Source organism: Poeciliopsis prolifica, unplaced genomic scaffold (genome assembly GCF_027474105.1).
Source record: "Poeciliopsis prolifica strain line A6 unplaced genomic scaffold, Auburn_PproV2 SCAFFOLD036, whole genome shotgun sequence".
Classification (NCBI taxonomy): Eukaryota; Metazoa; Chordata; class Actinopteri; order Cyprinodontiformes; family Poeciliidae; genus Poeciliopsis; species Poeciliopsis prolifica.
This window is the reverse complement of record NW_026562411.1, coordinates 5,733,772-5,871,030: the sequence shown is the minus strand read 5'-3', so window position 1 is coordinate 5,871,030 and position 137,259 is coordinate 5,733,772. Positions and strand designations below refer to the sequence as shown.

General features: G+C 37.0%; 1 protein-coding gene across 5 annotated transcripts; it reads left to right on the top strand.

Moving 5' to 3' along the window:
• Positions 1-16,209: 16,209 nt before the first annotated feature.
• LOC129374383 (neuropilin-2-like) lies at positions 16,210-130,884 on the top strand. Of its 5 annotated transcripts, XM_055052770.1 has the most exons (18): positions 16,210-17,164; positions 32,847-33,027; positions 49,943-50,124; positions 59,789-60,016; positions 64,538-64,693; positions 64,786-64,955; positions 68,267-68,422; positions 79,524-79,668; positions 85,685-85,860; positions 86,624-86,797; positions 87,784-87,928; positions 101,839-101,907; positions 103,290-103,454; positions 108,073-108,341; positions 108,479-108,575; positions 109,969-110,001; positions 123,772-123,834; positions 125,722-130,884. In XM_055052770.1, exons 1-18 carry the CDS (start codon positions 17,089-17,091, stop codon positions 126,045-126,047), a joined length of 2,811 nt encoding a protein of 936 aa, XP_054908745.1. In that variant the 5' UTR covers positions 16,210-17,088; the 3' UTR covers positions 126,048-130,884. The 5 variants fall into 5 exon arrangements, with proteins under 5 accessions (XP_054908745.1, XP_054908747.1, XP_054908744.1 ...); XM_055052772.1 differs by lacking the exon at positions 109,969-110,001; XM_055052769.1 differs by lacking the exons at positions 123,772-123,834; positions 125,722-130,884 and adding an exon at positions 115,722-121,302.
• Positions 130,885-137,259: the final 6,375 nt, after the last annotated feature.

Genomic DNA, 137,259 nt, shown 5'->3' with positions numbered 1-137,259 from the left:
GAACAGAAGGTGTATATAGTTTTCACAGAAGTCACAACAACTTTTACAGAGCTCAACAGAGAACATGTTTGGCACAAATGAAATATAATATTTCAGGAAAAAAGCCTTGTATTAATGGAGAAGCTTGGAGCGTGAAGTGTTTGGGGATACTTTGCTGCAGGCAGCTAATCATTACATAATCCACCATGAATGCCTCCATGTATCGGCAGTGCTTGAGGAAAACGTGAATTTCTGTAAAAGAAATTAAAGCTAAAGCAGAACTGGACCCTGCATCACAATAACAACCCAAAATGTACCAGTAAATCCGCTAAAGGCTTCAGAAATGGAAACTCAAAGCCCAAATGTTGGTCTTATTGAGATGTTGAGGATATTGTTGTATCCTGTTGTACTTGGAAATAAAAGCAACCCTTCAAATTACAGCTGGAAGAAGAGACTTTTTTGATTTTTATAATATGAAATTTTGTTAACTCTTATTTAATAAGATAGCATAAAATAATATTAATGAGTAATACAATTTGGTAATATGTAATTATGCATTAAATTTGGTCTAAAAGTTATTCTTCCGCAGAGATAAATAAAATATTCCATCATTTCCTTTTAAACAATGTGATTCTCCATTTCTATTTTACAACTGTTTTTTCTTTGTCATTGTTCTAGTTATATACCTAAAATTTATCTACAAAGTTTAGCATCTATGTGCATCAACATATAAATGTTTCAGATATATTAATTTTTTTAGTTTGAACAAGTGTCTGCTAAAGTATGTATAAATAAAAGTTTTTCTCACTGTTTTTCTGCTGTAAATACAAACATTAAATAAATATCTGAAATATTTGCTGTGCTTGCTTCATTTCTTGCAGACTCATGTCTGTAAACCTTGAACTGTACATCTAAGTTTAAAGTAGAAATACATTGAAGTATTAAACAAGATATAAATGTTTTTTTTTTTCTTAATTTTGAGTTTTTGTTCTGTCAAAAGATTTGTATGCTAAAATAAAACTACTGGTCCTTGGGTTTGTGACCCAGAAGTGGCTCATGCTTCCTGTAAACAATGTAAAGGTGACCTGACAAGGCCACATGTTACACTCCCATGGTCATACATGTGTGTGTGTTTGTCCATTTTGAGTGTGTGTTCAATCAAGCCTGCGTAACAGCATTATAAATCCAATCGTCAGTCTGTGTGTCAATTTGGTTCTGATATCCGTTAACAGATTTTAGTGGGTCTGGGAAATGAAACAGCTGGTGACCCCCCCTGATGTTTCTTAGACCCATCGCAGACGCTGTCCATCAGCCAACACTCCTCCATCAATTAGAGTCCACTAACATCTCAGTGTGTGTGTGCGCGTGCGGGTGTGTGCGTGTGTGTGTGCGTGTGTGTTTATAGTGGGAGGAAGGGGGTGGTGAACGATGCAGTGAACCAGCTCAATGAAGCAGCACTGCTAAATTACAAATTACATTTGTGGGTCAGGATAGCAAACCCATTATTTGCACCTTCTCTTCTTTTTTTGTTGAGGAAACAACGGGACAGTTTACAACTGTACGTTTCCCAAGAAAATTATTTGCACTGGATTTTATTTACAAGCATTAATGTTAAGGTGCTTTAATATAAATACGCACCATTTTTTTCCTGTTTCATTTTGTAAAACCGTTGAAAAAAATTTGTTGTTGGTTTTTTTAAACACACTTTTCAGATTTTCACTCAATGCGCTTCTGCATTTGACTGCAACACAAACCCCTCATTAAATGTATAAAAGCTTATGGTTTTAAAGTCACTATTTTGTTTCCTGTTAGGAAATTGCACACAAACTTGACTATTACAAACCAAAAGGTCATAATTTTCAGAAAATGTCCTTCATTTTGTTGTTGAGATGTCAGGTTTACACACATTTTCACAAAAGCAAGGGCTCATTCTTAAATCTGGTTATGTCCTCATGGTGGATTATTGTGGTAATCTGCTGGGTAAATGTGCCAACTTTGGGAATTTGGGAAGCATTTCAGTTCTGTCCGTCCGTCCGTCCATCCATCCATCCTCCATCCATCCTACACCAAACTGTGAAAAAAAATCTTCAGCAAGTGTTTATGTTTTCCTCCATTTCCCCCAATCTTCCTTCCACTCACATATTCCTCTATCTCTGCTAGACTGCGAAAATAGGATTTTCCTTGGAAGTAACTCCAATTATTATATCAATTCTTTCCTTCTGGTCCCTTCTCCTTCTCCCGCCCCCCTTTCCACCTCTATAAATAGAAATCCAACCCCATCTATACATTTGTTTACTGGTAACTCCCTCCATGATTCACACCATCAAAGCAGAAATCCCCCAAGTTAGTTATTTTTCACATTTTGGTGAAAGTAGATGGAGATGCTGTTCAGAATCTGCAGCTGTAGCTCAGCATCTGCTGGAGCTCATGTTAAAGTAACACATCCCATCTGCAACCGGGTCACAGATTGGGGTTTTTTTTCTTGTTCCCTGCAGAAAACAATGTTTTCATTCATTGTTGCAGTTTGGTTTATATTGGAAGACTTGAAATGTCCACATGTAACATTAGTTTTTTCTCCCTGTAGTATTCCTTTTGAAGCATCTTGAATCATTTTTTTCAGGCCAGAAATGTTGCCAGTTTAAAAGAATAACTTATGTAAGTATATTTATATCCCATATAGTTCAGTGATATGGACAGACAAAATTTCATGCTCCCAATGAAAAACTATTTCAGTTATTGAGTTATTAGTCTTGTGAACATTAAGTTATCACAATTGAAAATATTCTTGATTGAATAAGACACGTGATGGGATACAAACAGCACAATGCTCTTTGCTGAAACAACATGCAGACCAACATAAAGGACAGCAAATTAAAACGATTCACACTCATTTTCATGGATGAGCTGGGTAATTACTCAATTGACCTGGATTTGGTGAAAGGTAGCTGGGAAAGTGCAGCAATGTGTACAGCTTGAGGGATTTTAATATTTTTCTATCTCCTGGGGCATTATTATTTTATTGTTATTCCATATGACGTTTGTTTTGACAGCCGATAAATCTTCTTACTAAATGCAGTCCAAAAGTGGACTTTTAAGTTTGTATTTTATCATACTTAGTCAAATACAGACACCACAAAAATCATATTGATTAGGAATATGTTTTTTTCTTTTCGCCAGTATGATAAATACTTTTCCTGATATCCATCTTATTTATCCAGCACTGTCAACACCTTGCCTTGTAGAGTTTTAGTGCCTCTCTACATTTCCTGATTTTGCCTCCCTGCCCCTTTCTTACTCTCCCTACTCCTTTGGCTATAACTCTCTTCCCCGAAACCTACATTTGTGGCTGCATAAAGGTCAAAATATTTTTCATTCCAGTCATCTGTAGGAGATGGAAATGTCATCTGTGTTGTATATGAGCTTCAGTAAACCCTGGATCTGAACTCCAAGAGTCATGCAAGCACAAGTTTGATAAGACCTGCAGGTTACGGTCTGGCCTGCTCAAAAGTATGTCCTTTGGAGCTCATCGATGGGTCTTTTTGTGTTTCATTGGGATTTTACACAAATTAAAATCTGAACGGTGTAGCAGTAGATCTTATATAATTGCAGCAGTTCTGTGAAAGCCTCGGAAATTTATTAAGCTAAAAACATTAGGAAGACAGAGGAACCCATCGGGGGTCAGGAATAAAGTCACTTAGAAGCTTAAAGCAGACATGCAGTGGAGACCAAACAGTTATATACACACTTTCTACACAAATAAAAAGAAACACACATTATTTTCTCTGTTTGAAGTTATATCAGATCAAGCTTCTCTTTGTTTTTAAATTAGTTAGAATTATCATAAAACTTAGTTAAATTAAATTAAAGTCAAATGCCACAAAAGCGAGAGACAGAATCAGTTAGAGATGTCTATTAAAACAAATATACATTCCATTTCTGATATTTTGACTTGCACAAACATTTCAAAAAACATTTAAATTTTACATTTTTGCTCGGCATTGTGTTGGCCTGTTTCCAAAAAATATGTGGTTTTTGTTTGAAACAAAATCTGCAAACATCCAAGGAGGTAATAAGACCTACAGATGCTGTAGGTGAAATCATTAAACAAAACCATGAAGATGTGTACTTTTTAAATGTGTTGAACCAAATTCCTGACATCTATCATCTTGGCTTGCATGTTTTCACCTGATTACAAGATTACACAACAGTCAGCTCCATTCAGTGTGATTACAGTCGGGATTAGCATACAGAGGGCATTGATAAAGGGGGTGGCGCACCAACTACTCCTCTTGCTTTTCCTGTAAAAAGATAGAGCAAATCAAATGTGTAGAAGTTGAAGAAACTGAATGGGAGAATCTGAAAAATCACTTTTGTATCAATGACATTTTAGACAAAAGACCCGTATAGAAAATGAAAAGCAGGAAATAAAAAAGATTTTTAAAAAGTGACAGATGCTGTAACATGACACACAAGCCCACTTGCCCTGGTACAGTCTGTGTAATGAGTTCTCTGTGAGGTTAGAGGCCATTTAATCAGTGTTGGGTTTCCCAACCCCTCATTTTATCATGATCAGATACCGCCTTGTCTCTGCAGGTTTTTGTGTTGAGTCATTTAGTGATAACGCTATCAGCTTGTGTCGCCTAAGGCAAACGTTGCCCCCACTCACAAATAAAATAAAAGGCCGCTTTCCAAAGGGATCCACTCCTTAAAGACAGTGTGACACAGTCAAATATCTTCCATCAGATTGTTGGTGGAGATAAGTTCATTAGGCAGTGAAGGGTAAGATGTTTTGCATCCTGTTTTTCAAAGTGCATCTTTCTGGGTGCTGTTCTGTAACTCCAGTGTTACAGTTGGGTGACTTCCACATAAATAGGTCTGTCTTTGTTTCTTGTTAACAATGGCTGTATAGATGTGGGTGTACTGTCTCCAATTTGAGGGTAGTGGATTGTAAAGTCTTTTTTTGTGTGTGTTGTGTGTGTGTGCGTGTGTGTGTGTGTGTGTGTTTCTAGGACACTTAAGTACAGTTTGCTCCAAATACTAAAATTCAGCATGTTAGCTCACTAATAGAAAAATGGTTGAACCATTGAACCAATCTGAGCCTTAAAAATCTCAAATGGTGAAGAAAACAATTGGAGACAATGGGATGAGGGAGCAGTCTAAATTGCCTCAAAGGGAAAAGTGGACTGTAAAAGGTTTCCCCCCACTCTTACCCCGTCAGCCTTCACAATCCATCTTGTCAGACAGTGACTGACGGTGGTAAACATGATACTTCAGCTGCCAGAAAGCGTGTACTGTAGCTGTAAAACGTTGAACCGAAGAGAAATGTGAAAGTCTCCACTCATCGCTTGTTTTTCTCACTTTACTTCCGAGCAGCCAGACTTTCAAATAATCTCTTAAAATTATTTCTATCAATAGTTCTAAGAGGCTTGGATGCTTTCTCAGTCATTCTAGCCTGTTTTTATTTTATTTTATTTTATTTTTTTGCTCAAGCAATTTAAGTAAGTAACAGCACTTTATTTATATTGTACCTTTAAGGAGATAAAGAGGACAAAGTGCTTCACAAATAACTCTAAAGTGGATTTAATAGTGGATTTAAAAAGGTTTTTAGCTGGCTTTTAAAGGGAACCGGAAAGTCCTCTGATCCTCAAGGAAAACAGGACAGAGTCCTGTAGCCACCAAAAAAATAAATAAAAAAATACATATCCTTTTGTTTTTAGGGTCAGCAGACCCTGATCATAGGACCTCAGTGGACCTGATGGGGACTTTTTAATCCTTTAGTCTTCTGACATAAATTGCTGCCTCTAAAAGTCAGAACAAGAATCTTGAAATGCTCTTAAAATTACAGCAGGAGCGAGTTTAGTTTCATTACCTGTGGAGTTACATGTGAGAATTTAGATGATTTTGGCTGCAGCATTCTGAATGAAGTGCAGCTAGTCTAGAGAGGTTTGAGTTAAACACGTGGAAAGTTACATTTAGCCATCATCTGTGATCTAAAATTCCTGTGAATTACTCTATAAAACTCCTAAACGAAAGGGATGAATCAATACTCTGTTTGCATAAACCTTAAATGAGTTATTAATGAATAGGAGTGATACTTATGTCATTATTTGAAATGTAATTCTCGGAAGCATAGCCATGAGCAATATACAGATTTAAATAATTATTCACAGACAGCCGGGGTTGATTTTTGCCTTCACTGAATGCTCTTGGACAGTATAAATAATTATAAAGTTGTTGACACATAAGAAAACTTTAAATATTACAAGCAATGTTAAAATAATGCAATAAAATATTAGTGCTAAACTAAATGCTAGCATCCATGAAAAATTCCATTCATGCTAATCATAATCAATACAGCCCCATAGCACATATAGGACTGTATTCTTACCATTTCAAAGCATTAAGATGGTTTCCAATGTATGTATTAATGCATATGATGGTATAGTTGGTGTTTGAACTTTTATAATAGGCAGCTCTGAGCCGTTTTCTTAGAGGGGATTTCTAGAAAAGCCCTACTCAGAGGGCTTGGAGTAGCTCTGTACTTTCATTGAGATTTTTTCTTTTTAAAAACTTTCATTCTTGCCTTTCTGGTGGGAAAATACCTTTTTTGTCATCGAAAAACAGACTGTCTTCTTCAAATTAGCATTTTTGCCAAACAATTAATTATCAATTTTATTTATGTAACACCCAAACACACTAAAAGCAGCTCAAAGTTCAACGATAAGTGTATGTAAACTTCTGACTGGAATTGCCTGACAACTTTGACTGTTTAATCTCAATCTACAGAAATATAAATTAAGTTTTGAGTCTAAAGTTTGAAATGTTTATGCAGCTCTTTGGAGGGTATTAATATTTTATTAACCATTTCCCACCCACCGTAAAATTTCAATTACAAGACTCATGAGTAGTTAGAAAGTCAGCCTGCCATCGCTGCAGAACCCGTCATTTCCCCACTGTGAAACACTAAGCTCCTAACTGCTGCTGCTGTGCTACCAGCTGAGTAAAACATCAAGCGGGAACATCCTTATCTATCAGCACACACAGAGAAAAACAGGCAAGACATGGATGAAGGGACAAGATGAAAAAAGAAATTACAATAACAGAGTGTAAATGACACGTTCTGAAAGGAGGGAGGCAGGGAAGTGGTATGGGATGAAAGAGGCTTGCAGATCGAGGTAGCTGTGGACAGGAAAGCTCAGAGTGGGAGACAGCACCAAAACCTCAAAGTAAATAATGAAGTTGGCTCAGGTGTTATCTGTTGATACAAGGTTTTGGATGTCACTTTTTCATCCTTTCTATACCTGAAATGTGGAAACAGCTGGCAAATTTTACAATGGGAAACAAAAAACTCAAAATAAACACGCAGTAGATTTTAATCAGGATTTTATTGTCTCATTGTGCGCCACCTGACCACAGCACTGGGAAAGATAAGGAAAAAAATAAAAGTCCAGCTTAATCTGGAGTACTATACAAGACTTCTGAAATAAATGCATTAAATACTAGCTCAGTCCATATAAGAGGTTATTGATTCTAATGGCTAAATTACTTCGTCACGTTTTCCAGAGGCCTGGTAATTGACCAGTCATTTGACTGAGGTGTGCTGATCCAGGGTGACATCTGAAACATGAAAGACATTGGCCCTTGAGGGCCTAACTTTGGACACTACTGGTACTGTATACCCTGGACAGGCGTGCAGTCTATCACTGGGCCAACAGTGAGAAACACAAGTCAAACAATCATCCACATGACTGTCAGGAGGTGATTAAATTCTCCAGTCTAACTTTTGAACATAAAATCTCCTCTCAAAAAGTTGCCAGCTGAGATTTGAACTCAAAATCATCTTGCTGTCAGTTAAAGTTAATGAAAAGGTGGAAAAATTACTACAGACAATAGGACTTTGATATAAAGATTAAAAAAATAAATCTTGTTTAAAGACCTCTAACTACCATAAGTCATAAAGGTATCAATGTTATCTGTCTGAATTGGTATTTCAATATTCTTTATGGGTCTTATATCTTTTTTTGGAAAGGTGTGCATAGTGTGATAATATTCCACTTTCTCTTGTTGACCCAAACAGCATATTCCTCTTAATTTTATTAACTTTATTATCACAGTTTCATCTCCACATGTACAACATGTACATCAAAACAAGGGCGACTCTGCCTACGTTCAATCAGTGCATTATGAAGCAAAGCTTTCGATCATGTAATTTTCAATTAAATACCCTTAAACACAAAATCTGAAATTTATTACTATTTTAGATATTTATTTCATTCAAAACTGAAATTGCATAATGCAATGTGAAGCTACTGAAATGTTCTCTCACTTGAAGATCAAGAAGGACTTTGAAGTGACGTAGTTTTTAGAAACCACAACAGCACTGTATAATTTAGCAATTTTGGAGTCTCCTCTTCTTTTTCTTGTAGATTTCTCTCTTTATATAAACTGATAATCAAAGAAAATATCTTTGAATTTTTTAATACAGAAAAATTTTACCCTCATCATAAATCTGAAGAACTCAAAAACAACATAAGTTAGATTTGTAAGTAATTTAAGGCATAAGTTCTCAAAAGTTTCAAAAAGGGATTTTTAACATTCTCCCTTTCGAATAACTTGCCTTTCATAGCACTTGAATATTTGAGTATCAATTAAAATGCAAAAGACTTCGAGCAATGAGTCTCATCTGAAACACACCATGCAGTGTTCAAAACTACTGGATTTTTGCAGATGTTGTCTACAAGGTTTTCTCTGCTTTAACACACCTGATTTAAATAAATGTGCTATTAACTGACTTCTACAGGGCCCGATCAGCCTCTACGGGGATAATTAAATCATTAGAATCAGGTGTGTTGGGGCAGGGAAACATTTAAAAACATTCAGGGCAGATCATGACAAGCAGCACTGTGTTAATCCATAATTCATATCTGCGTAACTCTGTTCAGGATTGTGTCATACTGGTTTCAAACACCAGTATAACACAAAGGTGTTTGAAAGACATTGGTCTTTCAAATAAATTTTAACCATTGCTGGTATATGAATGCAAATCATTTTGCAGAGAAAGTGAAGTATATGCATCCACTGACCAAAAAAGTCCTTGATTTGGTGTGAATGATTTGATTTGTGTGATTATAAGAAGAACAATGGAGTTTTACCCATTATACGAGGCGTGCGGACGGCCCGGCGGTGATATTGGTAAATAATAGTACCCACACATCTCATAAACATTTCCACTGACCCAAGACAAATGACACCAATGTATAATTATCATATTGTATATCAGGCTTTATAGGACATTATGACATCTGTGCCTTTTGCCCTGACACAAGTCTTGAACTCGGTCCAAAACCCCATGTCATCCCACACCACATGTGGACGGCTGGCATCAGCTGCACCGAGGGTTAATTGTCCTCTGTGCGCTGCCATTAAAAACCGAGCAACGAGAACTCTGTTTAGTGGTGCCACAATTGGGACCCCTAGACTATAAAAAAAGAGTATTTTATTCATGTTCATGCTCGGAAATAAATCAAGAGTTCTTCTTGGATTGTGTCTCCTGAGACTGTGGTGCTGTCTTTCAGTAAAGTAAAGCCCATCCACACAAGGTACTGGTATGTCATGGCGGTAACACAGATAAGTCCTTCAGTCACCAATCACAAACCCTAATCTTGCTCCAGCTGAACAGATTTAACTCTAGTTTCCACTCTTTTTGCAAGATCAACTCCGAAAAGAGTGGAAATGTTAAAGTTTCATACTAAATACTTTTATTTGGGTCCAAAAAGATGCAACACTAATGCACAGTGTCCCTGGACTGCAGGCTTCTTTATCCATTTGAATGGATGTTGTAACCCTGAAGGGTTTATTAATGCATCCAGTTCACAAGATAACACCTGATATTAAATTCAATTGAGTGAGGCAAAAATATATCAAAATCCAACTGTCTTTTTACTGAAACCCACTTATCCTCAGTAATCAGGGGTGAGCTGATTACTTACTCTAGTCTCTGAGCGAGAAACAGAATTAATCTTGAACAGGTAATTTCATTTAAAAAGATTGTTTGATTGTTTTCATAACTAAAGGTTTCACAATTTGTTTTAAAGAATCTGAAATCAGAGAACTTGTGTATCCTAAAATATGTACAAAAAAATATAGGAAATTTCATTTATTTAAATTACTGCGATCTGCAAAACCCTTTTCAAAAACCTCTAAATTGTTGAGTCACAGTTTGCTACATAGCAATCGTAAGCCAACTCCAGCTCCTCACCTGTCACCACTCCAATGGCTCCTGGAGAATCAAGCAAAACAGGAGACCTTTAATTAGGATTTTTTTTCCCGCTTATAGCTTAGGAAAACACAACATGGCATCAGATTATTACATACAAAATCTAAAATTTTTAATACTGAAATTTGGGTTTGATAAAGGTGTATTTAAAACTTGCTTAAATGTTGTTATTTTGAAAGATATATATGTTTAATATGACAAATGAGCATCATCAGAAAGCATATTTCAAATTACTAAAGGTACCTGTAGAATTATCCAGTCCAAATTGAACCAGTCTACATATTTTGTTAAATTTTAAAGTGTTCCTTATTTCAAGATACATTTTTTTTAAGAGAATAAAAGATAAACAAAACTCAAACTATGGCACCTTTCTTTCTTTGCAGTCTCTGTGTTTTGTGAAAGAACTAAGGCGTCAAGGGGGTTGAAGTCAACCTCCCTGTTACTTTCCACTTCATCGCCAAATGAATTAATCCCAGCCTCAATTCAGCTGCTGTGTGAGTGTAAGCTGTAATGGCTAAAATGCGAGATGTAGCAACTACAGATGGTATGTTTTGTCTTTTATGAAAAGGCGAACAGCAAATACCAGTTAAGGATGAGCATATCTTAGGTCTTAAAAGCAGAGAGACTTTCCTCACACATTGATAGCCTTTTGGGATCCCATAACACTGTGTCCAAACAACTTGTGTTTGTGTGCGTGTGCTGTCGTGTATTTATTTGTCCTTTCCTGGCACTTCTGCGTCCTTGCTAATAGCTGAATTGACATCCTGCAGTCTCCACAGGCTGGACTGCTATTATCACTACTGAGCTCTATACCCACGCAGGCACAGAGACGATTATCTCTGAGTATGTCAGTGTAGCCCGTGTTAACCATTGACACTCATTTCCTCCGGTTTCCCGTGGAATGTGCTTTAGAAATAATGCTTATCGACGAGGCTACACAAAGTGTGATTGTGTGTTGTGCATATTTGCATTCAGATTAGTTTACTTCCTCTATCGAAGACAAGTTTATGTGGGAGAGATTCAGAAAGTATTCACTTTGAATGGCAGCAAGACCCCAAAAAACACCATCTGCAGAATCCCTGGAGCCTCACAAAGTCAACAGGTTACTGTGCACGCTGGCCCCCAAATAAAAAAGCATATCCAACATGCTGATGGCTTCCAACTATGCCCTGAAATTTTGTTTGACTTTGTGACACTCAACCACCTGCACAAACATTTATTCAAAGGCAGAAGCACAAATGAGGAGAGGATGATAGATGCAGAGCTGCTGGTTTCCCCTGAGATCGTAAACTTCTCCATGTGGTTTTCTTTCCTTTTCTGATTCCTAAAGCTTAATGTTGTGCTGCAGTGTGAAAGACTTAGAGAAGTCATTCTGTTTTACCTAAGATTTTTGTCAATGTTTATTTAACTTCTGAATACTTATACATTTAGATTTCATAATAATGTGCATAAGATTTGTTGGAATAAGAAGCTTCGGTGGAGCTTTTATTTTTCTACTTTATGCAATTAGTGCAGAGTTTCATTCAAAGGGACTAATGTTGCTGGAGTTTATTTTGGTCCCTCTGAAAAAACAGAAAATGGGAATTTTAAAAATGTGGAATTGTTCACACATTGATGTCCGAGTAAAACTACTTCCCACAGTTAAACTCCCAAGTGAAATGTTCATTCAAGTCTTCACCTCTGGAGAAAAATAAATAAAATGTATATCAAATGTGAAAATGTGACAACCAAAACAGACAATAGACAGACTGAAGAGTTGAAAAGAGAAATTATGGAAACGGAGATTTTAAATCAAGGGATCCTTCATCGTGTGAGTCAAACCAGAGGGAACCAAATAGCTTCAGAGTCTCCCTGAGGTGTGGACAGAATCGGTCTTACTTGATGAAAAGCCAACCAAGAAGTTCTTCCCTTGACGCAAAGCAGGGATCAACTTTCTCTCGCCTGGTTTCACAGCTCTGCTAAAAACACACCCTCACATGTTTTCATTAAGATGCCATTGGGCTTCATTTCTCTCCCTACCCGTTGCTGAAAGTTGAAGTTCAGCTAAATTAGTTTAACTTCAACAGATTAATAATGAATCAGAATCTTGATCACAATCTGAACTGATGTAAACCTTTTGTGAAGATAACCAGGCAAGATGAATTTTAAACACAGGGGCTTGCAGAGCTATTAATACCTCCTGGACTTATAGTTGACTTGTACTATCTGTCTTTTCATTGTTAGCTGATGGATTAATCAGTTTTCTGTAAAATGTTCTCTGTCTCAAAAGTTGTATTTTACATAGATACATAGAGCTGATGTATAATTGCTATAATTTTTGTCCAGGTCTGCTTTGTTAATTTGTTTTTCAAATTATTCTCTTGAACCTCAATTCAAAAGCAAAGTCTGATTTTCATTGGTTGTCAGAACATTTTTATGCATTGTTAGTTGTGTCAATTTCAATTTTTTCAGTTGTTTGTGTTAATGGCTTTAACACAGTTTTATATGTCTGTATACATTGAAGTTTGTGGTTGTAATATAACAAAATGTTTTTTTTTTTTTTTTAATTAAGGTATTGTAATATTTTTATAGTACACTGTACTTGTCTGCCAATGGGACTCAAATGTTTTTCTTTTTTCTATAAAAGTTCTGCTGTCAGATTTTCTAAAGAAAAGCTTTTCCACATCATGATGCTGCCACAATGGGGATGGTAGAGATTTATGGACTGATGCTTAATAAAAGTTAAAAGTTTTGAATATTTTATGACCAAATCTCTCCACAACTTTATGCCTGACCTTTTTGGTGTTTTTCTTGTTCACTAAAATTCTTAAACGATCTTCTTAGGACTTTCACAAGTCATCCAGGTTTGTATTACACCACAATTTAACTATTTACCAAATTAAATAGTCATACATTTGGGGAGGTAAGGTATAGAAAAGCATTTATGATTTTCCTTCTGAACTTTCTTCCACTGCTACATCATGCAAAATCCCATCCAGAAAAACCCAAAAAACAAGAGCTGCTTTAGATCCATAGAAAGAGTCAGGATGAAAAGAGCAGTTAAAGAAATCTAGACTTGTAAAGCTAAATGAACTGTATTAAAATTTAAATATTTCATAAAACAATCAGAAATTAGTTCTGATATTAGCAGCTGTCAGCAGTCTTCACTAAAATACAGAGCTGACAGCAAAGAGCAGCAGCAGCTCTGTGTGACACTCTTAATTGGGATGCTGATGATTTCACTAGTTAATTCTGGGAAAGCCTGCCCACTACTGCATGGAAAGCAGAAAAGATGTCAATGACTGGAAAGTCCTGTTTTGCAGCAGTTTTATAAGGTCAGCACTGAGTAAAGGAGTGGAAAGTAGAACTGCTCAGTGTTGGCCTATACCTAAATCACAATTTTAGGCAATTTTGATTATTTCATTTCATCGCCACTGAAAATATTGCGTATTTTCAAAATCTGAACTCTCCATCAAAGATAGAAACTAAAAAAGCAATAAACTTATCTTGTTTTAAACATTTTATCAAAGTGAGATTAAGGCATCAGACATTACATCGATCATGTGACTTCTGTGTGCTCTCATCACCTGACAGAGTCCAGCAGATCTGGTGGATTTAGTTTCAGTGCAAAGAGGCAGGAAGGAAGGCAGCAAGAAGGGTGAGAGTAAGAGAGATCCTGGTTCCAGAGGTCACAGGAGCAGAGAGACCCAAGGAACGAGTTAACAGCTACTCCAGTAATGTGTCACAGAAAAATAGCTTCAGGGCCTCAAGATACTGGAAAATACCCGACTGGTACGTCACACATAGCTGCACCTTTTTAATACTGTAATGTATTAATGGTAAAATCAGCTGTCTTTCTGTGAGGACCATATCACATATCACGGTCCAGTCTGAAAATCTTGTGACACAAAGTTCAAGAGACTATAAATAATCTTCACTCGATGTAAAAACAGTATCAGCTATCTTGTGATTATCTTCTCTGTCATAAAGGAGTTTGTAAGGGCTTTTCTTCCCACGAAATCCGGGTGCAGGTCTTGATTTTGTTTTACTGAGTGGTCAGTGGTGAGTTCAGCCGTGTCATTATGGCCTCTATGTGTGTACATCTGCTCATAGATGTGAGCAGGGTGTGCCCTGGGAAGGCAGAGCTAGGGCCGAGGCGGGTTGGGTTTGTCAGACCGCAGAGCTCTGGTGCTGCTAAAACACACCTCCCACTGACGGACTCCCTCCATTACACCGCTGAGGAAACGGGAGCAGGCAGTGGGAAGGAAACCAAGTGTGTGAGCAGCTATAATGACAGAGCCAAAATCTGGATCTCTTCTGGGTGAAAGAAAGAAATCTCATCACCTTATTCTGTAAACCAAGTTTATTTTAATTCGTTGTGTATTACTCCACCTCTTGTTCAGATCCTGTTTCCCACCGATCCATGTGCCCTTGGCAGAAAACTTTTCTTTCCTTTTTTTGCCTGGCTGGCATGTGCTGTGTTTCCATTATAAATGTTGGATTTATATATATATATATATATATATATATATATATATATATATATATATATATATATATATATATATATATATATATATATATATATATATTGAAAACTTTTTGAAAAATTATTTTGTTTTGAATAATTGAAAAATTTGTTGTTGTTTTTTTTTTTATTGCCATGTTTCCAATGAGTGAATTTAGTTTTGTGATTTCAGTTTATTTTATGGTTCCTAAACATTAACGTTATCATTATAAGTACTGTTCTGCTTGACTGGTTAATTTGTCACTTCTAAGGAGAAATGACAAATTTGTCCTCTTTGTAAGATAGATAATTGGCTACAATAACTGTCTTTCTTTTACAAATGTCTGAAAAATGTTGTCGATATTTTGTTATGTTCATTCATAATTTTTAAAACTGCAATTAAAATCACATGTGAGTACGTTCATGAGATAGTTATTAAAAAATATGTTGCACCATCATCCTCCTTTCACTTCCTGCTGTCTTCTTCTTTGTGTTTTGCCTGTAGTAACATTCGGTTTTTGCTCATGTGACTTGTGTAATGCGAATAAAGTGTTTCCCTTGCATTTTTACATATTATGTTGGAATTTTGTGTGATGGGAAAAAGTAGTGCTTTAGAAAAGAAAAGTGGGGAAACTGAAGATATTTGGCTGGAGTTCAATGTTGTTTTTAAGGCCTGAAATCTCCCTTACCTCCCCAAATGTATAAACTATAAAATAAGACACTTAAGTTGAGGCAATAGATTCTTCCAAAATGTAATTTTTTCACAATTCCACACCTTTACTTTGAAATCTCTAAACAAAACATAGCGTTAAGCACACTTAGGATTTTGAACAATATCCCAAGCTTCTTTTGGAGTGGTGTTCCTGCACACTCTATATGAATAAAGTGAGTTTGAGTTAATTGCTAAGAAGAAAGGGCAAAATGCGGGTCTCTGTATGTAACATAGACATCCCCAGTACAAAGCATTGACCAATGTGGACTGATTGCTAATACACAACCCATAAAAATGTTTTGAAATATTTTTTTTACATTATAGCCCAACTTCTTGATGGAATCTGAATGAGATACAATAAAGTTTGTGGCTATGAAGTAACAAAAAATAATATAGTTCAAGGGGTATGAGTATGTTTGAAATGCAGCGTACAGAATGAAAATGAACAATATGTTACATGAATATAGAATCCAGATCAAAACAGAAGAAAAAGTAAAGAGCAATTTAAAAAAAAAAATAGGGGAAAAAAATTCGGATGAAGGTATAACGACTTGTAGGATGTTGAGAGGTGATCAGGCGCAAAAGAGACAAGAGGGAGATGAAGCTGCTCTTTAATCAGTGAGGGGCCACGTGGAGGCGGGCGGAGATGCCCACTGTAATCCGATACACGCTCACGAGCGCACGGCGTGCACGCGCGCCGGAACAGGGTGAACTGAGTGAGCAGTCCCATTTGCTGCCACAAACCTGGAGGAGACCGGAGGGGAAGGAGCGCGCAGCCGGAGCCTGCCTGCCGGGAGACAGACACACAGAGGCACACGGGCTGCTGCTGCTACTGCGCGTAAAGAGGAGGAGCGGAGGGAGTGGACTGAAGAGCAGAGGGCTGCAGCGGAGAGACGCACAGCTTTCAAGGAGGAGAAGAAGTCGAGACGAACCACGTTTATTTTCTCCGGAGCAGTTTTACGCACGGCAACTGGATCTGCGCCTTATGAGAAATACATTTTTTATTGGTCTGACAAATAACTGCTGTTGGGGCTGAACATAAAAAGGGAACATTAAAAATGAGAACCTGCCCTTTTTCAGTAGAGTTGTAAACGAAGCCTTAAAGATATGTTTGAAGACCATTTTTTGTTTTAAATTGTCGTTATTTTTTTACACTCTTTTTGGTGCGACTTGATCACCAAGTTAGATTTTTGTTTCTTTTTCATTTTAATTTGAGTGTCCCTTCTGTCCAAGATCTGCTCCAATACACGTTTTGACACTGTGTGGGACATCCTCACCCGGACTGTGCGCACCAACATGGATTTCGCTGGGATAAAACCGTGTTTGCAGTTCAAATCCTACAGACTTGATGCTTTTGTGCTGCATTAACTGCTGGTTTCTGGCGAAAAGAAGCAGTGACAATAACTCACATGAACTGTGTCAAAGAGCCAAAACCGTATTTCTTGGAGAGCCGCAACCCGGCGTTTGGATTGTGATTGTTACCCCTGAAGGAACTGTGGGAAAAGGACGGGGAAGTTTATTACCGGAACACTTTATTTTTAATACAAACCAAAAAAACTAAACAAAAAAACTAAACAAAAACAAGGAGAGTGTTTTTCATTTTTCCTCTGGTTTCTCGACACCTTGAGGGAAAAGATGGATTCATGTTTATGGTTGTGTGGATGTATTCTGCCGCTTCTTTTGCCTTCAGCTGTAAAAGCTGACGACGGAGGTAAGTTTGACACCTTTGTCTCCCGCGTAAATCCATGTGCCTCCCTCGGGTTTACAAGATGATCTAACCGCTCTTTTGAAAGGGAGTCATGAGTGAAAAGACACAAAACAAAACAAAAAAAAAACTCCACTTCGATCTGTGAGGCATCAGAAACAGTCAGTAGTGATTAAAATTCATTTTCTACAACACAACAGCCTCCACCTCATTTAAAATGTTTTGTCTATTTAGTATTGACTGCAATTAAGAGGAAAGTCGTCTATATATATATTTTTTTTTGTCTCTTTGTGTTCCAGTGCAAACAGTTTGCACCTCTACATCATGGAGTCATAGAAGTAAAATCTCGACAACATTCATCTGTGATCAGTTATCTGAATAACCTGTAAGCTTTGATGCAGGGTTAGTGAGGCTGGTTGTTTCAGTCCGCTCCTGCTCTCAGCGCGACCAGAAATGGATTGTGCGCTGATCTTGAATGGCATCGTCTTCCATCTAATTGTTAACTTAAGTCCCTCTTTTTAGTCGGGTTCTCCGGTGTCACCGATAATATAAACCAAATCCACGATAATACAGCCTAAGGAGCGAGTGACGCTGTCAGCGTCGACATCCTGATCAGAGTTTTACGTCCTCATTTGTGCGGACGCGACCTTATTCCTCGAAAGTTATCCCATAAGTCTGAAAACTGAGCACAACTTTCTAAACTTAGTTTTCAAATCTGGTGCCTCTACATTAATTTTCACAGCCAGGTCTGCCGAGAGGTTCTGGTGAAGCTGGCTTGTTTTACTGTCTCCTTCTGGCGGGGTCAGCTGAGCTCCGACACTGTTTGTCTGGTTTTCAAAGCCAGTTCGACTCCTGAATTTCACTTTTTAATGCACTGTCGTTTCTGAGAGGCACAACCCAACCTCTGCTTATCAGACACCGAAAGTACGTGCGTGCATTTACAGTGCATCTTCACGTAAAACAAGCCATCGTTTTACGCACAATGAATTTTACGCACCAGATTTCCAGCTCCGAGCAGCTTTGCTGTGCACATGATACCAGATCCCAGATCAGGAGCTGCTCGTATTAGTCGCTCTGCTTCTACAGGTGTGAACTTTTTAAGCGCTTTCAGGTAATGGGAAAAAATATGTCAATGCTGCGGGGAATTAAAAAAAATACTGCTTCATTTGAGATTACATATGAGTAGATTTTTATCTATTTGGTGATACATTTGAGTCTTTCCAAAGGGACTCTTTATGTCGACGCTTTCAGGTTCGTGTTCGTAACTATGGAGAATCAAGTCTGTTACTGTAGAGAAGAACCTTTTAGCGTTTCTGAAGGTTTCATTGGTTTAATAAAACCTCTGTCAGAAGAACTTTTAAGCAGCCGAAAACTGAAAACCCTGTCTGTCAAATGTTTATTATTATTATTTTTATTTATTTATTTATTTGAGTTAGTCAGAATTTACATAATCCTTTAATATGTTTAAGGTATTAAAACTCATCTGTTTTGATATAAATGTCTTATTTTCTCACCATGCTTAGAAATAAAACATTCTTACAACTTATTATTAACCGACAAGAAAAAAATATATCAATATATTCTGTTTTTCTGTAAAGGACCTGTTGTTTAGAACCTTTTTTACTGAATTAGATAATTAGAGATGCACAAATCCTGCTTTTACTCACCGGTTCCGATTTTGGGGTTTGTCTCATTTGCCGAACCCCGATTTGGCGCGATTTAGATCTTGTTTTTTAAGTACTGTAACACAAAAAGATCACAAATACAATTACTGCACAAAAGGGCTTTGAATCCAACTAGGGGGAAAAGGACTTTCTCGGTAGTTTGTGACGCTTATTACTCAGCATGCTTTTGACTGACTTGTGTTAGGCTGAGCTCGTGCTTGTTGTGGATACATTTAAAGAACAGTGTGGGGGGAAAAACAACTGATTTCTCATCAGATCATAAAGGTAACAACGGCCGATTGCTGGCACACTGACTGCAACTGGAAACAGAATATCTGCTGACATCAGATGAAACTTTTCCCTGTAGCTTCCCTCCAGCTCTCCCCCCGTGGCACTCAGTTGAGCATCCAGACCTTCTGCAGGATGAAGCTTCCTCAGCACTAAACTTTTAAAGTTGCCTTTCCTTTGCTGTTTCCCGAGAGATGAGCGAGGGAGGCACAGAGAGACGTAGAAGTGTGTATATGTTTCTATAAATGTATGTATTGCTATGTAAATGTAAAGCAGGAGGCAGGGGGAGATGGAAGTACAGAAAAGAGGAAGTATAAGAGACGGAAACAGACACGGGGAAGCAGCAGTAAAGATGCGATCCTAACGGAAGAGAGATTTTTAGCCTCGCTGTTTGATCCTGTTTCTTCATTCCGTTTGATCGCAGCTGCGCCTGGAAGGGAGATAAACGGACATAATTGGCCACTCAAGACCAGCTGTCTGCCTCTATAGTGTCTCCACTGAAATATGCTGGATGATGAAACAGGATCACCGCCATACACAGTGTTAGAAGTGCTCCAGCAAATTGCCCACAGGTAGAACTCAGGCTTGAATTATGTTATTAATATAATTGACATGATTGCTCCCACCCAACTTAGAGGCATTTTATAAGTCTAAAGTGGACGGGGAGCAAGTAACTCCACATACATACATGGATCTTATATTGCAAATCAGATGTTTTATCTGTTTTGAGTTGTTTTCTTCTTGCATTGCATCTGTAAAACACCCAAAGCAACTTTTTGCTGCTGCTTGAGGCTTAAGAAAAACCTGTATGATCAGTGTTTAATATAACCTCAAGGTTTAAACCTACTTGTGGGTTCAGTTTGTTATAATTAATTATTACATCAGGCTGAGTCAGAGGGCTCTGTAAGCCATCAATAAAACAAATTATCCATTTCACTTGTTTGCCTAAAGAGCTTTTGCCCATTTTAGCGCCCTGCCACAAACATACAATGCTTTTCCAAAGACACCGGTTATATATTTGCCAGGTTACCAACTGAAGTGAAATTTTGTGGGATTTTTAAGGCTTTCAGTGCCAAACTGGTGTTATTGCTCAGTTTGGGTTTGAATTTGTCTTTGTTCTTTGCTTTGGTTATTCTGCCTTGGGGTTATTTTTGTGTTTTGTTCTGATTATTATGATAGTTAGCCGATGTTGTTGTCTTTTTAACTCACGTTCTCTCACACCTTCTGTAAATTCAGTGTAACACACCTGACCATGGTCCCACTAATGGCCTTCCGAGCATTTAAAAATCCCTTTTTTTCAGTCAGTTCTTTGCCAGTTCTCTGTTCTGTTGCAATGCATCCTGTTCCTCTTGTGTTTCTCACTGGTTTTGATCTCTTCTTTGTGTTTTGCACGTGCTAGCAAATTTGCTTCATTTTGTTATTCCCCAAAAATTCTCCAACTGGAATGATTTATGACAAGTAGCGTATAATTGTGAAGTGGAATGAAAAGGATGGTTTTTAAAACTATGCAAAACAATCTCTTTTTTTTCGATACCAGTTTTGCACATCTAAAGACTGAGATTTCAAAATTATCTTTGGAAATAAAAACAAACTCAATTAGTGTGCATAAACAGCAGTGGGCCTTTTGAATGCATGAATAGTTTCAGATGTTTTGCACCCTGACAAGATTGCTTTAACCTCATTTAGCTCTGTCGAACTTCCAGTAAACTCTAACCAACTTCTGTGCACCTACTGTGTCATGCTGCCACTACTATATGCCACAGCGTACTTGTACAATGTCAGTTTAGATGAGTGGATAGCTCTGTGAGGTATGTTCATAGCCTTAGGTATTACTTTATAATCTGAACCTGCTTTAAAATTCAGCTCCACATTATCTCTGACCTGTTTTGTATATCTATCAGTTTTCATAATGCTGTATTTCCAAAAATGTTTTTTTTTTTTACTAAATGACAAAAGCAACAGATTGCATTGAATTTTATTTAGAAGTATGAGAATAAAACTAGCTATTCTACTGCCACTTATTAAAGTTTTATTTATAAATCACATTGAAGACCTTGACTAATTTTCCACATTTTTTTACAAATCTTCTCCACTTTAAGCAAATTTTCACTCAAAAGTCCAGTAAAAACATCGACATTTAGAGACGTAATGAATAAAATGTGGAATAGTTCAAGGACATGTTTGCTTTCTCACATCATTTCTTCCCCTCAGAGTTTAGCTGAAAATATTGAAAACATTCCAGCTTTTTGAATTGAATTTGGATAAATAATTTTAATAACTTTTGATTTAAAGAGGGCATTTAACACAGTAAAATAAAATATGTTCCACATAAACAATTAACAGGTGAAATTAGAAGGCGTTTCTGTATGCATTGCATATTTCCCTGGATATCTCGCAATTTTCTCTTGAGATGTTTTTCATTACAGCTGCATTGTCAGACGTGTTGATTCACAGGTGCAGAGGGTAGAAAGGCATAAAATACAATCTATTTACAATGACTCACCTGGAGGAATTGTAAACTTCGCTCCCAGCAGAGCGCACTGAAACAATGGAGCAATAAAACCGGAGCATGAGGGAGGGAGGAGAAAATATAAGTAGCGTGAAGAATCTTGAGTGTTTCAGGGCATAAAAGAGGGAGGTAAAGGGAAGAAATAGAGGCAGGGAGAGAGGAAGAGAGAGTGGGAGTATTATAGGGCGTTAGAGTAACAAGAGGAGAGCAGCTGGGTGTGAAGCAGTAGTTGAGTGGAGCCACCTGCAGTAAACCAATCCAGATTTATTCCTCTCCTCTGCTGAGCTCAGGAGGGTTTCTGGCCAAGGTAGGGCATTAAATACACTCTGATTATGATGTATGGAAGGTGGAAGACTCAGATTTATGCCTAAACATACAATTTAATCCAATGGATCCTATTATTTACAGGACTATATATTGTATTGTTTACAGGCAACATTTTCTTTATATATAGTTTTGTCATAAAGTATATTTTTGCAGAATTGAGAGAAAAAAATATATATTTCTACATTTCAGTGAAAATTGGGTTCAGGTCATTCTTTCCTATAACTGAGTGAGCAGGTGACTCTTTGCTGGAGACTTTCCTTGGATTGTGGTTTGATTATCCCGAAGGAAGCAGGTGCTTTCCATCAGGTTTCAGGATTAGCAGCTATTGCTTTTCTTATGTTTTCCTCAAATAACGATTTTACAAAGATTTATTTTCTCCTATTTTCCTGAAGTCACATTCAAGCAGTCTAAAACATTGAGAAAAGACACAGCTTTTTGCCCAAACCATGTATCCATGGTATTTAGCTTTTGTATATGGCTACATTCACATAGTAGAGAAATGCGACCAAATTCCAATAATTTTTTTCACCCATGTGAACCATATCCAACTCTTTCATTCTGAGCGGCACAATCTTGATTTTCTTACCCCCAAAAATCTGATGCGTCACTTTCAAATGTGGTACTAAATTAGATGCACATTCAGCCGTTTTAAAAACATCTGCAGTCTGAATGGTCATTGCACTTTTTATCCAACTTGTACGTCATTGATGTGCCGTGTCATGATTCTTCACCAGAGGAAACCAGATCCACACGTAAACAAAGGCTGAAACGTCATTACTAGTTTTGCTTTTGTTTTCTTCTCTCCTGTTCTTTTGTTTTGATCTTGTGAGAACAATGACAGCTTTCGTTGTGAAACAACTTTATCCTCAGATGATGACGATTATTACTTCTAAACAGTGCACTGATGTGTGACGTCTGCATTCTTCTGCCCATTCGGGTTGCTTTAGGGTCATAAATGGCTTTTGGATTCCGTTAAAAAAAACGAATTGACCACCTTTACTGATTGCCTTTGATGGAAAGACCCATCATGGACAGAGTTCTTCATCTTTATTTCTGAGCCCTCCCTCCTATAAACGGAGCTAATTTCAGTGACTTGTATCTGAAATGCTGTTTACTCTTTTATGACCCAAGTTGAGGGCTAGAATGTAGTCCAGCCTGTCAAATGGAGGGCATCACTTGGTAGCTCAGTGCTTTCTTCACCACTCACATTACTGCAGAGAAGGCATCGATCGTCTATCCATCTCCAACTATCACCCGTGAACAAAACGCCCAGATCCTGAAACGCTTCAGTGCGATGCAGTGACTGACCCTGGCCGGGGCATTGCTGCTCATTTCACACCACTCTGCTGCTTGTTGAAGGTCATGGCCTGATGACACCAGCGGATGAGGTGAGACCCTGAGGTTCCCAACGGTGACCAGAGTCCATGCATGAACGGCATAAACAAAATTGGTGATAAAAGGGACTCATGATGGGGTCCAATTCACAAGACGCAGGTCTTGGTTAATAAGAGAAGAGGGCTCTTTCAATCATCTTAAATAATATTGACTAATAATGTAGGGGGTCTGGAATTAGAGGGGGTGTTTTAGTAGCATCAACAACGTAGTTCACAAAGAGTGAATACAATTTAAGCCAATTATCCTTTGGCACATTTCTCTCAGTGTTTCTCTCATGTAAAAAAGAGAAAGGACAATTAGGGTGTCCAGCAGGATGTTCTAATTACAGTTATCATGTCATTAGTAAACTGTTAGCTTTCTCGTCTGTTTATTGGCCATGTGTAATCACTATAGTAATTATAGAAAATGGGGAGAGCAGCACGTCGAGTTGTGTTTGTCCACTTGTAAAGAAAAAATATCCTCAGATGGCAGCCGAGATCACGCAAATCCTTCAAATTGGGATATTTGCCTTTTCCTCGCTTCTTCAAAACCTCCGCACACAAAGAAGAATGTTTGTGTAATCGAGTCTGTGCACAAGCCAAGTCCCTGGAGAGTCGGCAGGGTGGTGCGAGGCCACAGGTTGTTTTCCTTTTTCTCTCTCTCTTCACGCTGAATCATCTTGTTGTTTTCCCCTCCTTTCACGCCACTTCACTTCGTCTCTAATAGCACTCTCTGCCTCTTTTTCCACACATCCCTCTGTCAGTGTTTTCTCCCTCACCCCGGCTTAAGAAAGCTCCCTCACCTCCTGTTCTTCTCGTTCCGACACGGTGGGAAATCTCTTTACTGTTTCAGCCGCTCTTTGTGTTTTTCTCTTTCTGCCTATTCTCTCTGACTCTGTCAATCTATGTTTTCTCACACTTGTTGGAAATCCATTCATGCGATTTGTTAGACACTCTCATTCATACACTTCTGAGAAGCCTGATGTGGAGCATTTAGCACGCTGCCTTCAATCTGATTCCAATCACTTAAAGGAGTACACCAGATAAACCATCCGTTGATGTTTGCATATTCTTTCCATAATCAGGATCCAAGAAGAATAAGAAGGTGATGGCAGGCTGTATGCTAATGATTGGAAATCAGAACTTGAATTTTCAAATAATATGACATCTCACTGAACCATGTTCATGACATCTAAAAACTTCTGTAATCACTGACATTTTTCACATGCAGACTATTTTTCCCTCCAACTTTTCCAAGAAAGTTTTCTTAAAAGAAATGGCTCAAAACATTATCTATGAGTTTTTGTTTAATCATGAAGTCTATTAGAGTAATACATCCCATCTTTGGTAAAATGTATATTACACAGGCAGCTTGAACATAAATGTTAGTGAGTAGAGTTGTTTTGTAGATTTTTATTAAGAGTCTGTTACCATTTAAGCAGACATGAACAAATTACCCATTACAAATCTGTGAGTTTGACTGTTCTAACAAGCGCTGTCACTTGTTTTCAAAGCAATTTTGGCACTGAACTTGTATTTATCGCTGTTTTTTTTTCTCATTAGTGTCATTTTGGATTAGAAACCCCTATAACTTGAAAGGCTTAGTCCTCTGTCAGTATTTTTTTCTCCATTACACACTCAGTTTTATTTTTTATGACTCATTTTGTCTCCCTTTCCCCCCTCGCTGTGTTTAGTCTTAGATCCTTTGTAGTTTTCTCCCTGTCATCATTCTCTGTCTTTAATCCACACTCACTCGGTAGGTTTCCACTGTGTGTTAAAGCAGAACACCTGGAGAACACAGCCCCACCTGTTAGTGTGTGTTTGTGTCTGTGCCAGTATATGTGTTTGTGTGCAGGTTATTTTTTTTGTCCAGTGGGCTTTTTTGAGTTGCTGACTTTCTCCTTTTTGTTGATGAGAGACAGATGTTCTTGGATTACTCTCCCTTTCTAACATTCATCCTCCTCCGACTTCTTTTACTTCTTTTTTAGCCTCTGTCTTTTTTCTTCAAATTTTATATCAAACTTTTGTTTTAAGAAATAATCTTTTGAAAAAGAATTTAACTCTTTCAAATTTTCTAATATTAAAGCTTCATATTTCAGTTTATGTCATTCAGTGTTTATGCAGCATATCAACACAAAGTAGCACATGATCAGGAAGTTTTATTTTTTTATATTAGAACTTTAAAAAGTCTTTTGTGCATTTCTGCAACAGCAATTGTCTTGCAACTTTTGAACGTGTCTCAACTCCAGCAAACATAAATACAATGGCTAAATTCTGTTAATGGGTCATTGCTTTGATGCTATCCTGCATCTTAAAGCTGCAGGGTAGAATTAGAATTATATAACCATTGCTTTTATAGCCAATAGCAGTTTTGTTTAAGTCCAGCCATTTTTCATCTTCCTTTGTGAGAGAATTGTATTTCCAAATAAAAGTTTGCCACTCGACAAAAGAGTTAAGTTTTGCTCTGATCTGCCCAACAGTGACCAACTGTTTCTTGGTATTTATGCATTTCTATTGTACTAATTCTATTTTCAGAAGCTGGAGTTAGAGTTCAAGTTTAAAGTTTATTTGTACAGAACATTTCAGCAACAAGAGTGCTTTAGATCATGAAAACATCATGCAGTCACCAATTGCGAAACAATCAATAAACATTATATTTTGTCAAAAGCCATCAATACACATCAACTATGTTGATCAGTGGTCCATTTACTACTAATCAGATGCAAATAAAAGCTGAATGTATGGCACACTGTAGCTTTTATTTACAAAATATAAGCTAAAGTACATCAACATGTACTTTCCAGTTCATAGTTATGAGGTAACTTGTAATAGGCCTATGATATTAAATCACTTTGAAGTTTGTGGTTGTAATATGTCAAACTGAAAACTTTTAATGGTTATTCATAGTTTTAAGGCTTGTTATTCATGTAGCAAAAGTTGTAGACCTCAACTGGTCTCCTGGGCACCGTTTAAGGTCAGAATAATGAGAATTTATGACTCGTTCTCCTGTTTGGATTATCGAGGCCAGAACTGGTGGACAGTAGGTTTACAACCTTCTTCTCAACTAGCTTGCTGATGTGGTGGGGAAAAAAAAAACACATTTTCTTTTGTACATTCATGAATTAAACACCCACTGTTGTTGATGCTTTCATTATGGGATCAGGCTGATGGAAATAAGTGTGATTTTAGGTACATTTACTAAGTTCATGCAGGCTAGCAAATCGATTTCTGTGCTCTGAAAGTGTCTGTTTTGACTCAAATCGGGCAAAGCTGGAAGTGAGCTCAGAAACAAGGTCAGAGCATTTGCATTTGGTGCCAAAAAAACAAGGATCTACCTCATTTGAAAGAAGGAACATCATGAGTTTATTTTCATATGACTGAGAATATGCGACTCATTTCTGCACTGAGACATCTGTGTGCGTGTGTGTGTGTGTGTGTGTGTGTGTGCGTGCGTGGGGGTGTGTGTGCGTGTGTGTGTGTGTGTGTGTTGAGGTTTGCACTTGTGGGGAAAAGTTGCTGAATAGGTGTTATCAGGATGCAATACCAAACACGGCAGAGAGCCATAAATAATGCAGTGACCTGTCTTATATCCCTGCTTGACTGCTTAGCACCATTTACCGCCACTTATCTTGCTTGTGTGTTTGCGTGTGTGTGTGGTCTGAATCCAGTGATGTCTAAGCCAGACGAGGATAAGCGATGTTCAGCGGTTTTTGTTTGCACATTTGTTGTGAATATGTGGTCTAAATACAAACCTCTCCCTGATGATCTCCACATGCTCCTGTGGTTTGGGAGGAAAAAAAAGCTGTGTTGTGTGAAAATGAGGGTCAACGGGAGGGAAGTGTTTATGGAAGGGACGGAAGCTGAAACAAAAAAGAATTTAGGGTTTTCATGTGGTTTCCTTGGCCTTATAAAAGTCGGAGAAGGATGCTGCACAAGTCTAAAAGCACAGTTAAAGTGAATACTTTTTTGCTGTTTGATCATTCTTGGCATGATCTGAGTGTTTTTTTTTTCTTTTGCCAGATCAGCATCTCCTCCTTACAGCATGCAGATCACAGATCTTTAGTGTAGAATACAAATTAGAATTCCAATTGATTTTGTGTTGGAAGCTGTGCTTATATGCTTGATTATCCTCATTTACTCTCACAAAACATGTCTCACTCTCCCTGTTAGCTTTGTATAGGATGCATAACAAAACTATTTACACCCCTGAACTTGTATTTTTTTTTTATGTGATAGACTGAGACAAAACAGCACATAGCAAAATGTAATTCCTTGATTTTATTATAAATCTGAAAAGTGTGGCGTGCGTTTACTGTACACCTGCAGTAAACCCATTTCTCTGATACCTTTTAATTTAATCTAGTGGAACTAGTAGAAAACGTTTTAGGGAGAGCCTCAGAGGATAGAAACTAAATACTTCCTCTTCTGGTCCTGGGAGGACAGAATACATGTCTCACATGACTCCTTATATCACTACAGAGCTTTCTGTATGTCAAAAAATGTACTTTTAAAATTTCTTGAAAGTACATAAGAGGTACGTCACAGTATTAGGGTAATACTAAGAAAATTTTTTATTATGAGAACAAAATTACATTACGAGAATAAAGTTCTAGTATTATGACTTGATTCTCAAAGTACTGACTTTATTCGCATATTATGACTTATTCTTGAATTATTTCAACTTTGTTCTCAATATGATTTCTCATAATACAACTTTATTGTATTATATTGACTTCATTCTCATACGACTTTATTCTCATAAATTAATTATTTTATTTTTATTATTATGGCCCAAATATTCTGTCATACTTTATGGACTTTACAGGCTTTAAGTTTTAAATTCTCTTCTTGGATAACCAGAGAGTCGGTCCATTTTCTCTCAGCATTTTGGCAGAAGTCTTTTAGACAACCAACAGCTGCTTGCTTGATTTGTTTTTTCTTTTCTCCAGAGACCTGTACAGGCAACGTTACAATAATCTAATCTATTGAAAATAAAAACTGCATGTTTCTGTTTCATATTTTGATACAAAATTCTTTTTTCTGGCAATATTTACAAGGATATGGTTTATATGTAATATGTACTGAATACTGTTAAAATTTAGACAAAAATCCTTACAGACACCTAGTTTTTTAAATTAATTTTTGCCTCCTCAAGTCTGGTAAGTTTTAGTATCAAACAACTTTGGACTGGCAGAGCCACTAATTTTTGGTCTAATTACATTTACATTTGTATGCCGATGACATACAAATGCAAATTTGTATGTCATCAGCATAGGTGTTGTAAAATTTTGTACTTCTCAATGATCTTGGGGATTCACGTAGATGCTGAATAAAAGTGACTTGAGGATGGATCCTTAAGAAGCTCCACATGTAACCTTTGTTCACTTGGATTTCTGATCCACACATACAATAACGTAGTGGCGGTTTGCCACAATAAGATATGAAGTTAGCTCAGTAACAGACAACTTTGACTAAGCTAGTCAAAATTGTTCTTCAAAGTATAGATTTAGAGGAACTGAATGCAAATATATATATATATATATATATATATATATATATATATATATATATATATATATATATATATATATATATATATATATATATATATATATATATATATATATATATATATATATATATATATAACACTGTACTTAGATCTGTACTTGTAAAAAAAAAATGCATCTGTTAAAAAGGTCATTTTTCTACAAATGTATGATACCTGGGTTTTCTCAATCACATAAATTCCCACTAAAATTTACTGGATATTTTAGTGTAACTAACAAATAAAACAAAATTGTTCTCCAAGCCAAGCTACATGCCTTCTTCTGTTTTAAAGAATGTCTAGCTCTCCCTCGTTGTGTATATCATTGCCTTCCCACTGCAAGGACCTGACATTTAATTTCAATGTGCATATATCTAAATGATTGTGTGTGCAGATGAGTGAACATAATCAAATCTACTTTAAATGGCACCTAATGCGAGACGATGTCAGCTGTGAACTCTTGAGCTCAATTTATGTCACTTGCTGCCCTGTTTGGATTCAGTAATTGTTTGATGACTTTGCGTGGATCTCTTGGAATTGATAGTTTCTAAAAGAGAAGCAGACACAATATTTCATACAAACCAATCAGTCTGATTCCTCAAATGCTTAGAGGTATTATCCTTATTAGCTATTGGTCAAAGGTGATTGATGGGAGATGGGAGAGATCCATAATGTTGAAAACTGAATTAACAGAGAAAAGCTCTATGCTGGTCAGTTGGGTTTTGTGCAGGTGGTTGAATTGTTTTCTTCTCTAATTCTTCATCAAGAAGACAGTTGGTTGAGGATGACAGTCGGCGGTAAGAAAAAGATAATCTGGGTAAATTTTAAAGGCCTGTCTGTATCTGCAGCCTTTTTCTCTTATGATACATATAAGATTTATGGTTTGATCAGTCTGTTCTACTAACAGCTTCCCATCTCTCAGATTTGCAAGTTGCAACTTTGCAAGTTGTTGTTCTTTGCAGAACAATTACAAGAACCACTGTTTATGTGCAGTACATACATTTATATAATATGAGATGAATGGTTAGATATCTTTTTTTCAGTTTGCTTTTCCCTCAATTGTTATGATTTTGAACAAAAGAAAAGCATTGAGTGTGTTTTATTGTTTACTATGTACTATGTCTATTGCCAGTGACACTGTTCATTTCACTGACACTGTAATATTTTTAACCATGTTCAACATAAACAGCATTTCAGGTTGTGACAAAAAAGCAATCAAATCTAAATGGATACAATTTTTCAATCAAATCTATTTGTAATCTATTAAAGTTTATGACTATGTCTCACACATCACCCCTTCTAAATGTTTGATTTGACAGAACTATCTAATCAAAGCTTCTGTAACTGGTTTTTGGCTGGTGCTGCCTTCAGATTCTGGAGTGGTTAAACACTAATCCAGGTGGTGCTGACACAAAATGCGCATGGCTGGGTTACACGGCTCTTGTAACTCTACTCCTACATTTCTGTGTGTCACCAGGGAGATTGGAAACAGATAGGAGATGGACGGGATTAGTTGGTTCTTAGAGTGAGGGAGAGGGAATTAGAGAGATCCAGACTGCTGATCATTAATTGTTAGCAGACAGAGTGAGGCAGACACCAGGTACGAAAGCCAAAATGTCAGTCATGTTGTTTGCTGACTGCTGAAATCTGATCTTCGCTGTAAACTTCTCTTTCTTGAGATTTAAATGGTTTATATGTATCAGAGTTGGAATGTTTTTTTTATTGCTATACATTAATTAAAATGAATGTAATCACTATTTCTTATGAATTTTAAACTGTAATAATTGCATGTAATGGTGATATCTGGTTATGTGTTCATGCTCTGCCTTATGTGTGCATGTCTTACTCCTCTCAGAGATGGTTTACAGTAGCCAGTCTATTAATAGCTTTAAACCATGTTGTATTCTGCTGAGCAGTTTGGCTTGGCTATGCTAGCCCTCGCAGCACAGTGGTAATAAATAAAACGTCATAGCACAGAAGGCCTGATGGTGGCTCACACAGCCTCCTCAGACAGACTCTACTCTCTTCAACATTTCTCCTGGAGGCATGTCTCGTGATGCGTATTTAGCCGTGGCTCAGTAAATAATGAACTCTGTCAGGAGTCCAATTGTGAGTTTGTTCTCCCGTTCTCTGGAAAACAGGAAATTATTTTAGAGTGTTGCATACCAGCCAAGTATTTTCCCATCAATCAGCCAGCACTGGCAGATGCTGTTTTCATTTAAATGACCTAGTCTGTTGTGGCCATCGTTTTCCCCAAATATTTACAGAAAATCCATCTGCTTTTTTGCAGATAGTGTTTTTTTTTTTTTCATTATTATTATTTGTTGCTGTTGAAATAAGGCCATCTTTATGGTTGCTTTTTCAAACCTGCAATCAAAAGACATGTTCCTTTTACTTCCTTGAGCAAGCACTGGTCACACTTTAAATCCTTAAATGACATTGTGATTATTTGCTCTTCTGCTTTGTGAGAAGAGAGTCTGTTACTACTCCACCTTGTTGTTAATGTCATGTGATGTGATAGAACAACACAAAGTAGTGTACAATTGTGAAATAGTGGAAATAGGCAGAAATACTTTATTGTAATTCAACTGCACATTTAAAGTGTACGCTGCAAGAAATACTGTTCCAGATTGCAGCAATCCGCAATACACATGTGGAAGAAGTTTTTTCCACTCCAATGAGACCAAAATTGAACTGGTTTTAATCAACAGCAAAAGTGAGGAAAGCAAAACTTTGTGAACAGTTAGATATCCAGAGCTGAGTGTTTGTGCAGTCAATCAAAAAGAGCAGCCACCGTTTTAGTACAACAGAGCCCATACATTTCACACAGTAGAGTTGTGTGTGTTATGCTGCTGGGTGAAAGAGATCTGAATGTGTTGCCCATCTGTGTCAGATTGAATCTGCATCTGTGAATAAGTGGCATTGTTTATGACATGAGACAGACATATGACTGCTGACAAGTGGATCCGCTCTGTGACAGTAACTGTGGCTTCTGGAGGGCGGAGTGTGTATGATGGCAGGTTTGTGTGTCATCATGAACCACAACAATGTCTCTGTTCATCAGGTTGAGATTCCCAGTTTCTCATATCCTGTCTTTATGAACAGATCTCTTATTTTGATTGTTCTCCTTGCTTTTTACCCCAATTACAGATAAAATCAAAATAAAAAAAATCTATTTTTGATGATAATTGTGTTGATTCGCAACAAATGCACAACACTGACCTTGATGTCACTCTTATCTGCTGATGTCAACTTCGAAGTATTATTGAGAGCTTTATCTATTTTTTTTCCATTTACTTTCAATTTCTTTCTTCATGATTTCTTCTAAAATCGGAAGCACATCTGTGATAAACATTGAGATGATAAATTATTTAAATCTATTCCCATATTAGCACATTTTAGGAAAGGTTAGATCATTTAATTAGAAACACAAACAATCAATAGATGTATGATTAATTATCATTTAATGCGTCATTTGATTAAAATAATTCCAATCGATTAACTAGCAACATCAGTCTTGTAGTTTGGCCACCATCCAGCAGATGACACCATCAGTCATCCATAAACCAGCTAGAGACAGAAATAAAGATGGCAGAGCCATGCCAAGATGGGAAACTGAAATAAAGTCAATTGTGGGATGCAGAATGCACTTCATGCGTTTCTGTTTTTAACATGAACACTCGACAAACTCCTTTAATTTCACCTTAACAGCGCTCATTCAAGAAATTATTAAAATATGTTTTGTTTCTTGTTTTGAATTCAGTATATTATGAACAGTTTAGCCTTTTATGTTGATATATCTTACATCTTGATGCAACACAACATTAAAGTTTTTTAAGAAAATGGCCGCTTGTCAATTACGGTAATTGTTGTCACCACTCTTTAAAGTAAGATCTTCCTATAAATGTCAATAAATTGAAAGGCAAATCTCACATTTTTCCTTATGTCACTCATGCCTCGTCTGTTTCCATTCACCCAGCCTCCGAGCCATGTGGTGGCAACTTAGATGCCACGTATGCCGGCTACATCACCACCCCTGGCTACCCACAGGAGTATCCGCCCCACCAGAACTGTCACTGGGTCATCACGGCCCCGGAGCCATCGCAGCGCATCGTCCTCAACTTCAACCCACACTTTGAAATGGAGAAGCTGGACTGCAGGTGAGCGAAAAACACACAGATGACCCTGATGGCTGGCAGACAAAAGGGCTTTAGAGATAAATATTGAGAATGAATTGGTTTAAACAGTGGGGACATTTAAAGTTAGATGAGAAGCTACAGTGAGTCTGAGTTTCTTCTTTCTGTCTGCAGCTTTGGGTCTCGCCTGTTTCTCAGTGAGAGTTGCTGGTGAACTTCAGCCCACTCTCCTTCTGTTTCTTTGGCTTTCACTTTGCCATAATAATCACTTTGGGACCTCCCTTGGTCCCCTGTCTCTAATTATCAAAGTCTAATTACGACACATTTACTGTTCCAGCAGGCTTTTTCACACTTTGGCTGCATTAAAACAGATTAGAGGATTTGGTGTTCGTCACGTTTTTGGGCTGTTTGGCTTTGGTTGCACAGCGAGACCGACAGGAAGACGCCATTAAATCAAAATCAAACAACCAGCAATAAAGGCTGAAAAATAAATTGTGGAAAATTGCATTTTTGGATTAGAGTTTTAGGAGGCAATCAGGAATCAGGTTAACTCAAAAGTCTATTTCTCAACTAAATAACTAATTTACTCATCTTCACTAAATAAAAAGAACAATAACTGAATTTGGAGTATTCATTTGATTTTACTTTTGTTACACTTTGTGCTTTTATTTATCTCGTGCTGCACTATTCATCAATGAAAAAAAAAATCTTTTTACTTAGGAGATTTTCTTTTTTGCACCTTATAAAATAGTCTAAAAGACAAGGACATTAACGTTGGCAAGCCAATGTTGAATTCTTTCTTGAAAAGGAAGTTATTTAATTGCACTTAAACAATAGCCGTACCATTTTTTAAATCTCAGCCAATTCTTGTGGATCTTACTCATATGTTTGATCATTTTCATGTGGCAGAGGTCAGTGTTGCTTCATTACAGTTGTCATTGCAGATAATCTTTTTCAAGCAGTCATTAATAAATTGATTGAATGTCTATTCCAAAGTTTGTTTTTTTCCAGTAATTCTCATCCTTGTCTACGTTCTCTCTGTTTTCTAGCCTTTGTTTTTTCCACGTCTCTTTTTAGCTGCACAGCCATGAACTTTCATATCAGCAGTAGCAAAAATTGGCTGCAGGTTCTGTAACATTTTGTGGTTTTGTGAGATTTCTTTTAGCAACTTGTGGTTTTCTCTCAGGGCAAAGCTGCTGGTGCTGCAAGGTCATGTTGGCATTTGATTATTGCAAGACTTTTTTTTCCATCAGTGTGATGGATGATTTCTAGTTATTTTAAGATAAATAGAAATCTATTAGTCAGACTCATTACTTGCTACAATCAGAGATTTCTAATTCACACAGATTTTTGATCTGGTATTCAAGAGTCAAAAGCACACAATTTTAAATGTCTGAGATTTTATAATGGAAAGCAAAATACAAAGAAATGATCGAATCATGTGTACCTGAAAAATACAAAGAAATGATCGAATCATGTGTACCTGAAGTGATACGCCTTTGTTTGATTTTAGCCATTTTAAATAGAATAAAAATTAATATATTCCTCAACAAAAAATGCATTTTCATTATATTTTACAAAGTATTTTATTTTAAAATGTATTCAGTTTTTATTATTTGGCTATGTTAGTTTTGTTATCATTTATTTTGCATGTTAAATTACCACGTTTAGATCTCTTAATATCACATGCACACTTTCATGCGGTGTCCTGACGTTTTCATGTAACTGTACACTGTTGCTGTTGTTCATTCACAAAAAAAAAGTTTGCTGAGTAATTATTCTCTAATTTCTAGTGCAATTGAGACAAAACTTACTTACTTACTAGTTTTCAGCAAGATATAGGAGATTGTTTTGTAAATTTTTTAATATTAATGAAAAAGTAACATCAGCAGATTATTTAACTTGTCAGAAGACATTTTTTCCATATTATGAGATAACTATAAGATAAAGAAAGTACTGTGGTAGGAAACTTACAGTAATTAGCTGAGTAAGTTAGCATTCACATTCAGGGTGGTTTATTTTGAGCAATATTTTGTACAACCTCTTCAAACTTCTTCACTGCATCAGATGGCAAAACTCCAAGTCAACACTGAAAGTAGAAGTTACTGCAGACATTTTAAACAATACAAAATTGCTGACTCACTATATAATGGACCAAGAGAGGACAAACTGAGCACAGCTGGTGACATTTACAAGATATCTGTGCACCTAAAACACTGAACAGGCTTGTGAAGTCTTAAGTGCCACAAGATCTACTGTCTGCAAGTTCTTATCTCTGTGGCTGCCTCAAAATGGGGGAATGCTTCGCATACACAGTAGAGAGAGAGACCTTTGGGAGGTAGTGTGTGTAAAAAAACTGGAGATTTAAACTTTCTGGCACAGATAGCAACAGAGAAAAATAGAGAAAGACACACATAGTAGCACACACTTACTTTTCCAACCTCAGTCTGCTTTTCAGTGCTTTCTCATCCACTTATTAACATTTCAGCCGTATTAATTATAGATAGGTGAATTCTCCCCACTCAGATGTACCAAAATCATTCAGACATTTCTTTCCTGGGATTGAAGCATCAATATTTTACCGGCTGTCTGTTTGTTAACAGCCAGGGAAGTAGAAAATGCCCACTGTGCTTTGTTCCGGTTTGCTTTCCCACAGAGCTGTGAAAATGAAAAGCATACTTCTCCCTTTGTCCCCGGGCTCTTGGTATTTCTTCAGCTATACTCACTGTCCAGTTTATACAGGGGATTTCTCCATTTTCCTGTCTGGATTTTTCTCCATATCTCCCCTCACCACCTCCTCTCTCACCCTCTTGACTTATCTTGTGCCTCACTCGTCTCAGATCCATTTAAGGTTCAGCCGTTTCCCACGAGAATGAAATGTAGCAGGAATAAGAAATAACATGCTCTGATTTTTTAGTTTTTTTAAGACCTGATTTAGCCTGCAGAGTGAGATATTTGCAGTGTTGCTGATGCCCTTTGGTGAGGAGCTATTTAGGTTTACAAGCTCCTGGCCCCCAGTGCATCTTCATGAGTGTGTGTGTGCCTGAAACTGAGCTGTTGGGTTCAGAGGGCAAAAAGAAGTAGGAGCTGTTGGTGTTTGCTTCTATGTCAGATATACATACATGGTCATTCACTGATTGTGAGCAACAAACAACACATGTAACACACACGCAGATCAGTGCGTTTATTTCTTTTTATGTCTCTGGATGTCTCTTGCATTTGATATGGCTATAAAAACAGTGCATATGTTTCTCAGCTTTGGTGAAAACAGATAAACTGTTGTTAATCTCTTAAGAGAGTAAAAAAACAAACTCGTCTAGGGACAAAAAAGCAGACTGTGTCTGCAAACAAAGGCTGCTTTATGAACAGCCAGATGATTCATCCTGTCTCTTTCTGTCATTAAAAAAAAAACAAAAAAATAAAACAACCTCAAGATTTACTACCATCCATCAACAAACATGCAGTCATGCATCAACAACTGATGTACTATTTACTGTGATGAATATTATAATCTACTATGGTTCTGAGTTTTCTTTAGAGTTGTAATTTACTATGCAGTTTCTGCAAAATAAATAAATTAATAGATGGAACTCCGTTTTCAAAAAATGTGTATATTCTTAGGTGAAAAATGTGCTTATCCCTGCTTACCCCCTTCGATAAACTCACAAAAACAGCACAACATAATGAAAACACTAAAAAATTTCAACTACATTCCTTGTAAAGCATGTGAAAAACAAGCAAACACTTTTTTTTGCCTTTCTAGGTTTTATTAAATTCTTGTTGAAAAGAAATGGAAAAAATACAGCTGAATTTATGTTTTGTTAAAAATATTGACATCAGGGCTGCTGCTCATGTGCTCCTGTGTTTAGATCAATGTGAATTAGTGCTTGGGTGCTGTAGTTGTTCAGGAACAGATATAAATTGAGGTTAAGGCCTTAGCACTAACTCTCTTCGAAATACCATGTTGTAGTGCTTCAGTGTCAGCAGAACTAAAGTTTATAAATAGTGCTTCTGGGTTAGCACTGCCCACCACTGACTACTTATAATGGATCAAAAGAGAGACTGTATAGGTACCTGCATCTTCTGGTTCATCTGTAGCATGTACCAACTCTGCACTGGGTCCAGATGTCTCCAGCTAGCAAAAAGATCATGACTGAAAATATTTACATTTAAGAAGCAGGAGAATAACTTTAAAATAACATCATATGAAATATTAGTCAATACAATAAACTGATGCTGAAGAATACAAATTTTGGATTGGTGAATTACATTTTGCTATCAGAAAAATTGTATAAACCCAGTGATGGAGAGCAAATTTCATAATGTCATTCAAGCATAGTGTATTACTGTATTACATCTGGACCCAGTGCAGAGTTGGTACATGCTACAGATAAACCAGAAGATGCAGGTACCAATACAGTCTCTCTTTTGATCCATTATAAGTAGTCAGTGGTGGGCAGTGCTAACCCAGAAGCACTATTTATAAACTTTAGTTCTGCTGACACTGAAGCACTACAACATGGTATTTCGAAGAGAGTTAGTGCTAAGGCCTTAACCTCAATTTATATCTGTTCCTGAACAACTACAACTTACTTCACTCAATTTTAAAACTTCTGAATTTCCAAGCATATTTTGCATTTGACACTTATTTTCATGAAAGATTTTTTAAAAATTGTCTCTAAATGTCAGATACTAAATGACTCCTGATCAGGACATCTTTAAAAATTATCATTAAGAGAAGAATACACACTAAAGCATAGAATCAGTCAAAGCAAACCTGCTTGTAATGAGTCATACTTTCTTCTTGTCTGAGTTTTAGTTCCTCAGTAAATCCCACAGGCTCCTGCACCGTTCGATTAAAGTGATCCTTATACTGAGAGACCTGCTCACAAATTGCTTTGATTGAGCTTGTTCATTTTAAATATGCACCGTCTGCACAGCATCTGCCAAGTTACAAAAACCAATAGGTGGTGCACCTGCCAGAAGAACACCACTTAGTAATTATAACTTCTGGTGTATGCTGCTATATGATGTTACAAAAGTATGAATTCCTGCAGTTTCTGTACACTGTTTCCACTTACCTTTCAAGACAGGTCAATGCTTAAATCTTAGCCATGTACACTACCGTAATATGAGCTTTTCATGCTATAACCTTTAGTAAATATAGAAAAACTAAAAGTGTATAAAACTAAAAGTGTAGTAAAAATTATTCATACAGTTACATTAATTATCTTAACATATTGGTTATTTATTCCATTTATGTTAATATTTGTAGAATATACTCATTGTTAGCATGGATGAACCCATAGATTACAATTTTTTGACAATATTATAAACAAAAACACCTAATCTATTAGTATGGTTGTACTGTTTAAGTAATAGTCGTTGTTGTGCAGATTATTATCACATTTTGATATTTTGTTCACATATTGTGCAAAGTCATAACAAGGTGATAATAGTTAGTAGGGCAATCTGCTCATGTATCCAGTCTGTTGTAAGTAACTGCAGTTTTTAAACTGTGTTTTTGTAATAGGAGCAACAGGACCACTCCTTTTTTTTCAAACCATGACTGTCTGTGTAAATGTAATAAGCAATACTTCAAAGAGCAAAATCTTTACTTCTTGTAACATAGAAAAAAAGTGTTATAACAATCAGCCATCTACCTGGCAGTGTGCAGCAAAGAGGAGGACCATTGTTGTGATACTCTGTACAATATGCCGTTTATCCAGCATTTCCTTTAGCTGAAAGTTGGGACTTTCAGCTAAAGTTGGAGCAGCATGATTAAGGTTTTCAAAAGAGACATTTTCTACAGTTAATTTAACATTGCTGATTTAGTGAGTGATGACTTCATATTTTACATTTATTTGGCTCATAAACTTTCTTAAGCTGGGTTAATTCATGTTTACCAAAAGCCAAGTATCCATCTCCAAGTAAGCAAACTGCTGTTGTTGATTATCACTTTGGCCACTGCACCTTTGAGTATTTTTCCAAGTAAAAACGTCAGTGACGGGTTCTTTCAGTTTCATTGCTTACCATTTGTTTTGAAAAACAGTTTCTTGCTGAGGTGAAACATTTCTATAAATGATGGGAGAACTTTTGGGACTTCTGAGGTAGACATAGGCAATCTTCCTTTGGGTTTACAGAATGAGATTTACTGCTTTGACTCATTGGTTCGGTTGTTTATCTCACATGTTCCCCCATACCTCGCTGCACTGCTCTGTCTCTGAAAACAAGATCTCAATTTGGAGTATTTGGAAATCGCTTGCACACAAACACAGTCGCACACACAGCCGCTGGGAGGAAAGTGCAGCGTCAGGGTCCGCTGAGGGCAGGCACAAATTATCCTGACAGATACCTCCTGTCGCTCTGTCTCCTCTCCTCTTTCCTGCTGGCTCTTTCCCCCGTTCTCGCCCCTAGATTCATGTCCCTGCTCCCACCCTCGTCACCGTTGCCCAATGGATTCCATCTATCATCTTTCATCTGCTCTTGCAACTTTGCCCATCTCACCTCCGTCAATCTTTCTCCCCTGCGAACCTCCTTCCTTCTCTGTCTCCTCTGCTCTCCTGTTTTTGACCTATTTTTGTTCAGTTTACTATGTGTGATTGAGTCTAATTTATCTCCCTCTTTCCATCCCTCTCCAAGCTGTCAGTCTCTATCAGATGATCTTTGAAGAATCAAAATCACCATTCAGCATTCAGTTTCAGAAATCAAGGACTACTAAATACCTTTTCTAAGTCACATCTCTCTTTTTTTTCTTTCTAGTATTTCTATTTGCATTTCTTTTCATTACATCTGGCGTTTTTTACCTCTGTCTTCCTCTTCAAAAACAGGAAATGATACATAATGTCATGATGGCTAACCATAAAATCATCACATGCAATCAAGTCCAAGGATATTTTTGGTACTAAAGTCAAGTTATGCTTCCTACAAGCAACATATGCAGCCTTTTGTGAAGTGTGGGGAGTAAAAACAATGAGTAGTAGTATGACAACAATTTTCCACATTAGTTATGGTTACAACCGCAAACATGTTTTCCAATAAACACAGAATAGTTGAGAATTTGAAAAGTGAAGGAAAGACACCACACGAAAGTGTGGGACCATTTTTACATTTTAGTTTCATTTTTTGCCAATTTTCCGTTTTTCTTTGCGAATCAGCTAAAGCTCAGTCATGTTGGATGAAGAGCCTTTGTGAACATCTGTTTTAAGTTTTATCAAAGATTTTTTTTCTAACGTGACTTAATCTAAATAATTTCATTGCATCTTGTCTGTATTTTTGGAGCCGTTGTCTTACTAGAAAGTAAACCTTCAACCTGATCTTAAATCATTTTCAGTCTCTAAAGAAGTTCTGAAAGAGTTTTCTGTGTTTAGCTCCATCCAACTTGCCAAGATATTATTGAAAATAGGGATATAATCCCTATTTTTGCTGAAGAAATATTTGCTATGTCTCCTTCATGGACTTCTTACAGCAACCTTCTTGACATTCCTCCATCATGACCAGATTTCTGAGCTGCATGTTTCACTGTTGCTCCTTCAGTGTTACCATAAACCTTTTGAATACTCCAGAATTAAATGCTTTCCTTCCCTGGCCAGCAGTTTAAGTACTTTTACCTCATCTTGGTAGGTTTGCAATCCTGCTGTATTTTTTTCATTGTCAGATAGATTAAACAGTGCTAAGGTAGGATTTCAAAGCTTTGGAGGTAGCTTTAAAACCTTAACTCAACTTTTCCACTCTTCCCTTAATCATTTAACTGTTTCTTGAGCATCATGATGCTGTTTTTTCACTAGCAGTCTTAGAAAACCTCTCAGACCTTTAGAGAACAGATGTATTTATAGCTGGATCTGCTTATCAACTTTTTATTACTTTAAGAGTTAATAGTTGCAGATTTTATTCCAGAGTATCTGAGTAAAGGGGTCTAAATATATATGCACAACACACTTTTCAACTTTGTAAACAAAAACAAAACACACACACAAACAGATTTGTGTAGTTTTCTTACCACCAGACCACTTTGTGTTAGTCTCTTACATAAAATCCAATAGATTTTATGTAAGAGACTAACACAAAATAAAATTGGAATGAGACAAAATAAAAGAAATGATCCCAAAATAACAAAGGGTGTTCAAGGGTGTTCATTGGTGACGATCGCCCTTGAACAGGAAAAGTCACTGTAAAAAGAGGTTCATATACAGTCAGTAAAAAAAAAAAAAAAAGCAGAAAAGCCTCAGAGCTTGTTTTTTCCTCTGCCTCAATCAGTCATTTAACTTTATGTCAGATTTATTCTCTTTTCTGTGTCTCTTCGTGTAATGTGAGTCACATATCAAATGTGAACACTGCTGTCTGCAAATGTAGAAATATTTTATCACACATGCAGACACATCTGGCTGGCAGGCAGAAGCCGTGCAGACTTGACCAAGAGAAGAGTGAGAAGATGGAGCGATGTGATGTGACACTGGCCTCCGGGCAGCGCGGCAGAGAGGAGAAAGGTGGAGGGAAGAGAATGCATAACCGAGGGAGGAGGAGAGAGGAACAGCATGTGGAGTGACAGTTCGATTACCAGCTGTGGGCATTTAGCAGCTGCCTGCATGTTTGGATTAACATCACTGTGACTCTACCAGCAGGAGAGTCAAACATCCAGACAAAAGTTCAAACAAAGAGGCAAAGACGGTGTCATCACACTGTGTTGGCATGGAAAAAGTAGGAGATCGCTCCAGAAAATGAACAGTTTCAGTCTGTTTACCTGGTTTTGAGGTGAAAGCGCTGTTATTGGTAAACTATGCAGTGACTGCAACAAGTGCTCACAGAGAAATGTCAGCTGTTTATTTCGTACAGCTGGGGTCAAAGTCTAATCGGTGTGGTATTTGTATTCATACAAAAAGTAATGGGTTCAACAAAAAAACATTAGTCACATGTTCAACACATTCAGTGAAACAGCTAAAAAAAACAAGGCTTAAAACATGGAAAAATAAATCTACATCAAGAATTACAAAACACTGCAACAAAAAATGAATAAAGAAATGTCTACATTAAAATACAACAATATAGGTGTGAAATCTGAATTTTAAAGTCAGGAACAACATTTCTGGAATACAAATAAAGCATACTGGATGGTAAAAACAACCCATGTTTAAGCCATAAAACTGCAAAAATGTGCTCCTCCAAAGGTTTCCACTAGGGTTCTTGTAAATCGGTGCAGTTACAATTGTAGGAGTAACCAGCTTACTTTAACTACTATTATGTCATATGAGAAAATATGTTTGGTCATTGTTGCCAAGAATGTGGTGAAATCTAAGCCTTTTGAACATAATTCAATTTAAGTCAATGGATAATGTAGTCCATCTTTGATATTCATCCATCTGTCTGACCAAAAACAAACAAAAAAACCCAACCACTTCACACTTGTTGATTCAAGTGATGTCATGTTACAAAATAGATTTGATGATTTATTAACCAGTAATGAAGTGACTTTAAATTATGCATGCATACATAACCTCCTTCAGGTATTGTTGGCAATAATGATAATACCTCTGTGGTGATTTATGGATGCTGCCTGGAGCCCTGAAGGTCTACCTGATCAATGTCTACTACTGTAATAACCATATGCGTGTGTGTGTGTGTGTGTGTGTGTGGGGGGGCGGGGGTGTCGGTGAAGGACTGATCCTGGTCAATGTGTGTTAAAACCATAATGAGGAATCGATTAGTTGTCCTGGAGACTATGGCTGGAAACATGCGTACATACATCCCCCCTTACACTCATGCACATCGTCCAGCACTAGACAATAATAGACCTATTACCTGATATCAGTGAAGTCGGTCACCCTGCTTGCTCTCTATTACCTGCTTCACTGACACACTTACAGCTGCTGCTTTAAGTCAACGGAGGTGTATGAATATATTGTCTAAACTGAAAGCATGTGTGAGTCTCATTAAACAGAACACTTCTCAGTGACTGATTTATTGTTATTTATAGGCATAAGCAAGAGTAAAATTTCATGTGAGGCTGTGACTTTCAGAAATATTAGATATTGTGACTATGGACTCAAGCTACCTAAATAAAAATCCACTCTGGTAGATTCAATTGGTGTTTTGGACCTAATCTTCACAATCTGCTACTGAAAACTACTTGAACACTATCAGATGTGATTTGCAACACATCGTTAAATTCCTCATGGGTTGTTTTTGCTCACAGAAGCGTCTGGAAATGCTAAGAGCTTTTCCTTTCCAGCTTGTCCTGTGCAGTCCCCTCCCTCAGAAGTACCAGCGGAGAGTTTTCAGGATCAGTCCATGAGTCCTTTTAGCAGCCTTGTCCAAGTTGAAATCTGTGTTTGAAAACAAGGTTTGGATCTCATTAACAAAGAAACAAACTTTTTTCCCCCATCTTTTTGAAATGAATCTGGAAATAGTGGGCCTGTAGTCTGAACAAAGCCTTCAAATCTCCTGATTTTTTTCCCTCTTGGATTGCATCCATGGTAAAATAACAAGCATGCATAAGTGAAGTGAAGAAAAAAAGAGGGAGATCTGCAGAATTACAGTTTGTTGTGGCTTACAGGCATCGTCGCTTTTGCAAGAAGCATCTGCTAGCGGTCAGAGGGCTTGGCGGAAACTAGCAGATCTATAATTTCTTTCCTTTTTCTGACAGAGAGCCAAGAGTGCAGTTTTGCTTCTCTAAGAACAATCTTAGAATATCCCTTATGGCTAAATTTGCACTCTGACACTCACATGACAAAAGCAGAAGCAGTACATTCACTGATTTACCCCAGATGTTCTGATGTAAGTACTCTGAAGTTCCATATTTAAACTTATAACCGGTATCGTCAGGATGTGTATCAGCTGATTTCTTCAACTTATGTTTTTATTTTATTTTATTTTATGAAATTGATCTTAAACTGTTAAGCCCTTACTGCAAAACAATGTCCTTAGTTGAAGGACATTTTTGTATTCACACACAGAGTAATTACATAGTAAATTACTCTTAAAATAAGGGGTTTATTTTGGCAGCAGCATAATTTCACACTGAAAAATTTAGAAAGCAACCTATAATTTGAGCAAAGAACAGCCATTGGAAATTTTGCTTTCAAGAAAATCATAAGTGGCATAATGTAATTATTTTTAATATACTATTATTTAAAACAAATGTAACTGAAGCATTTGTATCTTCATTTATCTAGATGATTTTAGTGTCTTTGAACATATAATTAATAGTCCATGACTGCAACATGCAGTTGCCCATTTCTTTCAGCCAAGTGACTGATGTGTAGGACGAAAACCCTCAACTTATTTAGTTGCCACACAGTACCCGGTCAGCGAGGTAAAAGCATTTCCAAAAGTCACTACAGGACAACAGCATCACGTCTTCATAGCAGCCATTAGGTGTTTAGGAAGATTTACCTGGGAAAAGCTTTTCTTTTCTTCCAAGCCTGATTGTGTCAAGTTTGCTACTGGGATTTAACTAGGACAGTTTTCTTTGGTCAAATGAGACTAAGAGTTTTCATTCATTTAATCCTCATCTTTACAAGTATATTAGTAAGGTCATCGTTTCTGCACATTAGCTTTTTTTTGTCTCTATCATCATACTAATATGGTAGAGGACAAAAAAACTGATTTAAGTCTTAGAATTTAGAACTTTTTAAAAAGAAAAATCTGACTTTTTTTCTCAGAATTCTGACTTTTTTTAATGTAAAAATCCAAAACAATAACCAAAAATGATCAAGTGAATGCCAATTATGTTGTTTGTACATGAAAATAATAACTAATCTTCCTTGTCAAAGGATTTGTAAACTTGCCTGTCCCATATTTATTTGGCAGATTCAAATTTTAAGACTAAATTTGCCTGATGGTACATTAACAATTTAAACAATTCTGAATCTAAGAAAAGGATTCCGAATTCTAGGATTCAAATTATTTATTTATTTATTTATTTATTTATTTATTTATTTATTTATTTATTTATTCAGCAGCCCTGATATTTCTGACCTTTAAAAATACAGGAAGTGTGAAAGTTCATTTGACAGACTTTTATAAGCTTTCATGATCTAAAGAACTCAACTCAATTCCACAAACACAGATGAATAGATCTCCAAAAATCCAAACTGTCATGCTGGCTCTGACCTGCTCTTACAATTTGTTTTGGATCCAACATGTTTTTTTTCTCCATTTAACGTAAGAATCACTAAAAACCTTGCTACTTGTTTTCAGTAGATTCATTTTAGGGGAAACAGGGTGGGAGAATCAAATTTGAAGGTCTTTGGTGCCCTTTGGCAAGTCTCGGTACATCAGGGATTGGCTACAGTGGAGTATATTTGGGGAAAGAAGAGCAAAAAACCGGAGCGATGATGGGATTTAACAGTTTGTTAGAAACGGTGTACCTCCCACGCATGCATGGAGTGGAAACCTCAAACCCCTCAGAAGAACCTCGTATAAAACCACAAGCTTTGTTTGCATCAGCATGAACAGGCTGTGTGAATGTAGGTCTTAGAAGTTTTTGGGTTTGTTTATTCTTAAAGGCATAAATCTAAAGGTGAGGATGACGCCCAACCTTTTCTGAGATGTGGAGAAGGCAGTATGGATATAGTTGTGTGTCTTCTCTCTGATTCAATGTGTAAAGTAAAAGACAAATTGTAAAGGGGACACATTAGACAAAATTCTCCTTTGTCACATTTTTGTACTTTCATGTTGATCTCTACTGCTTCTATAAACAACCCAACGGCTTAAAAAGTTTTTTAAAAATTGGTCTCTAGAAAATGAACCATTTTCAAAAACCTTTGGGATGTAATGTCTCAAGTCAGCAGAAACTGATTACCTTTCTTTGAGCTTCTTTTCTAACTGACGAAAAAAGCGTGCAATTGAAAGGTGGGAAGGGCGTGGGAAGTAACAGAAACGTGTAAGTGTAATTGGTAAGTCACGATTTTGCTTGGATTTTAATTGATGCATTTTGCATCCAGTGAAAACAAACATGTTAACAAATAAACTGGAGAGTATGCTGTAAGTTTAGTGATATTTTCATGGTTGCGGTCTTGAATGGTCTTGAAATAAAAATCCCGAGACAAGACAAGACAAGACCGAGACCAAATGTGGTCGAGTCCGAGACAAGACCGAGACCATCAAAAAATAAGACCGGTCTCGAGTACTACAACACTGCCACTAACCAGCAACCCCATTGAAGTCCAGCTTGTCACTTCGCTCCTCAAGTTGAGCTCTGGCATGTTTGCTAAGCTGGTTTTTACCTCTGTATGTGATGTACAATGTCTGCTGGAAAAGACAAGTGTTTTGTTGTTGTCTTACCATTTAGAAACCTCTTGCTGCATTCTTGTTGGTTGTGCAGGAGGCTCCACGTCTGCTTTTCAAAGATGTACGATTGTGCATCTGTTTGCAGCTATTTTTATGTGTGAGTGTGAACATTGAGTTGAGCAGCAGACTGTTTGGATTTAAGGTGACATGAGGATCTAAAAAAATTTATTCTGGAATGAGTCACAAACAGGCAGAATTGATCAGATTAAAATCAAATTTTCTGAGAATGATTTTGTCCAAAAATGTCATAAACATGTTTTATCTAGCCCATAGATCCATCCTAACCTGTTCAAGGAAGCACAATTGGCTCGTTGGCTATGAGTTTTGCCTTTTCATCTTTAGACGGAGCTAATTCTGTGTTAAACAGCTCAAGATTAATTTAACGAAAAACTAGAAAAACCGGCACACTGAAGAATAATTAGAGAAAAAGTTGTCATTGCACAAAAGAGGTGTGGGTAGCTGTCACGACAATGAGATGTTGTTTTAGGAAATATATGACAAGAGCTGACACACTTACTCACTCACGCACCCACACTTGGCTGCAGAAGCACACACATGCTTGCACAGTGACAGTCTGCACCATAAATTTGGTGAAGGAGGGGAGGTTCTGCCTGAAACATGGTGGGAGGGAAAGAGGTGTGTGACCCTCATCATGTTGGGAGGCTGCTCACCTGTCAGATCAGACACAAACAGGAGGATGATAACAAACAGAGACTCACGCACAGGTAGAGGCACAGCTAAAACATCTATTCTTGGCTACATTTTAGAAAGCAATCAGTGATCTGGTGGGTTTTTAGTTCACGCCGGATATCTGTACTCTTTTTTTGATATGACAGGAATGATCACTTTATCCATGTGAAAATGTGAATTTATCTGTCATCCATAAAAGAAATATTGCTTGATCAGTAAAAAACACAATGTGCAGATGTATTGCTTTTAATGTTTTCTTTCCCATGCATATTAATGTCAATAAAGGTAAAGCTGCATATAATACCTCAGTTTCAGTCATACTTCAAGAATTACCTAATGTTCTTGTTCCAGAAAATATATTGTTTACTAAAATTATTAAAATTCAAACTCAAAAGTGAACAAATACAGAAAAGTTTCTGCTATGTAGTTATGTAATTGAATAAAATAGTGTTGAAATTGAAAAGCTGGGTTAATGCACCTTTGCTGATTCCATAAGATTTAAGAAAGTATGTATGTCTGTGTCTATGAATGTCTATAAAAGGATCACTTTGAGAAGTGCGCTTATCTCGAGCAAACAGGTCAGTGAGACCCAGTTAGTATGTGAAATATTATAATTCAGGAGAAGACAGTTGGAAAAAGACATTCCTGCACTTGAGCTTAGTTTGGAGATGAGTCCTGTGTTGCATTCTTTCATGTTGGTTTCTTATTTTTTCTGCAAATTATTAGTCTTTTTTTCCCTTTTCCTAGTTTATGTGTTCTTGCAACAAAATTGTACTCAATATTTACATTTTAAAAGTGCAGTTGAATGACATTAAATGGTGTGTATGTTTAGTTTATCCAGTTTCTGAATTCACTGAGCAGTATTTTTGCTCAGTGCTTCAGATTGCTGTTTTCTCTCTCTGCAGTTCCACATATAGCCTTCATTATTAAATCAACTTCTCAAATTGTATTCAGTCAGATTATTGTCCTAATATTGACTTCTCCACATGCCAAAACAGAACAAGCTGTTTTTAAGAAGTTCTGTCATTTGAAAAACTCTTTTCTCTAGGAAGCTTGGGATCGTGACGTCAGCATGCAATGTTGTATTTGAAAGAACTACTCAACTTTTTTGGCTCTATGAAACCAAAATACTGATCTTTGGTGATGATCCATGGAAAATTAAGATCTGTGGAATAAAAGTTTAAAATATGCAAATTTAAAAATACTGGAAATGTTTATGTACCAGTGAGTCAAGTCAAACTGTGAAATCATTTCAATACTGAACTTAGACAATGTTCAAACATGAAACTGTTCACATCATTCTATGTGATTATTGTTGGATATGGCATTAATATTAAATTATTATAGGAGTTTTCTTGCTGATTCTAGTTTTGTGTTTTGGTTCAATTGAAATAAATACATTGATTATCCATTTAAAAATTAAATAGATACTGTTAATTCTGGGCTTGTAGGTGGTTAAGAAGTTGAAATATTGATAAGTTTATGCTTTCATCCACTCCTTCGAAAATGTAAAACAAAGGTTTTGACATTGTGCTTCGTGCTGAAAGTATGTTTTGTACTTTTTCAAAAATAAAGAATGCAAACCTCAGCACCCAGCAGCCATTAAGTGCACTGTCATCATCTATAGAAGTACTTCAGAGTCAAATTTGAGGCTTGACCACAACTAGAACATAAATCAGAAGATGATTCCAAACATGACAGCAAGTCTACAACAGAATGGCTAAAAAAACTAACACAAGACTTTTCAATGGCCCAGTCAATCTCCAGACCTCTGCATCATTAAATTGAATGTTTTTGAAAAGTAACTAAAAACAAGTCAAGTTTTTTTGCTGATAAACTATAAGATGGTTGTTAAGGATACTATGTTTTTGTTACTGTGCAGACTGTGACATTTTGCATCAATCTTTTTAATTCTGCAAAGATTTGCAATGTGGACAGAGACTGAAATGGGTCTCCTCTTTTTTCTGACTGTAGTTTCTTTTCAACCTGGTTTGAATGGCATAAACATTCGAGAACTAAGGTTTAACTCTCTACTCGCATGTAAAACTCCAACATGAACATGTTTGCTTCTAAAAAAGGGGAGGTGTCACAAAAGCCCATTAACAAATAGTGAAAAGATTAACACCCTTTTCATATTTGTGTATTTTTAATATGTGTGCAATGTGGCAGCAGCTTACCATGAGCTTAACTTTTATTATCCAGAGACACATGATACCTTCATATGGTGAGTCACTTTAATGACCAGAGTTGCTGGTGGATGATATTTTTAACAGCAATAAAGTCATAAGAAGCTCTTTAACTGTGCAGGAATTCAAGGGTGCACAAGCTTCAGTAAAATGCATGAAGATCAGAGCGGGAAAAATTATTCAGTACAGATGTGGTCTGGAGTGATTAATATGCTGTAAAAAAGCGTGCAGGTAAAGTTCACCCTAAACTTTTTGCTTCAGTTTAAGAAAAACCCTTAATTGTGAAGGAACATGTTTTGGTTAAAATCTAACGTTAAAGCCTTTCTTTATAACTCCATCCAGGAATTTATTCCCAGGAAGCTATTTTAGAGGCAGGCAGGTGTGCCTTTGGTATCCAGACACAGAGGCAGCTCCTGCTGTGAGTCCACAGATAGACCTTAACATTTGTTGTCAAAAAACATGAAAGAAACAGGAATAGAAATAGATTTCTTGTCAGTAAAGTCCTTTTATAGTAGAAAACAATTCCCAGCATCCTGTCTGTTTGCTTGCATTTATTGAGAGTTCATCTTTTATGGTTTTTTAGAATGTACTTTTAAATGATAAGAATTTTTTTTCCAACAAAAGAGCACCTAATGTTTTAGGCATGAGCAGTGATATTTTGGAGTCTGAACTGAACTTTTATCCATCCATCTCCTCTTCATAGTAACAGTCCAGTTATTCCATCTTAATAGTAATAGTAATAATCTGATTTATCAGGACATGTTTGTCTTTGGCAGGTATGACTATGTAGAGATCCATGATGGGAACTCGGAGTCAGCTGACCTTCTGGGAAAGCACTGCAGCAACATTGCCCCTGCACCAATCATATCGTCTGGTCCATCTCTTCACATCAAGTTTGTGTCGGACTATGCCCAGCAGGGGGCGGGTTTCTCACTGCGCTATGAAATACACAAAACAGGTAAGTCAAAGCTGCCTAAGGTTTTTTTTGAAGTAGTAGTCCACTGCCCCAATTGTTGATTTTTTTGTAATTTTTATTTTACAGCACATTTTTACAGTACATTTTTACAAATGTACTGTAATCTGCATTAGTAAAAATATTATTTTCTTAGTGGATAGGGCACGAAAACTGGGTTCAGCCCAGGGCCCTACATCCTTGCATATCCGGCCCTGCAAACCTCTCCCAAAACATGTTAGGCATTAATCATGAGAATGGTAGTGAGTAAACACAGAAGTTTTACTTTTGTGGAAAATAATAAATTTTGTTATAAATTGTGGCAAAATCATTTTCTTTTTTAAAGGAATTTCAATTTTTCAGTCAAAAGAAATGAAGAATTTTTACAGTAAATTAATGAATACAATGCAACTTACAAGAGGCTATCATAACAACAAGCTACAAGAGGACTAAACATGCTTCATTAGGTGATCAGGCCTTGTTTATCTCCCTGGTGTAAATGGAGTCAGAGGGAAGGCATCAGGAGACACAGCGGAGGACCCCTGAGGGCCCTCCAGCATGTCCAGGCAGGTTATTTCTTCACATCATGACACTTAGTGTGTGTATATAAGTGTTCATGTCTGACATGGCTCCCCTTCACGCCACCATGGGTCAGCTGAAGCGAGACCAATTGCGATCAAGGGCAAGTGAGACACAGAGCCGAGCAGTGGCGGCCTCACAGCCATCTTGTCCCGTTCCTTCTGAAAGCATTCCTCACATACCGGCCTAATTGAGTCCTGAGCTCCTGTTCCCTTGAGACCCACCCCCACCCCCACACGCACACACACACACACGCACGCATACACACAGAGGGCTGAGGTTACTAACACAACACGTGTGGTTGTTGGTGTTTCTCACTTGCTGGAACCAACGTTTTGGGATTTCTTGAGGACATTTGTATAAGTGTGAGTGTTGTTTATTTGTAAATTAAGACCTGATGGACTTTAAAACAAGCTTGGTGTCAATATTCACAAGCCAGCACCCCAAGAAAAACAAAGAAACTGAAAGAAGAAAGAAAGGGCCATTTGTAAATCATCTCATTTAATTTGATAACCCAAGATCACTACAGAAATAAAATAAAAATTTTATTGTAAAGATTTGCTGCTTGTTTCTATGCTGTTTGCTTGAAATTGCTTGTCTAAGCATATTTAGTTTGTCTATTTATTGCTTAGATCATTAGCTGTATTGTTGAAGATTACAATCATATGCAGGGAAGAATGTCATTCTCTTTTCACAAATAGGTTTAATTAGATTTGGAACAAGTTTGTCTGCCGCTTTCTAGCGTCTTGCTTGAAAGTACATTCATTTAAATAATATTCCATATTTTTAGCTCGCCATCAGCAGAGGAAACATGGTGCTTACAGGATCACTGTTTATTCATTTCTAACTGTAGAGCTTTGTTTTGGTGTCTGACCCTCTCTGGCACCGATGATGGAGCCATTTGGAACATTCAAGCTGTTGCCGCACTGCTAACAGGATCTTGTTTTCCTGGAAGGTGCAGCCGAACGTCTGGTTGTGTGGGTGAATTTTGTTGGAAATATATGCCAGTCGCAAATATTGTCCAGCCTCACCGTGAACCATTTAAATATAAAATATGTTGTTGTGTCTTGGTCCACTGTGGATTGCTTTGAATATTTTTCTTCCGAGAAGCCAGCTCTTAAAATAAAGGTGTATTTGTCAATAGTTATTGTCTTTCAGAAGGTTTTTGTGAGCTTCTAATGAGATTTCAGCACAAACCGTGCATAATTGTGTAGTAGAAAACCTGCAAAGTATGACTTGCATTATTTATTCATCCTAGGCATGAGCGATTTGAAATTAAAATTTTAGCATAATATTTTGTGACAACAATAAAGGTGATATGATCTATTTATTGCTACATTAGTTTCATAAAGAAGTTTGATTCATGCAACTCTTTGAGCACACTTTCAAATCTAATATAGAATGATTCTCTCATTGAAAAAAAAACTGGAAAAGTAGTAAAAGTAACAACTCCAACAATAACTGCTCAGGTGGGAGAATGTTTTGATAGGACAACTTTTAGTCACGCACTCAACAAACATGATCTTTGTGGAAGCATAGGAACAAGAAACGCATTGTTTAGAGAAATCCAAAAGAAGTCCTGTTTCCAGTTTGCCACAAGCCATCTAGGGAACAAAGCAAACATGTGAAAGAAGGTGCTCTGGATGGATGAGACCGTAAACTGAAATACTGGCCTACATTCAAACCGGCCATGACAAAACCATGAACAAGTCTCACCAGGGCATTTTGAGATGTTTACAGATCTCGAAAGCGTGGATTTCCAATGAAGAAAATGCGGCCCTTTCAATTTTAGCATTCCCAATTTTTTGGGAGCGGAGTGTTCAGTGACAACCAAATAAGTGTTGGTAATGTTTATGAGCCATGTGTTTACACCAATTTGGAAAATTATTGACCAAACCCAAAACAAAAGCGCATGAATAGCCAATAAAGCCTGGTATGTTAATCAGCTTCAAGTTTCCTACCACACCCACCGAAACGGCTCAGATTTATTCTGTTAACACAACTCTAAATGCAAAGAGTTACAATTTTAAAACCTTTGAAACTGTTATTTAAAGTGTGGGGTGGTTTCTTCATGACTTCAACTAACTTATTTTACAAGAACCCCAAAATCACTGTTTTCTCAGAAATTGGTGAGTTCTATCTTTTTTTTCCATTTCTTCTCCGCCAACTTGTTCTTGTATTGCTGTGGTGCGTCACAAATGCTTGTTGTGAGGGGAAACTAACATCCCCACCTTGAAACATGGTGGTTCTTCAGCAGGGACAGGGAAGATGGTCAGAGTTGATAGGAATATGTTTGGAGCTAAATACAGGGTAAGCCTAGAAAAAAAACTGTTAGAGGCTGCAAAAATTCTTGAGGCTAGGGCAGAGATTCACCTTCAACAGGGCAATAACTGTAAACATACAACCAGAACTAAATTTATATAATTATGATCATGGAACATTAATGTTTAAGAATGGTCCATTCAAAGTCCAGACAAAACTAACATCCCTACCTTGGGCAAAAGTCTTTACATGTGCAAAGAGTAGAGACAGACTCCCCCAAAAATGAAGTTATATTTGAAACAAAAGGAGCTTTAACAAAATATTGAATCAAAGGCTCTAAATGCAAATAAATATCCAACAGCTTGGAGATTTAATTAAGCTTTTATTATTATCTTTTTGTTTTTCTTTTAGACATTTTCTATTTCATGAAACACTGGTGAGACGTGTCTTTCCCAGAAAAATCTTCTCTGTGGCTTAAAACAGGAACTCTTGAAAACATAAATCAGCGTGAAAACCATTAAACTTATCTGTCCGATTTCCACAGCACTTGAGCTGGAAACAATGAGTCGTTACTGTAACAAAGTCACTCTGTTTCAGCATCATGTGTTGCGATGTTGGTATTTTAGTTAATGGCTTTGTTTTTTTTGTTCCCTTCATCCCCTCCAGTGAATTTTCTTCTTCGTCTTTGTCACAACTGCTGTCTGTTACTGGGAGGACTGGGAAGATTTGCCAGATTGGGTTAAGGCTTGCAAATATACAATGTAGTAATTACGGTAGCAGACTTATAGATACAAGCACAAAAAATGGTGTATAGCAAAATCACAAACATATAAACAATACTAAATCAAATAGGCATGCTTTCTTGTTGTTGTTTACAACCCTGTTACTATAGAAACAGTAGTAAATTTCCAGCCAATATGAAGGCAGGCATGAGAATGTGATAGCCAATCAAATTTCACTGTCTGGGCAGTGCTCCCCCAGCTGTTTTTGTGACCCAGAACTCGGCACACGCACACACGCGTGCAAACACGCATGCACACTTGAATGCACTGATGCAGGCTGGATGGTTACTGACAAATGCGGGGCAACTCTCCTGTCTGCACGCAAATGTTAGTTCACACATGCAAACATGCAGGTTTTTTTTATTATTATTTTTGGCTGACAAGGGGACATTGCAGGGACAAATTCTAATTTTACTTCTATTACTGCAAATTAAACTTGAACTCAAAGTGACCCAGAACTCTTCGACACTTAAATATTTAAACTAAAATTAATACTGCCCCCTGTGGGCAGCTGCTGTTGACCCGAATGAGATATGAATCAGTTCAGTTGAGTGAAGTTATTATTTTGTATTTCCCACCTACACCAAATCTCACTTCCACACAGAATCTCAGTGGGGTGTGTAGTGGACCAGTTATCATGACAACCCCTTCCAATAACTGGTTTTGTTTACATTCTACCCTGTGCCTTTAGGCGCTTCCTAGCCGCTTCTGTACCACTACTCATCAGCTCACTTTATTAGTAAGTCTGACCAATCCAATCGCTGCCTCCTCCCACCTCCAGCTCCCATTGAGGAAAGTGGTTCCAGATCTGACCCAGCAACCAGCCAAAGGTCCTCTGCAGGAACAACGATGAGATGCTTGAAGAAACAAAACAAGCATTTATAGCGGAATTACTTCCTCTGCATCACAGCGTGTTGTAGCCTTTTAAAACTTAGACATTTGAATCACGGTACAATGGCGTGTGAGAGAAGCTGTCATCTTTTCCTGTTAGAAAAATGAAACGTTTTCATCTGTTTAATATGTGCCACTGTTTAATAACCTGACTGTTCGAGTCAGAAGAAAAGTTGTCATCATCAGGAACAGAAAACTGTCTGATTGAAACTAAATAATCTGTAGTTCTCTGTTTGAATTGCAGCTTTACTTTTAGCAACTTAATAAAACTTGCTGTGTGGGTAAAACCGTTTCCACGAGTAGCTAATCAAACTGCGCATAATTAACCCGATACCATGCTTGGTAGATTTTATAGTGTTTATAGGTTTCCAAACATCAGTCGTTTTTCTTCCGGACAATTTAATCAGGCTGATGTCAGGACTGATTGGCTTTCACAAAACCCACTAAAACATTCTTTGTACAAATATAGATCCATTTGACAGGAAATAAACAGACGGGGTACCAAGAAGCTTAACTGAAATGATGGAAAAACATAAACCCAGCAAGTCTACTTTTTTGCTAGACTTGCTGGGTAGATTAGATACAATTCATAATTAATTTACATCAGAGCACCTGATGTTTATGTTTAGTATTATTCAAGTTATTTGTTGTACAGTCAAAAAGTAAAACGAAACATCCACGTAAATCCTTCAAAACCCCAAATTGTTATGAGATTCCTGCTCATAGGAAGTGGAAGTATACGTCTGACTGGAACTGTGTGTATTCTCTTTGCTTTGTGCTGCTGATTCAAGCTATTCACAAACACCTCTTAACTTCTTTAAACCGGTTGTTCTGTTCAGAACACGGTCCTGTAGAGGAAATTAGCGCCTTGAATTTTCATCTATCTGAAGCTGAGATGTCGGGCAGTTCAGAGAAGACAGAGGGAAGAGAGTCAGAGAAATCCTCAATTGTATCTAAATTTGTGTATTTCAAAACAGCTTCATGAATTACATCAGTGAGATATTGATGGATTTAAACTTTCAGTAAATGGAAGTGAGATCATTTTGCTGTTAATTGTCTTAGGGTAGCTTGGTTGGAGTTTAGCTGCAACGGCAGTTTTTTTTTAAAGAGAAAATAAATCTGGTGCCATAATAAATGATGAAAGGTATTTTCTGGCAAGTTTAAAAGCCCATGCTTCAAACTTAAATAACAACCAGGTGGAATCCCAACCTCTAAAATGTTGTGGATTTTCACGCTGGTTTCAGTGAACTGTGTGTGGTCGCCTGTAGTGCATTTCTTTCAGTGGGTGTCCTACAGTAAATAACCTCTACATGTGCTCTTGTGTGTGTTTGTGTGTGTGTGTGAAGATGGGCTGTACATTTGAATTTTATCTCGCAAAGAATCTATAAGTGGATGTGTGCATGTCAGCTCACAGTATACACACAAACCTGCAAACTAACACATGGAGCAGACACAAAAACTCAAGTTTCAATGTCAGGATTTTCATGATGCAAAATAATGAGAGTATTACAAATAGCTTTAAAATGTATTATACGTGTAACGTAACTTTTGCACTTTTTTCCAGCATGGTTTAACAGAAAAACAGCCAAACCTGTTTGAAGGAAAATATAATTAAACATTTTAAGGAAACCCAATACACACAACCCTTCCTTGTGTTATGTGGTGATGAGAAAAGCCAAAATATCAGGAGGAAAATTGTGGATATCCACAAATCTGGTTCATTGCTGACGCTTCAAAATCCCTCATTCATCTGTTCTGTGACTTTAACAAATTAAACAAATATATGCAAGCATAAACAACTGAGCAATCAAAGCCATATTTGGAACATAACCTCTTCTGTGTCCCAAACGAAAAGGTATTTTGGCGTAAGATGTTGAATAAAAGTAAAAGCGTTTTAATTTGTGGAGACATGTTTTGTGATCTGATTAAATCTAGAATTTAGTTATCTGGCCTTCATGAACATAAACCCATTTGAAGAGAGAAGAGGGAGCCTGGAAACTGTGAGGACAGAACACTATGAAGTGCGGGGGTTGCAGCAGGTTGTGTGGGTGTTTTTCTGCATGGGAAATTGATGCACTATACAATATAGATAATATCATGATGAATGTACAACATGTAGAAATACTTAAGCAGCATCTCAAAATATCAGCCAGGTAGATAATTATTTGGGCACAAATAGGACTTCCAAATGGAAAATGGCCCCAACCACACCACCAAACTAGTTACAAAGTGGCTTAAGAAGAACACAATTTATATTTTAGAGTAGATGTCAGAAAGCCCTGATTTCAATCTCATTGAAAATTTGAATTGAAAAGATATATGCAAGCAACATATCTTGCAAATCTAAGTTATTTTCACTTGTTCTTCCAGTAAGAATGGACCAAATATTCCTGTAAATGATGTAAATAACCAAATATGAAAATAGTAGCAGAGTGCATTTAAGGTTAATTAAATTAGTTATACTTGATAGTGTGCCAAACTGACTGCTGCAACTGGATCAAAAGGTTCTCAGGCAAAGATTTAATTTAAGGGTGTGCATAATTGTACATATTATTACAACTTTTCTTTTTTTTGTATAGTTCCTTCAAACAGACTCACAAATGATTTATAGGGGATATATATTTTATTAGAAATGGAAAATGTTGTATTCTTTGAACTTTAATAAATAAAAGTGGTTGCATGCCAACACATCTTTTAAAGACATGTTGACAATCCCTGTCCTGAATCCCAGAGATTGAGACATAAGCATCAAATCTACCCAGCAACACATACAGCAACAAGCTGTCAGCATGCTCCTTTCACAGTAATCCTGTTCAAACAAATACAATATAAGTAAAGCACAATAGGAAATAAAATGAGGGAGTGATAGGTGTTACTTTCAATGCAAAGGGACAGATCAGAACAAGTCGGAAGAAAGGAGGGCATAAGTAAGTGTTTTTTTTCCAGGCTCTATGAACATGAAGTAATGAGAGGGGAATAAAATCGCCGCCGGCTACAAAACTGGTCAGGCGTGCACTTTCCACATACACACACGCACCTACTGACAGTCACGCAGCCCCCTAGCTATGCAGCGACTGCCTCTGCAGGGGGGCCAGATGCAGAAGAGACAGTGTGTTTATGTGTGAGCGTGTGTTTGTCTGCCACTGGGGTCACGCCGCTGCCAAGAAGATCATAATAGAAACAGGTCTGTCCAGAGAGTGCAGCAAAATATTATTTGATTCATTCTGATGGTGGAAAAGCCAACTCTGATATTATCAGATGTCAATATGTGGTTAAGACTGATGCTCATGCAAATGAGACAATTGAAAATATTTGGCTGAAAACATCTATATTTTTAGTTACAATCACAGAAGACTGAATAACTAAGAAGTTCAAAATTAAATAAATCAGACACATATGGTTATCGCTCATAGTGTCTGTCAGTCTGTACTTGTGGTGTAAAAATCTAGTTTCCATGGAGATCTCCAAGCAACCTTATCAAATTAAAGTCTTTAACTTTCAAGCTTTACTTCCACAGACATGCTGTGACTCCAACTGCCTTGTCGCTCACAATGAAAAATCAATGCGGTCATTTGCATTTGAAAGAGAAAGAGTCCAAGCTCTTTTTGAGTTTGAAACTCAAGCCCTTAATCAGCAAGCGGACATGTTGTTATTCAAAATTTTAAAAAAATTCCTCACCCACTGCTATGATGAACACTGTTTTGTGATGTATTCATGCTTCTCTTCATTTATGGAAGCCTGTAAGTACAATAGCAGACACCCAAACAGACTGGGGAGAAATGGGTTACAATAAGAGGCTTAGACAGTGTGTGTGTGGGTGTGTGGGTGAGAGAGTAAGGGTTTGGTCACACATGGTTGACTAAGCTGGTATAATGGTCCAATTGGTACGACTGTGTTCAGCCTATAGTGTGTGTGAATCTGAGTGTTAATAAGGGAGGTATATCTAGAAGGTCCAATGAACTGCAGTACTCCACATGCATGATACAGTCTGCAGATTATCCGTTTCTTTGTCTGGTATTTATTGTTTTTGGATAAATATGAAAAGAGGGTGATGTAAAACACATTCCATTAATGCTTCATTAATTTCTGCAGGCCAACTCTCCAAGAACTTAAGCTACTTTTCCAGTGGTGGGCACCGTTAACTAAAAAGTCAATTGCGCTAATCCTAAAACACTTATGATAATTAATTCAATAAATATCTTGTTCTCTGTTGTGCCTGTTTTATATTGTTTCTGTATGTTACTTGTTTGAAATACATTTTTGAGGGGGATAAAAAAAAAGAGGATCTGAGGAGAGGAAATGGAGCTGCTGCCAAAAACTGCTATTTTTACCCACTTCAAAATAAGAGAATTATATTAAATTAGACATTTAATATAAATGTAAAGTTCTTTCAAAGTTAGCAAACCCACTAAAGTGCTAAGAAAAATTTAGCACTTTAATAGCACATTAGCAGATTAGCAGAAGTGTGCCGACTACTGTACTTTCCAATTGCTTTAAGTGATTTTCTGCAAAGCAAAAACTACTTTTAGAAACTATTTGTTGCTTTACGGGAAGTAACTGTTACTTTCACAATCTGAATACAAAAGGTGACCTGTATGTCCAAGAATGTGACCTGTGGGTTTTGAATAAAAAATATTAAGTTTCAGTTAGTTCTGAATGGTACCCTGTAAGTTCCCAGAGAGTAACTTTCAAAAAATAGTTCCAAATGGCGACTGTTGCCTCCAGGCAAATTAATAATTTCCTGAAAGTAATTTGCATTGTTTGAATAGTACCTTGATACTTCCAGAGTTCTGGAAAGTAGTTAATCAGATCTGAAACTGGCAAAACTGTGTACAAAAAGGAAGTTCTGTATAGTAATTAATAAGAGTATTCCCCAAGTTTTTTTTTTAATCTTTTGTAACATCACACTAGAACACCAGAATTAGGTTCATGTCAAATCTTCTCTTCTATTTCAAATAACATCACTCAATATCTACCCAAAAGCTTGCAAATAAAGATAGACATGTATAAAGTGATCACCCACTTCATACATGAAAAATTCATAGTATTCAATTTCTTGAAAAAAAATTGCATTATTTCACTTATTTTATCATTTAATCTAGTCTTTCTCTGCCACTAAGATACATCTCCCTTTCTGCTTTGTCTCATCTTTCTAGGCTCAGACTGCTCACGTAATTTCACAAGTCCCTCAGGCCTCATTGAGTCCCCGGGCTTCCCAGACAAATATCCTCATAACCTGGAGTGCTCTTTCATTATCATCGTGCCACCCAGCATGGATGTCACCCTCACCTTCCTCACCTTTGACCTGGAGAATGATCCCCTGCCAGGGAGCGACGGAGACTGCAAGTACGACTGGCTGGAAGTGTGGGATGGACTCCCAGCAGGTACGGCATGACTTTAACGGATAAACCAACAAATTACCGAGTTGTTTTGTAGTGGCAGAAAAATGATCCATGGTTTTATTCTATTTTGTTAAATAAATAGAAAAGAACATTTCTATTTAGATGTCCTGAGGTTTGACTTTTACTCAATAACTTTTTACTGCTGTTACAGACACTGTAGCTTAATCCACTTAAGTAATAAAAAAAATCTTAATCTGTCTGTAGAATTTGTACTTTTCATCAATATTCAATAATTACAAAAACAAGCTCTTATTTCATGCTGAAAAGTTACTTGTTAGTTTCATTTTTCAAGTTCAAGTGTCCTAAGCCATTTGCATTAGACACTAGACCAAAAATTGTTTGTAAGATTGTTTATGAAGTGTAACTTCTGTATAGCCTGTTACAGAGTAATTATGCTGCCACCACGATGCTTGGTTTAAGCAACAAATTAACTTTAGAGGCTTTCAAAGTACTATATTTTTTGTACTGAGATTAAATTACACTCAAGTAATTCAATTCTAAAGGCTCTTTGTTGACTTTATCTAGGGTTATTGCAATAAACATTTTTAGGACACGTATCCATTTCACAATGGTGAAATTTGCTATTTTGTGTTTATCGCACAAAATCAAAGTTTATGGTTGCTAGATGGTAAAAAGACTGAAAAAGTTTAAGGGCAGTGGATACTTTTGTGAGATGCTGTATATTTGTACTATTTTTGGTAAATCCATTGACTATTGTTCATGGAGATGTTCAGCACTACCTCACCTGTTTCTGAGTCAGTACAGTGAAAAAGCGCCCTGCCTACATCCTTATTGACTGCAGTAGAGCCGAGACTATTTTAGCAGCTATGTGTTGGTAGATAAAAGCTAAGCTTACAGGCAGGATGCTGGCACCTGTTGTGGAAAAAAAAATTAAGGGGGGAAATAAAATAGGAGATGTTAAGCAGAGGGACAAAAGGGATTGGAGGTGAGAAGAAGAATGGGAGATGGTGAAGATATTTCTGGTGTAGCTGCTTGAAAAATTGGGAGATTTCACAAGAAGTAATCCATAAGGTACAAAGACCTTGTGTCTTCTTTCAAACAATGGAATGAAAAGAACGAGCTGGAAGCGTTTGTGGAAAGGCAGCAAAAAAAAAAAAATCCTTTGCAGCTGGAAATACAGGAACAAAGCAAGAGATGTTGGACTGAGGATCAAGGTTGGAAGATTTGTGGCCTGACTTCAGGACAGGATAAACAGGATTTCTGAAAGCAGGACCGAAAGTGTGAAAGGTGATTTGCTCAACGATTTTTTTTTCAAGCTACTTCTGTCCTCATGAATAACTTCCAATATCCTTTATTCTAAAAATGGATAGTTCTGATCAAAAAGATTAACAGCTGCCAAGTACAAAGAGGTTAAACAATCGAACATCACAGAAAGGAGAACCTACAGCAGTCTGCAGTGACTTCAGCCTGCAGGGCAATGGCAAGACAGAGCAGACAAGAAATGCAGCTTATGAAGAATGAAGGAATAAAAAGAAGCTGTTTCTTTCCAACATTTTAAGAACAAGAAATAGAAGAAAAGAAGGAGAAATAAATGCTGTGGCAAACAGTAATGGAGGAAGACTCCAAAACAAGATGAAAGGTATCAAGTGACACCAGGTTTCAAAACCACAAAAATTTTATGCAACACCCTTCCTATGATTTTAAATGTTTTTTTTAGATTCTGGATAGTGAGCAGTTTTAGAGCTGCCCTCCCTCAGTTGTTGCTGTAGACTGGTGGTCAGCTGCTAATAAAAGCCAGTTTTTTCAGAAAGAGAAAGCCATCTGCCTGGAAACATTTATGTTGTACTTATTCAAGTTATTCTTGTTTTGATATTTAAATTTGGTTGATCTGAAACATCTAAATGTTCCAAAAACTATAAAGGGACAAACACTTATGCACAGCAGTAATATTCTGCAAAATATGCAACTGAAATCTACTTCAAGATTTTGTAATGTTTTTTAGTCTTTTTCTCTTATGAATGTGAAAATGCATTATTCAAAGTTATAAAATGGTGAAACTCATCTTGGCCCTTAGGAGGAAGAGTGAGTGGGGGAAAAGGACTCTGAGACAGTATTGGGTTAAATCGCAGTGGCAAAGGGAGTAGATGCTAAAAGACGGCCTTAAATCAGTTTACTCAGTTAATGGGAGCAGAGATAAACAACCTCAGAAGACAGTTTTCACTCGATTAAACAACAAATCAAATAAGGCAAGAGAGAGAAAACTGAAAGATAAGCTTAGACTGTTCCTATATTTACTTCGGTGTACATACAAGCATTGGTATGCTTAGATTTTATCTCCTCAGATGAACTGACTAGTCAACTGTTTGCTTTCAGGCTCATCTATCAACCTTGGGAATGGAATGGAAATGAGATGAGTCCTGTCTGTAAAGCAAGCTGTAAATACACAAAATCTTGTTAGAGAAATGTAATTGCACTGTATTTTACTTTCGCTTTGTTTTGCTTGTCTTTTTTCCTTGTTTTCCCCACTCCTCGCCACCAACAAGAAAAGAGTTATTACCATTGTCAAGAGACGTATTTCAAATATCCAACAATTCCAAAAGGGAAGGGGAAAAAAAATCAATAGTGCTGTTCGATCGCCAGCTATTTTTTCTCCTCATCCTCCTCCTCCTCATGTGTATATCTCTGGAGCTGGGAGTTTGCAGGATGAATGTTGTACTATCTCATCACACACCCTCCCTTTTTTACACACACACCTCTGGCCTTTGAATCACAATCATCTATTTATGTTGAGGCATTGACATTTTGTGGTACGGTAGTCTGCTAGAGAGGGGGGGAAAAAACAGCACAGGGAATCACTTAGATCTTTGGATTAACACATAAACTCCATGTACATTTTTAGTGCACGTTGTAAAACCATGTTTAGTCCAGAGATGGAGATGATAGATGAAGGGAAGAGAGGTGATGACACCAGGAGTATGAGCAGACGTCGCTGCTGGAGGGAGTGATAGAGATGAGTGATAAAACAGCGGATAGAGACAAATTTGAGGGTTAAGGAATGAAGGGATTTGAAGATAGAGCTCTATCTCAACACGAGAGGGATCCTGTGTGTCTGACATACTTAAAGGTTTCTGTCATGAGTCTGAGGTCTCCAATGTTTTGCAGAAGTATTTACAGCCACAAATGTCAGTCTGCCTTATCTAAAACATTTTTATGTTATATAGACCACAGTGGGGTATATAATTGTGAATAAAAATCTGAAAAATGTAAGTAAAATTTGCAATTACCCCATTAAAGCTGGTACTGCTCAACATGATTCAATAAAACTAAATAGGAGATACATAATCATTGAAAAAGACCCCTTGTGTGAAATTTACCCTCAGTATGAATTCAGTTGTTCTGTGAAAACTTTAGTATTTTGTTAGAGAACATTTTGTTAGTCATGCGCTGCACAAATCTGGTTTGAAAGAAAAGAGAAGCAAACATGAAAGGGTGTGCCCTGCTTAGCTTCAACTATATTCAAACTTTTTGGCATAGAGCTCTTTGTGGTTTAAAACCAACACTGCGGATCACCTGGAATACATCCTGGTGGTGGCCACATCATGCTCTGGATATGCTGTCCTTATGGAGGAACTGGAGCGATATATAGAGCTAAACAGAAGAAAAGAAAAAATAGCATCTGCAGATAATTTGAGACTGGGTTGAAAGCTTAGCTCCAGCCAGAAAATCAGTCTCAACATACAGCCAAAGTAACAATGAAGTGGTTGAACACAAAACTAAACTGATGTTCACAGACGCTCTCCATCCTATGTGACTCAAACTTCAGCTATTTTGCAAAAATGAATAGGTGAATTGTAGTTGCTAGATGTAGAAAGCTCACAGAGACAAACCCTAAAAAGAGTTCCAGCTGCAACTGAAGTGAATCCAGAGAGGTTGATACAAATGCATGCCTCAGTTTCAGATTTTGTATCCAAAATTCTTTGAAAATTTTATCTTGGGTTTTTCCTGCCACTTCAAAATGTTGTCATGTCACTTATTTTTTAACAAAATCTAGACGTTTGCGTTTGCAATATAAAACGTAAAATAATCAAGGAACACTGCAAACTGTAATTAATCTGTTTATGTTAATGTTATGGCATTGCATGATTCAAAATAAGATAGCAGGGGACTTGATACCAAATCCTGACATTTATGGTGCATGTTGTAAAAATATTTCAGTCTCAAAGTGAAGATGATCGATAAAAGGCAGAGATATAAAGACAAAGGAAGATGAGGAGACGTCGTTGCTGGAGGGAGTGATGGAGATGAGCGATAAAACAGTGGAAGTGGCAACAGATAGAGAAAAATCTGTGGGTTAAAGGGTGAAAGGATTTGAAAATGTTTCTGAGGAGGAGTGATATCTAGTGTGACTAACACAGTCGGAGGATTTGGTTAAGAGTCTGACTAATAGTTAAAGGGAAATTGGCAAACAGTGTCCAATTTTCTGGCAAATTACATTTTTAATGGCAAAACTGGTTAATCTACGGATTCTTATTGGATTAACAGTGGGCCCTCTGATTGGCCGATACTGTGGGACCAGAGTACCTCCTGAAATCCAATCATCCACTGGGATCCTCTCACTGGCTTTCCACACTGACATGGCTGTGGCTAAAGATGGCTTCTCTGCTCGATACAACATGACGCACAAAGAAGTCAGCGAGAGTAAGTCTGAAGTCTTCAATTGTGCTTCAGAAGTAAAACATACGTTTTGGTCTTAATTGTTTCCTTCCAACATCTCTCCTGCCCATGTTTAGCTTTCCACTGCAGCAACGCCTTAGGAATGGAGTCAGGAAAGATCACAGATGAGCAGATCATGGCTTCTTCAAGCTTCCATGATGGAAATTGGCTGCCACGTCAAGCCCGACTCAATTATAAAGAAAATGGGTGGACGCCTGCTGAAGACAACAACAGGGAGTACATACAGGTATGAGTTTGCCTGAAACAATGCACAACTTCCAAATAGCATAAGTCTAAACTCAATGATTTTGTATTTATGGGCAGTTTCATGTCTCAGTTAACTGGCCACCTTTTGTGGACTGGACAGTTTTGAGTAAAACAGACATGCACCTAGAAAAATATGTAAAACCAAAGATTGGCGTCTTTCTACACTTAAATTGTTTTTAAATGGCCTTATAATCCTCCCCTGATTGATGGGCACCAGATAAATCTTTTTCTTTTTGTTCGTTGGTGAAATCTTTTATCTGTGCCACTGTGTTAGCATACAACTGCAAAACCTCCTGATCATAGAGCTGGTCAGACTTGCATATGTTCAATTAATCAAGTAAAGTTGATCAGGGCAGCCGTAATTGGTCTTTCCTTCTTGTTGGAAGGAAGAGTAATTCAGTAACATGTATCACAAGGCTTTTCTTGAAGTCATCATGTCAGAACTTTAGCTTCTTAATTAGATTTTAGCACTAATTTGAAACGCTATGCCTTAAATACTTGTCATAACATGTCTAAAAACCTTCCTGCACCTAACCTAAAAACAGATGCCGCGCCAACTTTTACATCATCTTTCATCCACAGTTGACATAATAACTCTATCACTGATATATTTGTGTCAGGATATGAGGGAGAGATAGCTGTGAGTGGGAGGGAGGCATAGTGGTGTTAGCTGCACGGGTGTGTGAGGCATTGTTTCCGGCGTTCTGTCACAGTGCCAGCTTTGTTCTGTCCCTGAGCTAAGCTTGAGTTATGAGGCTGTCTGGCTCAGAGAGAGAAAGTGAAGGTGAGGTTTAGCCCTGGCAGCCAGTGAGGGGACTTTTCAAATAGGTGCACACTGTAAACAAGAGATTACGCTGCTGGTTGGCACCTTGGGATAGTCTTCCAAAGCCTGCCTAAAGCTTCAGGTTTGTCAGAGGCCAACACACCAAAAGACAGATTGGTTTAGTTTCAGATGGGTTATCTTTTCTGGTTTATGATCTTTACAAGCATACCTGTAGTCATGATGCAAGAGACTTTACTAATGTTTTCAAAAATGTATGATTGTGTATTTTTTCTCGCCATTTTCATGTGTGATTATAAACCCTTATTTGGAGTTAAAGTGTCAAAAGTCCCTAAAACAGCTCAGAACTGAGCAGGCTGAAAACTAATTGAAAGATTTTGAGTGAAAAATGTAATGAAGATGTTTTATTTTGCCCATAAACACCTACCCTAACCTTTTCAAGGAAACATAATAGGTCACCTGTCAGAATGTATGTTGATGCCAGGTCTGCACAGGGCCAGAGACTTTTAGTCACTTTGTTTAGTCACTGAACAAACAATGACAGAACCCTGATGAGTGCATATTGTTCACATTCAGCAGGTTTCTTCTAATTACATCGTGCCACTTATGGTGTCTAAGACCTCAGAGTGTGTGCGTTATTTTGCTGCGAGAAATTTCTATTCCACTCTTTACTATTGTTTTGTACGCTCACTGAGGTGCAGTACAGATTGATGGCGGAGTTCTTGTGGCTCCGTTATTCTAACAGCTCTGTGATTGATGAGGAACCCTCCCTGGGAAAGCTCACTTAGCATTTCTCCCTCTTTCATTTGTTCTTCACCTCCGTTCTTTCCTTTCTTATTTTCCCTCTCTTTCTACCTTTCTCCTTTCTTCTCCATCTCCTCTCCCCTCATCCTCTGCCCTGAACTATTGATTAGTTGTCTTGCTGTATCTTGTTCTTGCCCTACCAGTGCAGAAACGTGTGTGTGTGTGTTGGAAGTAATCTAAAACACCTGTCTTCTTGACAGATAACAAACGCAGCATTTTCCCTCCCCCGGTGTTTTGTACTTTACCCATGTGGGACATAACAGTGCACATTCACACAGCAGTCTCAGATTAATCAGCAGGTTTCAACAGCTCCTTTGGAGGAGAATAAATGTTTTGACCAACAGTAGGAGCTTTCTCATCTTTTCCTCTCTATTTGTCTGTCTTAAATTGAGATAGCTGAAGCCTGAAGCTGATGTGTTTTAGTAAGAAATCTTCAAGAGCAGCAGCTCTAACTTTTTAGTATCAGTTGTGATTCATTGCACTGATTTTTTTAAATTGGGTTGTGAGTTTTGTAAATGTAACTTCACGTTTTAACTTTACAAATGTTTAATCAGATGGACTTGCAGTAGACCTAATTATCAGTAGTAGTAGAATTTATTTCTTAAAAAGAAGCAAACCATCATTTTTGATCTTTAAAGAACAAAAAATCTAGATTTTTTAAGCTCATGACCTGGTATATTTAAATACAGAAAAAAACAAACATAGGCTTTGTGGTCTGCCTTATTGATTGCAATCCTCTCAAATTTAGAAGAGTGGAAAATTCTAACATGAAAATGTATAGAAGACACTTTGTGAACATTGTACAGTTTCTTATGAAAATAATAGTATTTTATATACGGTTTTAGATCAAGTTTTTATGACCTTCCACCGTGTCAGAGAAAATAATTAGAACATTGTTCAAAGTTGAGAATTAGCCTTTAAAAGCAAGACCATAAAAGACATGTGAAGTCGCAACTTGTATTAAACTTATTAATGTCATTTCCCAAAATCTTATTTTAATATCATAAAACAGTCAATCCTTACACTTGATGATGGAAAACCATTATAAAAACTTTTTTAGAGCATAATGGTGGAAGCATTATAGTTTATATCCAGTGTGCTACACATGTAACTAGAAAAATTTGATTTTTTGATCAAGCCATGAATTCAACACAATAGTGAATAATTCTTTATAAAACTCTAAAAACATTGAGTATCATCGCAGAATGGCATAAAATAGGCTTATTTACATACCCATGCCACTCATCTGGAAATAATTTTTCTGTTCATAAATAAACAGTTGTTTTCTAGCTTTATGATCTTCCAGAAAATTTGTGAAAATGGTATTCTTTATGTTGAATTTATGAATAGATTTTATGAAATGCTCAGCAACTTTCAAACATTGTTGCACCATTGTTCACATCACTGCTCTAGCGACAGAAAAAATCTGTTTCACCTCTGTATATTTAATACAACACAGCCAGTAGCGTAGCAGGCACACAGCTTAACATCTACAATTAGCATGGGAGGTGATTATTCTTATTGTATGTGAGGAAATGAAAATGAGCCGCAGGTCATAACCATTGATTTGCTGAGAGAGAGTCTCAACAGTGCAAGAAACACAAAGAAGCAGAGAAGGAGGAGGTGGAAAAAAGCAGAAAGACGCAAAATGCTGGAGTACAATAAGTCAACTTCCTAAGGCTAAATCCGTCTTCTTTTACCAACAGGTGGACCTCCATACTCTAAAGGTCCTCACAGGGATCTCCACTCAGGGCGCCATCTCAAAGGAAACTAAGAATATTTATTACGTTTCCTCCTTCAAGCTGGAAGTGAGTACTAATGGAGAAGACTGGATGATCTACAGGCATGGGAAGAATCACAAGGTGAGCAGAACAGCTGGTTACAACTGGAAAACATTTGTGATCGTGTACTTCATCTACTCTTTTTCACATATTGCAACATACACAAATAATATGTTTTGCATAGATTTTAAATTATAGGCACCCGCTAAGGGAAATCTAGTGCATCCAATCACATTCAAAAGTCACCTAATTGCTAAATCCAAAGTGTGTCTATGGTAGTTTAGTTCTACTGGAAACACAGCTGTTCTGTGAAGGTATCAGTGGCTTGTTTGAGAAGATTAGTTTACAAAACGCTGGAGTAATGAACAAACCAAACAAGCCATGGATGAAATTGTGCAGAAGTTGAAAGCAGGGCGTCATTTGCACTGTTGAGTATTTTTTGAAAGAGTGGAGAGAAGAAAGCCATTGTTGGAAAAAAATAAAATCATGGACTAGTCAAAGTTCAGACCCACATCCAACTTAGAATTTGTGGAATGACAACTGATGCACTTCCTATCCTACTGTACTGAACTTGCATTGGCAAAAATTTCTGTCTATAGATGTGAACAGCTGGTAAAAACATTATCTCAAATGACCTGCAGTTTTAACTACAAAAGGTTCTAAAAAGTATTGAATCAGAAATAGAAAAACTACTTCACACTGTTTTAAATTTTATTTTTCAAGTGTTTTGCATCATTTGTCCTTTTCCTTCCGCTCTTCAGTGGAATGCAGATGTCTTGCATCACTCGCAAGGCACCATACGCAGCTGTAATTGACCACAAACCAAAATTTTAACCAGTGTCTCCAATTAAACTGTTCAACTGGCATTCAGCTGGAGCCCTTTAAAGGTTTACAACCAAGTCTAAAAGAGAGAACTGGTATCTCCAAGCCTGAAGCTGACTCGACTGTAAATGCATTTATACTTTCTTCAATTCTGTTTTTCACATCACATCTGTTTTGTGTTACTTTCTGGTCAGAGCTCTGCTGAATGGAAACATGGCTGAGCAGGTCCGTGAGCTGTTTCTGCCAGAGGTGTAAAATCATGATATATTTTCAGTGAGCATGCTGCAGTTTTGCGGTTTCAAGGTAGAAACAAACCAGGCAGCTTTTGGGTCTTAATGGGTAAAAACGTAATCCAATTAGAAGAGTAGTTCTGTGGCTGTGGTCGTTTTTTTTTTTCCATTTCAGCCATTCTTCCCCATGTCTGTGGTCACACTGTGGTCTATCGCCACGTCTAGCCTTGTGCTGTAAACGCTTATTCCTTAACAAACTCTAATGAATGCACATACTGGGAGATGCATGTGTTTTGTTTAGTGTGACCATCTGGGGTCTCTTTGTGGACCAAAGATCCCATAAGACTCCCAGAGAGATGAAAATGGATAAAACAGTGAAGGAAATGAAACATGGGAATGACTGAGTGAAAAGAACCTAAAGAAGTTCAGTCTCCTGTTAATGTGTTCAGCAGCTTTAAAGATGAACAGAAGTTTGCACCTTTTAGCATCTCAATAATAAAAAACAATAATAATAATTTTAAAAATCCAACACGCAAAACAGATTAATGACCAGTGCTTCCAGATTAGTCGCTGGTGTTACCACCCATAATCCTCCTTGATTCCCTAGAAAGGCGCTTCGAACTGAATGGGAGAATTTGTGTGTGTGTGTGTGTGTGTGTGTGTGTGTGTGTGTGTGTGTGTGTGTGTGTGTGTGTGTGTATGTGTGTGTGTGTGTGCGTGGGTGCGTGTGTGTGTGTAGTGAGAATGTGTCTAGAATAAATCAACACCAGCTTGTGGCAGAAAACATTTGGTGCTGGTAAGGATGTTTTGACCCTTTTTGCTCCCTGGTGCATACTGCCGTTAAGATGATCAGGATTTTCAGTCACTTCATTAAATCTTGGATCATTATCTCATTGTGAAAGAATAGATTCAAGCCACATATTTAGAATTATAGAACTGTTTGCAGCTTTCATTTAAACTTAATTACCAGTTTGTGTAACAAGTTGGCCATTTAACACTAACAACAAATTGAAATGTAGGTCAAAGAGTTCGAATCTCTAAATTATGGGACTGAACTGACTTCATATTTGTGCGAGTTGCATCATTTATTTTCTATTGTGTGTTGAGATATTTACTGTAAGCTATGCTGCTTTTATAAATTGAGTGAATGTCAACTAATTCACCTAAAATCACTGCTGGTCCTCAGAAAATTACGCAAATGGCCTTTACAACTGTTCAACATCTTGGGTTTTGGTAATTATGTTTCCAAATGTTCAGACTCTTTGTTTTTGGAATGATGTATGTATCCGTCAATGTTTTTGATGAACTTTTTATCTTCTACTCTCCTTCCCTTTTTCTCCTAAAATCTCTTCATCTATCCAACTTTACATTTGGATAGATTTCATGTTACACCTTCTCCATGCTTCTTTCCTTCCGTCCCTCAGCACGCAATATTTTATGCGTTCTTCCCCTGCTTTGAGTCTGAGAAAGTCATCAGCATTTGCTGTTCAACTATGATACCATGATTCTTAGAGGTGTTCTGAAATAACTAGTAAGAGAAAATTATTCAATAAATGACAGACACAATGATTAAAAGTTTCTAAATAAAGCGACTCAGTATGCATTAAGTGTGCAATTTTCCCTGTAAATGCAATACTTACAGAAATTAAACACACATACTCACAGATGGGGGATTTTTCAACCTCATTTTTCTTGCATGTTAACATTTGTCTCAGATGAGTGGCCCTTAATAAACCATCCACTTCACTCCAGTCAGTCACTTAAACATCTGGGAGGCAGCCCATAGGGGTGGTGCTGCTGTCACGCAACATCCTGATGATTTGTGTGATCTTTAATGGTTTTGATAATGTTGTTTAAGGCCTGTTTTGAACCAAAAGGGACTCAAACTGTTATCCTTTAACACAAAGGATAATATTCAGATATATTTTGCCCCTATTTGGAAATGCTGTACTGTCAGGAAAAGCACAGATCTTGAGAATTAAATTAGAAATGTTGGCTAAAATACACAACATTTATTAAAAATAATACATTTTTATAGTTGCACCTAAAGACAAAGACAACTTAGAAAAAGTGACACGACCAGAAATGTTAAGAAACATAATAAACATTTCAAGGCTACTACATCATTCTTACAACACCATTATGGCAGTACTGGTGCAAGGCAGTTTTTATTGTGGAAAACATTCTTGACTATCCCAGGATGGTAGTGCAAATCTCCAAAATAAAAAAAAAACAAAAAGGAAAATATGATTTTTTTATTTTTTATTTTTTCACATCTGTCATGTGCATTGTACAGTGCAAGCGCTGGAATAAAAAATGCTTGCTATACAACAAAAGTGGTAAATTTGAGGTTGGTGTTTGATTTGCACCGAAAGAAAAAAATACTGGTGCATACTGGTGATACTGATCCTACCTGAGTTGAACACAAAGTCTTGAAAACATTTTTTAAGCAAGAACCGGTTCTGAATGCCGTATCGCTCTTAGTTGCTTTAACAAAAACTAATGTTACAAAAACTTTTTTTTTTTCACTTTTTATGTATTCACACTATTTATTTGTGGTTGGTGCAATTGCACTGTGACTTTGCGGTGAGACGGTCTTGGGTTTGAATCCTGACTTGTTGTCTTTCTGCAAGAGGTTTTCATGTTCTTCCTTTGCAGACTCCCTCCATCTGGTTTCCTCTCACAGTCCACACACATAACTTTTTGGTAAATTGGTTTCTCTAAATTATCCTCAGATGTGAGTGTGTGTATAGTTGTCTGGGTCTTTCTGGTGAGAGTAACATGTGTTGTTTTAAGAATCATCAGAAATCCTCAATATTGTGAAACAGAAAAGCAATCAGATCTGGCTATCGTAATTTGTTCACAAAGTTAGAAAATATGATAGATAAGGTCTTACTCTGAGACATACAGCTTTCTGCTGACTTTCTTTTTAATAAATGTAAAAGCAATCAAGTTGTAATCATGTAGTCCTTCAAAATGCTGGCAGACTTCTCTGTGGTCATTGCACCACTGGAACCAAGCCAAGTCACATAAATAAAAAAAAACTTTATTCAAGAGGAACAAAGATGAATGAAGGAATGCAACATGAGAAAGGAGCAAGAGGTACTTTGAAATGAAAAACATGAACAATATTTGGAAAACAGAAAGGAAATAAAGTGCAAAATGTTTGGTTGTCAAGCATTGAACTGATAGAAAGAATGAGCTGTGAAGAGGGTGGAAGAGCTGGAAGCCAGAGGGAGAAAAACGAGGTTCAGAGGGGAAGAGGTGAGTGAAGGGAACAGGCTGACAGCGGGAAGAAGTGTTCATAAGGGAATCACAGAGCAAAAGAGAGAGAGATGGATGGATGAATTGAGGCAAGAAGGAGAGCGGGAATAATGAGAATAGCAGACAGGGGTGTTGACCACAAATCCCTCAGGATAAATTGGAGGTCCCAGCAACACAGCCTGGAAGCATGTCAGGAGGAGGAAAGAAAATAAAACGACAGAGTGAAGGGAGGAAGGTTGGGAGGTGAGGGAGAAGCAGAAAGAAGTGGGGAGATGAAACAGTGACAAATGAAGACAGAAAAGCTGAGACCAGAAGGGAGAAACAAGACAAAGGGAGATATTACAAAGGTGCCAACTGTAATTTTGTCTTGGAGACTTGTCACACACACATACCTGGAAGTAGCTGTCACCGAGAGGTAACCTCCCTGAAGTCCCTGAAGTGCATATTTGTCCGAGTGTGAGGAAATGGGAGGCATTTTACTATTTTATAACTTGATCTACGCACACAGACACATACGTAGAGAGCAGAGTCAGCACGGACATTTGCATAATTCAGCAGGTCTCTGTGGGTCGACTCTGGCTGAATGACAGACACACAGACACACGGACATTCACCTGTACTTCAGTATAGCGGGGCTGAATATATCCATTTCTCACTTTAGTTTCCTCCACTTAATGTAATTAGTCTGCAAAATATAATTAAATACCCTGAACATACAGTACCTTGCAAGTCTTCACACCCCTTAATGTTATTCATGTTTTGTCTCAAACTTCAATGTTTTTTTTTTTACTCTGATTTCATAAAGTTTGAATAAATATATATGGGTTTTCAGATTTGTTAAATAAAAATTCAATAAATGAGCATGCGTTTGTGTATCTTGTATTGATACTTTGTCTTTCGGTGTATGTTCGTAAGCTTTGCACAAAAATACTAAATTTGTTGCCCATTTACCTTTGAAAACTTTTTTATGGCGAGTATCTGTGACCAGCAAATTCTCAATTAGACCATTTGAAAACATGATATGAACCATTCTTAAGCACAACATTTTGCCTGTAGGTTGGAAAAATCTATTTTGTTGTTATCTGACACATGGAAGAAAACACCTTCTTCCATGTGTTTACTCTGAATGTCTAATGGCTTGTTGTAAAAAGCTGCCTCGTAAGGCTTTCGTTAAACCATTTCTTTGTTTTTTTTTTTTCCATTATTCCATAAAGACCAGGCTGCGAAGTGAACCACAAATAGATTTCCTTGTTGAAGAGCTTCTCTCCTTCTTGGCCTGTTAGTTCAGGTCAATTAAAATGTTTTGGTAGTTTTGCCATACTGTCACATTTTAAATGATGAATGGAACAACTCTAAGTGAGATGTTTAAGGATTGTCATATTTTTTATAATCTAGCCTCGCTTTCTCTCTTACCTGTCATTTGTTTCTCATGCTTTCCAGATTCTGTTGATTGTACCAATTTGTTTTGGTACTATGTAAATTTTCAATAAAATAAATTAGGTTTTGTGGATTTGACTGGAAGTAAAAGTACAAGTTAAGTTGGTGTTGATAAATATGCATGGGTTGGTAGGTTAGCATCTGCTTACCTTAATTTTTTTTCAAAACATGGATGCTTAGGAAATGCAGACAGATGTGCACATGCAGTTAACTAGAGCCAGATCACAGGTGTAGTCCATCAGCTAATTGTTACAGATGCCTTCTAGGAAAAAACTCTTAAAAGTGAATTTAGGAGTACAGACCCCCAGGGATGCTCCATATCCTATTACATCTCCTCGCTGTGGATTCTAACTCCAACCTTGGAGCTAGGAGAGGAAAAACTGTTTTTTTTCCCCTTTTAGCGAGCAAAGATAAACACCTGTTGTAAAGCTCAGAGCAATGTGACATATGCAACTTGATTTTCTTAAGTTTTACAACAAATTCAAATATCGTTTCCATTTTACTGAATTATTTTCATCATATCACTTTTACTATATAGTTGGATTTGTGTTTCTGATTGTTGCTCTGAACATTTTGCAGAATCTAATATTGCTTTCTTTTTGACATTGAAGTTCATAAAAAGACATATAAGAACTCTTTTGCGACCCACTGTGTGCATTAAATTCATTTACAAAATCAACATTTTATTATCCCCTTTGAGGCCCAATTAATAGTTCATTGCTTTCCCATATGGATCCCATAGACAGATGTTGTTGTCTGGGTTCTCTTTACTCATTGATTTTCTGTCCTGATGCACTTATTTCATTATATGTATCAAATATTTTAAAAATGATAATTGTTGCAGTAAATCGCCCTGGACTGAAAGAGGGCCAACCTAGGTAGAACTCTTGCACTTAAGCAAGGGTTTTATCTGCTTCTCCAGGTATTTGTTTCTGCAGCCACTTTTATTGTTGCTTTCCCATGCCATGCTGTCTTTAGCTATAGTCTGAGTCTTTGGTTTACTCCACTTTCTTATGCTTTCTGACACTCCACCTTCAAAATGTCATAACACTGCTCCTCTATTATGCCACTTATAACCGTTCTTAGGAGCTTTGGACTGAGGAGTAGTTTGTTCCAGTTGCTGCTGCCGCTAGTCTGAAGGAGTTTTATGAAAATATGTTGGCCTTTGTGAAAGCAAGCGTTTGCTCACCTCAAATAGTAGCCATGGGAAACTCAAGGATTCCTCAAACATGCATGAATTAAAGCTACACTCCAGCTATGTTTTTTGTGAGGAAATAACATCATAACATAATATAAAATCCAAAAACTTAAATTTTACAAATTACTGTTTGTTAAACATGCAGCCTGCGATTGAGGTGCAACTCTCTTAAGGACATTTAACTAAATTATAGTGGAGATACATGTTTACATGTGAGCATGTATAAGAATGTGTGTAATCTTGCTCCCATGGAAGTTGGAGGAAAAGCCGTTATCTCAGAGTTAGTGGTATTAGATCAAACAGAGTTGCAGCTTTGCTTGCAACTCTGTTTGTTGACCCTTAACACTACAAATAATTTAGAAAAAAGGGACTTCAGAATCTTCTAAAAGCGAAGCGTGTACACAGCACTTAGGGGTCCGTCACGCTCACTGATACTCCACACATCACTTGAAAGTTGAGAGCCTATAAAGGACAGCAACAAGGATAGACTTTCACATGAACATGCAAGTGCACAATGGCTCAATACAGTATGTAAGTGTGTGAGCATGTGTACATGAGCTGAGGAAATGTTTCTTTGTGCACCAAGGGAAATCAGAAAGCACCCAGCAGCTCTAAACTCCTCAGAGTGAGACCTCATAATTACACTTTTACACATCGACACACAAACCGACACACACGCTCACATTTGTAATTACAGCCTGTACCACAATCCCATTAATTCTTGTATGGCCTTTAGGCGATTTTCCATCATTTAGGTGGTCACGGTTTCCGGTATGAAGGCCTTTGTAGGGACATGAGGTCATAGGGGGCGATTTTGCAGCATTCACCCACTAGGTCACGGGTTCAGTACCCAGCTGGCCTAGTGGCTCCATTCCAGTGAGGGACTCCCTTAATCCATGTCTTTCTTTCTCCCCCCAATGGGTCCCATTGTGTAACTGGAGAACAGGAAGAAAATAATAACTCTGGAACACAGAGACACACATATACACCTAAAAACAAAACACCTATAAATGTGTAACCAAGCAAGTAATTAAATGCCCTTTGGCTCAGTTAAATAAAGCTCACCTTTCTCTGTAATAATCACACTGTGTTGAATCATCAGCTCAATTGAGCAACATCTTTTAAGATCAGTTAAACGACTTGCATGTTTTTGCATTTTGTCACGTTACAACCACAAACTTAAAAGGCTTTTATCTGGATTCTATATGATATAGCAACCCACAACTAAAGTGGAAAAAACTGTTCATAGCTTTTAATGTTTTCTGCAAATAAAAATAAAACTGTGGAATGCTTTTTTCCTGGATTACTTTGATTCCCCTAAGTGCAGCCAGCATTATTACAGCAGTAAAGAGAGTCCACCTGTGTGTTGTTTAATTGATAACATGAAAGCTATTTTATATCAAATTCACCAATTTGGTGAGCAAAAAGAAGAAAGCCATTTTTGAAAAGTAGTTTTTCACAACGGGACACACAAACATAGCAAAAGTAGGTGCTCTTATCAGATGAGATGGAAACTGAAGTTTGTGCAATAGAAAACTAAGACTTTGCATTAACCTGAACACCCTGTAAAACATTGTGGTAGCAACATCATGGTGCAGAGAGTTGGTCAGATTGTATAGGGGATTGTATCAGATTGTATAGATCCTGGAAAAACAGTCCAATTCCAGTCTTTTCAGCTCCCCCCAAAAAAAGTCTGATATCTGCCCCTTCCAGATGAGGTACTAGATCAAACACATATCCAATAGTTAATGGTCATGCTGCATTTAATTTGACTTTTGTCTCTGGTATGAGACATGCATCATAATTCTGTACCAGAAGAAGCCAGGTGCAAAAAATCTGGACATAAACAATGAGTGATTATTATAATTATGACCTTATAAAAGTAGTCTGTTCACTGAAGTGCATCAAATCACAATCCAACCACTTCTGGCTCTGACTACATATCTAAACACACTTCTCTACAGAAGTTACAGTCAATGTTCCACAAAAAGCCATCATTATAAGTTGTGCTTTCATTTTATAAGCTTCCTTTGTGTTGCTATGATCTTGTGACAATACTGTTGGCTGTCACTGCTCAATAAACTTTAAAACTGACCTATAAAGTTCTCCATCTGTTATTACATCTGTGAACAGTTTTGGGTTTTTAGTCATTTGCACAGAAGTCTGATTGTAGTCGCATTTGACTATTTGTATAAACTACTACCCAAAAAATGTAAATTTCAGCAAAAATTCAGAGTTAAACATCAAGACCTGCTGTAAGAATGTAGCCATAGATCACAGCATATGATTGATCCAGTAAAAGGAAAATCCTGCAGGCCACACTCTTTAAATTTTCACAGTTGAAGATGCAGCATAGTTGAAAACATGTGTCTGATAGTTTATCGTAAAGATTCCCGGTAAAATATGCCAATGTTTGTGAAACGTGGCAAAATGTGAAATGGTTCAATGGATTTGAATTCTTTACAGAAGCACTGTAACATTGCAAAGAGGAGACTTTATTTTTTCACTTAAATTTACAGTAGTAAATCATTTAAGCATGAAGGAAGATAGAGTTGTCAAAGAGACAGACAGAGCGGAGGGCAGGAAAGCAGAAGCCCAGCTGTGTTTTCCAGCGGAGATGGCTGCCAGACAGAGAGAGGAGAGAGGGGAAAGAGTTGACACTTTGTCAGATCGAAAGAGATATGAAGTCGAGATGTCAAGAGACAAAAAAGGGTGCTTCTGGTCATGTGCACTTGCATTCAATTTCCTTTTTATCTGTATATGTGCACAGTTTCAGAGGAAATCATTTTCAGCATGTTTTTCTGTGTGCTGAGACTCGGAGGGAGGCATGTAAGGAAAGGGAAACCGTCTGTGTGTGAGCAGCGACCATTGTGTCTGGATGTACCACGGCAGTGTGTGTTTGTGCACTGAAGGGTGACAGAGGGCGTTTATCTCTGCACTTTGTGTGTGAGGATTTAAAGATGTTTTTCTGCGTGTGTGTGGTTGAGTCAAAAGGACGTGAGAAGAGGCTTCCTCTCCACATACTTACATCTTTGATTTATCACACACTGCGTGCCCTTAGACTGTGCACAGGAGTGTGGAAGTAAACCTTTGAGCTCAATCCTCCCTTTGTCAAAAGACTCCATTCATTTTATGTACTAACTATACAGAGTGTGTTTAATAAAGGGAAAAAAAAAACATTGTAACTCATGTAAGATCATGTTTTCTTTAGCTCTGTAATTTTTTTTGTTGGACTGATCTCATGGCTCTCACTTTCATATTAACTCATGAGAACTATATTGATGTTATGCTGCCAAGCTTGGAAAAAAAGGGCAAATCACTCTGGTCCCCAAGACGATGAACTTTCACAAAGGGTCACGGTTTTTTCTTTGCTTGCACTCATTGCAGTCCTGAATATTAACGATTTGTGGATTGCTGGTAATATTTTAGGATATGAAAACACAGCAATGTTTTAAAGAATACAGTTACATGCCAAAGGCAAAGTACAATAAAATGAAAACATCATAATTCAAAATGTAAATGCATAAGTAGATGATGTGGTTCAGTTGCCGTATTCAAGCCTCCACATTCTCCAAATGTTCACATCCAACTGTATAAAAGCTAAGATTTTGGGTATGGATGGATGGACGGATGGATGAATGGATGGATGGCATAAATGACTAATGACTTAGATCTCTAAAATCTCGGAACTGAACAGGAAGAATTTAATTTTTTATTTGTTTTCATTCAACCGAGAAGTTTCCTCTGACATCAGATGAGACGAGTTCTTTTTGAGATAATAAAACAATGTAAACGAGTTATCAATTAACAATATTGTAATCTGAATCAATGCCATGTCATTTGCCATCTATGTTTGGAAAAGATTCACAAACATGGAGTAGAAATGTGTAACAGACAGACACTCCCCTTCAGTGGCTTTGATCGAACTAATCAATCCAGGACCCTAAACCTCAGTGGAAATGAAAAAGATTCAGGGGGGATATAATCTTTCAGCTCGCTTGAAAAAAGTCCCAGGAGATTAAAGTTTGCTCTGCTTTTGGTTGAAATACGACTCAGGCCACTCCCTCATCCCCACCCCTTTCTTAATTAAAACAACTCCTAATTAAGAAGTGCAGTCATAAACTGGAAATAAGACTCTAAGAACTATCACAATAACACGTGATTTTTTTAAATATCACAAGTAGCAGTGTAATATTGATTTTAACTTATCTGTTATTTTCTTTCCACACAGGTATTCCATGCCAACACAGACTCCACAGACGTGGTTCTTAACCGAATCCCTCAGCCAGTCCTGACACGCTTCATTCGAATCAGACCTCAGACTTGGAAGAATGGCATCGCACTGCGGTTCGAGCTCTACGGCTGTCAGATTACAGGTAATGCACGACTGCATATATGTTGTAGTAATTTTGCCATGTCAGTTGAAATGACTCAAATGCTACTCAAATGTCACATTACTGAACCAGTAACAACATTACTTAATAGCATGCTTTGCTATGCAGATCTTGTCTGCAACAATGAGGGTGTACTTAACTCTAAATTTGATATTTGCTTCTGAAGGTTTGGAATAGTTAATATACTTAGATTTCAAATAGTTATCTTTAATTTGAGTTTTTGGTAAATTCATTGATGATTTTGACTTTCTGACTGAGAACAAGCAATGCACTGTGAGATCAAGAAAACTCATTGCTTCTTTGGTCCCTCGACTCTTAAATCAGAGAAAGAAACTTAACACATCGCACGAGTTAATCATTACACAAATATGATATATATATATATTTTTTTTTTGAATATTTACAATGAATCATAGGTATTGAACTGCACTTTTAAATATATCACTCACTCTAAACTTTTATAGTCTTTGACAAATTGCTATGTCAAAAGCCAATATTTAATTATTTTAGAAAAATCCAGATAATAAAACCCAACTAGATGATGGTTTTGAATCTTATAAAAGTCTTGAATCTTTTATAAGATTCTAATATGAAAAACATAATTTAAAGTCTGAATAAGAAATAAAAATGTGTTATGACTCTGGGGTTATTCTTTGTCCACTGAGCCTCAACCACAGACTGAAAGATGGTCGCTCAATGATTAAAAAGAGAGAAAGTGGCATCATGGGAAAAAGTAACTTACTATGTCAAAAAGGAGCAGCACATAATTTTCATAATTATGTTCAATACAAATTCAGCTTGCGTACCAATTCACAAGACGCTCATGCTTTACACTGCAAAAACACCAAATCTAGTATATTTGTTCTAGTTTTTACTCCAAATATCTTAGCACACTTGAAATAAAACACAACTATAATGCAAGAAAGACACAGAAGCTTGTTGTACTTCTTGATAAAAGTAAGTTCCAGTTCAACTGGTGTGATATAAGTGAAAAAAAATTTGCCACTGGAAATAGTTTTTTCATACAAAACAAGCTTGTACATCTTGTTAGATTTCTTTTTTGTGAGATTCATGTAAAAACACATGAGTCTCAGTTTGGGTGAGAGGGTTTGGTCAGAGCAGAAATACCTTTCCCCGAAAACATTCCCTGAGAAAGAACAAGTAAAAATGGAAGAAATGTCCCTTTCTTCTCATGAGTGTAATCTAATGAAAATTCAGTTTGTACTTTTATCTCTTTTTCTCTTCCACAACACACCCACTCTTGTGCACTCACACTCTTGCCCTCGCTCTTTCATATCCATATCCCCCTTCTCTGACTCCCACTCACGGATCTCTCTCTCACACACAAAGAGACACACTTGGTCCTAATAGAATAATACTAGAGTGTCATGTGTGGGTGATAACATCAGAGAGTAACAGGCTCTCAGCTTTCATCTGCAGCCCTGGCAAACAAACACGATTTCAACCAGCATAATCAGCTCAATACTATAAATAGATAAAACTTAATTATACTGTCTGTGTTTGTGTGTGTCGAGAAACTGTGAAAGATAGGATTTTAAGTCATCTGACTGGGTCCATCTCTGTGTGTGTGTGTGTGTGTGTGTCTGCTCCGCTGTATCATTATTAAGTTAGGGCCTCTCCCTGGTGCCATTGTTGCGGCCATTGAGGGGGACAGATATGCTTTTATCCAGGAGGGCTATTTCAGCACCCACACAAATCACAATCACACCAAAACAATATGACAGACAAGGATGGTGGAATATATATCTATAAATATCCATCTATCAACCATCCTGCCTGCACTCTTGTCTACTGTCTACTATATTTTAAAGTCTCAAATTGCATTATATATCACCTTACAGATTGCACCATTTTTGAGCTGAGATTGCATCCAACACACTTTTTTCAGGTTATTTTCATGCGCCCATTTTCCATTTCTGTGGTTTTTGGCAGTCAATCATGGAGCTAAGCAGCTAAGCCCTGCAAAAGTTTCCATACACCTTCAACATTTTCCACTCAGTTTTCCATTAAAAATACAAAACTCAATAGATTGCACTTTAATTTCATGTGATAGACAAGCACAAAGTTGTATGAAACAAAAATATATATTGCGTACTCTGTATGATTTATTGCAGCTGTTTTCCAAAAGCCTCATGATTTTATTAGAGAACATTAGAGGATTGACAGCATCACCAAACGACTCAGGTAGGTAGTTGTTAAGTTGTAAAAAAGCAGCCTAACCTAAAGGTGACAGTAGGTTCACCTTCCAGCAGGACAGTGACCCTAAACACAGACAATTGAGATCAAAGTATATCCGTGTGTTATAATGGCTCAGTTAAAGTCCAAACTTAAATCCAAATGAACATCTGTGGCAGGACTTAATCATTTCTGTTCACAGATGTTCTTCATCCATTGCGGCTAAGCCTGGAGTATTTTATAAAGTTAAATGGGCAAACATTCAGTTTCTAGATGTGCACAACTGGCAGAAACATGCCCCTAAAACACTTGCAGATGCACAAGCACAATCAGGAGGGTTGAAAATATATTGTCCCAGGGCTGCTGAAAACAAATGCACACCAAATAAAATACGTCAGAGTTTGTTGTTTTAATGTGACAAAACGTGAAAAAAGTTTAAAAGTTATAAATAAGTTTGCAGAGCACTAAATGCAACATCTTGACAGCTTAACCCTGGTTGTGCTTTTGTAATGAGTGACAGGGTTTGATAGTTGGGAGGTACACATCTGCAAAACAGCCTGTTCTGCTGCAGTAAAATGTATTTTTCTCTCCTTTTATAACCTAACATATCTGCTAGCAGACATTATGTTCCTGCTCATAGACATGCGGAGAAGCACGCACTTGAACACACTTCCACTATGTGATAATGCCCTACACAGGCCTATAAAGACAGAAATAAAGCAGTCAGTCAGTGACATGTCATTAACTTAAATCACACTTTTATGTCTCCTGCTCTGCTTCTCTCTCACCCATCTCTCTTCAATGTCTCTGTGTTTTTTTTTACCCTTCCTCCTCATTCTGGCTTCCCTCCCTCTGTCCTTCTTTCGCCTTTGCTGACAGCTTCCATTCCCGTTTTTCTCCAGCCTTCTCTCATTTGCTTCTCTCCGTCTCGCCTTCCTTAAATCTTCCTGGTGCCTGCCTCCTTCAGCGGCTCTTTCCTCACCTTAATCCCATTTTATTTCAGAACCACAGCTCTTTATCAATCACTTCTTTTCAGTACCGGTTATTATTTCTCTCACCAGGCCTGCGAGGCGCTCGTGTCCAGTCAGGTAGAGCTCCGTTGGCTGCAGCGGTAGCTGGTTATCAGGGAAAAAAGCTCCATGTGTGGGTGAAACATCAGAGCATACGTTGGTTGCCTGTGTGAGACCTTGACTGTTTTTTGCTGTTGTGCGCGTATTGCTTTGTGTAAGCGTGTAAATTTAAGAGCTCTCATGCTGGTGTGTTACATCTGCCTGTTTTTGCTGGGATGAGAGGAGATGATATTCTTGTCGACTCCCACTGCACTCCTGATTTAAAAAACGGGCCAGCAGCTGAGGCTCAGAAAAGGCACGTATAAAACTACATGATAATAAACCTACTGCTAATAAGTTTTGCTGAATGTTGCAGAGCTTCAGGAAGTTCATGGAGCCTGTCGCTGTTTGTTGTTGATGAATTATTTACCATATAGAGGCACTGTCGCAAACGTCACTGCATTAAACATTCATTTCCTCAAAGACTTGAAGAATGTCACCATCAATCACTGTCGCCCCTTTCTTTCTCTTCGTCTCCATCCCTCTCTACCTTTCTATTCACTCACTGCTCTCTCATTTCATCCTTCTTCTTGACCTTTTGTCCATTTCTTTCTCCTTTGTCCTATATTTTACTCTTCTGGTTGTTTAAATCTCTCCTTTTTTGTTGTGAGCCCATATTCTCTGAGTACATCTTCAAACAGAAGTGGTCACATTGTTTGGTTTTCCATCATTATTCATCACAGTGCTATATTTTTGAGGCTTATTAGATTAAAACTCATTTGTCTCAGTAATAAACAGCACAGCTTTGATCTGCAGCATGCTTTCATTTAGCTTTTTTTTCCATTTGGGAGAGCTCTGGCTCAATTCCCCACACAGAATCCTTTTTTGACTGCTCGGTTAAAGTTATGTGTCAACTTTTCAGCCGCAGATTGGAAAAATAATGAAACGGTGAAGGAAAAACAGCAGGAAGAGGCTCTGGAGTGCAACACATCAGCTGATGTCTTAACAAATCATTTAAGGATCAAACAAGATATTTTTTCTCCTACATTAACCTAACAATGACTCTTAATTACCTCAGACCCATAATTATGATTAGATGGAAGCTCTTTAGAACATTGTTATGAGGACTTTGACTATTAACAGGGTCATGATCACCTAATATTATACAATCATCACAATATTTTGCACCCCCTGTGTATTTTAACCTTCTCTTTACTGTTCATTGATTTATGCTTCACATCTGCACCACTTCTACTGAACTGATGAAACTGCATTGTAATCATCACAGTAATGACCCAGTTACAACATTGTTTGGTATCACACTACACTATTCTGTATTGTCTTTACTGATGAAGTTCCCGAAGCTTCAAATTAAAAAGTGAAACTGACACATCGCCTGTTTTTTGATTAGTTCAACTGATAACTATCAACACTTTGAACTTTCTTTTTAAGTCAGTCAATGGATGCTTAATTGTAATTATAAAAAGAAATGGTGAAAAGCTGTATTTAATCAACAAAAGAAAAAGTAAATAGATGTTCAGCATTTCTATTTGCGCATAAAAGCAATATTTTATGGCACCGAGACCCAATGGCAATCTATTAAGTGTGATAGACGAACTTTTTGAAAATGCAAAATTAGGCAGGTTGATTTATTTTACTCTTTGCTTCTTGATATGACAAAAGGATGCTAACTACCTGCACTTCTACAAATGTTATTTTATATATCACTTATGTACTTGATCAAAACCAAAATCACATCCTTTCCTTAGTAATCCTGAGAATTACCAGAAGCAGGGAAAAACTTGCAAAGCTGGAGAAATTTTCTAAAATGTTCTCCATTGTTTCCTAAAACCAAAAGGTTTTATGTAAAATCAAACCTAGCCTAAACAATCTGGCTACTATTGCTGTCAGTGTCCCAGTCTCTATTCTAAAGCACGTCATATTATGGAAAAGAATAGAGAAAAAGACCTTAAAGAGCTGGCCAGCAGTTTGCCCAGAACATTTCCAAACCTCAGCTGTCAACAAGTGGATCTTCCAGTCTAACTTAGTGCTTCAATGAGACTTGTTCTCACTGTCTAGATTTTTTGGCTGCACTGTTGCTATTGTACTCAACTCTGTCATCAGCTGCAGGTAAACCTAAGTTTATGTTCAAGTTTTAGTTTTTTCATTTGTTTTACAAAAATGGGGACTTATTTCTCAACATTACAGAATCTTATATTGCCGGTAGACTGTTAAAAAATGTTTCACCTTCTTAAAATAAGACATTTTTGTACATTTTTTGCCAAAAGATTATTTAAAAAAAATATATTTTTGGCCAAAACATTACTTGGGTCAATGTTTTAGGAAGGTGGCAAAATGCTTTGTTTGTTAGCAATGAGATCTAGACTTTGAAACCATAAAATCTATCAGCCTTTTATTTCCTCTCAAGCTCTGGCCAGTCTTCAGACGTAACTTTACAACCTAACTAATTGGCGGACCATGTTGTCCATTTAAAGTTTTCATTAAGCAACTATTTCTATTGTAAATCACTCTGCATAATGAAAAATAAACAGCTGGAAGTTTACAGTACAGTGAAATGTGACTCCATCTTGGATGTTGTGTAATTATTGACCGATTTGTTTTTTTGTGTCTCCAGCAATTGCTTCATTACTGCTAAAATTTAAGTTCATCTGGTCCTCTGGAACAAAATATGCTTTTCTGACTTTCAAAATGTTGTTTGTAAACTTAAGATATTCTCTCTGTTTCCTGTTCAGATGCTCCCTGCTCAGAGCTGCAGGGCATGCTGTCTGGGCTTCTCCCTGACTCCCAGATCTCCGCATCCTCTATGAGGGACATCCACGGCTCAATGGGGGCGGCCAGACTGGTCGCCAGTCGGTCGGGTTGGTTTCCTAACCCGACACAACCCATAGCTGGAGAGGAGTGGCTACAGGTTTGTGACTTTAACTTTGAATGACAATGCATGTATGCAAGAACGAGGGCTTTCGCTCAGTAATTTTTGATTCAGTCCACAGTTTTGCTGCTCAGTTGGTCAGCAGACCTGATGCTGCTGAGCTAATTTATAAAATGTCTTTTTACAAATTTACCTTTTCAGGTAAATTCTGACATGATGTTTAATCAACATTGTTTTAACTTTTAGTTTAGACTTTAAAAATACATTAATAATGCATGAAATAATCTAATAAGTAACACAGTTCTGGTGTTATAAACCTTTACCTGATAATACTCCCTCACAAAAACTGTGGCAATATTAAAAATTTCGGACACCATTTTGTTTTTGTTTTTTTCTCTTTCACCTTTGCCATTTCCTACACTTTAAGAAATAAAATGTGTCCTGAATTTGTTTCAAATCAAGATGTTTCTTGGAGATTTTGTGATTAAATCACTGTGTCATCCACATACATTTAGATTTAAAAATTTCATTAGACAAAGACATAAAGTTTTTACAAGAAGCTTCATCTGCTGGTTGTCTTTTTTGACTGTTCTGATGTCTATAAATATGCTGTTTTATATGTAAAATACTACATATATGAAAATATGTTAAAACCAAACATTTTGATCATATTTTCATTTATTCTTTAAGTTACTGGTATATTCAGTAGCTACCATCTGTTTTTGCTAATATCATGGAAATGATGAATGAGGTCCACTAAATAAACTGATGAGGCATCTTACTACGTTTCTCTGTATTGCAGGTGGATCTAGGTGTGCCCAAGACGGTCCGAGGCATAATAACTCAGGGGGCAAGAGGCCTGGAGGGCAGCACAAGCGCTGACAACAGAGCTTTTGTGAGGAAGTACAAGCTAGCTCACAGCTTGAATGGCAAAGACTGGAGCTACATCATTGACAGCAAAACTGGCTTTGCTAAGGTAAATAAAAATGCACATTATCATGCACAGATGCATGCAAAATTAATGATCTTTCCTCTGCGGTCACTTTCTCAACATTTACTTTCCCCATCCCTCATAAATCTCCCACAGATTCTCCTCTTCTTTTTCCTTTCTGTCCGTTTTCTCATTATTGTTTTTTTGTTCAGCAGAAAAAAAAAACTGTTTTATTCCGGCATCCCCTCTGAAAATAATTGCATTTAATCACCTCAGCCCTCTTGCTTCTGTCTCTGCCTCTATCCCTTTTTTCCTTCACTCTTCCTGCCTCTCATTCACTTGTTCGCTCATTGCCTATTTGTCTCTCATGGGTGTTAATTAAAAATGTCTTTTCTGCATCACTACTCAACACTGCTGGCAGTCTAATGCACCGTGAGACAGGGCTCTTCATTCTCCTTTCTGAGACTGTCTTAAAACGCTTTAATAGCACTACTGAGTGTCGGGATTTTCTACTGATGTTAAAAATCCTGTTCTCTCTCATCTGCCTGTCGTTTTAAATGAGCATCCTGGGAAAATCATCAGAGGTTTTTTTTCTTTTAGTTTAGAAATCTTGAAGACAGAATATACAGCTTAATCCATGAAACCAATAGTAGTCTTGTCTAGTCTCGTCTAGCTCTAGGTTTGTAATAAATCCTCTTCTTTTTTCTTTTATTTTCCTTTGCCAGAGGCTGCTGCCTCAAAGAATATTTGAAAATCAAAAGCAACACACTTGTTATTTTCTATGACACATGTCACACTGAGAAGAGAAACAATGCTGATTAGCTGTGCTGCATGACTTCAGACAGCCTTACTCTTTCTTTGTCAGTGAGACTTAAAAAGAAGATGGTAATTTACTTCCATCCACTTGAGTTTTTTGTGAGTATTTTCAAAATATGCAGCAACGCCAAACACAATCTGATTTGACACTTCTTTGGACAGTAACGTTTCTAATCTACTATGAAAATGTAATGATTTTCCATCTGCTTTATCAGATTTTTGAAGGTAACAGCCACTACGATACTCCAGAAGTTCGGAGGTTTGACGAGATTATTGCACAGCACATCAGAGTTTTTCCAGAGCGATGGTCACCTGCTGGGATCGGCATGAGGATGGAGGTTCTCGGATGTGACCTGCCGGGTAAGAGTTCACACACAGAGCATGATTTACAGCCTTGAACTGTTTAGGTCAGACTTCAGTCCTCCGTGGCTTGTTTCCTGCAACTTCTATATGAAGTGCACCTATACTTACAATACACAGGACCTCAGGGACTGAAATTTGAAATCCTTAGGTTGGTGTATGGTTGCAGCTCAGAATTAGCACCTGTCAGTGTCCAGATTTGTAGGAGAAACTTCAAAATAGTGCCAATATCCAAACTGCAGAAATATATATTTTAAACAAAATAGCCACAATTAGATGAGTTATATTATGTTTGACCAGGTTTTTGATTAAATAGCCATTTTTTCTTGATTGATTTGTCAATGAGTGAAAATAAAGTGAAGCAAAATCATTTATATGTGTCTCAAATGTGGGTTAAACACAATCTTTTAACTTTGCTCGCATGTTTTTTTTCTGCCTTGAGGTCACATTAACCTTTTGGAGTCTCTCTTGAATCCAGTAGAGCAAGAGTGCCAAAGTCCAGTCACTTCTCTAATAAACCCAAATAAAATGAATGGCTCGTTTCCAGGCCTCTGCAGCACTGAATGACATGTTGATAAGAGAATTCGGCAATTTTATTCAGATGTGTTGGAATACGATGCCTCTCTTTGTTGCAGGATAGTAACTCTAGAAGACTGAGCTTGGGCACCCGAGCAATAGAAAATATAAGGAGAGAATTAATGTTCAGGGTGATGGCCAGAACTTTTCTAACCTCACAGACTTGGATCTCATCACTAAAGATAAATCAACATGACACCAGTGGGAACATAAAAGCTGGTTAGCAATCCTTAGAGGGGTTTGATTTCTTTAGTGCTAATAAAGATATTTACACTGACTGTAAAATGTAAATAACGATTTAATTATTTCACTATAACTGTTTGGGTGTAATGACCATTAATTTGATCTAAAAAATGGTAAAGATGAAGATGGCGGTTATGTTTATAAATTATACAGACTAACTGTGAAAAGTAATTAGATCCTTTGTAAGTGTTGGAAATACTCCATTTTGTACTTTATGCTGTGCGTGTTTCATCATCTTTAATCTTGATTAAAGTGTAAAATTAGACAAGCTCCAGTTAAAGAACAGCAGACTGTATTTCAAAACATTTATTTTCATTTTCCATGGTGTGAAATGTTGCATCTGTTACTTCATGGCACAAAGGATCAGTCATTAGTGCAGGTCTCTGTCTCCCATTTATCTTCTATGTATATTATAGTTAAAGTTAATAATCTTACTCCATAGGAGGCTTTTCAACATGTCTGGACAGGGATTAAAGCGTCTAGGTCAGGGGACATTTACGCTTTGCTGCCAGCTGCGTAATTCATTGTGTTCACGGCCCATTTAGTTGGTAACATGTTCCTATGTGTAGCAATGGATTTGGTGCAGTAAAGTTGCTGGGCTATGGTATTCAGAGGTGTTTGAACCCCCCCAAAAAATCTGAATTTTTCTTACTTAGCTTGAAATATTCTTGTACTTTAGGATTAGTGTGGAAGGAGAGGTGATTTAGCACAGTGATGAATGTGCGCCATCAATCTACATGTTACTTTACTGAGCTGTGAAAGTACAATTTATTATAATGCACCAATGCTGTATGGACCACTTTAGCTGTGGCAAGCAATTCTTTTCCCTGCTGCGCAATCATTTTAAAAAATAAAGCAAGCCATTGTACCAATGCTCCTACATTTATGGCCTAACTTGCACAATAACAATGCGCTACATAAATTCTTCAGCAAATGAACCAGAGACAATGGGTAGCTTGTCAGTAAATCTGTAACATTGTTTTCTTCTTAATGTCCTGCGCTGTTGTATAAAATAGTCAGAGCTTAAGTTGCCATCCGTTGCTCCTCTAAAAACGCTGCTGGTGTGGCTCGCCTCTGGTTTTTGGTGCCTCTGATTATACTACTTCAGTCTCGTTGTAGCATGTGACAGGTGAAGACATGAACCGAAAACGACACCTACCTGCTCCCTGTTGGCTACAGCAGACGGATACAGTTGTGTATTTCTGAACTTGTGTGTGCATGCTGGGTGAGAGAAAGTGCCCAAAGGGAGCAATACATCCCAGATGTGTCAGACCCAGCCAGTAGACTGGTTGTGATGGGGACACTGGAAGAACAGGAGAACATTCTGCTTGTTTTATCTTGAGACAATACGGTTCTGGTCACATTTATTGTGTGAATTTTTTTTTTTAAGAATTCATGATTTATTACAGCATCATGATTTCACTAACAATTTCAGAAGAATCCAACTAGATTAAATACTTTTTTGCACACAATTTTATCAGCTTTACCAATAAATATCATCTGATGACATTTCCAATGAGAGAAAAACACCTAAAAATAATAATAAAGGCATTTGCAGATATTTTATTTGCTATTAGTGAGGACATAATTGTAGGTTTCATTTCAATTAGGAAGATTAGAATGGCTCATCTATGCGGGAAATTAAAACCAATCAATTCTACATTTAACTATTATAGCCATTGCTTTCATTTTCAACACTAATTTTCCTTTATTTCTTGCGAATAAATTCCCTAAAGTGCAAACCAATAAGCTCACATTAAAAAACAATTATAAAAATTGTTTTTTAAGATAAACATTAATGCCTTTTGTGAAAGTGCAAGCAGTCAAACAGCCTATTTTTGTCCATATGTCTTGTTTTACAATTGCATCTGATGCAAATCATAAGCAATCAGCTGCCATTTCTGCAAAGATCAACATCTTTACTGCTCTATGGCTGCAGTGATTGTCTGCTGGTCTGGCTGTCTGTGTCTGCTTGCCAGATGTTCACCCTCTGGATATAATCTGTGCATTAGACATGATAACAGTTCATTCCCACTCCACTTGAACACCATAGCAACTGCTCCTGCTACCATCATATTAATAAAGCCACACAGTGAGCTAAGCGTACTTCTTAACTTTTAACTTTCACCATCTGTTTTTGGCGATGGAAAAGAACTTTACATATGAAGTCACAGCAAAGTCATTTTCCTAGAGCTATAAGTGACAACAGAAGTACCTATTTCCTTCCTGTTTGTGTTTATTTTGTTCTAGAAGAAAAGATGAATTTAGCTGTGCATCTTCCTCAGTCCACTGAGCACAGCTGTTTACACAGAAGAAACAGCTTGCAAAAAAAAGGCAAAGACATTCAACTCTAGTGGGCTTAAGTGGGCTTCTCCTATAAATTCATTCATACACACAGACGGGGCTGCAGATTGGGAGAGATCTGCAGAGCTCAACAAGAGGAGTGCCACAACATTTGATCTCCCTGTTATTTGTTTCTCTTGCTCTTTTTGATGCAGCTTGGGTCATACATGAAATGTTTTTACTGCTGCAGGTATTCCTTTTATAGGATGGAATACAACATAAAACTTGAATGATATTGAAGAATAAGACATTTGAAGTTAGCCCAAATAATATTTAATTCACATAGTGCCAAAATTCTTCACACAGCCTCAGATATTTTTCACAATTTTTGGGTTAAACGTCTGTCAGAAATCCATCAACAGGCTTGTTATATCAACATCTGATCACTGTTCTTGGCAAAAGTGGTAGAGTTCATTTAAATTGGTAGATTCCCTGCCTTTCTAACTTTATTCCACAAATTTTAAATTGAGGTTGAGGCTTTGGGTAAGCGACACCATAAGCTTCATGTCAACCAATGTTGATGGATTTGAGATAATGTTTCCACAGGGATGCCAAATTGTATCCAATGACATCTTGTATTTGATGTAAGATGTGAAAAAATTGGTCAGAATGTGCAATGTTCACGTGGGCTCAAGACTGTAATGAACTGGAAAGCACTGGAAAGCCAAAGAGATGTCAAAATATTTCCATGTTGAAACTCTGTTTTATATTAGAACCCAAAAATAAAAAGGGGAATAAAAATGAAACGTTGGAAGTCAGCTGAAAAATTTTGCCAGAACCTTGTTGATGACCACAAAAATGTAGTTTCTTTGCAACTTTCTAATTTACTTATATTTAACCAAATATTAAAAAGGGTATCTGTATATATTTGAGTTTTTATATACATAGAATAGTGTACACTACTTCTGTATTAAAGAAAATCTACAAAATTAAAATTGTGCAGGTAATACCTGCTTTTCAAAAAGTCATTATAGCTGTATTCTCATGCTCCATGTTATGGTGTACAAAAAACCCACTTTCCTTTTTTTGTTTTAAATACAGACAATGGGAGTTTTTTTATTGAAAGAATAAAAATTATGCAAAATTTCCAATCCTGGTTAGTGTTTAGGCTTCTTATCATTGTAATGAATGTGAAATGATAGAGAAGTTTCCTTCCAGCTCGACTTTGGCACAGATAAGAAATAACCTATTCTCCCGAATTACTGATCTACTTTTAAAAAAACAACCAAAGTAGTTACTCATGTTGTTTACTTTATACAGGCAAAGAAATTGTTTTTCCATTACCAGCCTTGCATTGTTTTCATTTTCTACAATCAAGTGCACTGACCTAACAATTTCCTCACATGAGCGAGACAATTCCAGCTCCAAAAATCCAATACAAAAACATAGAAAGAACAGATTCATGGGTTCTTCAGGGACACACAATAAAATGTAGTTTAGCATCTCATTATTGTGTAAAAACCTTCGGTGCAAACACAGAAACAAAAGCCAAAAGATTACTGCTCATTTCCAATCATCCACGCTAGCTACGGAGGCAACGTATAATTTAGGTGGTGTAACCTCAACTATTGGATGTGAACCGAAAGCTTACGAGCTGCCAGTTCCTATCATGTTTTTAAAAGAGTGAGTTATCAGAACATCTGCTGCGCTCACGTCTCTTTCACTCCACACCTAGCTGTTGGCAGCCACCCAGGCGGGCACAGATGTACACACAAATACACACTCACACCTGTTTGGCATAAAGGTTTTAAAGGGTTAGCTCTTATTTGTGTCAATACATGCTTCATTTCTCATCGGTGGAGTTATTGAGGAAAGTAACTGAGAGATGGCAACGAATAAAGACTGAGAGTTAAAGCGCCTTGCATCCTGAATCCCAATGAATTCATCAGCTACTTCTGCTCCGAGAATGATGAAAAATCTGGGTGCTGGCGGCCCAACTCTGAGAATGTCTTTTTTGGCTCATTCGTCCAGTAAAACCTCAGTGACGTGGCAAAAGGAACCCTGTGGTAATACAGTTATTAGTTTACATGACTCAGGGCTGATGGTTTGTTTCAAGTGAAAATTCTCAGAATAAGGCAGATACATTGACAGAAAGTTTCTGTAAATCAGGCTTCATCCACAATTACCCCAAGAATTGAGGTGTAGTCTGAGATTAAATGAGTTTCTGTTAGAGCAGTTCAAGCTCACACACCAACTAAGTCACAATTATCCTCAAGAAATTATATAAAACAAATTTGTTAGGTATAAGTTATAAAGTAACTTTAACTTAGCAATCAATAACCTCTTGTTTGCCTAATATATAGCATAAATGGATCTGTTTCTCTTGGCTGCTCTTTAAAATTAGTAATACAAGAGAACATGCCATTGAAGTACAGCATTCTTTGTTTAAACTTACCCATATTTACAGTCAGATTACTAATTAAAAGTTGAAAGGATTAAAATTTAGACTTAGTTGCTTGGTCTCAAAACTAGAAGCTTCTGAACTTTTCCTGAACTTTCTTGAGATACTTTCAATAAAATCACTAGCTACTTACCAAACCCTGTCCTAAAACTCTTTGGGTTCATTCTGGAATGTGTACTGGATACTTTTAAGGACTTAACTGGTACTTTTTGGAGCTTGTCAGGTACATTGGTTAAATTTTTATTAATCTTATTGGCTGCTTCCTCTATCTTTACAAGGGACTAGATTATGCAGTGCTGCCACAAAAAAATCTATAAAGTTCAATGTTTACCACAGTTTTCTGTGGTAAACATTGGCATTTATGGCTTCCCCAACGCTCCATAATAACCATTTATTGTGCTGTTTTCACACCAGGAGTGCCAAAAAGCCTTAAATAAAAGCCTTAAGACTTAAATACTTAGGAAAATTAGCAGAGAAAATACTCATTTTACTGTTTTATTTTTAGGAGGTTGAATGGAATGGAATTCAAAACAAACATAATTATCTGAGGTGAAGGAAATGGCATATTTATACTTCATGACTGAAAATGTGTGAAAGAAAAAAAAACATCTTTACTTTGTTGGGAGTTTTTCTCTGAACAAAATGAGTCCAGAAAAACACAGGTCTTTACAGCAGCCTTGAGGACGTGCTGCAGATAGTTTGAGAACATTCTGCAGTTGTTCTGCTGTTCCAGGTTTCCAGCCAATCATATCGACTCTTGCCAACTGCGTGTTTGTGCGTGTGTGTTGGTGAGTTTCTGGTCCAGCTTTGCTTATTACTATCACATGTGAGTTGTGGCTGCAGTTCAGATATTCTCATGTGATCAGGGGGATGTGTCCTCAGTTACACCCACTCACTCATTCCCTTCACGCCCTTTTCACTTGCCAATAACATTTAAAGCAACGTTTCTGGAAAAGCACAACACAGGTATTTCAGAAAACAAATGGAAGCTTATTATATTTACGAAAAACATTGGTATCAGCACTGAATTGAACGATTTTAATTCTATGTAATAATCAGTGCTTTGAGGTTTTCTGTGTACATTGGCTGCTTTTTCACTCATTTTTTTCTTATTGCAAACAGTATTTTACTAAAAAGAGGGGAAATGTATATAGCGTATAAGTTATTTATACGCTATATATATTTATATACACTGATAAAACTCTCAGGTCTGACGCTGAGAGATTCATCATTCCTTAATTGATCATTTTCTCTTTATCTACTTTTACATTTCTTATTCATCGTATCAAAAAAAAAGGGAAGAGGGGAAAGAAGTCCAATTAAAAACTGGTTCTTTGAGATTTCTGTTGTTTCAACAACACTGATTTATCTCTAGTTTAGGAGATTTATGCCTGCAAGTTTCACCGGTTAAAGTTTAGTGGCTTCACAGGGAAAACAACATCCTTCTGTACGTGTTAAAATAGCAGACAGGAGAAATAAGAGAAAGAGCAGCCAAAGTTCAGAAATGTTTTTGAAAGACCTTATGAAAGTGCAACAAAATTGTTTTCAAGATTTTATGACTGTAATTGTACATCAGTGCATGGTATTTTAGTTTATTTTTTTCTGTCAGCGCTCCATGTTTGGTTCTGATGGTGTTTGGCTTACTTTCCTTTGATGCAATATGATATATTAAGACCATTGACTAAATGAAAATAACTCCAAGAGACTTCATGATGAAAGATATTCATTGGAGCTATAGAACCACATTTCCTTACAGCAGACTATGAGAAAGAAAATAGCTTTAAATCAGTTTCTTAAGCATGTCCAAAACATCCCTGATTGATGATACAAATTGAACCATAGTCAGTACAACAGGCTAATAGAAACATACATCAGACACACATTAGACATAATGGGAAAAAAATAAGTAAAAGCAATACTGATTTAAAAAAACATACTGGTATAATTTGTGAATTTAGTATTGTGCAATAATAGCCAGTGTGCAAAAACATGGATTGCGCAAAACAGCGTAAATGTTACTTTTGTCAAGTTACTGTGGTCAGATGAATATGTCTGAAAGACTGAGAGGTTATGCTGTTAGAATCTGTTTTGGTTTTTTATTTGGTTTTTTTGGAGCAATGCTGCTAATCAGTCTAACAGCTGCAGGGAGGAACGATCTACGTTAGCTCTCCTTTGTGCATTGAGGATGCTGTGGTCTGGCTCTAAAGGAGCTTCCCAGTGCCTAAGTGTTGTATATTGAACTGGAGACATTTTCTTATTTATAATACAAAGACAGCAGTGCTGCAAAAGCAGATATTTTAGAGGATTTACAGTTTGCACAAAAGATGTATACAAAGATCTCAATGAAGGATTTATTTTTTAATATAAATCTGGGTAAAGGTTAACATACTTTAAATTTTCTGGACTGAAAAATAATATCCACACAAGTTAAAGTCATCCAAGGTTGCTGCCAGACTCTCATGAAGTACATTCATTCCAAAAAACAGAATAGATCATAAAGAATCAAAGATCCAGGTCACACCGCAACATCCCAGTACAGTGACAAAAGACAGCTGTGTTCTGCCCCTGGCTTAGATTTGTTTTCCAGCAGTGACACAGCAGCAGGATGTTTTGGTGCTGGGTGAATGAAATTTAAACCAGCAAGAGCAGATAAGCTTTTCGAGTCGTTTCTAGCCATTTTTGATTTACTTCAGGACAGTCCAGCAGATCTATTGCTTCTCTTCCCCTCATGTGATACTACACATGGAAGCACTTAAAGTTGGGCTAAGGTTCATTGTGGTTACCTCTGTTTATACATGTCTGTGTAAAAAAAGATCAAACTTTTCCAAAATAAATATTTCGCTTTGAGTTGCCGTGCCTTTACGGAATTTCCCAGATATTTGCCTATTTTCCCCATTTTCCATTCTTTAATGCTGCCATCTATGATCTTTTTAATATCTCATGAAAAACTTAACTCACATACAATGTGGTTGTACGGGACTTTCCCTGATTTGAAGAGGAAATTATGTAAATGCATTATGGAGACTTTCTGTAAAGCTTCTATGTCTTTTAATCGAGCTGTACTGTGAAGCAAGTTAAACAAAACTGAAATTTCTTTGTGTAGCCTAAACAAAGCTTAAAATTATCCTGTGAACAGGATAATTTCACATATTTGAAATTTTACACCCATACGATGGTGGCTTCTACTAGGCATGCACATATAAAGTGACAAAATAAAATGGAAAAAATTGAAGACATCCACCTTTGTGATAATGTGAACTGAACACAGCCTGAAAGGTAAAGTGTCAATGACGATGACAGACTTGTGTTTGTAAGTTCCAAGAAGAGATTTTACTTTTTAGAAGACTTTTTGCATCCTTAATAAGACCCTTAAAGAGTTGTTTATTCTTGACTAACAGGCATTTTCACTGACATCTGAATATAAATCTTAGATATATGAACTGAGAGGCATTCTCAATCTGTAAACTGAAAGCTTGTAAGCTTAGGTGACTTAAATTTACAATTTCTCAGAGTTTGAAATAAGCTTTAGGCAATGACAGACTTATTTTAGTGTACTGAAGGCAAGCTGCAGCTGACAAAAAGCCAAGTTGGATGTGGATGCAGAACTAACCTAACTATATCATCAGTGTAAAAATGCACATTTTTAGTGGTGATATCACTGTCCACATTATTAATGTGGAGAATTATAGGGAGTGATCCTATGAGCAGCCCATGAGGGACACCATTAGCTTCAGTAATGGAAGTTCAAGTGAAACCATCTGCAGGCCTGCCTGCCTGCACTGATGTCAAGCCAACCTACATTATGATCAGAGAGGCAAATTCTGGTCAGTCTGTGAATCAAATACCTCTCCAATATATTGCTTTTTTTAATGACATTACTTTTAAGACTGCTATTATTATGATTGTTTTATGGGTTTTTTTTCTGAAACTAAGTCATTTGTCTAACATTGCATTTACAATTCGAACCAGAACCTAAATTACCTTACATGCTGTAAGTTTCCTACACAGTCTAAGATGTTTCATGGTTTCAGAAATGTACTCTTTTACCAAAATGTATTTCGGGAAGACCTTGGAGAAACTCCTTTACTTTAAATAATTATTAGTGTGGTAAAAAAAAAAAAAAACATTGTTTTCTTCACCACATTCTGACGACACTGTTAACTCACTTTTTTTTTCCACACTTAAGCTCATTTCCTTTATAGCTAAGATGATTTTCGTAGCAATTCATTGCCAGAAGCCTCGTTTTTATCAACTCTCATCTCTTGACACTTAAGGCTACAATTACAATCACAGACTTTGTGAGCTAATGAGCAATTCACTGCCGGTAGTTTCCTGACATAAACAGCGTCCTCACTTTTAGCATCTCTGCTGTCAAGATTACGGCTTTTTGCCTTTAGCCACACTTAAAGCTTCATTATTGCTGCCTTTTTGAACCACTGTCACATGCTTATTATTAGGTTAGATACAGAAATTGTTCTTGCAACTAAACACAGCGTACTGCGGTCCAGTGCAGCTTTGGTTTTTCATTGTACTTTTGTTCTACAAAAACAGTATTTCAAAAGGCAATTAGCCTTTTAAAAACGTTCCCCGTGAAAAACTCATTTTCTCAACCACCAAGGCTGGAGTCATGATTGTGTCTGACACTTTAAGTTTCATATGAATCAAACCTGCTGATCTGCTTTTTAGGAGCAGTTGTCTGATTTGTCATTCAGACTACCGCTATGATTTTCATCCAGAATAACACTCAAGTTTTCCACCATCACCTTGCATTTAATGTAATACTTAAACACTTAAATGCTCTGCTCCCTGTAGTGTCATAACTATAAATGTTCTCACTATTTTCCAAGTTTTCCGTCTAAAAAGCTAATGTTCTGCCTTTGTGTGCTTCCAAATGTGGCACAAAGTTTAACTGTACATAGGTTTCTAAAACTGCATATATATTTTTAGCATAGCTACTGTACTGTTCCTAAGATATGAACTGTTGTTCACTAGTTTGCACTTCCCCATTTTTGCCATGATTTCTTTAACAGGCCACCGTAAAGAGGGGACAAATTTTTCTCTAGTTCTCTTTGGACAATCTAGTCATGAATGCTCTCTCATCATCTCTCCTCTTCAGTTGATCCCACAGGTTTTCTCATAGGATTTATGTCTGGGGAAAAACATACCTTGAAAGACATATTATTTTGTGTGTAGGGACCCATTTTTCTTCATTTGGTTGTATGTTTCTTATTAAAATATTGTTGTAAGATACAGTGATAAGTTTCAGTTTTCAGAAAGAATCAGAGTACACAAGATTTTCAAAATGGCATGCAAACAGAAACAGGCCCATAGCATCACAGATTCTTCCTTCATTAAACAGTGAAGCTTTGCTTCACTCCAAACCAACCTGGAGTATTTGTTGCCAAAAAGTTCAATCTCATTTAACTGAAGCACACAATTTCAATTAAATACAAAAAAGTATTTTTGTTGCAAAAATAACTGGTTGGCATGTCCTATCTGCAGTAAACTTTGACATTTTTTTCTTTTTTTCTTTTTTATTAAGCCATAGATCCAGTTGTTTAAAACAACTTTAGAAGTTGGTAAAAAAAAATGTTAGTCTAATTGTAAAATCTGTTATTTCCTGATTAATGAAGACAAACCCACATCTCACACACATGATCTTGAACTTGTTGATTATTACATAGACTTATCCTAGCCTGAAGCATGATACATTACCTTTACGGTAAAAACAACAAATAAAATTTTTTTGGTGCTTGAGTCTTAATGTGGCCTAATATGGTGAGACAACTACTGCATGGCATAGTAAGTTGTCCACTGCTGCTAATGAACACAATTATCAGTGAAGTGATTTTGATCTGCAGAAACCAATAATGTAATAATAGCTGCGAATGCGTTTGTTAAATATTACTATGTTGAAAGTAATGGAGGAGCAAGAAGGTTCTCCATCTTCCCCACAAACACACAGTCACTCGGTGCTCCACCACATGTTATTTAGGCTGACACAGGTAGATTTACACCCAGAGCTCTTTCCATAATTGAACAGATTTTTCTGCTTCCGTTTCACCCTGCTCAGTCAGCAGCTTTACAATGAGCCAATGTGCCTGTGACACTTTCTGTTTCTTAGGGTTTAGTGTTTGTGTTTGTTTTCCATACACAAGTGAGTCAAACACTAAAGGCAAAAGCTGTAGCTGATCACACTGACCCATTTAAACATTTCTTCTTCTTTTTTTTATTATCATGCATCAATAAATAATTCCTGGTAGTAGTTTCAGAAAAAAATAAGACAAAAATTTTATTTCTTATAATAGCCTGGCTAATAATGCTAAAAATTATTGAAGTCACTTTTTAAAATTACTTGGTTGACCTTTACAGTAATCACAGAGAGGATACTGATGGATAGAATGAGGGTGAGGGGATAGATGATGGAGCCAATGAGTAATAGAGGAAGTAAAAGGGGCGGATAGCAGAGACAGAGTTCAAACATGGATTTGACAGGTGAAAGAAAGATGGAAGTGGATAGAGGAGCCTTCCGGAAGCTGTGTGTGGCCACTAATTAGAAAAATGGTTCCATGAGGTGAAATGGGTCACGTATCCTTTTCTTAAGCCTTCCTGTCTCGTATTGGGGGAGGGGCTAATCACAGCAAGTAAAGGTCACATGATGAAACAGCTCCATGTTAGCAGATAAGACCCAATCTTTAAATATACATGTTTTATCTGTGCAGCATTGTTCTTGTTTATTTTGCATTGCAATAGTATTTATGTCTCAAACATTTTAGCTAATGTTTTTTATTGGGAATTGTCAGTCTGACTAAAGTGTGTGCAACTGTGAGGCGGATGGAAAATTCTGTGTTTTTCAAAAGTTTTAGTAAATTAAAATATGAAAAGTGTGACATACATTTTTTTATTCAGTCCCATTAATGCCGATAACCCAAAAATACCACAAGTTGCTTTCAGAAATCCAGTACTCAAGAGCCAGTTCCCTGCAATGTTTTGATTGTTTACCTGCACCAGCAGAGCTCAACTACTTCCTCAATATATCATCTAATTGTGACGCAAACTCATAAATATGGAAATTGTCTTTCACATTTGTTTACATCCATTTTACTCAGATACTCCTAAAAAAAAGTCCACATCATATAAAATTTCAAATAAAATACAATAAAATATCTGATTCATAACATGACAAAATATAGAAAAGTTCAACTGATATAAATATCTTCCAAAATAAAATACTTTAGACATCTATTAGGAGTAGCATGTACAGTATTTTATCAAGTTTTAAGCACACAAAAAGAGAATTCAGGACTTGCATAAATTGCACCACAACTGAACAAGAGGTAAATCAACAGCAGCCATAGATTTACCGAGGGGGCGGTCAAAATCTTTGTTGAGGCTTGCCATGCAAAGCACTGCTGTTTCCAGAAGGGAACAAGAGATCGCGGAAAGAAAAGAAATGAGAAACACAAGAGAAAGAGATTTGTGGGTATATGAAAGCAAACCAGGCAGTGGAAATCAAAATATAACTCAAGGAGAGGTGGCAGGAGAAGAGTGAGAGAAGGAGTTATGAAGAAGAAAATTGCAGCTGTAGTAAAACAGAAACAACACTTAGATAGGATTTCACTTCTACAGTTTGATGGCAGAGAGACATTCAGCGTGTGTATGTGCACGTATGTGTGGCAAAATCTTTGTTTATGTGAGCAGAAGTAACTATTTTTCAGGGGGTTAGCAAAGTTTTTTTTTGTGGGGACAGATTAGGTGTGCTCAGCAGAAAGTTTGAGGAGTCGAAGGGAGGGATGAAACAACGTAAAAGGCAGGAGCAGATTCAGAGACCAATTTGGTGAGAAGCTTCTGGTGTTTTCGCCACAAAAGCCAGAAATGTTCTGTTCCATTACGTCAATAAAAAGACACTTCTTGCTCTGTGGTGTGAGTTCATGTGTGTGTAGGGGGGGAAAGATGCCTAAGCATTCAGGGAAGTTTTAAGATTCATAGGTAGCAGTAAAAAAGGGTTTATTAGATTTGGAGGGTTTTAAAATGATTCATTATTAAGATGAAATCAGCCTGGCTTAATGTGTGAAACTAATGACTCCTTAAACCCTAAAGTCAGCAACTGTTGGTGGCAACAATTCCCATCAGTTTGGTTGGTTTGCAGAGGTTCTTTCTACAATAAATGAGATATCATTACCTTAAGTTTGATCTGAAACATGCCAGTGTGAAAAATACAAAAATAGAAGACAATTGTCATCATTGTAAGTTAAAACATCAGCTCATAGAGTGATAGTGTTATAGTTTTGAAATCTTTCCTTCATGCTTTTGTGTCCATATTACTAAATCTATCCTTTCCTGACAGAAATCACAACTGTTACGGTGAGCACCACCACTACCAGACTGGAGGAGACGACTCCTACAATGAGATCAGGTAACCTTGTTCCTCATAAATTCCTCCTCGACAAATTCAGATCTCTTAGACATGCATTTAGTTCTAACTGTGTCTCATCCACACTCATAAAAACACACACTTACTCTCTTAAGGTCACAGCCATGATGTCACTGTGCACCACAGAGCCTCTGGGCTTTGAAGTCTGTTACATTCAGAGTCCCACAGGAAGCTCTGTTTGAGGGGAAATAAGCTCCCACAACCAGACTCACACTGGTGTATCATTTCACAGCTATAGGTCAACTGCCTATCAAGCAAGTAGCCTCACTGAAGTTTATCTGCAGCAGTTGTCATTTAGTTGGAATAATTTATCATCTCATTTTCTTTCTTTCAATCTTTTTTATACTTTTTTTGCCACTCACCCTTTACTTTATTGCCTTCTTTCATTTTATGACTGTTAGGTTAGTAGTCCCTGACTGAATTATGTTCTCTTCCGTTTCCATTTTTACTGTCTTCTGTCCTTTACCCCTCCTTTTGTATTTGTGAAGATGTTTTTTTTAAATGGCAAAACAAAAAATAAAGACGATGAATCTCTCAGCTTCATCAAAACAGAAGAAAAGGCAAAGTTTTGTTTTAAACTCTCCCAAGAGAAATCCAATAGTATTGAATAAAAGAAAATTTGTTGCATTTAATCTCTGACACACTGCCATGCAAAAAAAATAAAAAATACATTCTGAAGGTGTGAAGATTGTATAGACAGATCATTTTTCTTTATATTGTTTCTTTAATCAAATAGATAATCAGTCTTTTTAATCTTGCTACCTATAGCTAAGAATAAATAATTGTGCCAAGAAAGTAACATTTTCATGGGTAATTTTTATTTTCTTTCCTTTTTTCCTTTCTTTCTTTCCTGCTTGCTTTCTTTCTTCATTTTTCTTCTTTCTTTCTTAAAAAAAGAAACATTTTTATAATTTTGTGTTTCTTTATGTGTCTCTTTCAGTGTTTCTTTTCTTTATGCATTACTAAAAACACAAAGTCTTACCAATAATTTTTGGTCTTGGTCCAAGTGCATATATCTTAGTCTTGTCTTATTTCAAGTATACTAAACTAGTAGATGCAGGAGCTTGTTTTAAGATTATAAATCCTTCAAATTGATGAAAAGTGTACTAGTTCCACTGACATATTATTTCACTTAAAACTAGATAGTTTTCATATGTTATAAGTGAAATTATTTGTGAATGGAATGAGGGATTGCTGACTTAAACCAAGCTGTGAAATCTTCACACAAAGTTATTTATAAGTTTTGTCTTATTTCAAGTCTACTTACACATTTACTTTAGAAATACCAAAAATGCTCGGTGACATTTGGTGATTTTGCACTGTGCATATTTATTCATCATTCGTCTGTCCTTTTCAATTCACAGCCACGACGCCATCCCTGTCGGCCGTGTGTGACTTTGAGAAGAGTTTGTGCGGCTGGTCGGCTGATCCGCACTCAGGTGTGAGCTGGACCCTGCATGGAGCCAGCGGCGGCTCAAATGGACATAACACTCATGGGACATGGCAGGACATATCGCTGGGATCAGACAGTAAGAACAGCGACACTTCTGGAGAATATCAATATGAAAGCCAACCAAAATAAATTTAGTATGGCTGCCTTTACATGTAAAACATAATAGTGTCTCATGAATACACTTTTTTTTATATTTCTGACTTTTTCTATCACACAAAGTGATATCTCTATTTATGACTCTGCTTTTTTCCATGTTTAAATACATAGACTTGACTTAAACATGTTATCAGCAGTAAATGCCATTCTTTCTTTTGTTTTGTGTCTACATCCAACTATAACCGCCAATATGCTTGACGGTGTTGCCTTAAGCATATTGGGAACACTCTGGAGTCCTGTTGTTTACCCTAATCTCAGTGTTTTCTCTGGAAAAGATGACTGGCAAAATTGTATTTGATTTTGGAATACAACAGCGACACATTTCATGTTTGTGGGGGCTTTTCTTTAACAAAAGAGATAGTTACTACAAGAAGAAATCTAACTTTATGTAACTTACAACAGATCACATGTAGACTTTGCAATTTTTGAATTCTATGCAGGTTTAAAATTTAAAAAATTAATCGTAACTCAACTATACTGAAATATTCAATAATATTTTTCACTCTTTAAACTGTTGGCAGGCAGGTTAAAGAAAAGTCATATTTTTCAGGCAATTTCTAAACAAGACTCAAACCTTTCTTGGAACAAAGCTTTTTTTGAGCTAATTAACATCAAAGTGTATGTCTGGTGGAGAAAAATCACACATCCCAATGCTGTGAGGAACCACTGGAAGCAACCATGATGCAAGGCTTTCTCTCTTGATTTCCTGAAAGAGTGTGCAGTGTCTTAATTAAAGTTTGGAGAAAAATACTAGCTTAAAGAGTTTCCGCTCCTATAACCTAGTTTACTGAGTTGTCTGCATTGTTATTTCCCTCTCTCTTTGTCAAAATATAACACACACACACAACCATTTTATTTTCTCTTTTAGTTTTGCTCGTTGCACAGATTTTATCTCCCATTGTGTATTGAGTCTTTTATGCACCTTCTGGCCACTTTATTAGGTACACAAGTTCAATTGCTGGTTAGCAAAAATCGCTTTTAAGGTGTTTGCAGCAGAAACTTGTTGCATTTTCTTTTTCTGGAAACAGAAAAGGAGACATTTTGAAGGTGGAACTGGGCATAATGGAATAATGCACAGCTACGACAAATTAAATGTGCTTTCATGTCAAAATCTGCCACAAGTGCAAGACACTGTGATGTCAATATCAACCAAAATGTTGGCATGTTTAAAGCAACTTCAAATACCCATGCTATGAAGAACTAAAGAAGCTCTGGAGGAAAATGAGTTCAGTCAAATACTGATAAAGCTTTGCTAATAAAGTAGCTGGTATGGATATATCTTTGTTCCTTATACTCATCTGGGTTTTCTGTCCTTTTTTTCCCCTGTTATCGATCATATATTTTTCTTTCCTCTAATGTTCTTACAAAACTGTCTCTGTTCTCAGTCCTCGTCTCATTTTTCTTTGTTCCCCTTACGGCACCATGCCTCCTTCAATCCATCCCTTTGTTATAAGCTCTTCACCTCCATTTCAACTCACATTGCTTTGTATAATTTTAGCATTTTCTCTCCATTTTCCACCTCCAGCCCTCTTTCTCCATCAGTCAGATTGCCTTCTTCTCTCCTCGCTGACCTCTCTTCCATTTCCCTCCGTGGTGCTTTCCTTTTCTCCACATCTGTGCATCTTTAATAAGAGCAGGAGGATAACTAAGACTGTTTTATCAATCACACACGTTATCATAAAGCTTACACATCAATAAGGTGCATGCACATTGCCCACAGCAGTTAGATAAGCTGTTAGCTTTGACAGAAGTGTTACTGTTACTCTTCAGCTCTATGCACTGCAAAAACACAAAATCTTGCCAATTATTTTTGTCTTCTTTATAGTGCAAATATCTTAGTATATTTGAAATAAGACAAAACTAACTTGCAAGTAATATTTCAACAAGAAATAGGAGCTTGTTCAAGTTAATAATCCTTAATATTGATGAAAACATAATTGGAGTGAAATAACATGCTAATAGAACAAGAGGTTTTTAAAACAAGGTTTCATATCTTTCTACAAACTTATTTGTAAATTTTGTTTTATTTGAAGTGCACCAAGATGTTTGCTCTAGAAACTAGAACAAAAATACTTGGTAGGATGTTGGGTTTTTGCAGTGTTCAATGCTCCACACACCTCTCTACACCATAACTTTAACCTGACTAAACACTCAAAGTTTGTGGGTTCACTTCCTTCCCACACATATATATGACCTTGTTACGTAACAAGGTTTTAATCGTATCTGTTGAAACCATCAAGTTCACGGTTGACTGGACAGCTCCTTCTTAAAAAAGCTGAACCGTGACACAAGGCAAAGCTCGAACGCCTGTCTCTCTGGGCTGCGCTCTCTGTGTGTGTGTTCTTCCCAGTACGTTTATGTGATGATGTGAAATTGACTTTGCAGCACCCCTGTCTCCTTGTTTGACAGCAACATGACATTAAGTCTTGTTCTACAGCAACATTAGCATGGCACCCCATCTGAAATCTGTCTGCATATGCAAATCTGATCGGCAGCCCCTGCCATTAAGAGTCCTTTTTTGGGGATTTAAAAGAGAAAAGCCAACCAGAACAGAGCTCATAAGTTATTTTATTTCTTTTTTGAAATGTGCTGAAATTTCTCATGTTGGGGAATACACATAGAAAAAAAGCTCCTTTTTTGTGGCAGTATGTTAGAGTAGTCCGTTGTTCAATAAACATAATCTGAATGACTCAAGATTCTAACACTGCAGTCAAGGCGAATTTCAACTTCCAACATGTTTGCAACTTTTATATGCGTCCCTGACCAACACCTCTGAATCAAATGGCTGAAATACCTCCTCTGCTAATGACGTGATTATTTGACTTATAATATTTTCAACCCCAAAATGTTTTAAAAACAAAATTACAATTTTTTTCATTAAAGACGAGGTGGAGAATTTTCCATCAATATGCCAAGAAGTAAAATGTTAGTCTATGATCTTGTCTGATTGAATGTATGGACATCTTATAGCAGCAATAAATACTTTTAGCATAGAGCTCAGAACAAGTCAGTGATTGATGGACAAACCTCGAAACACACAGACAAAGATGTAAACATAAACATAAACAAGGAGACTGAAAGTGAGACCAACGCTCATGAACAAAGATAGCATTGAGAGATACAGAGTTTTTTTTTCCTCTTTCCCTCAGAGCCAGTTCTACATCTCTGTTTCTCCCATGGAGAGTTTTTAATTAATTCCTTCCCTTTGTACGTCAGCCAAGATCAAACGTGGAACGACAGAAAAACACTGCAACTTTTCCCTAAGTGTACTTAATGAGCAATGGTAATTTAGGTCCCCCTTTTCTCAATGCCTCCAAGTAAAGAGCTCAGCTACCTCAAATCTAATGCATTATTTATGGAGCACAGAGTGCTGCAAAAGCTGCTCAACATTTCTTGTAATTCTGAGAGATGGATGGATGGACAGATGGATAAAAAGAGTTAAACTGTCTCAAGACAGAATGACTGTTATAAAGCATTTTGTTTGTGATTAAGCTTCATTTAAAGGAGACCTATGATGCAAAATCAATATTTTTCATGTTTTTAAACATTCATTAGGGTCTCAAATACAGTTTGAGTCCCAACTGTTTTTTGGCATTAACTTAATGGTTTTTGTGTCTGCAAAAGGAACCATTTCAAAAACGTCATGATGAGACACGCTGGGTCATTACCCAGCAACCCAATCCACAACCTAACAACTTAATCAGAGGTTCATCATGTTTGGTTAGCTGCGCATGGACTGTACAACAGCTGCTGTAAAAGACAAGTGTTTCACCTGGTGTATTCTTGTTGATTGTGTAGGAGGCTCCACTTCTGCTTTTCAAAGATGTACAGTTGTATAATTGTGCATCTGTTTTCAGGCATTTACAAATGTGAGCATCAATGTTTTGGGGCGTGGCTAGCAGCTTATTTGAATTTAAAGTGACAAGAAGCCCTAAAACATCTTATTCTGAAAGGAGCTCAAAGTCGGTAGAACTGAGCAGACTAAAATTTTGTTAGCTAAGAATGCGTTTTTGCACAAAATGTAATGATCATGTTTCATATTGCACCTTTCCTAACATGTTCAAAGAAGCATAAAATTACCCAGTCGTGGTAATTTCTTGAATTATATCCTGTAACTTGCTAAAAAACTGCAGGATGTTACATATAGTAAAATATTGTCAAAACATTTGTTTCAATTAATATTGTCTCAATGAAAGTCAAACGTTATCGTGCTGTTTTTATATCATAGCGATTAAAAAATCTGAATTACACCAGTACAATTAGTAACACTGTGCATTTTCTGGTTCTCTTAGTACATTTAAAAAGTAGAGCCCAAAAATAAAAAAATGTTCAACATTAAAAACTAATATTTTATTGAAGTTACAATTTAACTAAAATGTTCGAATAAGGCAATAAAAGGCCTTCTTATGGTCATTGACGAGTCAAACAAGGGCTAAACCTCATATTTACTTTTATTTATTTTACTAAAATTCGACTAATCTCAAGGATTAAAATAATTTATAATCATTGCGTAAAACCATCTGTTTCTCTCCTTCCAGATTTTTCAGGGAACTATCTCCATCTGGATGCAGGCAGCCACACCCAGCGCAAGAAGGCCAGACTGCTAAGCCCTGAAGTTGGGCCAGAACAAGGTCCTCTTTGCCTTCTCTTCTTCTACCAGCTCCAGGGGGAGGCACAGGGGTCTCTAAGGGTCCTCCTGAGGGACAACGACCAGGAGGAGACTCTCCTATGGGCGCTAAAAGGCGAGCAGGGGCCGCACTGGAGAGAGGGCCGGACCATTCTTCCTCAAAGCCCCAGAGAGTATCAGGTAGGCGGATGCTGGCAATTTTACAGTCATTATAAGCTTTGGATTCAAAAATTTTGATAGGATGACTCTTTTTATTATGTGTTTCTTGGAAATAATAAGCAAGTTCCTCCTGATAAGGTATTTTTTTTCTGCCGCAGGTGGTGTTTGAGGGGTTTTTTGATCACCCAACTAGAGGTCACATCAGGATAGACAACATCCACATGAGCAACAGTATCGAACTAGAGCAATGTGCACGTAAGTCACAAATCTGTACCATCTGGCGGTATTTGTTTGTTCTGTGTTTACCTGGAATGTGGATGCAAAAGGGTAAATGTTAATAAAACTGATCTAATTTGCACTTGCATGTGTCAAAACGGGGAAAAAAAATGCATATAAATAAAAAATGAACGTAGCAGCAAACGACCTTTGGGCATGGATTTTAATCAATTTTTCATTATATCTCCCTCTATCTTTTCCTGTGCCATCCCATCCTGCTGCTTCTTCCTTCCTTCCTTCTCACCCTCATTGTCTACATTTTATCCAACCCTAACATCTGAAGTCATCTTCCCCAACTTATCAGACATCATGCAGCAAAACTATGTTTGTGCATACAGTTTGTGTAACCGTAGACATTTCAGAGAAAGGTATAGCAATAATGCATAATTGCATGCGTACAGACAGAAGCTAAACTGTTAAAAACTGGAAGATCTGTGGCTGTTACCACACATTTTTCCAAATTTTATATTTACGATCCCACATCTTTTTGGAGTGAACCTTACGATGTGAGTTTTTCCATCAATTGTCTACGTTTTTTAATCAAATCTCATAGAAATGATTTATTTTTTTCAGATTCCTTTCAATTTTCTCACTTTCATAACCTCAAGCAAATAATAAGCAGCAGCAAATTTCAGGTCATGTTCCCATGAACCTTTGACCATCCTTACTTCCCAGTCCTCCTCTTCCTTTCTATTCACACTGTCCCGTAACCTTTTCACCCCATCTTCATCCATTTCCTCTCTTCTGCTTGTCAGCATGCGTGCTAACACTAAAACTGTGTTTAGGAAACAGTAAGAAATGAGGTCATGAGATAGAAGGAACGAGGAAAAGCGAGTTTGGTGAGAAAATAGAAAAAGTAGCTGCAGTTTATCTCCTTTTTACAAGAAAAACTCAGTGTAAGACAGGCATATTAGATAGCTCTGAGAATTATTTTCTAAGAAATTAGTTTTTTTGTGAAATATTTCAATATTTCTGAAATTAATATTTAAAAAAAATTGTATTTTCTAGCAAATTATTGACTTTTCAAACTTAGGAAATGACAGATTTTTTTCTAGAAACAGATTTCTGAGATTATTCTAAAATTTTCCAAATTTTTCTGGCAGAAATTTACCCTTCTTTCAATCTCCAATGACCCTCATACACTGCCGTACATTTTCTTCTAGAGTTCCTATTTTAATGAAAAGTTGGCAGCCTCTGAAATTTTATTTGCTATGAGGGAGTCCTAAATTCAGAGCTATACATTCACATATTTGAAATCCATGTTGTAAAGGAAAGTTTTAGATTAAATATTCTCCAAAAATGAATATATAGATTTAGTTTTTATTAACATTTCTAGTAACATTTCTCCTGTTTCCTTCTTTCTCTTTTGCAGAGCCTCTCCCTGCTTTAACTTCAGGCATTCCCAGTAAGTTCTGCTTCTTGTGCATTTGTACATCTTTCTGCCAATATGTCTGTGCTTCCTGCTTGATGCTAAGCTCAGCCTGTAGCATTGCACTGGCCCAGAGCTACATTTTTAAACCATGGGGAATCTCACTGAACAAGTCTCAACAGCTCGACTAAATTCCCAAGAGTTTGTAGGGATTTTTATTTCTTAAGATGGTGTGAATTGAGTACTAATGTGGAGTTTCCTGCAGAAGACAGCAGTCAGCACCTTTTTAGTAGTTTAATGAGGAATTTCTGATGAACGAGCTGCTCAGAATGGAGCTTGGAGAAAAGACAACCAAACATTAATTTAGTCATTAACTTTCTGCCAAGTACCTTTTCGGTGATGTGCTCATCTGTTTAAGTTACTTACTGCCATATACTATCCAATGCATAAAACGAAAGTACATTTTTGTATTTATTTTCTGTGATTAAAACAGTAAGCTGCACAAATATGAAGAGAGAATGTCTGTTATCTAAGTCCAGTTTGGAAAGTCAGAGGTCCCTAATAAATCCTGATTTGAAAATCCAATAGCGCTTTGGCTTCCACATGACAAAAGCAATAACATACTGTTGAAGTTGGACAGAATCATCCTGTTGCACTTGTTCTGCAGTAGGAACTAGTTGAGCATAAAATCAAATCAGCCTTTCTGACTTTCAAATAGAACATAGTTGAGCTATGGGTAACATCAAGTTCTGACTACAAAGTAGCATTGCCTTAAATAATGCAAATTTACTGAGGATAAACATTTTAATAGTGTTTTGTTGGACTTAGTTGCTGCCAGAACTGAGTCATGCGGGAGTAGTAATTTCCCAATGAGAGTCAATTCTGTGCTAGCAACTTAAATTAGATGCCAACACATGCAATCAGAGAGAGTTATAGACCACAACCACCAGCGACTAGCTGAAACACCCTCTAAAAATGCTCATAACTCCTCAAACACCAAATATACCTCAAAATGTCATCATAAAACAGAAAGCACAATAAAAAACAGATTCAAAAATTTAGAGGATACAGAAAGATATAAAATACAGAGATATGCAGTGAAACCCTTGAACAGCAAAAATATGGTCTTGGTGGGGATGTGGGAGGTGTAGCCGGTCAATGCTAAAAAATATTAATTGTGCTCCTGGATTGGCTGATTTGAAAATGCCAGCCAATAGGACGTCTAGTTATTTTAGCTTCCCAAGTTTTATTTTTTTTCTTGGGTGAAGAAAATCTGCAAATATAATGCAAGTTAGAGTTATGGTCCACTGACAAATCCACAAATATATTATGGTGGACTGTTTTTGAACATGTTTAACAAAGAAGTTAAAGACTTAGCCTTAGTTCAACTGTTATTTGCACCTTTTTGTCCTTATGTTGGACTCAAGTAAGAAATTTAAGCCAGAATATTGAGTAGTCACAAAATCGCCTTAATTCTCCAAACTAAGACTGAACAGACTGCTGTGACAAAAACTATTTGTTTACATGGATTTTTTTTCCCACCTAAATCTGAGGAAAAAAACTATTTTTGTGCTGTAATTATTGCAATATATGTAACATAATTGATATAAATAATACGCCCTTTTAAAAGGAGTTGGGGATGTTTGACAGCTGGAATTTGATATATTGATATGATCATCATAAAGAAAGAATGATGAAGGCTGATTGAATGGATCTTTTGCATGAGGCCCTGCATGTTGGGGTGATGCTCTTGATGATGCACAGTTTTTATTATGAAAACAGAATAATATAAAGTTGTGTTTGCGGCCTAGTTCAATATAGCAGCATTATGTGGTGCAAAGTGGGTTTCCTCAAAGAAACGTGTTAACTTTCAAGACCTCACATTACAAACAACTTTAGAATTAATATTTTAACTTTTGAGGTCAATGGGATTAAGAGAAATTACTTTATTTAGACCCAAATATTTTCATAAAGCTTATTTTGTTGCCACAGAGGAAGTAAGATTTTTTTTTTCACACCATCAGCTTTACTTCTACTTTTTCACTTCCCTGTCTTATCACTTATTTTATATCAATTCCCTCATCTTTGTCTTTCTAGGCTCTCTAATTTCTTTCTCCTAAAGGTCTTGCTTTGTTAGTGGTCCTAAAAAGTCCCTGATCTCACCTGCATAAAATGCAGCGCTGTTCACCATCCAACTTCCCTTTTTCTTCTATTTTTTTCCTTGTTTTTTTCTCTTTGAGTGTTGCTTCTTCATCCTCAAATAGCCCAGCCTGAGAGGAGATAAAAGGCTTAGGCAGATTATGCTCCCGGATTTCTTGTTTTCAAAGTCTGGGTTTGGAACGTGATCCACTGGCTTTGCGTGTTCGATTGTTTAGAGAGCTGACCGTGATGTTAAAACATATCCGAACCCTCTGAGAAGAATGTCAGAACTCGCGCTTAGCTGTACATTTTGTATATTCAAGGGTAAAATACACATTCAAAGTCAGAGTATTTGGCCTGCGTAAGCAGAACTGACTCGCGTTTCCTACATCCAGATACAACCCCAAAAATAGTAAAAACCAGGAGACAGCTCAAGTCAGCTGAGTCATAGCACAAGTATTTCACCTAATCCTCACTGAGCTTTTTACAGTTAATTCCTGGACAGTGATCATATGACTCCTATTTTAATGGCAGTGCAGGTTCTACATTATACTTCTTATGGGACTAAATGCCAGAAACAAGGATTAAAAGTCTTCCTTGAGATGCTTGTTAAAATCTGACCCAACCATTATTGTACATCTTTACAATGTGTCAGTTTTTTTCCATTGATACTCATTACTGTGTCGGTATTAGTGGGAAGCGAGGCTTAAATTATTTCTGTTGCATTTACAGTCGACTCCATCAAGACCTCAGCTTTGTAACTTAAATATAGTTTCTGCTGTTAACTACATTACATCTATTTTCTGTTTAAAAATGGGTTCTGAAGCACATTTTTTAATAAAAAAATTACTAATTAAGCATTGTCAATAAGCATGTTCCTATCAGGATTTTTCAAATACAGATCCAATTCATTAAGGAATAGTGTCAGCACCAAATCCAAATTTGATGAAGACCAACTCTTAGCTTAAACCATTTTTGCCTATACCAGAGTAAATATGCTAACCATTAGCCTAGCTGAACGCTTGTGGATATAAATGCCTGTTTACTCTGTTTTTGTATGACTTGTTGATCAAAATTTAGAGCTATTACAAATAATCAAATGCACAAAACCTGCAAAAGAAGTGATTTTTTTTCTGCTGTATAAACGTATTGCTAATTTAATAGCTATTTGTATGGGTTACTATGATTACTATATATCAACAAAGTATATAAGCACAAGCACAGAGCTGGAATAGCCAATACAAACGTTCAATTTTACTATCATTTTAAAGAGTGAAAAAATTTGCATAGCTTCTAATATAGCTTTTCTACTTGTATCCACATAAATAAGCCTTTTTCAAAAAAAAATCCAGACTGTGTAAAACGTCACAACTGTTGGTGCTTGCCATAAAAATCACAGACAATACACTGAGAATAGGTATCGGGACTTCAGTTTAGTCTAGGACTCCGATACCAAAACAGACTTTTTTTTCCCCCCTTAAAATTGTCTTTTTGTTCACCGCAAAGCAATTTTGAGTCCGGACCTCACTGAGAGCAGCTTTACTATCAAAATAAACTCTTAAATAACGTATCTGAACTGTAAGATAAAGTCAAGATGAAGTCGACTGTTTCCTTGTGATTCTCTGTCCCGCTCCATCTTTTTATTATTTCTCTTTGCTTTCTGATCCCTGGCTAGTTGTTGCTTGTCTGGGTTCTCTTTCTCTTTTTTTCCTGCTCATGTGCTTCATTTCTCTCTGTTTCTTTCTGTCGCTCTCTATTTCTCTCCACAACAACTTCGCTCTCACAGCAGGTTCCTCTCACAGTGAGTTGACAGAGTATTGAAGTTTCAGTCAAGCCCTTTAATGCAGGATTAAAGATATCATGGCAGGATTAGCTCTTTCCCTCCACTTCTTTACCCTCCCACTCTTCTACCGTCTCACTTTCTACCGACCCCTCTCTGTTTCTTTCCATTCTCTCTTCCAATAATACCTTCTCTCTTATCCTTCCCCTAACCCTACAATTTTGTTCTCTCTTTCTCGCCACCTGAATTTAGTTACTCTTGACCCCCTCAAAGCAGAACAAAACAACTTCATCAAGGTTTAGTCTTCCACATTTTTTGCTCAGCCAGTCCGAAATAAATCGTTTGCATTCTCTGGTTCAGTTTGAGCGCATGGCATGGGCCTTTGCGTGTCAATATGCAGCAGATGCTTGGGATGTTTGCATCAATCAAAATAAAATGTTTCTGGTTGTGTGAAATGCAGCCGAAATTTAAAGATGAGTGTGTTTCTGCCTGATTTTGAGTGACATTCAGTGAAAATCAGCAAAGGTTTGACCCTTTCTGACCAACACCGCTCCTAGGGATGTCAAGCTTTCAGTGCTCATGCATATTTATGTTGCTTGTCGGAGTATTAGACTTTGGCTTTGTGAAGTATGCATGAGTAGTCAGTGTTTTACTAGTAGGTAGAGTGCACTCAGTGAAACAGAGCAGATGGATGAGGCAGTCTGAACAGATTTTAGATCTGAAAAATCTACTGTTTCAGTGTCTTTTATATTTTTTCTTTTACTTGTCTCTATTTTGTTCTGGATATTTCAGTAGATTAAGGAACTCCAGTAAAAACACCAGGAGTTGGCAATAAAATCCAACGTGATAAAATAAACCATATAGTTTTAAAAAAATCTACAACTCATTTGTATTGGTCAGAATTTAAGTTCAATTAGTTCAGCTTTATGTTATTTTTTATTTTACTTTATTTAATTTTGTAACATTTTATGTTATAAAAACAACATAAAATGATGATTAATAAACTAATACACTATACAAGTACAGTTTTTATTAGTCTCTAGTTCTATTTTGCTTCCTTAATAATTTAAGTACAAGATATGTTATATTACATGATATTTTTTGTGGAATTCTATGATCAAAATCATTCCAAGGAAAGAACTTTTATGCCGATTCTTAGCAGGTTTGTCTAATATTAAAAAAATTTTAATTTCAGACCACAAAGAAGTCTAGACATATTTAATTTTTAAATTGATTTTTTTTTTTGGGGTTGTTGTAGTATTGATTTTGTTTGAGGTTTCAAAATTCATGCTTAAGTAAAATGAAATGATTTGTCCTGCAAACTAGTGGCATGTCTCCCAAATAAAAATACAGTGATTGATAATTTTTTTTTTTTTTTTTTTGTACATAAACATAAATTGGTCAAGGAGACAAGAAGGTAGCGTTTCCAAAGGATAAAGTAAAATTATGTTTAAACAAAACAACGCATTGATATTTGAACATTACAAGATCTCAAAAATCAATATTTAGTGAAATCAGAGCCTTCTCTGCATCTTGGCATGCGCTTTTAGATTGCTGTTGGATTCAGGTGATCAATCCTTTTAAGCAGAATTATTTATGCCCATGCTGGATTTATGGAAAGAATATCCAGCTTTTCCAGAGCTATAATTCATATAATATTGATACTGTATTATAGGAGATGCATCCAGCTGGAAGCATGCAGAGAAATTAAAAGCTTGTCAGATCTGCCATGTCCAGAGAAAAAGACAATCTCCAGCTTTAAACTCTTCAATGCAGTCTGCATGCCTGCCTCACTCCTCCACTGAGCCAATCAGTAATGTTTCCTCCTGCCCTCCAGGGGGTGCCATATCTGGAATGAGGCCCACTGTAGACGCAGTGAAGGTGCATCCGATCCCTGCCTACTGGTACTATGTGTTGATGGGAGGCAGCGCCTTCCTGCTGTTGATAGGTCTGACTGTGGTTACGATTCTCAGCTGCCAACGCCACCACTGGATGAGCAGGAAGTCCAACAATGGCCACCATCACCATCATCATCACCACCATTCGGTGATGTACCACAACAACCAACCAGCCTATCAGCAAGATCCAGAGAGCTACTACCAGAGTCAAAACCCCAGCTGCAACATGTTCTGCAACTCCAACCAGAACTACCTTTACCCGGGAACGGATTCCAGCCTGGAACCCAAACTCGTCATAACACTGGAGAAAGATGACAGCTACAGCTCCCGCTGCTGAATTGACTGGACTCTACGGTTTCAATCGGACAATATGGTCAAATGAAGAGCGAAAACAGTCTGATCCTGTTCTTCAAAGAACAAGGAACTCAGCGACAACAGCTCTGATCAGCAATGGTGGAAGTGCTTCAGCTCCTCTTGTCGATAATGGATCAGTGCACACCTCTGCGTTGGTGCCTGACAAGGAAGTCCTGTCCTTGAAGATGGAGAAGCTTCAGCTTCCAGTTCTACTGTTTCAGCATAATGATTTTTGATGTCCTTCATAGTGTTAAGTGTAAATCAGACTAGAGATTAATTGGATCTTCAATTAAGCATACGCAAACTTACATCAATCACCTTACAAATTGTTGGAAAGACTGCATGGATATGCAATTAGCAATGTCAGTGTTCCTCTTTTCTCAGAGGTTCACGCACAAGTTTGGAGGATGCATTTTGTTTCAGCACTTCTTAAGAGTCTTAGTGAGGAAAGTTTATTTGTCAGAGAAGGGAAAAGGATAGAAAAAGACGAAAGTATCGGTGTGACATAAGCAGAGGGTTAAGGAGATGAATCCTGCAATAAACATGAAAAGTGATAAATGCACGGACAGTCTTAAAAACCTTTCAAGCCTCAAGTGTTACTTTGAGTGTTTTTTGTTCATCAAACCTTGGACATGCCTTTGTTAAAAACGTGCTTTAAAACTTTCACCTCCTTCCCACCATAGTTTGAGATTGTGCTTCAGTGTCAAATCAATATGTGGATGTTTGCCGAATGTTGCCTGGATCTTCTGCCTGTTGGTTAATGTTTCAAACTAAAACTCGATGTCAGTCTTACATTTGAGTGACTGAATGAAAAAAACTCTGAATTCAAAAGGAATGCTTTCATTCTGTTTTCTGTGCAACTACATGCAACAAACTTTCATTCACTTTTGTGGAATGGAAGTTCCAGTTTGGATGCAAACTCACCACAGTTTCCAGGTCTGCTTTAAGTCACGAAATGAGACCAAACATGCTGTGATGAAAATGACTCTTATTTGTTTAGGTTGAGTTTTTTTAAGAAAAAAAAATTAGCAACGCTTATATCGACGTTCTACTGAAGAAGCTTTTGGTTTAGTTGTGTTGTGCAGCAACTTTAAGTGTTTAAAGGCAACCAATCATATGAGCAAATATATCAATGGGAGCTTTAATAGAGTTGGTTTGATATAGAAATGAAAGTTTATCAGTTATGCTTGTATTTATATATGTTTGTTCATCCTTGAGAGAAGTTTCTTAATATTTAAAGTTTGACACCAACCTGCCTTTTTCTCTCAGATTAAAGGAATGTAGACAAATTCCTTTTAAGAAAGGTTTGGAGAATGTTTATATATACAATCTTTTTTATTTATTTATTTTTTTATTGTTTACACGTATGTATATAGCAGATCTCAAAAGTGTACACTGTTAAAATGATTTTTTTTGTGAAGTGTAAGTCAGATAAATCCTGTACAATTTAACTGAAAAATTAACATAGCTGCAGTGGACACAAAGTTAAAGGTTTAGATATTTTACATTACTTCATTCTGCAAAAAGTCGATTTATCCAAGGGATGCAATTTGAAAAAACTTGTAAAGCTGAACTGTTGAGCAAAAGGTGATTCTACAAAGTATTCATACTTGGCAACGAGGTAACCATTTTTTACATCTTCCACCCGACACATTTGTTTTTCAGTTTAATTGACCAGGATTTTCAGTTCAAATTCAAAAACTCCTTTGATCCCACAAGGATATTAAACGTGATAACTCATATTACTTCAAAACTCTTCTAAGAGTTAGAGTAAATGGTGATGCTGTGTGCAGGGAAGACCTCCTGCAGCAGTCTGGATTACAGCGAATTTAAAGAAATCTCTGACATATATCTCTCAATTAAGGTGGGAAAAATTAAAAATTATTAATTGTTGTTTGTACAAATTTCCATTTTAATTGGGATGTGTGCACTTTTTAGATCCAGCGTTTAAATGTAAATTTATTTAAGAGTGCCTAACTGTGTATGGATTTACATATTTTACTGCATACTCTTACACTTTAAATGCATTTTGAGATAAATATTACTCAAAAGGTTTTAGCCTTTCTCCTGATAAGTTGTTAAACTTTATTTGCAATGTTTAGATTGAGCACTTTTCTTTCAATTTTGCAAGCTGTGGGTCATTTGTAAATTTTGCTGTGTTTATGTTCTAGATTTAAACCCATTTTATGCACACCACATTTTATTTAGGGCTGCATAATCTTTTATAGCAGATCTGAGAGAATATTTTTGTTTTCTATTTATTATTTCATGTCACTGCTTTGAGTGACATGAAGCAGTTGAAGCCATCTGGATCCAAGTGTTCAATTTAGACTTTAATACAAAATGAAGCAAATCAACACAATAGCAGTTTAATTTGCTTGATAAAATTTCTGTATTTGCAATCAGCATCCCGCCATCTTGTATCTTCTGCTACACACCTACATCACTTTGTTCATGTCTAAATCCCACCCCCATCCTTTCTTGTATCAAAACCTCCCTGTTTCAATATCTTCTCCCTTTCTTTTCTGCAAATCCTCCCAGTAAAAAGAAAAAAAAAGAAAACACAAGAGAGTAAATGAGAGGCAGTGATGGAGGGGAGCAGAATCTCTCCAAGGAGAATGGCCCATTAAGCGAGCCCCCTTTTTCCTTCTAAGAATGCTCCCCGAGATGGAAGGAGATGAAAGAAGGGAGGACAAAAAAGGATAGCTGTCCATACTTTCTAAAGATAGATTTTTCTTTTTACTCCGAGAGAGAGGCTAACGGGAAGGCAGGTTTGGGGGATTGGATTGAAGATGGAGGGCAGGTCGTTTCAAACACAAGAGCAGATGAAAGACGTCTTTTGGGAAAACCGACAGAATGACGAGGGAAGGCATGACATAAAAAGTATTTATATCCCTTAGCTTTTTGACATTCTGTCACTTTATGATCACAAACCCTAGTGTGGAAGTTTATGATAGGTCAGCATAAAATAATGATTGTTAAGCGGAACCAAGAAATTTAAATTCAGCCTCCTTTAATATAGTCATTAGTGCAAGCAAATGCCTTCATGAGTCACCTTATTAGTAAACAGTGTGATTCTGTGTGATTTACGTCGACTATAATGCATCAAGGTCTGCTCATCAGGTGGGGAATTGGTTGAGAGGACAACCATTAGTCATAAACTCCATAAATCTTGCCTTTATGAAAGAGCTGAGAGAAGAAAAAAACAATTTACTTCAAGGCATGTTGAGGACACAGCACATGGGAGAAAGAGGCTCTGGATAGATGACACATAAAAAACGGTTTGATTGAAGCAGAAAATGATGTCAAACTAAATTCACATCACCATTGACACACCATACCCAAAGTAATAAAAGGTGGTGGCAGCATCATGCGTTGAGGATACATTATATCAGCAGAGGATACATTTATTTTTCTATTTAATAGCTTTAGCCAAATAGTTGTTTTTTTTAATAATTGTTTTATGTGTTTTGAGTTTGGTGATTAGTACCTTACATTACTAATCAGTCCGTCACATGAAATTCCCATCAAAGAATGTTAATGTTTGTGGTTATAGCATGACAACATGTGCAAAATCTAAAGGGGTACTAATACTTTTGCAAGGCACTGCATGCAAACCAAATGAACCGACATGCACCAGTGTGAGGTAATTATCCAGATTTCCACTGAGCTCCCTTAAAGTCAGTTAAATCATTATTTTATGGAATAGTTGTTCTCTGCATTGACTTATTTCATCATGCTGCAGCTCACAGAATGCAGTTTTGTGCTTCGGTCAACAAGTATTTCAGTTATTTTGTGCTTGCATATCCATTCTGTGCCTTCCCCAGCTCCTCTTTCTTCAATTTCAATCAACTTGTGCATGATTTACACATTAGATGACTCATTCCAGCAGCCCGGTGCCATAATCCAATCAATGTGAGTCCGAATTCAAACCGAGGAATGATATATGACCGTATTTATGTTGTGCTACTCGTGCACTTTTCTGTTTTCATTCGTCCTCAGTCTATCAAACTTTTTAAAAGATTTAGAAAACATTTCACCGGGAGCTTTTAAATCAGCCTCACTTCCCTCCATCATGGACTACTTTGAAGCCATTTAATATTCCTAATTAGTTAATGGAGGCGATTGCGTTCATAAAACCCTGCAGTAAGCATTTTTATCCTTCGAGGCATCCATATATTTTTTTCATCTCTTTTCTTCGCCTTCTCTCTTTTTTTTCCTGCAGAAATATTATCAGTCTGAGTACTCTAACAGGTCCTCGGGCTCCTGCACAACCAAAAGTGGCAAAGAGCCATCCCCATCTCTGCCTGAATGAAAAAAGGCCTCTTTTTTTATTCCTCTCTTTACTAATTGAAGAGGAGAAAAATGGGACTAGAGGGAGTTTTAATCCCTCTTCAGATCCATGTGATAATTCTTCTCAGGATTTTAGCCTGGAGGCTTTAAGCCAGCATCATTAAACATTGTTCAATGGTCATCTAAAGACTGTCCAAGCTCCTTTTTCCCTTACTTTGTTTTTGCCATCTCCCCGTAAGTGATTTGATGTTTTGTTGAGGCCCACGGTGGTTTTATCTGATCAAAGACAACAAAAGTTTGGAGCTCAAAGACCTCTGCGAAGGGGCGCTTTTACATATTTACAAGTCAGAACTTTAGTTTTACAGCGAAAACAGATTGTAGGAAGACATCATAAAGGTTTCTAACGTGCATAAATAATGTTTCAGTTACTGAAATAATTAAGGTATCACTGGCTTTTCTTGATGCAATGCTTTTGTCTCCTTGCTGGAACAAATAATTGCATAAAAACAAAGTTGAAGTGACTGAGGTAGATCTTTAATTTTTTCATCCTCTCTGTGAAATGCACCAATGGCATAGACAGTGAAAGAAATCCCACAGCCTGATGCTTCCACCTCCTTGTTTTTGCCTTGCAAATGTCAGACCAGTCTGAAGGTGCTAATTTTGAAGCAGAAGCTTTTATTTCTTTGGTCAGGTGACGTAAAACTGGTTTTATTGTTGACAGTGAGACTGGTGTCTTGGGTTTTGGGTCGTTCTAGAAATATAAATATATATATATATTTTTTTTATAAGCTGGAGACTAAAAGAAAGTTCAGTGTTCCAGTGGTACAATAATCCCAAGTTTTGGTTGGATATTGAAAAGGTGTTCAGTTTAAACTCGTGTTTCAAAAAAATATATAGATATATATATATATATATATATATATATATATATAATATATATATATATCCATATATATATCCAGAGCTAAGATCCTGTGGGACTTCCAGATCCAGACAGACAAAATGGTAATGGCGAACCAACCAGACATTGTCGTAGTGGATAAACATCAGAGGAAAGCCGTTGTGGTAGATGTAGCAATACCAAGTGATTGCAACATCAGGAAAAAGGAGCACGAGAAACTAGAGAAATACCAGGGCCTCAGGGAGGAACTGGAGAGGGCCTGGAAGGTGAAGACCACAGTGGTGCCTGTGGTCATCGGGGCCCTCGGGGCAGTAACCCCCAAACTGGAGCAGTGGCTACAACAGATCCCAGGAACAACATCAGACATCTCAGTCCAGAAATGTGCAGTCCTTGGCACAGCCAAGATACTGCGCAGAACCCTCAAGCTCCCAGGCCTCTGGTAGAGGACCCGAGCTCAGAGGATAAGACCACCCGCGGTGGGTGAGAAGGGAATTTTTATATATATATATATATATATATATATATTATATATATATATATATATATATATATTATATATATATATATATATATATATATATCAGTTGTTCATAGGTCTGATCCTGTCTTCAGCGACAGTGGAGTCATATTACCTGTAAAAAACGTTCTGCCTCACTGGAGCATAACGGATCCTTCCTGTTGTTTTAATTACTGGTTACAGGTTACATTTTGCAGCTTCATTTCTTTTATTATAAACTGTTTGTTCTTTTCAACTCTTTCAACTTTTCTGTTCACTTTTTGTCAGAAGTTTACATTAACTCTTGTGCATGGTTGTCATGGTAATTTTAGGCTTTTAATTGTTTATTTTAATAATTTTCTCATGACACTATATATCTAAACTCCCATCTTATACTTGACCACATAAGCTTTGTAGTTATCAGGAAGCTTATACCGTGTTTATGATTACACTGCCACACTTGTCAAAATTGCTAAAGTTCATTTTAATACTGGAATTCACTTTTGATCTGGGTTTCAAGTTTTCTGCTTCTGCAGTTCATAACCAGTTTTGCTTGTAATTCTGATTTGTTTTATGCTGTCTCCCTATCGATGTTTACTGAAGAATTTGAAGACATTTCTCCGCTTTGTATTTTCCAGCCAGTTTGTGCTATAAACCTGGACTTCAGAAGGTCGTTAGCACCATTCTTGACAGTTAGAACAACATTATTAGGTTTAACAAAAAAATACGAAGCCATAGATCTATGTCTGTTCAAACTCCACATAATGAAATCTAATGCCCCCATGAGATTATGTAAACTTTTCACTAGTTTCTATATTGGAGATCATTTTTGACTCTTGATGTAAGTAAAACACAATCATTAGTTAAAAACAATGTTGATTTGCACATTTTGCTGTTGTGAGAAATGAAATAAATTGTTGATCTGATATGAAATATTGATGCATGACACAGAAAATGCTCATATACTCTGATTGAATATGCAAAGCTACATCTTTGTTTTACAGAGTTTGTGTCTTCTTTTTCTTCAGCTGTGTATGTCCAGGTTAACTTTTTATAATAGAAACCTCAAATTTCACAGCAGGTGTCCTTTAAAAATTTTAATCTCACTGCTATTTACAGTTAAAGGAGAACGTGAAGCGTGGAGTTTATTGAATCTATAAAATTGAAGATGCCAAACTTGTCTCATGGATGAATGACCTTATCTAACAGAGGAAATGAGGATCCATATCTTTTTTTTTTTCTGCACACCCTAAATTAAGTTTGCGCCTCCTATCTTCTGAATATCTATTACAGTTTCTGGTTATAAAGTGCTTTTGGTTCCTAATAAATGATTATCAGCTCCACAGATATTGCTCCATTTTTATTTTTTATTCTAAAATCGAACTGAAAAAGAACTGAGCCTATAACAAAGCCTTCAAAGCCTTGCACTCAGCAGTTTAGACATGGTATTTTAGCTTGTTGAATTTTTCTGGCTTGGTATGTATAAGAAAAATGATTGTGGTGAATGTGAAAGTAATAAAAGTAATATTTTTCTATGAAAATGAAAAGTTTTGTGTGTCTTTATCGTTCTCCTCCCGATCTTTACACTCTTTCAATCTCCCAACTTTTTTTCATTTATAACCAAACAATAATAATAATTTAAAAAAAAACACTGATTTTTATTATACTATGAAACTGGTGGGGAGCCTGGCTGAAGAGTACAGCGTTATATTTTTCCCTCGACATACTGAACACAAACACTACAAAAGGTTTCTGTGTAAGATTTGTTGTTTAATCTCTTTAGAAAACTTTAAACAAGATCGAGGCGATTTCCATCTACAAATGCAGCTGCTGTGTGCTGACAGCATCAGAGATGGACTGATGTTATCACAACATGATCTAAACTCTGGAGTAAGTGAGTGGACAGGGGAGATTAATGCAACTTTTCTTTCTGTCTCTCCAACAGATCAGAAGCCTAAAGATTCCGGACACAAAGTTTCTTTCAAACCCAAGCAGCACATCAATGAAGGTAAGGTCCTTTCCTCCGGCAGCCAGAGGCTACACCATCTCTCACCCACACACTTTAATGGAAATACTGTTAGCAGCAGTCTGAAAGAGTTTGCACAGAAGGAAGAAGAATATAAGCGAGCATTCAAACATTTCTTCTTTTTTTGCATGTAATCTCTTTTTTTGTCTTTGTTTTTCATGTTCCATTGACCCATAAAGCACAACAGACAGCTCACTCCTGTGCACACAGAAAAACATGACTATAGCAATCACAGTTTACAGATTTTTATTTTTTTGCTTTTTTACAGCCCCTAGACATTTACAAGAGAATACTGGCAGTTTGTCTTCTAAAATGTGTGTTTACTGTCTGTCTGGAGCATTTTTCTGTGTGGGCTTCTCATAAAATGCTTAAAATGATACATTTGCATCACTGTTTTACCACATACATAAACAGGCATCATTCTGAGCTAGTAAAAGCAGTTTAGACATTGAAAAGCCTTAACACGTCCGCCCTCTACGGTTTGCAGATGAAGAATGCAAAACATTGTATTTTTGTAACAAAAGTTTTTAATTATAAAAACAATTTAAAAAAAGGTGGGTTTTTACAGTTCTTAATGTTTTTATGCAATATATTTGTAGAATATGTACAACAAAATGGCAGCAACAGTACGAGACTTGTAAAAGTAATTTTGAGGTTTTGATTTAGGTTTTTATGTAGGCAACCATATACCATTTCTTTCCCTTGGTAAAATTTGATGATTAATTTCTTCTAACTATATATACATATTTTTGTTTAACTTCACTAGCTTTTAATTTACAACAGATCATGCAGTACATATTTATACATGCAGTGGTTTTGTAGTTCAAGACATTTTCTGTGGTAAGTTAAGGGGCAGAAGCAGCTCTTTGACTTGAAACGATCAATGGCGTCTACCTCCCACATTGAGCGTCTCCGTTCCAACACAGCAAAGGTGATCTCTGAATTACCCTCTCAGTTTGTCATTAAGTTCTGCAGAGGCCTGGTTGTGAACCATTTGTTGAATTTGTTTAATTCAGGCATGTTTAAGCAAAATGCAGGATAGGTTATTAAAGGGGACATATTATGCAAAGGTCACATTTTGCACATTTTTGTACTTCAAAAAGCCAGAGCGCTTATTAAAAAACACTCAGCTGGTTTTAGGCATTAAGTTAATAATAAGTTTTTTGGTGTTTGGAAAATTAGCCATTTTAAAGCCTTCGGAATGTAATGTCACAAATCAGCAAGCACCTCCTATCACCTAGCAACCTGAGTCAAACCCAGCCCATAACCTGGCAACCCGAGCTGAGCTTCAGCGTTGGACCAGCTGATTTCACTTGTGTACAATGGCTGCTGGAAAGGACAAATGTTTAGTTGTTGGCTTACCGTTTAGAAACCACTTGCTACATTCTTGTTGGTTGTGCATGAGGTTCCACTTCTGCTTTTCAAAGATGCATGGTTCTATGTTCTGCGCATATATTTGCTGCCTTTTTCACATGCAAGTGTAAATGTTATGATGGGAACATGGCTGGCAGTTTATTTGGATTTAAAGTGGCAATACGCTTTAAACAACTCATCCTGAAAGGACCTCAAAATGGCAGAACTGACCAGACTAAAATCTCACTATCAAGAAAAACTTTGTGGATGAAATGTAATGAACATGTTGACCTGTCTTAACCTGTTCAAGGAAGCATAACAAGTCCCCTTCAAGAACAAAAATTTACCAACCCTGCTTTAGATCAAACCACATCCATGTGTTAGAATGGCCCAATGAAAGCTCAGACCAAAGTTTCAAATTTGTTGCAAAACTTCCAAGATGGACAGAAACTTTAGCCTCTAGATTTTTACCATGTGTAAAAGCCTTTTTTCCTAAATTTCTTGTATTTACTCCAGATTCTGTCTTCACCGGCTGGCCGTCCTCATTCTCTACCCCGTCCTCCGACATGGACCCATCCTCAGTGACACTGGTGTCGGAAAAGGACAAGGACAACGCCTGGCTGTACACGCTGGACCCCATCCTCCTCACCATCATCGTGATGAGCTCGCTGGGCGTCCTGCTGGGAGCCGTTTGCGCCGGCCTACTCCTGTACTGCACGTGCTCATACAGTGGGCTCTCCTCGCGTTCCTCCACGACGCTGGAGAACTACAACTTTGAGCTGTATGACGGGATCAAGCACAAAGTGAAGATAAACCAGCAGAGATGCTGCTCGGAGGCATGAAGATTTTCTTTCCTTCTTATTTGGACGCAGACATGAAAAAGAAGCACTATCTGAAATTTCAACCCTCGTCCCTGCCTGAAATCTTGCTACTCCTTTGCTCTGATGTCAAACGGGGGTAACACTGAACTCTCTATGTGCTGGCGGTGGGGGGTCTAAAGCGAAGGAACGTCTGATCCCTGAATCCCTTAAGCAACTGAGTCCCTTTTCTCCTCTGCCTGCAGGAGAAATCTGCTCGATTCTAAAAGCCTGTGAATGAATGATTGAATGAAGGAATGAAATAAAAGAATATAAATGACTGAAGTACCGTAAAATAAAGCCCACCAACCACTGGAATGAAGTGGACTTCAGCACCCATGACAATCTGGACATTTAGACGTCAAATGGCAGCACAGCCTGGGGTGTTCTAGTTATGAATTTCTGAATGGTACTTTGCAGAACTTGAGCTGTTTTTCCTCATCTTCCAAAAGAAGATGGGTTGAAAAAATCTGTCTTTGCATCCGATTGCTTGTGAAGACTTCTCCTCCAGTGGTCCATTTTAATCTGGGTACTTCTGACTCAAATCAACACATATCAAGTGAATGCCTACCATTCTAAATAGCTTAAAACGGAAACGACATTAAAGAATCTAGACTTTTTTTGTCCAGTGAAAAAGGAAAAGGAGGCAAATATTTTCTTTCCCTTTCGTTTTGTTTCTGAAAGTTTCTGGTATAAGTTCTGTGAGTTTTAAACGTCAAAAAGCCTGCCATGCAGCGCCCGCTAGCTCCTTTGTCCGCCTTCGGTCTGCGCTTTGTGAAACCAGTGGCATAGAGAAGTAATGGTGACTGTTTTTGTTCTGTTTTAGACTTGTGTCCACTTGGATGAAAAAAAAGGTGAAGAAAAAGCAAGCTTCAGTTCATAGCAGCCCTGTAGAGCTTTTTATGCCATTTTTAGACCTTTTTTTTTCAGAGTTTTGTTGAACTCCATGGTCTTAGCTGTTACTTTAGTCCTTTTTCTATTTTACATTTCCCATTACAGATTATCAGTCTAAGAGTAGGGAAAAGTTTTACTCAAGACAGAAAATCAGAGTTTTATCAAAAAAAAAAAATCTAACATGCTGTTATGGAGTTGTGCTTTAGATTCAGTATTCTAGAGTTTTGGTTTTTTGGTATATATATATATCTATATTTTTTTGCTTTTCAGACTGTATGATGCCCAAATGATGGACAGACACTGTGTAAACAAAATGTCAGTAATTATTTTATTGCAACCTATGGATTGCCAAAGAGCTGTGTATGTGCTCAGTGGGTCTGAACAAGTGTTAAATGAGGCTGGGTGGACTGGGAGTGATGTATCAGCTTGATGTTGTGGCATCGCTCTCAATCCTAAGAAGCCTGTTTGGGGGGAAAAAATGCAGAAAGATGACTGAAGGTGAGGATTGGGAATCATACCGTTGACTTCTTTAGACACACAATCGAGCCTTAAGCAAATTACAGTATACGCTGTATTGGAGGACAGCCATTACGGAGGGCCAGTGCTGCTGGAGAGACTGATGCTTCAAATGAGACACACACTCACATCGACATACACATGCAAACATCTACGCTCCTCTGTTTTCAGGACTTTACGTAATCCTCAGACCCACACCTCAACTTTAAAGGTGGAGTTTGGTTTGTCTGGCGTTATGCAGAGTAGGTCTGAGCTGTGAGTATCTTACCTGCAGCAGGAATCTCAGTTTGGAGTACAAAAAAAAATTACATTTTTCTTTTTCCTGCATCATGTTTTTATGGCAGTTTCCCAATGTCAACATGTTGTACCTAAATAACTTGAAATATTTACTAAAATATATTTGAGAGTTTTGCCTAAATCAAAAAATACTGTAATAATTCCAAATGAGAACTAAACCCCTCAGCTAAAATTCACTTTGTTTATTTCACTCCTTTTTTATTTTCTATTTTCTATTCTTGCAGTATTAGTCATTTTGTAGGTAACTTTTTTGGGGTACAAAATGATACAAGTACACATTTTCTACCAGCTATGCATCAATTTCTACCAATAGTTGTTTGAAAGTGTTTTTCTGTAATCTAATCTTAGTCTATTGTCAGGAAATGTGGCAACTTAACTACAACTGATTGTCACCCCGGCTCAAATCAGTTATTTTAATTTGATCTTGAGTCTTAATTGACTGTATTTATAAGGAAACATAAATTGTAATACAAAGTTTTCACTGAAAACTTCACTGAAGGATATCATATTAAATTTGAGCTTTTTCAATGGCCATTAATCATAATAATTCATAAGAATGCAAAGGTACAAAGAAGAATATGCAGATTTACCATGGTTTATCAATGGAAGTGGATTTTGTTTGTTTATCTGGATAGTTGTAATATTTTCAATGCAATTGTAATATTGTGTGTCCATTAACCATAACTGAACATGTCATAATTGAGAAAATAAAAAGAAAAAAGGTGAAATTATTTTATGTACAAAGAATTGTTGGTATAAATTGTTGAAAAAGTGCTTGATTATTTTCTTATGTTTTAGTTGTTTCATATGGATAATTGAGTGGAACTTTAGTTAGCTGAGCTCTCCTTTGAAAATTCATCTCTGATTCTCCAAACTGAGATTACACTGACTGCTTTCTAATGCAAATAAAACTCCACCGTTTCTCCACACAATCCCACTTAAAACGAGAAATCATGTATTTATCATAAATTAAAGATCAAATCCTAAACTTAACCATTTAAATTTCCATGTCTGGTATTTTGGTTCCCATGTTGCATATAATACAATTTATTTCAGTTCTGATACCTGACAAATAATAGCTCAACAAAAGACCCAGAGGAAGTCAAAAAGAAAGTAACATATGGCAATGATTGTGTTTACTTGTCAGAAAAAAAATATAAATAGGTCAAGACTTTATTCAGTAGAAAAAATTAGACTTAAACACATATGCATAGTAACTTTTCAGACTCATTTTCCAGTTTTATTGAGAAGAGCACATACAAAATCAGAGCTAAATGAAAATGTTACAGTTTTTCTTGTGGCCTTGTGCTGTTGAGCTGGTGACAGAAAATTCAGATGAGGTGCCTTTAATGCTTCACATAGATCAAAATATCAACAAAATATTTACAGTATAAATAATCACATCTGTCCTGTGATATGTCATTTATAATGCTTAAAAAAGTTTGTGCAAATCATGAAGGATAGAGAGGAATGCTGTCCAGCTAGTCTGAGTTTCTGAGGTTAGTATTGACTGGTTTTGATAAAGAACTATTCATAAGCATTAGTTCAGCTAACATGCCATACCAACATTAGCAAAAGCTAATGCTAAAGTACTAATTCAACACACGTTGCAACATATAGTATATCGCCCTCAGTAGGGTCAAATTTGTTATTTCTCACCCACATGTATGGTTGCGCTTCAAGAAGTGATTCTTTCAAACACGGTTTATTTCAGCCTTATAATTCTTGAGTATTATTAATTATGTGCTGATTTTGCGTAATTGTCCAATTGTTTGCCAGTTCTACAGCGATGCATTCTGGGTACAAAATAATCATCATTTGCTTCACCGCCATAAAAAATGGGTGGGAAACATGAGGTGAGGAAGTCTTAAAACACTTCAAAATAAGAGCATGAACAAATAAATGTCTAGCTACTTGAAGAGTTTTCAACAGTCAATACCCAAAATTTCAGTTTTCAAAGTCAGCAAAACCACTAAGGCACTAAATGAAAGATTAGCTTTGCTGATTAGCGTTTATCTGTTGATTAGAAGCAAAAGTATTTATGACCAGCTGACTAAAAATAAGAAACACCCTGTTGGAAAACCTTTCAGATCCACAAGATACATTGGACTATTGAACTCAAAGAGATGTGAATATTATTTTTTCTCTCACTGTACTTAAACCATTGAATGGACATTTTTTAGGGATTTCTAAAGCAACAGAAAATGAGAAGCCATGAAAGTTAGAAAATATATTACCAGAAAACAGGGCACGTTATTCACATTCTATGTATTAAAACAGACACTAGGCTGGTGGTGGTGAGGAGTGGCAATGTCATCCTCAGAATCAGACACAGACCTCTCCCTGTTTTTCACTCTCTCTATGTTCATGTTTCACTCTGCTAGATGATCAGATTTTGTCAAGTCCTTCTGAGTCTCTCTGTTCCCTGTGAACCCGATAGGATTTGGGTCACACTTGTCAGAAAAGTGGAAGTAAAGGAGAGAAACGAGTTGCATCTTTGCCTGGAGCCCATTTGTTCTCCGTCTTCGATTTCCTCTTTCGTCTCTCGGCTGTCATAGGCATGCATTAATGTAGCCATAAAATGCACACTGAAAGTAAACGCATCATCAGAATTAAATGATTGCCAAAAAAAAAAGAGAGAGAGAGAGAATAAGGAAACAAAAGAAAAAGGTGAAGAAATTTCTCTCCATTTTTTTATTGTTATTATTATTTGGACTATTTTCCAAGTGCCTTGGAGCTTTCTATCTTTTTGATCTCTGACTCTTTCTCTTTCCCTACTGATGTCTCACTCTGACTCTTCTCTTACACACAATGCAACCAAAACATCAATGAGTGAGCAGTGAGTACATGTGCCAGGTTAACCTGTTCTGTCTCCCGCTTGGCTTTGCTTCATTTCCCTCTGAACACCCAGATAGTATTACCTCTTCTGTCTTTGAAGGCTACACACAGGCACACATATTGACTTATGCACAACTGACTGACACAAACACAGTACATTATGACACACCGACGGCACTGGCCAGAAAACTCAAACTGTTGTTTGTAGACTTTGTACAGAAGAATTTCTTTTTTTTTTAATGTTATTATTATTTAATAAAGGCTAAATAACAAGTGATCGCTCTGTATGTGCTTTTCTTGTTGTTTATGTTTAAGATGTTAATTTTATGCAAGCTTAGAATGACTAATGATTTTCATAATGAATATGCAAATAGTTTCCAGACTCCATAACATCAAAGATTAGAAAAATCTACAACTCTTCTACCTTCGAAATAGTTTATTATATCCTTTTGAATGTTCAGTAATGATATAGAGCACACCATAGCAATTGTTTATCAATTTAATGGTTGTGATTTGGTCTTATCACCAAATCACAACAAGTACCATCTTAAGGCAGCAGATTCACTTCATATACAATAATACTATTTAGCATTTCCATTATGCACAGTCCAATCATGTACAGATTCCATCAAATGCTGTGTAAGCTATTGAAATCATGAAATTTGCAGCAATACTTTATCCTGAGTAAGCATGCGGTGATAGTAGAGAGAAAGACCTCTATTTTAATACGAAGTTCTCCAGCGGACTTGGAATTGATACCACTGAGAGTGACTGGCTAGGGGGTTAGATGGCAGGAAGGAGACATTGAAAAAACACAGAAACCATGGGCAGTGACTAATTTTTATTAAATAAAAAGACAAGCTTTCTAAGTGGCTCCATTTAGGAAAGAGACACAGTAAAACACGCAAACCAAAACAGAAGTACTTCCCATGGGAAGGTTTAGCAAATCATGATCAAACAATCATTTGAAGGTGATTTGAACCATTTTTACTCAAACCTTTTCCACTGCACCTTAGGGTGACACCTGCTGGCACAAGGTTGTAAGGCCTTTTAAGGGTTGCTGATTAAACTTATATCTTCATATCACATTCAAATGAACATTTTTATCCTCAAGAATCTATATGATATTTATATGACTGATCCCAAATTACAACATACACACATATACATATATGACTGTATGAGGCTCTGTATTTACATGTTATTACAATATAACATTCAATATGAGTCGGGTCAGAAAACGCAGTGAAATCCACTGTGCCTCATCAAGCTCCTGGCCAGTTAAATATTCAGAAGAAAAATAATTATATTAACTTAGTGATCTTTGTAGTAAACAACATGGAAAAGTTACATGCTGCACATATTTGCATGTTGAGCAGCTCATTTTGCAGCCCACACACACATCTCGCTGCCTCAGCAGGACACTCATACCCACACAAACCATTTCATGTTTCTAACTGCTTTTCTTCTTCTCAATATTTAAATAGACTTTATTCAACAAAAAACTGTGACTTCCTGTTATTACTTACTTAAGGAAGCAAGTTTACATTGAGGAAATATTTATAAATCAAATAACTACAAAAGTTAAGTTCTTCTGTGGCTTTGGAAAATCTTGAAAAATAATCATCACTATGCAGCTGTAGAATAAAATTGTGTCTTTGATAAGCTCATTCAATGACTTTCAAATGATTTTGATGTGTTAATCGACATTTTTAGCCAGTTTAAGCATTTCAAATGTCAATTTGTGCTGCATTGGTGGCAGGATATGATACATCATATCAATGTATGGCATGCTTTGCATTGATGGATGACTTCTCATTGCTTCTCAAGGGCAAATATACTGTTCAACGTAGCAGAGAATGGGAAGAGACTTTATCAATCTCATCGTAGTTCAGAAAAATGGAAATGAGTGGAGCTGTGATGAACTGATAACAACTGCATTATTTGATAATGTGCACAAAAACCAAACTTAAAGTAGAAGTTTTCATACCCTTTGAACTATTTACAATGTTTGTAATGTTGTCTCTATCTTGTAATAGCTGATTGTTGGTCATCCAATCTTCGACAAAGCATACATATTACCTGCAACCACATATAATAAAGTCTGTATTGTTTGTATCAGCCCTCTAATTATCTATGGCACCAGCACCACTGTCCACCTGCATCAGCATTTCTTCACCATTTTCTTCTTGTTTCACTTCTCACTCATTTATCTGTCCATCATCCCACTGCTCCTCTTCTCCCCAGGAGACTGACCTGATTCTCACGCTTCTTCTGACATAAAACAGCCAATTGCACACAGAAGTTGTCTATGCCAAGCACAAGTGTCAAACATTTCTGCACACTCTGAGTTGAACAGAGGCTTACACAACAAACTGGAGCACGGCGGCGTAAAGCCCATGGATGCACACAAGCACTTCAGACAGGTCTCTTGTGGTTGGCATTTGCTGAGAGTGTAACCTACTAACACAGATTTTCTTCCCTCTGCTTAGCAGCACAAATCACTGATCAAACATACATGTACACAACAAACTTCAGCTACTTCAGCTTGTTTTTTTTTTATTTGAAGAGAGAAAATCAAATGAGATTTCTTGCTATACTGATGATCAAAATTTTTGAAATAAACAAGATTACACCCTGAAGAAGAGAAACATCAAACATTTATGTTGTTTTAGGTTGTATTAAAATGTTCTGACTAATTCAATTTAAATTAATGAGCCCTTTGAGATAGAAAGTTTTTCTAGAGCAACACCCTTTTCGCTGTCGGTGCAGTTTATCGAGGTCCAAACGTTGGAGGCGTCAAAACAGATGGACAAGAATCTTTCTCCAGTTTCCTCAGGGAAACTGAAGGGTTTCCATGCCAAACAAATGACACATTTTCTCCGGAGTATCTTGAGTTTGCCCTGGGCTTTTCTGAAGGCAGAAAATATCCAAAATACCTCGCTTGGGAGAATGCCATGAGACAAAACACAGTTTTAGTTTTTTAGCTTCCACTCACATTGTGAGAAAATGACAGAAGTCAACAGCCAGTAAAGTGCAACAAAAATATAAGTGATGGGGATGCCAGGAGTTTAAGTGACATCTCTTATTCCAAAGTTTTCAGGTTTAATGTAATGAAATATTTTACTTCTCAGAGGAGATTGGAATAACTTTGTATAATATTCTGAAGGAGAAGCTACATTTAAGGTAATTGGCTCATATCAAGCCAGCTTATTGAATACAAAAACTTTTGTATTGTATTCAAAAGTTATCCTAATCCTAATCTCTACAAACTTGTTCTTCTATCCTTCTTGCTAGCTAGAACAATGGATGGACGGACAAATGGAGAGATGATAGATCAGCATCAACAGCTGATGTTCTGTTTCTCTGTAAACTTCTCTTGAGCTCCTTATAAATCAGAAAATGAATTCAAAACGCTGAAAAAAAGTACACATAATTCTGCCACATTAGCTGCTGAGTTATCCTTTGGAGAATCATTTTTCTTAACCTGATATCCTCTATAAATATTACATTTGCACTACCAACAAACCCAGATAAACAAAATTTATTGAAGTAAAAACCAGCAATTTATATCAAGTAGATCAATATTTCTGCTTCACTGAGGCCCCACTCAGCATGTTGAGGAACACTATCTGCTTTTTAATTTTTTATGTGGGCATTTTATTATTATAATTCACACAGTGCAACTTTCAGATGTGATTTTTCTCTTGTTTTTCTATAATTACGTTGAAGGTGTATTTATAGAAATTAACAGTCTCCACCATGCTAATGACTCATCCAATGTTAAATGTTCATACATTTTTTTTTCTTCTGAATATAACGTCACTTTCTTGAAGCTGCACTAATAATGGGTTAAATAATCAGGACTGAAAAACAGTTTCAAAATGATGAATTTCAAATTCGGTTTCTGGGCTCCAGCTGAATTCTTTATTTGCAAAGTGAATGTAGGCTAAGTTCACGTGTCTCCTTCAGTGTTTGTAATTCAAATCCTTGTTTTATCTTCCCCACCTGTGTGGGTTTCTTCGGAGAGAGAGCCTTTTCATTGTCTTGACAGCTTCCAGCACTGCGCTGCTAAAGTCCCACACTCACTGGCTGCATACTGAGAAAATCAAATTACATTTCATCAGACAAAAGCTTTTTATTTCTCGATACACATGTTCAAGTTGGATTGTTGTAAATCTCATCACAGCATAAGGTTTATTGCATTCGCCTCTTTGGCTTTTCATGTGTTTGGCTGTTGGCCAGATACTTGCAGCCGTCCATGGAAAAATTTGGCAAATCAAAAATTTACACTAAAGCTGTGACGCTCACCAGAGAGGAAAAAATAATTATTTACTCCTTATCATTCTCGATTTGGTTCCCTGTCTTTATTTTACACCCATCAGTGTTCTCATTCATGTTTTAAACTTATTCTTCATTTCCTTCTTACGTTCAGTGCTGTAAATTGTTGATTGCTTCTTAAAGATTTATTTTTCTTAAGTCTTTCATCAACTGCAATTACAAAGATAAAATATCTTAGTTGTTGTCATTAGTTAATATTTTTTAAAAAGGTTCATCACATACCTAAAAAAGGTGTCCATCTTGTTACATCTGTAATAAACACGTATCTTTATTGTCAAACACTATGCGATTGCTTTAAAGTAAATTATAAAGAAAATAATGATTCAAAGACTCATTCTGAATAATCACAAACAGTTGGTGACAGTTGTTACAATTACTTTTTCACATATATACAGATTGTTTTGAATAGTTTTTTCCATTAATAAATTAAACAATCATTCGAAAACTACTTTATGTTAGTAATTAGGAAACTTCTGGTTTGAAATGGCCATTTATCTGATGATGCAGAAGATTTAAAATGCACAAATAAGCAACAACAGCAGAAATATTTTATGGTGAGACTTTTTCACTGCAGTGAACTTTAAATGTTTATTTGCTTCTGGAGTCATTTTTCGTCTCCCCCAGTTTATGATCTTCCTCAGTGTTTAACATTCAGTCATTATTAAATCCGTGAAACATCTCTGTCAGTGCAGACTCATTCTGTTACGATGATATCAGTCTTTCCACTCAGAAGCCTCTTGTTTAGACAAAGCTTTTTTTTTTTGCTTGGCCATTGACATTTGAGTTTTTAGAGGCAGCTGTTGACATTAAGTAGGTGGTTTTCCACTCTTAAAGGACTTAGTGCAGGAATGCGTGTGTGAGTGTGTATTTTGGTTAACGACAATTAAAGCAGGAGCAAAATCAGGCACATAAATGATCCTACTTACAAAAAAAAAACCATAAAAAAAAATCCAACAAATATAAAAAGTACGACAACGCACTCTCACATGACTGCTGACTTAGTTCCCCATAAATGGCAACAATAGTCTTCAACTGGCCCTCTTGGGGAGCTGCAGAGTGGTCTGCCATGGACCCAGGTCTTTCATCTGGGTAGGTGGTTTAAGTGTTTAAAGGGGTGTTGCTGGCACCGGCAGCAAAATGCCTGTGTTTAGCACTCGCTGTTCTACCACACACAGCCGACTAACTTCACTTAACTGCATCTGTACCCACACACACCTGTCAATATGTGTTGGATCAAACGCAGCCAGCCTACAGAGCTGCCTCTAACCCTGTAAGCTGTTCGCAGTGGATTTAGCCCTTCCTTTTAACCCTCCTCTTGTCTTCGGGTCATTTTGACCCGAAGACAACAGGAGGTTATTCTTATTTTTTTCATCAAGTTCACATTTGAATTGCTCCAGCAGAAAATTCTATCTGAGTTGTGAACACTGTAGGTCTGATTCAGGACTGTTAGATTTCAACTTTCTGTATGCAGTTGCAATTAAAAAATGTTTTATAAGGGCTTGTCCTCGGGTCATGTCAACCCAAGGGCAACAGGAGGGGGGGAAATTTGAAAAGATATCAGTTTTACGGAGATCAGTGATGCCATTCCATACTGTTTGCCTGTCCAGCTGTAATTTCCTTAGTCTTCCGGTCAGCCTGACCTGAGGCCTGGGTTTGGTTATTTTATTTATTTTATAAAGTTCACATTTGGATTGCTTGAGCCTAAACTTCCCCTGAGTTTGTGCACACCATAGTTCTGATGCAGGACTGTTAGATTAAAGTTTCTGTATGCAGCTGCAATTGAAAAACATATTTTTTAAGGGCTTGTCCTCGGTCGACATAAGCCGAGGACAACAGGAGGGTTAAACTTGGTTTGAGGTTCTTTTGGTGCTTTCAGGTGTCAAGGAAAGAGGTGGTGTTTTGTTTGTTTGGTTTTTTTTATGTGGAGGATCGATGGTATTCTGACATTGTTTTTTTTTTTTAAATGAATGTTTGAATAAACTCACACCACATTGCATAAGTTTTCCAAGCACAGGAAACTAATTTATTTCAAAACATTTGAAAGAGGTTTCATTTGGAAATGTAAGTTGAGCATGGTTGATTTCACTGACATTGCTTGAAAGCTTCACTGTCCAAGTGTTCAAGTCCAATCAGTCCAAGCTGATTGCAAGTGCACTGCGTGGTATCAATGGGACACTGTCCTAATAAGGGAAAAACAGAATTCTATATTTGATCATATCTGTTGTATATCTAACTTAAAAAGAAAAATCTGACTATTTTCTTGAGCTGTGTCATCTCAGCACGAACTAAGGGACTGCGTTTGTGCCACAGT

Excerpts from the sequence above, each read along its gene's own strand:
- LOC129374383 (XM_055052769.1), top strand. The coding sequence starts at position 17,089 with ATGGATTCATGTTTATGGTTGTGTGGATGTATTCTGCCGCTTCTTTTG. Across the intron at positions 50,125-59,788 it reads CTATGAAATACACAAAACAG|GCTCAGACTGCTCACGTAAT; the intron begins GTAAGTCAAAGC and ends TCATCTTTCTAG. Across the intron at positions 108,342-108,478 it reads AAAGCCCCAGAGAGTATCAG|GTGGTGTTTGAGGGGTTTTT; the intron begins GTAGGCGGATGC and ends TTTCTGCCGCAG.